General features: G+C 39.8%; 1 protein-coding gene across 1 annotated transcript; it reads right to left on the reverse strand.

The window, feature by feature from the left end:
• Positions 1–23564: 23564 nt before the first annotated feature.
• Positions 23565–107731, reverse strand: LOC126195130 (ATP-dependent RNA helicase Ddx1). The gene is made up of 14 exons (XM_049933627.1): positions 107597–107731; positions 96918–96969; positions 94697–94884; positions 77002–77201; positions 76669–76911; positions 69036–69212; positions 60988–61125; positions 60622–60861; positions 60321–60507; positions 60096–60236; positions 45526–45696; positions 45216–45433; positions 43904–44024; positions 23565–24020 (listed from the first exon to the last, which is right to left on the reverse strand). Exons 1-14 carry the CDS (start codon positions 107610–107612, stop codon positions 23896–23898), a joined length of 2217 nt encoding a protein of 738 aa, XP_049789584.1. The 5' UTR covers positions 107613–107731; the 3' UTR covers positions 23565–23895.
• Between the last annotated feature and the right edge of the window lie 36448 nt (positions 107732–144179).

The raw sequence follows: 144179 nt of genomic DNA on the forward strand, positions 1-144179 counted from the left end.
ATGTCGACAATAGTCTCGATTATTACACGAAGAATTTTCGAGATTTGTTCGTCAGTGAATTTGAATTATCGATACTACTTCGCGGGATTAATATTTATAACAGCGATCGATGTCGTAATGTACGGGAGAAACAGTTGGTCAATATGGAGGAGGGAGGATAAAAAAATAAAAAAGGCTATGACGCGTGGGATCCCGGGAAAACGGGAGAGCTTGTCACCCAGAACGTGTCCAAACTAGTCCTGTGAACACGACTGTTGTCGCGGAAGGTGGAAGTGTCCGCAGTATACAAATCATGAAGATGTAGTACGAAGGATAACACTGGAGCACCCATAATGCTCAAATAAATATCCTGGTGAAAATCTTCAGCATGGCGCCTCGTATTAGTATTTACGGACAATACTTAGAAGCAGGGTGGTTTTAATTTAAACCGAAAAAATGCGTTTTTTTAAAAAAATCGGCCAATGAAACATAACTACACTTAATTATGAAAATTTAATTAATATACGAAATGGTACATTGCTTGCCTTGCACGAATTAAAAATTTACTGAAGACAACTATTTACTGTCACAAGAATTTATTCTATTAATATTATTGTGAAGAGGAAAGCTGCTACTCACCATACAGCGGAGATGCTGAATCGCAGATGGGCACAACAAAAAGACTGTCACAAATATGGCTTTCGGCCAATAAGGTCTTCGTCAAAATTAGACGACAAACATACACACTCACGCAAATCTGTGTCTATCTGCAACTCGGCATCTCCGTTACATGGTGAGTAGCAACTTGCATTTTCATAATATTGCTACATTCCATCTTGAATTTTCCATTGTTTGATTCTATTACTATTGTATTTTTTCTTGCAATATAAGAAACACAGTTAAATAACATTTACACTGCCAGGGAAAAAAAACTAACTTGATGTAGAATCGGAGAGACTGTAAGGTACAATTTAGTTTAAATGCAGAAATGTGCAAATCTTTACTAAATTTTCGTATCTTTTCTCTCCTAAATTATTTCTTAATTTTGACCAAACAAGCCTGTAGACTGGGAAGAAGATTCTCTCGAAGGACGCAGTGCAGGCAGGACAAGAAATGCGGCACTAATAAAGTAGCTGTATGAATGGGTTAGTGTTTTGAATAAAACCCGCGTAAAAATCCAATTTTAACCAATGGTAGTTTTTTTATCCAGTTTTTTCTCAACCCTTCTAGCGGAGAAACTTTTATCATCGAACGTAAATTCAATTATTTGGAAGGCTTTTCTGAAGGTATTTCTTGGTATGTACTCTTGTACAGGCGTGAAACGTGAACGTTCACACAAAAAGAGGATAGAAGCTGTTGAAATATGGTGCTACGAAAGGACATTGAAAATTGGGTGGTAAAATAGAACAACTAATGAGGAGATACTGAATTGAATTGGGGAAAAAAGATATTAGTGGTGGAATGTAACTAAAAGAAGGGATCAGATGATATGACACATCCTGGGCCAAGAACGAATCATCAATTTGGTAACGGAAGGAAGTGTGAGGGGTAACAACTGTAAGAGAGAGACCAAGGCTTGAATTAGTAAACAGGTTCAAATGGATATAGCTTGCAATAGTTATGCAGAGATGATAAGGCTTGTACAGGGCAGACTATCGTGGAGAGCTGTATGAAATTAATCTCCGGACTTAAACCCACAACAGCAACAAATAAGAAGTGGTAAGAAATGGGACGATCATGTAAAATCAGTATTAGGGAAGACGAATGGAAGACTTGTTGGAGGGTTCTGGGAAAATCCAATAGATCTGTGAAACAAATCGCGAACAAGACGCTAGTGCGACCAGATCTAGAGTACTGTTCCACTGTTTAAAGAGTCCTTACCATGTACGCATGACAATACAAATCGGACTAATTCGGTGACTTGCTGTGACGCTCGTTAACAGGTCGGTGTGGCGCGAAATGTAACAGATATACTAGAGGAACTTAAATGGGAATCCTTGGAAGAAAGGTGATGACTTTGTTCTCTTCAAACCATGTTAGTTAAATTTAAAGAACCCGTACTTGTTTTGCCTCTGTATGTGAGGATTTGGAACTGCGTCAAGTCTGTGTCTTTTAGCCGTTCTCCTTGTTCGCTGTCCGTCTTCGTCCCTTCACTGCATGTGTTCCTGTTTCTATGCGTTTGGGCGCTGATGACCACGTTGTTTAGCGCCCGAAAACCTCAAACCACACACACACACACACACACACACACACACACACACACACACACACACACACCGTACTCCCGAATAAGACCGTGTTATCACTATGTTGCCACCATCGGGTATCTAGCATACGGATCATGAGATACGAGGGGTGATTTTATAAGTCCGGTAAAAAGAAAATCAAGAAGAAATGATTGTTTCGTAAACAACTCACTGTACTTCTCGACATAGCCTCCTTTGAGGGATATACACTTGGTCCAGCGATCCTCCACCTTTTCCATCCCATCGGAATAACGGGTTCTGTGAAACTCTGAAAAATACTCATTGACTGCAACTATCACATCCGGATTTGATGAAAATTTCTTCCCAGAAAGCCGAAGTTTCAAGTTAGGGAACAGCAAGAAGTCATTTGGAACTGAGTCTGATGAATAGGGCAGGTGAAGAACCAATTCAAACAAACTGCCTATTGGCTTCTGTATCGGGTTCTTCGGCCGACGTTCACCTAATGATTTTTCTGACGTTTCGCCAGCACGAGTGGCTGGCATTGTCAAAGCTTCACCCTCCATTGCCGGTGGTGAACTGGAGCCGAGCTCGCGGCCGCAGACTATATGTACCTGGCGCGCCAACGTCCGAGGGCTTCTCCGCGGTCATTTCCGGTGCGGTTCTCCTCTTGCTACCTGCGACGGTCGTTCGCTGCAGTACAGGAAGCCAGGATCCGTTTACCTTAAGGCTTTCCTCTTTCTTGTTCAAACTGTTCGCGTGTATTTGTATTTCTACAGCTTCTCTGAACAAGCGCGTGTGATAGTGGTTCTCTACAGCCAGAACTTCCGTGTCGGCGAATTTTATTACGTGGCCACGAAAGCCTCAACAACCAATTCAAAGCCCAATTCATGCTCTTTCGCCATTGTTATTTCTGATGTGTGGGATGGTGAAAGAGCACTTTTTGCATGCCAACCGTGGCTTTTTTTTTTCAGCCAACGCAAGTTTCAAACGATCCGACAACGAAGCATATTGGGGCCTAGTTATGGTTCTATCTTTTTCCGGGTAATCTATGAGAATTATTCCTTTGGAATTCCGAAAAAAAAAACAGCTTACCAGCTGACAAAATGGTCTTTGCCTTCTTCGGTTCACTTTTAGCAGCCTTTGTCCATTTTGACTGCCGCTCTGACGCAGGTGTGTAATGATGGATCCAGGTTCCATCAACAGTCACAAATTGGCGCGGAAAGTAAAGCGGATTGCGATTAAACATTGCTAAACATTACAACATAATGTTGTGCCGGATGCGCTTTTGGTCGACTGTGAGCAGTCGTGGCACTCACCTCGCACACAGCTTCTTCATAGCCAATTCCCATGGCCGGATATCACGCACTCGCTCATTTGAGATGCCTACAGTCTCAGGAGTCTCAATCTCACCAGTTTTTATTCGGCGATCTTGCGTTACCATGTACTGAATTTTGTCAATGGTTTCCTTTATAGTGACCTTAGTTGGACGACTAGAGCGCGCTTCTCCTTCTTCCATGCTTTTTCGCCCACTTTTAAATACATTAACGCAGAAGAAAATGGTCTTCAATGATGGTGCAAAGTCCGCGTGAGCTTCATTCAGCTCTGTTTTGATTTATGCGGCAGTCCACCGCTTCAAATGAAAACGTTTAGTAACGGCACGAAACTCAGTTTTCTCCACTGTCAATGACAGTTGACACCCTGATCAATTCAACAAAGAATTGTAGGCTGTACATTATAGAAATTCTTTATACGATCTTTGGCAACGGCCTTGCCGCAGTGGCTACACCGGTTCCCGTGAGATCACCGAAGTTAAGCGCTGTCGGGCGTGGCCGGCGCCTGGATGGGTCACCATCCCGCCGCCATGTGCTGTTGCCATTTTTCGGGGTGCACTCAGCCTCGTGATGCCAATTGAGGAGCTACTCGACCGATTAGTAGCGGCTTCGGTCAAAGAATACCGTCCTAACGGTCGGGAGTGCGGTGTGCTGACCACACGCCCCTCCTTATCCGCATCCTCCTCGGAAGATGACACGGCGGCCGGACGGTCCCGGAAGGGCCACTTGTGGCCTAAAGACGGAGCTTTTTTTTTCTTTATACGATCTTTGGTATAATCAAGCTTACTAACTATAAGGGCGCAATAAAAATGTTCCATTCTTTAATGGAAATTTACCAGAATTACCAAACCACGCTCGTAAGAGGGATTAGGGAGGATATACAGCCATTTTTTTACGTCGCTCAATACTTGAGTGAAGTAGGGCAGAAAATTGATAATATTGGTGCGACGTACCTTTCGCCATACAGTGCCTTGCGAAGTTATGTATATACATGTACGTAGATGATCTCCCAGACAAATCTGATCCAAGCTTTAGTCCGGTCACCGGCAGCTGCAGCATGCGGCTGAGGTGGGCGTGTCACAGACGCTTCGTTCGGCTTTCTCCGCCACGTGCGTTCTCAGACGAGAGAAATCTCCTGTTTCACCAGCGTCTGCCTGGCCGCCGGCGATGCGCTGCTCCCAAAGCCTATGGAAGCGGAGCAGCCGCCGCCCCTTGACAATGGATGGGCTTGTCAAACTACACAACGGGCCATACCTAGACGTCTGCGAGAATGGAACAGAGGAGATCTGCAGCCTCAAGTGCCTTATCCGCAGCCATAGGTCTGTAATCCGCATATGCCTCCGTGGGTTTCAAAATTTTGTAAACTGTTTTAACCCGTCGGTAATCTGTCATCAACATCTACACTCCGCAAGCCACCTCACAGTGTGTGGCGGAGGGTACTTTCGTGTATCTACCCTCTTTTTTCCTGTTCCAGTCGCATGTGATTCGCGGGAAGAACGACTGCTTGTAAACCTCCGTGTATGCTCAAATCTACCTAATTTCATCTTGAGGTGTTTTCGCGAGATCTACGTAGGACGCGGCAATGTATTGGTGACTTCTGGGAACCTATGTTCTCAGAACTTTAACTGATTCCGGTGATTGTTTTGCAACTGTGTAATCATACAATAAGGCGTCTTTTTGTCTATTAATCCGCAATACGTTAAATTTGTTTATTGCCACCCTCTACAGGTCTTCCTGCATTTCGCTATTTCCCAGCGTCGCGACTTCTCTGTATACATCATCATTCGTTAAAAGCCTCATGGAACTTCCGACATTGTCTAACAGATCATTTATTGTGAAAAGAAATTGTCCTATAACACCCCTGTTGCATGTCCGAAATTAATTTTACGTCCAAATACTTCTCTCTGTTGAGAATGACATGCTGTGTCCTGTTTGCTAAAAACTCTTCAGTCCAATCAAAGAGCTGGTTTGATACTCTGCACGATCGTATTTGGTTCATTAGGCGGCAGTGAGGAACTTCACCGACTGCGTTCCGGAAGTCAAGGAACACAGCATCTACCTCGGAGCCTGTACGTACTACTTTCTGGGTCTGGCAATACGACTGTGTCTGCTGATTCCATCGATTAAGAACGTACGAGCCAATCATCACTACATTTCAATACACCATAGCCTTACGTTCTGCAAGCTACAACCTAGTCGTAACTTAGACGACCTGGTCGTCAGCAGGTAGCAAATTCAGCTTATACTTTGAGAATACTGTACTCTTGATCTATAACACCTATAAGACGTTGCGGTTTTATATCAGAACTTATAACGTAACGTGAAGCAGTATTAGAAATTACATTTATCTATGATCCAAACTACGAGATGTGAGGCATAACATTTACATGGATGTTGATAAAAGCTTGCTGCAATTCGAGTGATATTACACGCATGATGAGCCATATAACGTTGCCCAAACGTGTATTCAAAGTTCATCTCGTCCATCAGGCATTATGATAACTAAACTATCATAATTATAAAGATGTAATTTCTAATACTGCTATGTCTAAATTTGGGTAGTGTTGACGTATAACAGCTACAGATCAAGAGTAATATATTTTCAAAATCGTCTTATTTCTTCTGCCATGCCTTACACAGTCTATTGCAGCTATATTTCGTACCCCCAACTCTTTGCTGATTTTCCAATGCGTCTTTTACCTTGCGGAATATACCGGCAAAAATGTAGCGGTGACCTTTACTCTCCCATTCACAACAGATATCCATTCTCAAGTTAAGGAGTAAAAATGCTACCTGTTCACGTTAAGCCCCCTTATTAAAACGGATTTTCTGAAATTGTCAGCGGAACATTTCCGCAACATTGAGCAGTCTAGTTAAGGCATGTTACAAGTCGTCACATATTACATAGTGTTTAAAGCAAATAATACAATTCGTTCATTAAATCTACTTTAATTCACTATAAAGATAAATGATGGCAACTTGCTACACTTCTCAACATAATAACCATTACATTGTGTACATGTAAATATGTTTAAGACAAAGTCTGGTAGATTCGCCGATTATTCTTTGTGACTAAGTGATATACAAACAGGAGTCAGAAATGAAACGAAGATTCCAATGGAAGGAGTATCCTAGAAGACCCTTCACGTACCAAGTGGCAGGCGCGGACGGGTCGCTTAAAAACAACTCACCCCGGGCTGTGTACCCATCCAGTGGTCATTAGGATTAATGCTTGCGGGGTCTGCTCATAAAGGGCATTAAATTCATGTTCGTGTCTCAGTCTGGCACAAATAGTCACCACGTAGTTATTATACTGGAACTTATCCTTTCTTAGCATCACCTCACGGATATCATTTCAACGTCATTCCACATGACAGATTTCATTCCCACAAACATCATTCATTTTATGTCAGTAAAATTATCTGGAAATAATAATATGAAGAAAACCACTGACAACCGAAATTTGTATCTGGCCTTAAGGCGTACTCAGCACGAGAGAAGCAGGAAATCTGGGGGTCGAGCTCTGGTTTTTCATTATTCACGATATAACTGAATTCATAAATAATCACACCAGCAATACTGTTTAAACCACTGCCCAGCCAGAACATGTCGCCGCCAAACCGTGACGCATATATCAAAATGAAGGCACTGCATCAATATAAACAAGCACATATTCGCTTACTTGTTGACGGCTAAATGCAATGCAACACAACTGTGCATCTTTAATATCTCCTGACACGTTAGCTGTATGATTTTTTTGTCTATATCATACAAATCAGGAAACGACAGCGCTGTACATTATCCGTAACTGATCGGAAGTAGAGTAGATGTAGCACAGACGTTGTAGTCCTACACAACTACCGCCCAAACACATTTGAAAGAGGATGGGGGTAAAAGCAGAATTCAACAGCAGCGTTACGTTATGATCAGAGTAAATAGTACGGTAGTTGAAGCAAGTACTTTCGAAAAAAAAAAAAAAAAAATTATTTCTGTCCTTTCCTTCAAAGTCAAACAGCAATTAATTACCGAGTAGTGGTAGAGATTGACTATGTTCTTTGCTAATTAAACATTTAAAATTTAGAGTGAAACTTCACTTTGGCGCGTAATGTATGATGTAATTGAACTTCCTTACGGTTTAAAACTAGGTCCCAGGGTGGAAACTGGATCCGTACGTTCGCCTTTCGCAGGCAACGCTCTAGTCAAATGTGCATCCAAAGACCTCTAATCATTATGGACGTCGATCGTTACACAACTTTCCCAAAATCAGTACAAAGAACCCAACTTTTTGGTGCACAAAAAAATCTTCTCCAGCTATTTCTAGAATTAGTCATGTGAAACAATTATTGCGTAAGCCTTAACATAAAAGTGCAAAAATAATAATTTTCAATCGTTCTGCTCATGAGACTTAAATGCAAACGTTTTGTGGGCAGTAATCAGAATCTGAGTCAGTCGTCTACTTTGTGTTCAACTCATTTGTAGTGATGCAGGGGTGTAACATTCTAAATGCGGAGAAGCTAATGAGTCTCGTAATGAATGAGGTCCAACCTTGTATTTACACGCGGAAACTGAAAAGCAATTTGCTACGCACGACCTTTCTCTGGGCGTATCAAGCAGCAATATCTCACTTTCACGGGTACATATAGGTACTATGCTACCACATTGCTATCTCAACTACTGTCGGTTTTCGATAGTCTGATAATCTGAAGATGAGTGAGCCGGTTACGTTTTCCGCGCAGATAAAATTTCTGCTATCATATTATAGCGGTATATGTACGCTGCATATCACTGCTCCAAATTCATTCAACGTCGAAAAGAGCCGCAACAGCAGCATCTACCGAACTGTGAAATAGTTTCACTGTCTTAATCACAAATGTAGATGTAAGATACGATGTTTACGTCACGTTTGCTCCAAACAAAATAAACGAAAGAGCGTGCTTGGAAAAGAAGGGAACAAAAAACTGTTTTTGCCGTATCAATATACACTCATTCAATTCCCAAACAGGTAACTTGCTGGTCTGCCACTAATTTGTTGTGGTTGCTAGTTACCTTGTTAAACTACGACCGAAATATGAAGAAACCAAAATTTGTATCGGCATTTTGATTGAAAAATGTACAATATATTTACCCTTATGATGGCGAAGTTATCCTTATTCCGTTGGTTCAAGTCGTCGACTTTATCCTCATCCGAACTCATTGTTGGCACATTGTTAAACACCGAGCATCACAAACACACAGAACTCCCGAGCGAAACTAAGTTTTCACACAGACGAAGTCTGCTTATCACGCTGTTACAGCGTGGTAACACACTTTTTTTCCACTTGCGATGCTTCACATAGAACAACAACGTACGGCACTAACGGACAAAACAATACTAAATCCGACCATTTGTTTTCCGTCGGAACCGATAGTGGCAGCAGACTACACATACCCGCGCGCATGCGCCCTCTATCTGTGACAGCTTAGTTCGACCAATCAGACGGAGCTACGGCCCGCATAGAGGGGGGTGTCATGGTACCTCGAACGTCCTACCAACGACGCTGACGCGTAAGTCGCTGTATACGCAGAAAATGCGGATTCGGTGTTGCCATGGTAACGCCGCATACGCCTTGAGAGTATTTTTTTTCAGATACTGCTTGAGCCATTTTTTATCGCTTTATTTAGCAATAAGTGAACATGATTAATCTATGTGATTTGACAGTGACAGAGGAATAATAAAGGAGTAACATGAGTCATCAAAGTAATGTTAAGTGATACCTGTAAAGTTGATAAAACCTTGTGAAGACAGTGTGGATGTGGCATTTGATGAAATTGAAAGTGATCTTTTGCACGAAGTGTCTGACAACAGAGAGTATGGTTCAGATTTTGGGTGTCCTTAAATTAAAATTAAGACTGACCAGTGGGAAAGTAACTGTTTGATTGATACAGGTAACCCGATTTGTGGTGTATCTGAACAATTTTGGGACAAGATCAAGTATTGTAAGATTTTGGTGAAAATGCCCATTGTAGGTGTAATGATAAGAGGAGCTACAGGTAATCAAAGCAAATTGGCAAAACCTCGGGTACTGCTAACTTTTAGTATAGAAGACAACACCTTTGAACATGGATGCTTAGTGATCCCTAGTCTGGAACAAAATATACACTACATTTGCAGATTCATTCGAATTCTGTTATGTAATAGATATGTGCTTTAGAAGTTAATACACATATGCCATGTGACTAAATGAGTAGATTCTTTTACAATTTTGAAATGGGACAATGCCATTAAATATCTAGTAATAAAGTTCTTATCTTAGACTGCTATTAGTGTTAAATATTATTATTATGATTCCTGTAGATTATGCAGAGAATAATTAAAATTAATTGTCATGAACTCTTTTGGGTAAATTAATGGGTGTTGTGGTAAATTGAGTGAAGACTCGTTTTATTCATATGTACTGTAAATATTAGGAATAGTTTCTTAAAGTTTTATATGTGAACATTTTTTAATCCACTCTGATGTGAACCCTGTATACTTATTTTTTTCACTATAGATAGGAAAACATATGCCGTGTGATGTGAGGGAGGTACTGAACAGCATACTTAGTACTCTAAAGCCCATGTGGTCTAACGTGCTGCTTTCCGAGCAGGAAGGCATGCCGATCCATGGCACAAATCTGCCCGGAAGATTAGTGTCGAGGTCCAGTGTGCTGGCCAACCTGTGGATGGTTTTCCATCTACCTCAGCGAATGCAGGCTCGTTCCCCTTATTCCGCCTCAGTTACACTATGCCTGCAATTTCTGCGCAAACACTGTCTCCACATATGCGTAAACAATAATTACTCTACCACACAAACATTTGGGATTACACTCGTATGGTACGAGGCGTTCCTGTGGGGAGGGGGGGCACGGGGGTTCCACTGGGGGCCGAGCCGCACAATAACCCTGGGTTCAGTGTAGGGCGGCAGGGGAGCAGATGGGTGAGTGGACTGCTGTGGCCTGTTGTGGGGTTGTGAACCACTGAGGACTTGGCGGGACAAAGCCTCTCCGTCGTTTCTAGGTCCCCGCTTTAAATATACAGTACTACACTAAACAGTGTTTCACGATTTGATGTGAAAAGCTAGACAGCAATTTACCTATCAGTTGGAGTGTGAAAAGAGAATCTAGGGAGGAAACTGAAAGATATGGATGGATACACTCCTTTACGGCTGCACTCTTGATGGTCTAGTCAACTTAGAAGAGATCAGGTGCTGGGTAATGTACTCAAGCATCTGTCAACTACATCAGTCTTGTGACTGAAATTCGTTAATTGCTAGCCAAGAAATTATCCTATATGAAAAATTTGTGGAACTATTTGTTTAGGGAAGTAATCACTGCTGCAGACAACGTTATTCCACACAAATGTATGTTTTTTCAAGTAGGAGGATTAACTTCCCAGTACGTAATGTAACTTTAAATAATACTGTGAAAGCTTAGAAAGTTAGAGTGTACATTCTATGAACCATGTAGTAAATAATTATCAGAATCTATAAAATTAGGCACTGTTAGGTTAGTAACCTCACATTTCAATGAATTTTCCATCTCAACACTTAATATGTAATTTTTTTATCAACTGTAAATGAATCTTCTAGTCTTCCGTGTATGAGTAGTGTGGAAGACATTTAGGATTGTTATAAATTGAGTATAGACTGAATAACAGGATGTATACATTTCTGATTTCACACACTGATTTTGGTTCTCAAGCTACTCAATTATGTATCATTCGAAGCTATTTATGACTGATTACCTGTATTTATCCTCAGTACTGCATTATTGTATCTCATTGGTACCAGAGTTGTGTGCAAACTCATGCGTAACTCTGTTTTCGGTACCCCTGGTCATCACGACACTGTGTGCGCATGCACAACTATTGATTGAGGCTAGATGCTTCCTATCATTATTCTTTACATGTGATTGAACTTACTGATGTATGATTATCAACTTTATTAATTTTGTTATGTCAAAACATAGGCATGAATATTTTTTTCATTATTTTCTCCTTTCATGAGTCAGCATATCCTTCCATAGTCTGGTTTATGTGGCCCATTGGTTTTGTGCTGTCCTCCTACTTGCGATTGAGTGTATCTTTCTGGTCTGTACCAGTCACAGAGTTTTTCGAGTTGGCTCACATGTCGTACACTTAGGCTCTGAATGTTTTTCCTCTCTCTTTTGATTATTTTGAAAGTGTGACTTTGTAGATGCAGACTTGCAATTTGTAATTCTAGTAATTTACATTGCCTCTGCAATTATTTCTACAGTTTAGTGTTGTAATGTTGTAGTTTTGACTTTGTATCATTTATCTTGAGACAGAATGTTCTACAGATATGAAAATCTGAATGTCATGTCCTCTTATACTGTTAGATTATGACTTGTATACTAGATATTTTTCTCATGTTTTCTGTATCAGATACTTCTATACATCTGTATTCTATCTTTTGGGCATCATTTTGTACACTGTTTGGCAAACCTTACAGCAGGTCACAAAATACTGTAAACAGATTGTTTCCATATTATGTGAGGGGGATATTGTAATGGGACATCCTCCTCTAGCATTAATTTTCCTCCACAGTAGTAGTCGATACCAGTAGTATCTTCCGAATTTTGGACCAGTCAATACCATCTCAGCTGTTTTCTGAAAAATTTCACATCACATATAGTTCATTTACAGAACTTGAGTCATACAGGAATATAATTCTCATTTATGATTTCTGCTCCCTGTATAGAAACACACTTGTCCTGCCTCAAGAGCTAACACATTAAATACATGAAATAAGGCTGCATTCTCTCGTAACTGCAACCCCACAAGTGCCACATCCCTATCTCATTCCCTTGCTGCTTCTCTCTCCTTCCCTGCCTTTCAACTTCCTCTAACTTAAGCTTTTCTCACTTAGACAGGCACAACGAAAACACATATGCTTTTGGCCAGAAGGCTCTGGCATCAGCAGCCAGACATAGTGTGTGTGTGTGTGTGTGTTTTTTCTATTTCAGATGGTGGCCCTCTGGCAGAAAGTTTACATGTTTAATATACTTTTTGTTGTGCCTGTCTGCGACAACATCTTTTACTTTTTCCATTGTTTCTACATTAAGAGGGGAGTAGTAGTTATGTTTTTTTTTAATTTTTTTTTAATGGTTTTAGGGCGCAAAACTGCTACGGTCATCAGCGCCTGGTCTGTGACTTAGGAAAAGGGAAAAAAACGAAACTGGAAACCAGCAGCAATGGGAACAAAACTCAAAAATTTGGAGAAACTAAAAACAGAAGGAAAGCTTTAAAAAAACCACTATAGAAGGGGGTTGGTTGTCCCCAAAAAGAGCTTCAAATGACTGACGTCATCTCACTGGCACTAATAAACTCGAGAACGCGATCGGCTGAGCGCGTGTCATCTGCTAAAATGGAAGATATATCAGGCGACAGCTGTAGACAGGCGCGTAACTGAGTAAAATAGGGGCACTCAAGTAAAAGGTGTCTTACCGTCCACAGCTGAGAGCAGTGGGGACAGAGTGGGGGAGGATCGCCACTTAAAAGATGTCGATGGCTAAAAGGACAGTGCCCTATCCGGAGTCTAGTTAAAATTACCTCCTCCCGACGACGCGTTCGGGAGGAAGAGGTCCAAGCACAGGGAAGAGCTTCCACGTCCCGCAATTTATTATTGGGAAGTGTCGACCAATGTGCGTACCATAAAAAAGCAACACGACGACGTAAAACACTCCGTAGATCGGCGAAAAGAATCGTGCGAATAGCTGGCCGAAGAAGAGAGACTGCTGCCTTGGCCGCTGTATCGGCCGCCTCATTTCCACAGATACCAACGTGTCCTGGGAGCCAGAGGAACGCCACAGAGACGCCCCCCCCCCCCCCAAGTGGAGGCAGTCCTGAATCCGGTGGACCAGAGGGTGGACAGGGTAGAGAGCTTGGAGACTGAGGAGAGAGCTGAGAGAATCTGAACAGATAACACACTGTATCCGCTGATGGCGACGGATGTATTGGACAGCCTGGAGAACAGCGTAAAGCTCCACAGCATAAACCGAACACTGGTCGGGAAGCCGAAATAGATTTGGGGTGTCGCCAACAATATAGGCACTCCCAACACCTAATGATGTTTTTGAGCCATCAGTGTAAATAAATATGGCATCCTTCATTTGTGCGCATAGAGCAGCAAATGCCCGACGATAAACAAGTGAAGGGGTACCATCCTTGGGAAACTGACAAAGGTCACGGAGCAGACAGGTCCGGGGACGGAGCCAAGGCGGTGCTGTACCCCAAGTTGTCAAGAGAGTTTTAGGAAAGCGGAAGGAAAGAGAATGGAGCAGTTAACGGAAGTGGACTCCCGGTGGTAGTAGGGAGGAAGGGCGGCCTGCATACCCTAAATCCAAGGAGGCGTCAAAAAAAATGTCATGAGCTGGATTTGCAGGCATGGAAGACAGATGGCTAGCATAACGACTCAGAAGGACAGCTCACCGATTGGACAGCGGAGGTTCAGCAGTCTCAGCATAAACGCTTTCCACAGGGCTAGTATAAAAAGCTCCAGACACTAAACATAATCCACGGTGGTGGATAGAATCGAGACGACTAAGAATAGACGGCCGAGCAGAGGAGTAAACTATGCTTCCATAGTCTAATTTCGATCACACTAAGGCGAGTTAGTTGTGGTGGTGGTGGTGGTGGTGGTGGTGGTGGTGGTGGTGGTAGTAGTAGTAGTAGTAGTAGTTTTCAGTCGGAAGACTGATATGGTGCAACTCTCCACACTAGTGTTTCCTGTGCAGGTCTCTTCATCTCTGCATAACTACTTGAACCTGCTTAGTGTAGTCATGGCTTCATCTTCCTCTACAATTTTTACCCCCAGGTTCCCTCCATTACTTGTGCCACAAATTTCTTTTCTCCACAATTCAATACACCACCTCTTCATTAGGTGTCCGTCTAACAATCTGAACTTCTGCATTCTCCTGTAGCACCATATTTCAAAGGTTCACTTTCTCTTCTTGTTTGAACTGTTTATTGCCCATGTTTCACTTGCGCAAAAGGATACACATCCAACAAATATCTTCAAAAAATACTTTGTAACATATAAATTTATATCTGATGCTACAAATTTCTCATTTTCAGAAACGCTATTATTGCTATTGACATTCTGCATTTACCATCTCCTCTAATAGGACCATTGTCAGTTACCTGGGTGACTTTTCCGAACTCTCTCCATTTCCTAAAACTCACCAGTCCTTTTTCTTCCCCCTCTTCCTTTGCCTTCAACCCCTCTTCCAGAAGGAACCACTGCCCTGGAAGCTTGCACATCTTCTTAACCTCTTTTCCCCTGCTGCCACTTTGTGAGTAAATTTTTGATCAATCCAATTACATTATATTTTCAAACTGTATGATCAAGATACAGAACCCCACAATACACTAATTACTGTGTTGTTCTTTGTCTTTATGATATTTTTCAGCAGATTAATGAGCATTAGTGTATTATAAAGCCGTAGCGAGTTTGTGTCAAAACTTACGAGACATTTGTACATGTATGAAAGATTTTAAAAGCCACACTTCTTCACCGGTACAAATATTCTTAACATTTAACTGCTGAATATTTAGAAGAGATTTATAAAATATGTTTTTCTTGGCATAATTGAATATGGAGAGCAATAGTGGCAATAGGGCAGTAATCTGAAAGAGAGAACAACTATTTGGACATGCAAACTTGTGATGGTAGCATATGAGAAGCGTATTGGCCCCTGAGAAACAACACAAGGTGAGCAACAAAACTGTGCACGATGTTAACTTAACATGCTCACTGCTAATACAGAACTGAGATTAATGAAGCAATTTGTAAACTGTATGGATAGGAATGGGCAAGCATGTAGTATGTTATCAAAAAATTCTCACTGGATTTTCATTAATTGAGGGGAAGTATGATGAATGTCAGAATCAAAAACTGTTAAAGGACTCAAAATTCAAATGATCCACACCAACAGATCCAAATTAGATATTCCATCGCAACCCAACATCCGTGCTCCTCTCCCCCATCCACACACAAGTACATCATAAAAAGGAGCAAAATTATATGAAAATGAATTGGATGATTTTCAGTTGGAACACAGCAAACGAATTAAATACGGTACTGGTAATATCGAAGACCAGTACCCTGGACAGTAGGCAGGCAGGGAATTGGAGCAAGTCAGATTTCTCAGAATTTGTGTACTTTCGAATAAAATACACTGCTAAACTCAATGCTGCAAGATATAAGGGAAATTAATGTAAATAAATTCCTGCTGTGCATACTTCTATAATGTTCCAAGACTCTTTCAGTGTAGAGAAATGACTGTGTAATCCTTCATAAATGTAGACATACAGTTTCAAGAGACGTGGTTTTATTAATTTAGGTTCTGTTAAGAACTACTGATATGTAACAGTGTGTATATACGTTAGTGGTCTGCAAGCTGAAGACAAACCACCTCACCCGACACTGGTGAAGTTACAAAAGATTTTATTTTCACTAACTCGCAGAAATTAGGTGTCAAACAACAAAGTCAACTCCTCACTGATCTTATTTACATCAATACTCTGGCATTAAAAGGATGTTGCTTCTACCTATTCTTACCACTTTACCTCTGTATCACAGAACAGATAATATCTGTTACACAAAACTGACATAAGCAAATTTAATGAATGTGGAGTGATTCCATTATACTTAATAATTACACAGGCATCAACTGAGATCAATATAAAAGATTCTCTTAAAATTTTCAAAATATTAGAACTTTTGTTTCTTTCAAAACTTATCTGGGCCGTATCTCTATTTTCCTTCTAGTTTGCAGTCTCAATGATATGCCTGCTTAGAAGGTTAGTTTAAAAACAATTCGTATCAGACAATACATTACATTAGACTGTATTATAATATTGTACTTCTATGCTGAGTGTGTGACAAGAACTTGAAAGCCACCATTCTCAAATCCTGTGTGACCCTTGTATATTACCTCATATCATATGATAGCCTCAGGAGTGTTGTGTGTGTGTGTGTGTGTGTTTTTCAGTCTGAGTGAAAATATGAAAACATTGTCTGGCAGTGGGCTATAAGTTTTAAATTTTGTTTAAGTGACTCTACCACTAATTGCTGTAGCTATACTGTCAGTGGTATGCATATGTACACTTTTCATTGTTTATATTCCAACCAAGACTTTCCAGTACCGTATCAGTGACTGCATTTTCTTCTCCAAACCATAATAATAAAATTATAAATTCAGTGTTGCACAAATGTTCTACTCTAAGATTGTCTGAAGTATGGATGGAAGTATGAATGAATGAAGCAAATAACTATCCGGCTACAAGAGGAGTAAGAAGACGGACAAAACATTTTCAAGATATATGTACAGTAATGACATTGGATCATCCTCATTCTCGCTCAACTCCTAAAAACCACAATCTGTGACAGGTAAAAGAAATGATTAGGAATGAAGGGAATATTTCTTTAAGGTAATTTCTGACTTCCCTTTAACACAATGTCTCTTTTCTTTGAAAAATTGCCTCCAAAATTCAGATGTGTCTTATACCCTACATTAATTTAAAAATGTCCAGTCTTTGATTTAAAATTCCCACAAGGCTTAAAAATACCCATGTATTCGATGTGGCATGGAAGCTATCTCTATTTGGCAACACTGGATTCAACTGACAGCAGCAGTACACCGACGCGAGGAACATGAGTTGCGGTGATTCACAAGCTTGCTGACACTGTCTTCCTCCCACCCTGCCATCACAAACCCGGAACACTGTCTAGCCTATAATGTATCATTGCAGTATATGGTGCCAGTGAACTTGAAATGGAAGTGATTTGTGTTATCGGTAACAGTACAATATTTCTGTCAGTAGCTAGTTTCATAAAGGAAAAAAAATAAAAGGTATTCATACGATGCAGTTTATAAGTTGAAAGTAATAGCGAATGCAGAGGAACATGGAAACAGAGCAACCAAGCGGCATTTTGGCCCTCCACCAACAGAAAAGCCCATTTGCGATTGACGGGCTAGTAAAGAAAAACTGAAAAAAATGAGGGAGACTAAATGTGCGAACAGAGGACTGAATGCAAAATGCCCAAAACTAGAAGATGACGTAAAATTAAAATGACTGCAACCCTCGGTCATGTAAATGAAGTCTCTTTGATCTGGGTTTCGGCCACTTCTAAGAGTGCCTTCGTCAGAAATAAAAAACTGGTATGTCACATATAAAATAAATATGAAGCAATAACGCTTTAGTCACAAAATATTAAAATAGAAAATATAGAGGCAGGCCACTAAGGGTTGCGCCACATGCCAAACTGCGGTACCATGAGACTGAGGTGTACGCATTAGCAATCCCGGGCAGGTGAACGTTACACCAAAAACGCCATCTAGTAGCCGCAAATACAAAGGGCTACTTAACATTCCAAATATAGACAGGTGAAATGTGTAATACATGAAGTAAGAGGCAATATTTTATGTAACAGCAGCAGACATGGTAACAATTTGTCTACATAAGAGCTTAGAAGTACAGTTTAAAGGCTGAAAAGTGCCGTTACAGAATTACAAAGGGAGCTGAATAAATTAGCGAATAGAAAAACGGTATAACATGAAATTTAGTTAATATAAACCATTTAAGGAGCAAACAGTTATGAACTGACTTAGATAGAAGAAATATTTTGGTAACTGCACGAGAAAACACGAAATCAAATATCAAGTAATGGCTTTATACTGTTGAAGCTTTTATTACGTATTGTAGCTTCTCATTAAGAATGAGGCCATCATTTCAAGGAAGATGTTTAAAAATTTCTAATTCTTTGAGAACATCTAATCTATGCCATTTCTTCTCAGTATGCAAAATGTTGATATCATGAACAGCTTTAGGAGCGTGGCCTGTAATCAAAAGGTGGTCAGCAACAGACAAATTTTGTGTGTTAGTACCATTTTTTCTTAAAAGGTGTTCTTTGTATCTGACTGTAAAGGCACGTCTGTTTGTCCTATGTAGTAAGAAGAGCAGGTGTCGCGAAGAATCTTACACGTACCAGAGTTTTTCAAAGGGGAATTAGTTGATTTTAAATTACAAATAATTTTTTTTTTTTCAAACTGCTACTGGTTGAAAAGGCGACATTACAGTTGTATTTATAACAAAGAAGGCTCTAATAGGAGATGGGCCCCAAGAAAGGAGTAGAAAAAAACTACTACTTTATGCTGGACTCAACGAGTGTAGTAACTCTTTTTACAGTTTTCTTTTTACGAATGTTATCCACTATGGCAGGTTTGTATCCGTTATTAACTGCTATCGTTTTGATTATATTAATTTCTTCCTTGAATTTTTCTTTCAGGAGTGGAACAGAAGTAGCTTTGTGAATAGCAACGTGAAAGAAAGCATTGTTATGACATTGTGTGTGCATAGAAGATGCAGGTACGATCTGATTGGTATATGTTTCTTTACGAAAACATTAAATGAGATTTTATTTTCTTCTCCTGTACACGTCAAATCAAGAAAATTCAATTGACGGGCCTAGTTTTCGAGTTCGCTGGTGAAGAATATGAAGGATACCAGCTAACGGATTTCCCATAGCGAGACTGTCGGGTTGCTCAAACAATTGTTCATTAAATTCAAAATAGTTGTATTTGACTACAACTGTAATTAGATCCATAAAGTTAGTGATTTGTTGCTCTGAAAGTTGCTTTTTGAAATGATGTAAAATTTTTTTCCATGACTGTAAGCGTTTCTTGTACGGGAACGTTTGTATAAAGATTTTTGATGTCTAGTGAAAACAACTTGGTATCTGGGCTGCATTCTAAATCTTTTATTTAATGGACTAAGGCTTGACTATTGGGGACAGAATAATTGTTCTCGAAAATGAACAATTTTTTCAGAGTTTTATGAAGAAATTTGGCTAAATCATGGTACATGCTATTCATACTATTAGAAATCGGGCATATTGGATGGTTAGGTTTGTGAATTCTGAATTGAGAACAAAGTTTTGGGGGCGGAGGGTTCATGCTGATAAGCATTTTCTTATGGAAAGGTCTGATTAAAAATTTTGTGTCACTGATAGCTGACCCGACTTCTTTCTGTAATTCCGGAGTTGGAAACTCACGCAGTTCCGAAATATATTTTCGTTAAAATATCTATTGTTTTTTAATGACAATAGTATTTCGGAACTGCATGAGGATCCGACTCCGGAATTACAAAAAGAGGTCAGGTCAGCTACCAGTGATGTACCAAACCTCACTTTGCTTTCTTTCCACAAGGAACGATTCCAGTAACTGGTCTTTCTAGTCCACTCCCACCATGTTCTGGTTGTAGTCAGAAACAGAGTGGTATCTGGGTCATTTGTACCTCTCCCCCTTTTACTCTTCTTTACACATCTACTGTTGATGCACTATGCTTTGTTGCTAGCACTGTAACTTCTCTTTTATCCTACAATTTCAGAGCCACCAATTTCCCCTTTTGTGCACCAATGATCTGTCCTTTCTGTAACTTCCTATTTACAATATGTGGCATTCTTTTCCTAGAAGTTTTAACTGTTCCTACTGCATCAGTATTCCTGTCCACAAGTCTTTGGAACAAGTCAGGACTTGAATAGTAATTGTCCATATACACACACCTACCTACATCTAACCAATTTCCATACAAATTTAACACCACCTTTGTGATCATCATCTTTTGTTATTTGACAATGAAGATCAGTATCTCTTCCAGTGCAAAAATGAAGTTCCATAAATACCCACTCGTCACACAGTTCGAAAAATTTCATCCCAAAGTGTGCTTCTTTGAAAGGTATGTACTGCTTCCAATAGTGTCTCCCTTTCTACAGCAACAAGGATTCGTCAACACATTTGTTATGTTCTGACTCATAAGCTCTCTGAAATCTTGCTTTCAAATGCTTTAACACAGGCATAATTTCATAAATGGTTTTACTGCAACATACATTTTGGTGTTCTGCCTTGTCAACAAAATGTAGAAATCTTGTCAGGAGATGAAATCTCTCTTCACTCATAACATTAGGGAAGAAGGGCACTTCTAGCATGTTCCTTCTGGTAAAATATATTTTAGCTGATCTTTTACACACAATCCCCATCAGTAAAAATAGCTAAAAGAACTCTGACTTCATCAGAATCAGTTGGAAACCTTTTTACAAATCGAGACTTCTTCAGAGAAAGAATTTTTTCACTTTCCTTTTGTAAAAAAATTGCCGCATATTTATTTGTTTCTTTCACAATTATTTCTATTATTTCATTGTCAAAGAACAATTCAAAATAAGCTAATGGCCCTGCATTGCCAGGATTTTGGAGTTTCAGCCTACCTTCAGCAATACTCGATATAAATGCAGTAGGTGCAGAAATAGTGTCACATTCCTTCCAGTCAGGAGAGACTGCATCATGCACAGTAGATTCATCATCTGAAGAATCATCAGAAGACAATGAAAACTCGTCTTCCTCAATATCACTCTCCATAAAAAGTTGCAGAACTTCATCTTCCGTCAGCCCAGCCATTGCGCGTGACCTACTGAGAATTGTCACGCACACAAAGACAAAAACATTCGTAACCCATGTGAATCACAAATGATAACTCCTGAACTCCGTCAACATGAAGCTAAGGAACATACGGCACTGCCATTTAGCAGCCGTGATTCACACTGCATCGGCTGAGAGGATAAACGAATACAAAAAGAGTGGACGACACATGACATCGCACACGCTGGATGAGCAGTCGGCGGTGGACGGCATATGCCGACACACACGCTTGAGGGGTTGGAATGCCTAGCACAACATAGGCATAAATACTGGACTTGTTCCACACAGGAATCAGTATCAGACAGCACTAGAGACTGCGAGTCACGCAGTTGAAATATCGTGCAGGAAAGACGCGAACTGGCAGTAACCTGATTAATCAAGAAAACCGAAATATCTCAGCAAATGTCACAAGAGCCTGAAGAGATGTTATCTTTCCCTCGCTTTATTATTCAACATCAAAAGAAAGCCATTGTTGAACTAAGCCAAACAGTGAATATGGATGAAACTCCTCTGACATTTGTTGTACCAAGTGATGGAATTGTTGGCATGAAAGGTTCTAAAATTGTAACTATAAAAACAAGTGGACATGAAAAAAATGCACTACACTGTTGTCCTTTCAATTTGTGCTCATGGTACTAAACTTAATCCAATGATGATTTTCAAGTGCAAAACGATGCCAAAACCTTCAGAAAAACCACCAGGTGGTGTTCACTTACAGGACTAGGGTGGGATGGATGAGGCTCGTATGAAATTAGGATTAACATAGAGGGCGAGATAAGCAAAGTGCTGTATTGAAGAAGAGTTCTCTTCTTGTGCTACATCAGTTCAGTAATCATTTGAAAAATTCTGTGAAAGAGAAATTGAGACAGGGAAATATAGAGCATGCTGTTATTCCAGGGACTTAATTCACAATTGGAATCTCTTGATGTCTTGATAAACAAACCATTTAAAGTGCATATGAGAGACAAATGTAACAAATGGACGACAGATGAAACCCAACACGAATTCACACCGAAAGGAGCTTTCAAATGACCTACAATCAAGTGTGTGAGTGGATAAAACCATTGCAGTCTAGAGTGAGAGAAGACATTACTGTCAAATCTTTCAAGAAGTGCAGCGTAAGTAATGCTCTTGGTGGCAGTGAAGACCAACTTATGTATGAAGAGGACAACTAACAATGACGAAGAAGAGGAGGAGGAGGAAGAAGAAGAAGATTCAGATGACAATTTTCAGAGATTTTAAAAGCCTGTTCAGTTTAATAAACTACATTTTTTTTAGTCTGGCTTTTCAATCTAATAATAAAAATGGTAGACCTTTTTTTAATTGCTTCAAATTAAGGTGCGGCATAGTCGATAGAATACAGTAGTACACAGAGATTTCTGTGAGCTTGTGGTTGCAGAGAAAGAGAGAGAGAGAGAGAGAGAGAGAGAGTGTGTGTGTGTGTGTGTGTGTGTGTGTGTGTGTGTGTGTGTGTGTGTTCTTTCTTTTTTTTTCTAGTGGCATGCTCGTTAACTGATGATAAAAGGTCATTATGGTTGCAAAAAAGAACTGTGTCTTTCTTTTTACAGTCCACATCCTTTGGTTCAATCTAGTACATTTATACTATATTATTATTATTATTATTATTATTATTATTATTATTATTATTTATATTCACTATTATTTAAAAGTGGAGGACGGTAATGGCAGTCTGAAGTACGCTTTGGGTTCACAGAATCCTCGGCTGATCGAACAGCATTTTACATAAGATGTATTTTCAAATATTCCAAACTGTTGGCCAATTTAACAAAAAGAATGAAAATTTTGATGATTAAGTAGCAGAAGCAGCACAGTAACTTTGATGTCTCCTCAATAAGAGATTTCATTCTCTGTGTAAGAACACGAAGATTTCAGAAAGCTTGATGCAGAAGATGCCACTGCATTAAGAAATAAATGATGATATCACAGCAAACTCCATGAACAAATAATGCAAATGTGATTCAGTGTGACAAAAAATACAATTCTTCCTTGGTAATTGGTCACTTCAAGACTGTCTGTGTGGTGGTTCGCTGATGTAGCTGTTTTGATAGGAGTCGAATGTCTTCGTTTGTACCCACAGTTTTCTTGGTGCTGCCAACGTTGTTAGCCTTAGCTAGCAGACAACGCTGTGCTCAGCACATCTGCATACTCATAAATGAGACTATATTATTAATTTTAAATGCTGGGATGTATATGTCCGTTGTCATGACAAAAATCACAGGGAAACTAACATAGGAACAATGTGCCTACAATACACAATGTGTTGAAAGCTATCATCGGTAGCATTCGGAACCAATTTAATATCAGTCCACAGTCACACACAGTCATCCAACTTCTATCTAAACAGCTACTCCTGTCAGTCAATTCATGAAGAGTAAACAATTAGTATTGTTATTTTGAGGGTATACGTAATGCATGTAAGATAGCACAGAGGTGTGATTTTCTCACAATTCAAAACACTATAGATTTAATCAAGCATCAATCACTAATATGACAAGCTTCCAAAGGCAATTAAATGGAGTTCAACATATAAATATTTAATGAGCAAATTTTTACATTTGTTTTATTTTTGTTATTGGAGAACAGCAATCAAGTTAAGTCTCATTTGTAGTGAATCATCAGAATGTTACCACTGCCATAAACTTGAATTTCCTTGTCCAGTCAATTCTGAAAGTTAATTCAAGACTGACGATCTCAGAAACATAACTATAAATAAGATGTTTACAAAAATTAATATTATGAGATACACTGCATCTACTCCATGTTGTAAGCTGATCCTCTGTAAAGGACCTACACAGTCATTCTGAATTAATGTGACATCTTTATGAACATTTATTAGATGTCAAGTTACCAAGCACGGCCCTCCTTTATGTACTGTCGTTTAAGATATATGAGCTGTGCCTTGCTTTCCAGCTGTGCTAGCTCCTTCACAGAAGGTGCCATTTGTGCTACGTGATTCTCATATGATGAACCTGTAAAAGTGAAACATATTTGTTAAATAAAGAAAACAATGTTAAGATAAGAAGGCTCTAAATTAAACCAATGAAATAATTATGTCAGTCAATCTGTGAAAGAATTATTTATCTTTGAAGCTGGTCACTTGCGCAATTACAGAAACTTCTCGAGTTCACATCAGAACGATAGTGACTGTCATTTTGACACATTCTTCTAGGATTGTTGTAATTTTGTGATATTTTAAACAGATGTTTTATGTTAAATTGGCATTTAATGTTTTATCAGCATCATAGCAAAGAGTCAGTGGTAAAGTTTATATGAAGTGTGACAGTGGTAGCAAATTTTGAAATAACTAGACATTATAAAAGTGCAAGAGATGACACAATGGGTGACAAAAGATAGTGGATTGAACACTAACTGGAGAAGAAAATTGGGGAACCTAGAGAATCTTAATGAGAACTACTTTATGGTGTGACGAAATCTTTGATGTTGTAAATGGGTAGCTATTGCTTGACACCAAGCCTTTACTTCATGTTGCGAAATGCAGGGATCGAATTGAGGTAGAGCCACGCGTCGTGATACGAGGCCTGTTCAGAAAGTAAGCTCCAATTGATTGCCAAATTGAAACCGCAGTGAACATCAGAAATGTTTTACTTGTAACAATTAGCTACACCTTTCAGCTACTTCTCTACGTAGTCGCCGTTCTGACTTAGACTTTTGTCATAGCGTTGTACCAACTTTTCAATAGCCTCATCATAGAAGGCAGCCGCCAGTGCTTTCCGCCAATTCTCCACGCTGGCCTACACCTCGTTGTCTGTGTCAAAATGTTGTCTTCAAAGACAGCGGTTCATGTGACCAGAGATGAAACTCAGGGGGAGACAATTGCGGACTGTATTGTGGGTAATCTAACATTTCCATTTGAAAACGATGCAGGAGCATCTTCATTGCCCCTGCAGAATGCGGCTGAGAATTGTCATGAAGAAGAAACAGCACGACAGTTATGTAATGTTAGCTGCATAGCTTCAGGCGAAATTTCTCACCAGGCCCTCGTACTTGGCGGCAGACACTATTTTCTAGACATCTTTACGCACTCACTGCGAGCTCAGAAATGAGAAGAGCGACGTGATGCTAACTGGGGTTATACTAGAGACACTACCCAACACATCTGTGCAAAGCTTTATCGGATTTTCATAGTCGTTTCCATTTCGCGACCGATCGGAGCTTACTTTCTGAACGCCCCTCGTACATCTGAAATGTAACGTCCACTGTTCAAAGCGCCGTCAATGCGAATACACGCTTCCAATGTGCGTTCACCGCGATGTCGCCAAACACGGATGCGACCATCATGATGCTGTAAACAGAACCTGGATTCATCCAAAAAAATGACGTTTTGCCATTCGTGCACCCAGGTTCGTCGTTGAGTACACCATCGCAGGCGCTCCTGTCTGTGATGCAGTGTCAAGGGTAACCGCAGCCATTGTCTCCGAGCTGATAGTCCATGCTGCTGCAAACGTTGTCGAACTGTTCGTGCAGATGGTGGTTGTCTTGCAAACATCCCCATCTGTTGACTCAGGGACCGAGATGTGGCTGCATGATCCGTTACAGCCATGCGGATAAGACGCCTGTCATCTCGAATGCTAGTGATACGAGGCCGCTGGGATCCAGCACGGCGTTCCGTATTACCCTCCTGAACCCACCGGTTCCATATTGTGCTAACAGTCATTGGATTTCGACCAACGCGAGCAGCAAAGTTGCGATACGATAAACCGTAATCGCGATAGGCTACTATCCGACCTTTATCAAAGTCGGAAACGTGATGGTACTTATTTCTCCTTATACAGGGCACCACAACAACATTTCACCAGGCAACGCCGGTCAACTGCTGTTTGTGTATGAGAAATCGGTTGGAAACTTTTCACATGTCAGCACGTTGTAGGTGTCGCCGTCGGTGCCGACCTTGTGTGAATGCTCTGAAAAGCTAATCATTTGCATATCACAGTATCTTCTTCCTGTCGGTTAAATTTCATGTCTGTAGCACATCGTCTTTGTGGTATAGCAATTTTAATGGCCAGTAGTGTATGTGCAAGATAAATTACTGAGGAATTTTTTCCTTTTGAATTGACGAACTTTCTTGCCCACTAAACAAATGTGACATACGAGGGTTATTCAGAAAGTAAGTTCTGATCAGTCACGAAATAGAAACCACTGTGAAAAATCCGATGCATCTTTGGCCAGATGTGTTGGGCAGCATCTCTAGTACAACTGTCGATCGTGTTATGTCGCTCTTTAGAGTTCTGAGCACACAATGAGCATGTAAAGATGCCTAGAAAATAGGCTCTCCTGCCAAGTATGAGGGCCTGGTGAGAAATTTCATCTGAAGCTATGCAGCCCACTTAACAAAACTGTCATGCATTTCCTTCTCCAAAACAATTCTCAATCACATTCTGCAAGGGCAACGAAGATGCTCCTGCAACATTCTCAACAGGAAGTGTTTGATCACGCAAAATACAGCCCATAATTTACTCCTTCTGAATTCCATCTCTGCTCACATGAGCTGCTGGCTATGAAGAGAATATTTTGGGATTGACAATGAGCTGTAGACCAGCATAGAGAACTGGCGGAAAGCACTGGTGGCTGCTGTCTATGACAAGTGCATTGGGAAGTTGGTACAACCTAAGTCGGAGTGGTAAATAGCTGGATAAATAGCTGGAAGTTGTAGCTAACTGTTGTAAATAGAAAAAAATTGAGTTTTATAGTGGTTTCCATTTCACGGACAATCTGAAGTTAACGAATACCCCTTGTATTTAGAACAGAATCACAGTCACTGTGAAACCTAACAAGTACATGAATGAAATTATGTCAGTGCAAACACATACTCACTTGGCCATTCGCTGTTACGTTAACTAATATTTCATTCAAGATAATTTTAGAAACTGACAACAAAAGGCAGCACCTGTCAAGGGGCAGGTAGTGAGATGTCCGTACGTTGTTCTTATATGAAATGGGTCCATTTTTCGAGTGATAGGTGACTTGTGTGTTGAGAAAATTGTGGCTCTAGCTATATTCGAGTGTGGCCTTTTGAAAACAGTGATGTGGCCAGAGCTGTGCTCGAGCTTGGTCTCCAAAATGTTGCTGGTGTGAGAGAATTTTTCTATAGATGTGAACAAACTGGTCTATGGCAAGTGGTACATTGACAGTGGTGCGACACATCACATGATTTGTACACTACGTATGAACCATCCAAAATTCCAATAAAGCTGGATAGTACCAAGAAAGGTGTACACATTGAGCATTTGGTACAGGTTGAATTGATGTAAACATGTATTGATTTGTGTGCTGATGTTGATTCAATGGACAGAAATAAACAGTGATATTTTGAAAATGTTGTATTTTGTCAATATGGATCTGTAACTGATTTTCTATTAAGAAATCTGTGCAAAATTAAATAAATCAGGTAACTGAAGATGGCAAATTGTGAATATTTTTCAAAAACCATACTGCAACTGATGTTGCTACATCCACCGGTGAAAACAAGCTTTATTGTTAAGCTGTGAAAGTTTTTCATCAAACAAAGTCTTGTACTGTCACTGAAACTGATGATATTTTGCAGAGATTGCATGAAAGAAAGTGTTATCAACATAAATGCTGTATGTGATAGTTTTTGAAGCATTGTGGTACAGAGACAGATTTTGTGAGAGATGCATCTACTGTAAACATTATTGGCTGGCGTTTGGTGGAAGAGTGCAGAATCCCACTGAATTGAAGAATTAGTTTATGCAGGTGTTTGCAGACCAAAGGAAGAAAATCATTTGGAGGGTCATCGATACTTTATTGTTTCTAAGGATGATTTTTCCAGTTTCAGAGTGACATTCCTTTTGCAACACATGGAATTGATGAATCACTATTCATGAAAATGAGGATGACCCAGGCTGGTGTTACTCTTAAAGAATTATGTACAAACGGAGGTGGGTAGTTCCATAATAAAGAAGTAAGTAAGTTTGCTGATTCAATTGGACTGAAACATTCAATTGCTGCATCATACACTCCTCAACAGAATAGAGTTGCTGCGTGGGAAAATTGAATTCTTTGTGAGATAGCACATTCTTGGCTCTGCTCTGTCACATTCCTATGAAAATCATTGTGAGGTAAGGCAATTTTGGCTACAACTTACACTCAATCAAACTGATCCCACGAAAATTAAAACTCTACTTGAAATGTTTCAAGAAAGAAGGTTATTTCGATGATCTGATGATATTTAGAATGGAATGCAATGCTTGCATTCCCACAGAAGAATGTAAGAAGTTTGACAGTAGATCTAAATCTTCCAAACAATATGTGATTGTTGGCTATGATGATTGTGGATACCATGTTTATTTTCCTCAAAAAGGTGTATTGATAATAAAATGTTGATGGAAAGGAAGATATTACAGAAACTGAATGTGAAACTGTCTTTTGCAGAGGACTGTAAATGGGATTGTATGAACCGAGATGTGGCTGTAAATGACAAAAGGGTTAGCAACCATTTGTGTGACATTGAGGAACGAGTTGAGAGCAATATGGAAGCAAGAAATGAAGAAAAAGGAAGCTACAATTTACCTGAACGAAAAGGTTTACAGAAGCCATTATGTTACTCTGAAAATTCTGCCCATCAACCATGAATGACACCTTTGTGAGACACCAAGGAATCATGAACAAGAGGTGTAGTCAGGAAACGGAAGACTGGAAGAAAGCAATAGAGGAAGAAATGATGCTCTAAAGAAAAAAACATGAGAACTAGTTTAAACTAAAACAAATAGTGTAACACAAAATTGCTGGTTTTTGCTACAAAATTAAATTCAAACAATGAAGTGGTTTAATCTAAAGTTCAGTTGGTGGCAACAGGGTATACTGATTGCTTTGCCGACACATTTAGCTCTACAGGGCTGTATATAGGCAAGATTTGAGACAGTGAGAGCCCTGTTTAGTGTTGAAATTCAACATGATTGGCTTATAAGACTATCTGATTTCAGGGCAGTATTGCTCAATGGTATTTTAAAGGACAACGCATACATGTATCAACCAGGGGGCTTTGGTTATGGAAATTACTGAAGAGTAAAAATGCTGGTGTGGATGTCTTGTTAAATTTTTTATTGAATGTAATTTATAGAGGACCCATTCAGAGCCATGTATGTTCTCTCTGGTACCTACCAATGTTCACTAGAATTTATATTTGCTTCATAACCTGTTTGCATTGTATGCATTATTTCATCGAAGTCTGCACTCTAATAGGTCAAGCAAGGTAAAATACTTGCAACTTTGTTTGTAATTAAAGAAATGTTACACAGTCATTTATTACAACTATAAACATATACTGATCTTCAGATCTAGCAATCTTTTTGAATGTGTGGCTTCTATTAAATGAAAGCATTTTTAATTTTTAACTCCAATTTATATTACGAAAATGACAAGTTATATTTTGCTAATAAATTAATCAAATGTAATTTGCATTGTTGATTTCCACACATTACCTTGTTACACACTTCTAAATTGTTCATTTCACCAACTACCCATACATACTCATCAGGAAATAATGTACCTAAATTACACTGTCCGCAGTTCATCTCTGTGTATTAATTTTCTATTGTGATTTTGTAAATATGCATCTTAAACAACACTACTAATTGCTACTATAAATATAAATTGATGTGCAACATCACTGTCATCACGCAGAGTGTAGCCGGCTTTCAGAGTGTGAAGATGTAGTCATTGATGATTTCCACGATGTGGCAAGATTGCTACATTTTCTTATAACACAGTATTACGGACAACAGGACATTAGCAGCAAAGCAGATACGAAGATCTAAAAGTTGAGTGTTAAATTCTCCCAGCGAGCTTACATCACCAAATAACTTTATTGGCACTTTAATTCTTATAGTTTCAGGTTAAATTTTCGGTACAAGCACATCGTGTTCTATAACTTGTGGAGGGAAGTTTTTATTATTGATTTCTGATGAGACTACTCAATGAGATTTCAAAGTGAGCATTAATGTTTAGCAGTTTTAAGTAATTATATTTACTCATATTCCCAGCAGTAATGTCACAATTTGCTCAACGTTACCTTTTCAGAGTTTTCTCTGTGTTTTACCTGCCTGTCATGTCTTCTGGGGAGATATTTAATTTTTTGAGGGTTTCCAAAATTTTCTTTACCCGGTTGGACTTCACTGCATTGGTCATTACTATATTAAAGGAAACTTCTTGGTCAGTTTGCCTTTGTTCATCCTATGTATGTGTCTGTAGCACTTTATGCCCTTCTTTTCCTGATGCTTATAACAGTTCGTCTATTTGTACAGTTTTTTTGTCTGTCCCTTTAGCAAGACCCCTTTCTGAAACAGCCCATAGATCTTTCTCAGTATTTTCCTCTCTTGTTATTGTCTCCTTGATTTTCATTATTGCTGTTTCTGAGGCATACAAGGCCTCTGATAAGACTACAGTAGTGTCTTAATTTGGTACTGATGGAGCATCAGCAAACACGACATTTTATGCTGATGATTCTATCATTGTCTCTCCCCATCTTTACCCCATTGACTCCTTTGTCCCACGTCCTGATTATTTTCTATAAGACCGAGTTAAATACAATGGGTAACAGGTCATCTCTGTCTCTTACATATGTCTATTTCGAATGGTCCCGAGACACCTCTCATGAACTTCACTTCAGGTGTTGTATTTGTTAATGTTTCCTGAATTAGCTTTCTGGCCTTCTTGTCCACTCACTTCTTCCAGTGTGTGGAGGAGTGTTTATCTACACCAGATCTGTTCACTGCATGACGACCCCATCTTGAAACCTCCTTGGTGTTCTCCTACCTGTAAATCTACACTCCTGGAAATTGAAATAAGAACACCGTGAATTCATTGTCCCAGGAAGGGGAAACTTTATTGACACATTCCTGGGGTCAGATACATCACATGATCACACTGACAGAACCACAGGCACATAGACACAGGCAACAGAGCATGCACAATGTCGGCACTAGTACAGTGTATATCCACCTTTCGCAGCAATGCAGGCTGCTATTCTCCCATGGAGACGATCGTAGAGATGCTGAATGTAGTCCTGTGGAACGGCTTGCCATGCCATTTCCACCTGGCGCCTCAGTTGGACCAGCGTTCGTGCTGGACGTGCAGACCGCGTGAGACGACGCTTCATCCAGTCCCAAACATGCTCAATGGGGGACAGATCCGGAGATCTTGCTGGCCAGGGTAGTTGACTTACACCTTCTAGAGCACGTTTGGTGGCACGGGATACATGCGGACGTGCATTGTCCTGTTGGAACAGCAAGTTCCCTTGCCGGTCTAGGAATGGTAGAACGATGGGTTCGATGACGGTTTGGATGTACCGTGCACTATTCAGTGTCCCCTCGACGATCACCAGTGGTGTACGGCCAGTGTAGGAGATCGCTCCCCACACCATGATGCCGGGTGTTGGCCCTGTGTGCCTCGGTCGTATGCAGTCCTGATTGAGCGCTCACCTGCACGGCGCCAAACACGCATACGACCATCATTGGCACCAAGGCAGAAGCGACTCTCATCGCTGAAGACGACACGTCTCCATTCGTCCCTCCATTCACGCCTGTCGCGACACCACTGGAGGCGGGCTGCACGATGTTGGGGCGTGAGCGGAAGACGGCCTAACGGTGTGCGGGACCGTAGCCCAGCTTCATGGAGACGGTTGCGAATGGTCCTCGCCGATACCCCAGGAGCAACAGTGTCCCTAATTTGCTGGGAAGTGGCGGTGCGGTCCCCTACGGCACTGCGTAGGATCCTACGGTCTTGGCGTGCATCCGTGCGTCGCTGCGGTCCGGTCCCAGGTCGACGGGCACGTGCACCTTCCGCCGACCACTGGCGACAACATCGATGTACTGTGGAGACCTCACGCCCCACGTGTTGAGCAATTCGGCGGTACGTCCACCCGGCCTCCCGCATGCCCACTATACGCCCTCGCTCAAAGTCCGTCAACTGCACATACGGTTCACGTCCACGCTGTCGCGGCATGCTACCAGTGTTAAAGACTGCGATGGAGCTCCGTATGCCACGGCAAACTGGCTGACACTGACGGCGGCGGTGCACAAATGCTGCGCAGCTAGCGCCATTCGACGGCCAACACCGCGGTTCCTGGTGTGTCCGCTGTGCCGTGCGTGTGATCATTGCTTGTACAGCCCTCTCGCAGTGTCCGGAGCAAGTATGGTGGGTCTGACACACCGGTGTCAATGTGTTCTTTTTTCCATTTCCAGGAGTGTATCTGAGGCTCTAGCCGATTTAACAAGGCTTTGTATAAAATTTTGTTAGTGACAGCTATTAGTGAAATTCCTCTGCACTTATTACGGCGTTTTGTCTCCTATCTTGTGGAAGGGATGTATTAGGGCCGAATTCAATTCTCCTGCAAACTTTTCTATTTTCCGTATGTTTCCAATGATTCTATGTACTTTGGGTGTGATTTTTTCATGATTTAATTTCCAAATTCCTAAAAACAATCAGTCTTCTCCAGGTCCTCTATTATTTTTCAATGATTTTGGGTAAGTCAGAGTATCGTGCTAATATTTCACAGTTTTTTCTCATCTTTGTCTCCAGTGCCCTGTCTTGTTTTCTGAAGCATTAGCCCGGTGGTTGATGTCCTGTCATATTTTCTCTGAATATTCTGTAAAAATTGTGTGTGGTGTTTTTGTTGAAGTCCTTTTCTATCTCCTTGGACATGTTTCTGTAACCTGTTTTTTCTCTTTATGGATTATTTTCAAAGAGGTCTTCTGTCCCTTGTTGAATTACGATATTTACTCTATTATAAGACAGGCTTTTTCCAGATTCGACATTCGAAAAATACAGGGTTGTCTTACATTCGCAGATTTAACTACTGTTGCCAAGGCCAACATTTTTACATTATTTATATCTAAAAACAAAGATGATGTGACTTACTGAACGAAAGCGCTGGCAGGTCATGAAGATGTCATCAATAAATCTGTACCAAACTTTGGGTTGGCAGGCCTGGGTAACCAAGAAGGCTTCCTCTAAGCGACCCATGAATAGGTTGGCGTATGAGGGGGCCATCCTGGTACCCATGGCTGTTCCCTTGAATTGCTGGTATGTCTGGCCTTCAAAAGTGAAGAAGTTGTGGGTCAGGATGAAGCTGGCTAAGGTGATGAGGAAAGAGGTTTTAGGTAGGGTGGCAGGTGATCGGCATGAAAGGAAGTGCTCCATCGCAGCGAGGCCCTGGATGAGCGGAATATTTGTGTATAAGGAAGTGGCATCAATGGTAACAAGGATGGTTTCCGGGGGTAACAGATTGGGTAATGATTCCAGGCATTCGAGAAAGTGGTTGGTGTCTTTGATAAAGGATGGGAGACTGCATGTAATGGGTTGAAGGTGTTGATCTACGTAGGCAGAGATGCGTTCTGTGGGGGCTTGGTAACCAGCTACAATGGGGCGGCCGGGATGATTGGGTTTGTGGATTTTAGGAAGAAGGTAGAAGGTAGGGGTGCGGGGTGTCAGTGGGGTCAGGTAGTTGATGGAGTCAGGTGAAAGGTTTTGCAGGGGGCCTACGGTTCTGAGGATTCCTTGAAGCTCCGCCTGGACATCGGGAATGGGGTTACCTTGGCAAACTTTGTATGTGGTGTTGTCTGAAAGCTGACGCAGTCCCTCAGCCACATACTCCCGACGGTCAAGTACCACGGTCGTGGAACCCTTGTCCGCCGGAAGGATGACGATGGATCGGGCAGCCTTCAGATCACGGATAGCCTGGGCTTCAGCAGTGGTGATGTTGGGAGTAGGATTAAGGTTTTTTAAGAAGGACTGAGATGCAAGGCTGGAAGTCAGAAATTCCTGGAAGGTTTGGAGAGGGTGATTTTGAGGAAGAGGAGGTGGGTCCCGGTGTGACGGAGGACGGAACTGTTCCAGGCAGGGTTCAATTTGGATAGTGTCTTGGGGAGTTGGATCATTAGGAGTAGGATTAGGATCATTTTTCTTCGTGGCAAAGTGATATTTCCAGCAGAGAGTACGAGTGTAGGACAGTAAATCTTTGACGAGGGCTGTTTGGTTGAATCTGGGAGTGGGGCTGAAGGCGAGGCCTTTGGATAGGACAGAGGTTTCAGATTGGGAGAGAGGTTTGGAGGAAAGGTTAACTACTGAATGAGGATGTTGTGGTTCCAGGTTGTGTTGATTGGAATTTTGAGGTTTTGGAGGGAGTGGAGCTGGAAGTGGGAGATTGAGTAGATGGGAGAGACTGGGTTGGTGTGCAATGAGAGGAGGTTGAGGTTTGCTGGAAAGGTTGTGAAGGGTGAGCGAGTTGCCTTTCCGGAGGTGGGAAACCAGGAGATTGGATAGTTTTTTTGAGGTGGAGGGTGGCATGCTGTTCTAATTTACGGTTGGCCTGTAGGAGGATGCTCTGGACAGTCGGTGTGGATATGGGAGAGGAAAGATTAAGGACTTTTATTAAGGATAGGAGTTGATGGGTGTGTTCATTGGCTGAGTTGATGTGTAGGTGAAGGATTAGGTGGGTGAGGGCAATGGATTGTTCAGTTTGGAACTGGTATAGGGACTGATGGAAAGAAGGGTTGCAGCCAGAGATGGGAACTTTAAGTGTGAGGCCTTTGGGGGTAATGCCAAATGTCAGACAAGCCTGAGAAAATAGAATATGGGAGCGTAATCTGGCTAGGGCGAAGGCATGTTTGCTGAGGGAATGTAAATAAAACTTAATGGGGTCGTAGTGGGGGTGTTGTGAGGGTGACATGGTATTAGAAGGTGGAAAGTGTAACATGAGGCTGAAATGAAAATGAAAATAAAAATATATGGGGAGAGATAAAGGTGGACTGGAAAGTAACTGGAGATCTGGTGTGAAAAGAGGTGAGAAGGTGTTGGTTACAGCTGGGTTATGTTGGACTTGGGTTGGTAGACAACGATGTGCACAAAGGTTAGGTGGTTGTGTTGCCGCCAAAACACGTTAAAGGACGGAGAAATTCGGAAAAATTTCGAAAAAAACTGCGTGTAATATATTAAAAGGACTGGTTTTGTGGTGGCAGATTATGAAAATGAGGCTAACAATTGTCTGACGAAGAACTAATGACGTTAAAACCTGTGGGAAGCGGATAAAAATTATCAGTGATGTGGAAAAAACAGAAATGGAAATAAAGCGAAAGTTATTAGAACTAGCCGAAATGGTTGTTTAAAAGGTGAAAGGAACTGTTTGTGAACTAGAAATGGTGGATTTTATAGCGGCGGTAGTGTTGAAAGCGGTAAAAAATTTTTTTTGGTTATGGGAGATGGGAACTTGCTCTTCAATATATCCTCTCTTCCCGTTACCCACCAGGCCTCAATCTCCGCTAATTTCAAGTTGCCGCCACTCATACCTCACCTGTCATTCAGCATCATCTTTGCCTCTTCACTTCCGCCTCGACTGACATCTCTGCCCAAACTCTTTGTCTTTAAATATGTCTGCTTGTGTCTGTATATGTGTGGATGGATATATGTGTGTGTGTGCGCGAATGTATACCTGTCCCTTTTTCCCCCTAAGGTAAGTCTTTCCGCTCCCGGGATTGGAATGACTCCTTACCCTCTCCCTTAAAACCCACATCCTTTCGTCTTTCCCTCTCCATCCCCTCTTTCCTGATGAGGCAACAGTTTGTTGCGAAAGCTTGAATTTTGTGTGTGTGTTTGTGTGTCTATCGACCTGCCAGCGCTTTCGTTCGGTAAGTCACATCATCTTTGTTTTTAGATATATTTTTTCCATGTGGAATGTTTCCCTCTATTATATTTTTACATTATTTAACGTATTAATATAGGAAATGTCTCACATTTACATATGAAGCTTTGGCTATTGAGGTTTCGTACAAATTTATTTTTAACAATCTTGAAGGGTAGGTCACATCAAACAATACTTGCATTTGATAGGCTCAAGATTTTCCATATGCCGTTGTGCTTGATACAATTTCGAACTTGCTGAAACAATCACGTAATATTTGATTCGCAGCGTTAGTGCAAGGGATATGTGAGACAGTGTAAGGTAGCAACTACAACACTATAATGCTATAATGCTCTGCTTAAAACCTGAAAATTTTCTGAAACACAGGAGAAAATAACATTAAATTCTGTAAACTAACAAACTTTTGTTGTATTTGAACTGCAGTAAATGTCCTCTACTGTATACGTAGACTTATGTTGGTTTTTAAATGAAGGCAACTTTCAAAGGCGAAAATCTTGTCCTTGAAATACCATTACTTCATTCTGAACCGAAGTCAATGTTTTATTTGGTTATGAAAAATTAACAATTTACCAAGTGGCTTGCAAATGACAAATTCGATTGGTATATATTTTGGAACACTGGAGAAAATCATTACCAGCTTTTAATCAGTTTTAGAACAAGATGATGACATTCAGATAAAATGAGAAGAAAAATTAATCCAGAATGAAATGTATAACAAATGAAATAAATGATATTAAACTATTGTCATGAGAATAAATTAAAGACCTGCTGTGGAAATAGTATGGACAGATGTCACTTGATCGCAGGACGAGTGACAGATCGATAATTGGACTGCATAGTGACTGCAATCTTTCTGTTTGGACATATGATGTGCACTCTAGAAGATATTGCCGTCCATGTTTCATTGTTGCTCGAGCGCAACACTATGAAAGTTGGAGCGGGACAGTGACTCAGCTTGGGTGAGAATTACAATGAGTGCAGAGAGGAAAGTATTGAGCACGCAGAAATTTTGTCCTGCAGCCTACCATGGGAATGTATACTGCATACTTTGACTTTTTATTTGTATTTACCATATTTAAACCGCAATTTGCTTGAATGCATTTGCACTTGGGACTGAACTAACTTCAAAACTGGACACATACTCAACAGCAGCATAAATGTCTACAAAAGACACTGACGTTGTGAGGTAACGGGCGAGTTGTGGTGCCCTGGAAATATTATATGTTTGGAGTTTGGGCAGCCGCACAGGACGCCCATCAAAGCCGAGGCCTGGCAGCAAACATGTGGTGCCAAACGTTAGCCGGACGAGAGGGGTAGCCCCAGCGCATGGTCCAGGCCGAGCACGTGGCTGGGTATTCCTTAGTGACACTGTGTCACAGAAAGAGATTTGTATGCCAAAAGCGCCAAAGATGGCGGACTTTGTGAAACTATCATCGCAGACATTTCACAGTTCGTATAGAAATTAATAGTAGCCAGATGAAATACAATATGGTACCTCAAATAGAGACATGTATAATACTACTATTTGCACGATGATTCTGATGGTGTAATCAGATTTTCAATATCTTTATTAGTTTTAAATTAACTATCTGACTGTAAATTATACAAGTAACACCCAGCAATGAATTTCCAAAATCTTAACACTTCATCCGATTTTGTCGATCGCCATGTCTTTAGAAAGCTATTGGTGTAAACCTAATTAGTATGGATTACAGGCATGCAACTTGAGTAGCACATGAGTTATTGGAGGTCAAAGTGGCCGATTACTAACGATCGCATCAGGCCATAAGTACTCCACAGTTACACGAAAAAATGGTAGCAGCATGCTTATAAATATATTGATTCATCTATATCTTTGTTAATATCCTATATATGCTATTCATGAAGAAACTGGTCAATTATTTACTGTGTTTTAGAAAGCACACAGACATTAGGCTCCTGGCCTACCTTTTGCTTCTTTTCTTTTTATATATGTTTATTTAATTGTTTATGTATTTAATAATGTGTGTTAGAGCGTGTTTATGGTCCAGCTGTAGGAATATTTATTTAATTTCAAGTATTTAAATGTAAATCCATTATTTCGAATATGTTTCATTATTTCTGTGTAGGTGTGTTGGCATGAAGACATGGCACGAGCACTGTAGCCAATCACAGCACTCATTACTAAGAGAGACGTATGGAGTTTGGGAGAGGAGCATCGTTTCCGGAGAGGACACGCGAGTGAGTGCTGGACGCGGACAGTACAACGTGACGGATGCACAGTCGGCGGAAAGACTTGGACAGTGGAGCAGTTTGCATGTGGTCGTGGCAGATAGAAATACTTTGGAGTGCCGACTTGTGCACTTGTGACATTTCTGTGGCTTCTACAGTGAAGACGTAGTGTGCGTTTAGAAGCGAATATCACGCGAGCTGTGTTGTTGTTCATAACTAATTGCGTGCTGCAGGACTCTATTGTTTCCCTGTTATTCAACTTATATTTTATTTAATTGCTGGACCATCGACACCAACAAGTGTTTTGCAGAAATATACCACATTCTCAAAAGTACTTCTACTATCGTACTCATCATTTAAAGCTGTTAAGATAGTACCTGCAAGATTTTATTTAATTGAAATCTTTAATTTATAAATTCATATGTTACATTCATAATTCACAATTGCCCAATTGCCAGGTGATAGAAACCTTCGATAATTCGATTCATGTGTGTATTCTTATCGTATACTGTAGACTCAGCAGTATTTGGCCTGTAATGTGTCAACTATGAATCCCAGCCCCTAGACAACAAAACCACCAAAACTTTTGATACTGCAACTCTGAGTTGGAGGGTGCATAGTTATTGTGAAAGCCCGCAACGTCTAGATAGGGACCGTGGGATGTCTGGCGCTGCCGGCCGTCCAATATTGTGGCGCAGAGGGCACTCGTGATACCGAGTCGCTGGAGGTGTGGATCAGCAGGTGTGCTCCATTGGGTCCGCAGGATCCCACATGACCACTACTGGGGTCTGGCGGAAACTCCCAATTCCACTGCCAACTTCGACGCCTGTGGGATGGTACTGACACGTGATACTACAGAAACACGTACTTCTAATGCTAAGAAGCAATGCCACATCAGTGTAGAGGTGAAATCCACTGTGTGTTCAGAAAAAAAAGACTATGTTCTCGGGTCCCGCAGTTACATCCACTTCAGAAATCTCACATATTCGGAAGAAACAGCCACATATTTACGACAACGGAGATATAACTTTCACAGCTGTCCCATTAGGATGACGATAATGACTAAAAATAGTGATACCACAGATGAAAGGCTAAGTAAACAAAAAGGGCACTGATAGAAATTAAGGTAACAATTTCTTTTTGTTTATTTTATTTTTCCTGTTATTATCAAAAAATAGACAATTAATAAATGGCATAAATTTAGAATAAGTTTAATGTTAAATTTCTAGACAGATCTCTTACATTAATAAAAGTTGGTAATTTTGATTTTTCAGAATTTGCAAAAAAAAAAATTCAAGGAGACTTAAAAAAAGGGGGTCGTCTCACGTTCAGGGTCATCTCATACTCGGGTAAATATGGTATTTCCATTTCTCATACCTTTTTCTTAGTGGTTGCCCCAACTTTATCAGTTCTTTCATTTTTCTGACAGTTCTGTCCAGCTGTTAAAACTTAATATTCTTAATTTTTCTGTTATTTCTTTCTTATTTAAACTTATGTACTTGGGGTACGTGCACTGAAAGTAGTAGTTTTTTTGACAATATAGTGACTAAGTTTTTTAACGAGATAATTTTTTTTTTTGGCCAGGGATTCTATGGCAATGATTTCTGTGTCTGAGGATGATTTGATTATTATTGAAATTAGTAAAAAAATAAAATGACCCTTCTTAGTAGATAAGAAACAAAAAAAAGTGAGAAAAAGAAAAGTAGAAGTATTGACACATTGAAGACCTGCAGCCTTGCTAAAAACAAACACACACACACACACACACACACACACACACACACACACACAAAAATTATTATTGATCTGCTTTATGTTGGATTATATCCTATTACACACAAAATGAACATTTGAAACTTGATATAGTTCATTAATCTTCTATTTTTGAGATCTTGGTGCTTTATTGTGGTTCATGGTGTGGGTTCCTGTAGTCATGTCCTAGTTCATGAACCACGGGCAAAGTATGAGTGGCCAAGTAAGTGGTCCCGACAGTCGGGATACCAGTTACTTTGGAATAAGGCTGGGCATCTCAGACATATTCTGAGTCATGGTCACCTTTGTGCTCATACGGCAAAGACTACCAAATCCACCGGTTATTCCCTCAGCCGTTAGGGGTAAAACCCAATGGGACTCGGGGCAAGTAAGGCTAGCAACCTGCTTCCCTGGTACATTAAATATGATGCTGGCAACAATCAGAGCAAAATGCCTCGGACCTTTGGAGGTGACGGAGTCCCACCCCTAACTGACAAACCAGGGACTCCTAAGATACGACTTGGCAAACAAATGGTAATGAGATGGGGAGCTATTAACATCAATGGGGGCTACTCTGGGAAGAAGGAAGAGCTGGCAGAGGCTGCAAGTAAGATGGGGCTGGACGTTTTAGCTGTTAGTGACATTCGGGTAAGGGGTGAGAAAGAAGAGGAAGTGGGAGAATACAAGGTCTACCTGTCAGGAGTCAAAGCAGGAATAGCACAATGGGGTGTAGGGCTTTACATCAGGAAAGAAATGGAACCCAGCGTAGTTGCAATAAGATATGTAAACGAACGACTGATGTGGATAGATTTGACAGTGTCTAGCAAGAAAATTAGGATTGTGTTAGTATATTCACATTGTGAAGGGACAGATCAAGATAAGATGGATAGTTTTTATGAGGCACTCAGTGATGTAGTTGTTAGAGTAAAGGACAAGGACAGTGTTCTGCTCATGGGTGATTTTAACGCCAGGATTGGAAATCGAACAGAAGGGTATGAAAAGGTTATGGGTAAATTTGGAGAGGATATGGAGGCCAACAGGAACGGGAAACAACTCTTGGATTTCTGTGCCAGTATGGGCTTAGTAATCACAAACTCCTTTTTTAAACATAAGAACATTCAACGGTATACTTGGGAAGGCAGGGGAACCAGATCTGTCATTCACTATATAATAACAGATCAGGAATTCAAGAAGGCTGTGAGGGACACACGTGTATTCAGGGGATTCTTTGATGACACTGATCATTATTTAATCTGCAGTGAAATTGGGATTGTGAGGCCGAAAGTGCAGGAGGTCAGGTCCATATGTAGGAGGATAAGAGTGGAGAAACTTCAGGATAAGGAAATCAGGCACAAGTACATAACAGCGATCTCAGAAAGGTACCAGTTAGTTGAATGTAGTCAATTACAGTCATTGGAACAGGAATGGACAAGGTACAGGGACGCAGTACTAGAAGTGGCTAAAGAATGTCTTGGAACAGTAGTGTGTAAAAGTAGGATGAAGCAAACAGCTTGGTGGAATGACACAGTCAAGGCAGCCTGTAAAAGGAAAAAGAAGGCGTATCAAAAATGGCTACATACTATAACTCAGGTAGACAGAGAAAGTTATGTTGAAGAAAGAAACAAAGCCAAACAGATAATTGCAGCATCAAAGAAGAAATCTTGGGAAGACTTTGGAAACAGGTTGGAGACTATGGGTCAAGCTGCTGGAAAACCATTCTGGAGTGTAATTAGCAGTCTTCAAAAGGGAGGTAAGAGGAAATGACAAGTATTTTGGACAGGTCAGGAAAACTGCTGGTGAATCCTGTGGATGCCTTGGACAGATGGAGGGAATATTTTGAAGAGTTGCTCAATGTAGGTGAAAATATGATCAGTAATGTTTCAGATTTCAAGGTAGAATGGGATAGGAATGATGATGGAAATAGGATCACATTTGAGGAAGTGGAGGAAATGGTCAGTAGATTGCAGTGCAATAAAGCAGCTGGAGTGGATGAAATTAAGTCGGAACTCATCAAATACAGTGGAATGTCAGGTCTTAAATGGCTACACAGGATAATTGAAATGGCCTGGGAGTCGGGACAGGTTCCATCAGACTGGACAAAAGCAGTAATCACACCAATCTTTAAACATGGAAACAGAAAAGATTGTAACAACTACAGAGGTATCTCTTTAATCAGCGTTGTGGGTAAAATCTTCTCAGGTATTGTTGAAAGGAAAATGCGAGTATTAGTTGAGGACCAATTGGATGAAAATCAGTGTGGGTTTAGGCCTCTTAGAGGTTGTCAGGACCAGATCTTTAGCTTACGGCAAATAATGGAGAAGTGTTATGAGTGGAACAGGGAATTGTATCTATGCTTTATAGATCTAGAAAAGGCATATGACCGGGTTCCTAGGAGGAAGTTATTGTCCGTTCTACGAGATTATGGAATAGGAGGCAAACTTTTGCAAGCAATTAAAGGTCTTTACATGGATAGTCAGGCAGCAGTTAGAGTTGACAGTAAATTGAGTTCATGGTTCAGAGTAGTTTCAGGGGTAAGACAAGGCTGCAACCTGTCTCCACTGTTGTTCATATTATTTATGGATCATATGTTGAAAACAATAGACTGGCTGGGTGAGGTTAAGATATGTGAACACAAAATAAGCAGTCTTGCATACGCGGATGACTTAGTTGTGATGGCAGATTCGATTGAAAGTTTGCAAAGTAATATTTCAGAGCTAGATCAGAAATGTAAGGACTATGGTATGAAGATTAGCATCTCCAAAACGAAAGTAATGTCAGTGGGAAAGAAATATAAACAGATTGAGTGCCAAGTAGGAGGAACAAAGTTAGAACAGGTGGATGGTTTCAAGTACTTGGGATGCATATTCTTACAGGATGGCAACATAGTGAAAGAACTGGAAGCGAGGTGTAGCAAAGCTAATGCAGTGAGCGCTCAGCTACGATCTACTCTCTTCTGCAAGAAGGAAGTCAGTACCAAGACTAAGTTATCTGTGCACCGTTCAATCTTTCGACCAACTTTGTTGTATGGGAGCGAAAGCTGGGCGGATTCAGGTTACCTTATCAACAAGGTTGAGGTTACGGATATGGAAGTAGCTAGGATGATTGCAGGTACTAGTAGATGGGAACAATGGCAGGAGGGTGTCCACAATGAGGAAATCAAAGAAAAACTGGGAATGAACTCTATAGATGTAGCAGTCAGGGCAAACAGGCTTAGATGGTGGGGTCATGTTACACACATGGGAGAAGCAAGGTTACCCAAGAGACTCATGGGTTCAGCAGTAGAGGGTAGGAGGAGTCTGGGCAGACCAAGGAGAAGGTACCTGGATTCGGTTAAGAATGATTTTGAAGTAATAGGTTTATCATCAGAAGAGGCACCAATGTTAGCACTGAATAGGGGATCATGGAGGAATTCTATAAGGGGGGCTATGCTCCAGACTGAACGCTGAAAGGCACAGTCAGTCTTAAATGATGATGATGATGATGGTGCTTTATTGTTGTGCAAAATCCGAAGAGCTCCTATTATGACTTGAGAATGTTGAGATCTCTAAGCAGAACAAACAATTTTCATTTTCAATTTTGTTTATTTGGTATTTTCATGAATAGTACCTTTAATTGCACTTTAGTATTCATTTAAGCAAAATCAGACCTACAAAAATGTATGACATTTAAGATTTTGTTAAATAAGTTACTTCTTTAAACAGAAGACAGCTTCATCTCAAATATTAAAATCCACATGGCAACAGAAAATCCTTGGTGGTATACCAATAAAGGAAGGGATGGGATATAGGCTCCAATTCCTCACATGGCTGAGAATTTGAGTGGTTGATATACCCACAAAAAAAGATGCTCTGTGTGTGTGTGTGTGTGTGTGTGTGTGTGTGTGTGTGTGTGTGTGTGTGTGTGGTGGGGGGGGGGGGGGTGCACATTGTGTTACCTCTGGAGGAGGACTTGTCCAAAAGCTTAGGAGTGTTTTCAGTCTTGTTTTTATGTGTTTTATGTGGCTACTGTAACACTTATTTCATCCACCATATTTATTTATTTATTTTGAAATTCATTCAAATATTTAATGTGCCTTATCTTGGAAACTAAACATGTTGTTGTAGGCCATAAATTACAACTGTAAGAAGCATTATTACCTGAGAAATACTCAATATCTATAAAAGTTTCTTAGAACATTAAAGTTTGTATTGTGTAGTTATTAATCTCCACACTCACCAACATTCTGCCTCTTCTGACCATAAACAACCTTCCCATCAAATTCATCAACAGGAACTTTTAAATCGGGTTCAACTTGCTGGATAGTCACATTCAGATGGTCTTCTATGTCTGCCAAGTACTGTAAATAGATTAATTAATAAATACGTATAAAGTGACAAATTCAACTGGGGGGGGGGGGAATTTTAAATTATAGAGATTGACAGGTTAACCAAAATTACCCGAAGGAGGTGCAACTCTCAGTACTATAGACAGAAATTCTTAAACTCAAAATACTACTCCTATTTTTATTTTCTGGAGTCAAATGTCAAATGTTTGTTCCCCCCTTTCACCCCCCCCCCCCCCCAACCACCTCCAAAAGAATCCTCCTCTCTCTGCAGGTGGAATATATGGTTCGAAAAGCAAGCAATATAATTTCCTATCTCAACTGTTTTGAGGAGTTACACCTTCTAAAATTAAGAACTAGCCACCCTTTATTTCTCTTTGTGGGTTTTAGCAAGCTTTTAGAAGAAAACTTCTCTCTTCCTACTGATAAACTATATGGAATTTACTAAAAATCAGTACAATGGAAACATTCAGAACTAGCTTTTACTTTCTGTTTGTCCAATTTTAAGCCACCTGTATATTCCAGAAAGGAAACATATAGTGCAATAGGACTCCTACTCCACAACATTATTTTCATTATCTTCCTTTCCAAACACAAAGTCTTGTTTTGCAGGGGCATTAACAAAATGTTACTCCAATTTAAAGATGTGGGGCTTCTGTGCAGGGCAGGGACGTATCTGGATGTAAGCATCTGGAAACTTATTATCTGCAAAATATATAGAACTCACTAACAACTTAACAGTGCCTATCAAACTTTAAAAAAAAAAAAAATTCAAATAATGTTTGTACTGCCATACAATATTATCAGAAAATCATAAGAATAACTATACTAACAATTTGGAAGCACACACAAGCCAATAACAAAGAACTATAAGGAAAAAACTACACTGTTACTTTTAAATAACTTTCACCAGCAGTTTCGTTTCCCAAGGAATGTAAATACTGACAAGAATTAGCATGGTGACACAGTCACATGCATACAAAACAATGCTAGCAGTTTTGATCATAAACAATCCTGATATATATTTTCACTTTCAGAAAACACTCAAAATGTGTTTAATGAAACATTTTACTGTAGCAAACTTAGTGAAATTTATCATGTGCCTTTGACTTCCATATCAAGTTGCATTTCTGTGAACTTTTCAAACAGTGGTAAATTACAATTGTTACTACAATACACAGTCTGCAAAAAATGTGTTTACATTACCTGTGGTTCATTGTACCAAATGCAGCAGCCTCCTTCATCAGTCAATCTAGTGTTGTGACAATTCCGTCCTCGACTAGGACACCATTCACCGTGATACCACACTTTTTCTGGCACAGATGACACAAGTGAAATTGCTAGACCCATCCTTTCCGCTCGTCCAACTCTACCGATGCGATGTACATAATTGGACTTTTCATCAGGCAATGTGACATTGATCACTGGTCATACGAAAACATTTGTATAAAGTTAGTTTTTCATGAACGAAATCCAATGATAATTTAACAAATTGTAATCAAAAATCAGTACTTACTAAATGGTAGTCCAGAAATATCTAAACCTCTTGCTGCTACATCTGTACAAATAAGAAACTTCACTTCTTGGCGTTTGAATTTTTCAAGGTTGCTCTTTCTCTCTGCAGGTTTACGGTCTCCATGTAGACAAACACATGAATATGGATTGCCCCGATTGTGAGGGCCACCACCTAAAACATATGCAGAGGTTATGTGAAGTTCACATTCTGTAAGCTGAAATCAGACTGTCAGTTACAAGGAAGAAGGACGATCTTGTTTAAGGGCGGATGTAATGGATTTTGGTCCAAAAAAATCTATTTTTCAAAAATATTATTTTCTTGATCTATACAGTTTAATCTATGTTGTGTGTGAATTTTATCGTGATAGCAGCTTTAGAAATTCCTTTAAATTGTTAAACTGCACTGGCGGCCAGTCCCACCTTTCCCAACATTTGGGATTGGATTGGATTGATTCGGGGGAAGAGACCAAACAGCAAGATCATCAGTCTCACGATTATGGAAGGATGAGGAGGAAGTCAGCCGTGCTCTGTCAAAGGAACCATCCCTGCATTTGCCTGAAGCAATCTTGCGAAACTGCTTGCTTCAGCGGAATTTTTGTCAGTGTGAAGGGCTACTTCCTTTTGATATCTTTGGTTGACGTCTATACCTCCGGCTGACATCTACATCCTTGCCTGAAAACTTTCTTGCATGTTATTTATTTACATTTTGACAATACTAACACATATTAGTAGGTGGAAGGTTGAATTAACAAACCTTTACATGGAAGTCAAGATTTATGTGTAATTGGTGATGGAAAAACTGTGTTTAGGAAACAGGGGTTTAATGGTAATCCGTTAACCAACAAAAAAGAGGAAGCAGCTTGAAATGAAGAACATAAGCTCTCAACTTCAGCATCGAAACTTGGGACAGGAGAATTGTACAGGTGTGTGAATGATGTTGATATGGATTCCACATGTTTCAGACTTATTGATTTAGAGCTTCTCTGCCAGGCTATAAAGTTTTCATGTTCATCTGTTAGCTGTAGAAATATGGAATGCATGATTGTTGTTGAAGAAAGAGTGGGAATAGCTTGTGATTTTAAATTAATTTGTAATTCGTGTGGCTATGAATTTTCATTTTCCCCCTAAAAAAATTGACACTGGAAAGCAATTATAGGTTAGCATATGCACTGAGATGCCTTGGACAGGGCTGGGAAGGAGGTATTTATTGTGTGGTTTTCTGAACATGCCCCCACCTTGTGCAAGGTTTGAAAAAAATAAATAAATAAATAGATAAATAAAATAAAGAAATATCTCATGCCGTATGTGACACTGCCAAAGTTTCTATGAAGAAAGCAGTGGAGGAATTGGTGGAAAGAAAAGAAAAGAAATAGATCTTAGTGAAGATATTCATGACAGAGAATCTCCTACAAATGTTACTGGCTTGTGTGTCCACAGATGGGACCTGGACGAAAGGGGGTCACACAGCTCTGTATGGAGTTGTATCTGTTATTGGTTATTGACTGTATCTGTTATTGGTTATTGACTGTATCTGTCATTGGTTATTGACACATATAAAGTTTTTACATCTAAAAGTATGTCTAAATACTGCCACCTGTGTGCAACAAGGAAAATGTTCAACAATGAAGACAGTGAGAAACTGTGGCAAGAAAAGCATGCAGTAGCATGCTCTAAAAATTATAGTGGCTCAAGTGGGGCACAGAGATGTTCTCCAGACCTGGGGATCAGTATGGTGTCAGATATACTAAATACCTTGGTGACGGAGACTCCTCTTCGTTCAAAGCTGTAACAGATAAAAATCCATACAATACGACAATAGAAAAGTTGGAATGTGTTGGCCACATCCAAAATAGGCTTGGTGGTAGGCTTTGTGACTTGCTGAAAGGGAAGAAAGGTGAAGTACCTGAGGATGGAAAACAACTAGGACGAAAAGGCAGGTTTACACTGAAAGAAATTGATTCTCTTGAGTTTATTTTACGGGAGAGCTATCAGGAAAACACACATAATTTAGAGGCAACGACGTGTGCTGTGTGGGCAATTTTTTTCCCCACAAACTAACTACTGACCAAACACCAATACACAACCTATGTCCAAAAGACGATTGGTATAAGTTCAACAACAGAAATGAGACATATTCACATAAACACTCATTAGCAGAACCTGTTATGAATTCAATTAAGCCCACATTCAGGGGTTCTTGCAAATTCTGATTTATTGAGTAAGTGTCTTCATGGAAAGACACAAAATGCAAATGAAAGTCTCAATAATTTAATTTGGATTAGATGCTCAAAACGAAGATCCTGTGGACTTGAAGTACTCAAAATAGGTGTGCGTATGATGCAATTTTACATTAAAATGATGGAAATAGTGGCAAAACTGAAGTGCCAAGGAGAGTTCGTATAGATCCTGGCGTGTTTACGACAAAAACATTTTACACCTTCGACAAGAGCAAGATCAAGAAAGCTAACACATCAGTGTCTTACCTGCAAATACAGGCCAGGCATATTCGAAGAGGGGAGGAGAGAAGAGAAGAGATACCTGGAGGATGATGAGTATCAGTATGGGGGATTTTAAAATTGAGGTAAGCTTATTACATGTAGAAGTATGAGAAGAAAGTATTTGAACCTAATTTTCTCAGTTTTACATTTTTTACGTTATTAGAGCCCTTTTCTCAAAAAGTATATGCACTAATGCTATGAAATTTTCAGGAACTATTCGCAAGGTATTGCTGTCTCCCTGGAACTAAAAAATACGAGATCCTGCAATTACATTTTGATTTTTAGATGACTGTATGTAGAAAAAAAAGTTAATTTTGGTTGTGCAAAATTAAAAACTCTGTTAATGATACAATTTGAGCCATAAATAAATAACTGTAGTTCAGTGATCTTATAACCACCTCAGGACACTACAATACAATTTTCTGATTAATTGCACAGTTTGAATGTGAGTTATGGCTTTTTGTAAGAAAGACAATAAAAAATTAAAAATTCAAATTTCTGGCAAAATATTAATCCTGCATATTTTACTATATTTTCCATTAAACATAGCTCTTTTGCTTTACACACGCAAAATTTTAGATTTGCACATTAATAAATATGGCTGTAATGATTTTTTTCCATTACATCCCCCCTTAGAATAAAGTCCAAGACAAGATGATTACAAACAAAGCATAAGGTCAGATGGGACACAGATGAGTAAGGAAATAGGCTGAGTCCATGTCTAACCCAGAGATACTAACCTAGAATTTACCTTAATTTAGGCAAACCAAAGAAAATCTAAATCTGGAAGGTATGACAAGAACTCTAACCCTGCTCCTTCCACATGCTGGTCCAGTGTCTTACAACTACTACACCTTGCTCAGTGACTGTTACATGACAGTCACTTTGATTACTGCAAACAGATTACTAGTAATGCTATTATCACCATAAAAAGATTTGAAAGAGAACAAGAAATAAGTAATACAGAGGATCTATCAAAAACAGAAAGTGGATTTGAAAATGCCAAATATGAATCATAATTTTTATTCAAACATATACATGTCAAGAAAAAAATACAAATGCTATTTGTATGTCAAATTGTTTTAATGTTGTTGTTGTTGTTGTTGTCTTCAGTCCTGAGACTGGTTTGATGCAGCTCTCCATGCTACTCTATCCTGTGCAAGCTGCTCCATCTCCCAGTACCTATTACAACCTACATCCTTCTGAATCTGCTTAGTGTATTCATCTCTTGGTCTCCCTCTACGATTTTTACCCTTCAATGATAAATTTGTGATCCCTTGATGCCTCAGAACCTGTCCTACCAACTGGTCCCTTCTTGTCAAGTTGTGCCACAAACTCCTCTTCTCCCCAATTCTGTTCAATACCTCCTAGTTATGTGATCTACCCATCTAATCTTCAGCATTCTTCTGCAGCACCACATTTTGAAAGCTTCTATTCTCTTCTTGTCCAAACTATTTATCGTCCATGTTTCACTTCCATACATGGCTACACTCCATACAAATACCTTCAGAAACGGCTTCCTGACACTTAAATCTATGCTCGATGTTAACAAATTTCTCTTCCTCAGAAACGCTTTCCTTGCCATTGCCAATCTACATTTTATATCTTCTCTACTTCGACCATCATCAATTATTTTGCTCCCCAAATAGCAAAACTTCATTACTACTTTAAGCGTCTCATTTCCTAATCTAATTCCCGCAGCATCAACCAATTTAATTAGACTACATTCCATTATCCTCTTTTTGCTTTTGTTGATGTTCATTTTATATCCTCCTTTCAAGACACCGTCCATTCCGTTCAGCTGCTCTTCCAGGTCCTTTGCTGTGTCTGACAGAATTACAATGTCATTGGCGAACCTCAAAGTTTTTATTTCCTCTCCATGGATTTTAATACCTACTCCGAATTTTTCTTTTGTTTCCTTTACTGCTTGCTCAATATACAGATTGAATAACATCGGGGAGAGGCTACAACCCTGTCTCACTCCCTTCCCAACCACTGCTTCCCTTTCATGTTCCTCGACTCTTATAACTGCCACGTGGTTTCTGTACAAATTGTAAATAGCCTTTCGGTCCCTGTATTTTACCCCTGCCACCCCTAGAATTTGAAAGAGAGTATTCCAGTCAACATTGTCAAAAGCTTTGTCTAAGTCTACAAATGCTAGAAATGTAGGTTTGCCTTTCCTTAATCATTCTACTAAGATAAGTCGTAGGGTCAGTATTGCCTCACGCATTCCAACATTTCTACGGAATCCAAACTGATCTTCCCCGAGGTCGACTTCTACCAGTTTTTCCATTCGTCTGTAAAGAATTCACGTTAGTATTTTGCAGCTGTGACTTATTAAATTGATAGTTTGGTAATTTTCACATCTGTGAACACCTGCTTTCCTTGGGATTGGAATTATTATATTCTTCTTGAAGTCTGAGGGTATTTCGCCTGTCTTGTACATCTTGCTCACCAGATGGTAGAGTTTTGTCAGGACTGGCTCTCCCAAAGCCGCCAGTAGTTCTAATGGAATGTTGTCTACTCCCGGGGCCTTGTTTCGACTCAGGTCAATAATGTCACTGAAATAAGCACCACTGTTCTGAAAACATCTCTCTACATGTAAAAATCATGTTTTGCTATGAGATGGTATATAAAAGTTCCAAAAATTTGAATTTTGCACATGTAAGGTTATGAGTACACTGATCTACCTCTAGGTGTCCCCTATGCGCTGATCTTTAATCAATGTCACAACTAAGTGCAAGCTAAGTGGTTTGGTTTTTGGCAAGCATACTTCTGCTGCTGTGCTCCATAAGTTTACAGTTTTGCAACATCTGATCTGTAAGAACGGCATTTCTGGATAAAGTTTTGTATAAAAGTTGATAAAACTGCTGTAAAATTGCACCTGATGTTGCAGCACACTTTTGGACAGAATATTTTAAGTCTAAAACTGACTTATGATTGTACAAGCATTTCAAAAGCAGACAAACATTGACTGACAATGACTCTTCCAATCAGCCATCAACTGGCACATCAGAAAATGTTCAGAAAGTGAGGCATCTGATTCTGCAAGATTGTACACAGAGCTGACCTCTTCAACATCTTAGAAATAAGTTATGGTACATGTCACCATATTCTGTCAGAAGAACTGAGCATGAGGATTGTGGCAAAATTTTTGCAGCAACTGCTGTAAGATAATCAAATGCAACTTCACATAGAAGTTAGCAGTGAACTTATACAGCTGCTCCAAGTAGATATAAACTTTCTTTCGAAGTTTTTCATTTGCAAGGAAAGATTGTTTTGTGGCTACGAAGTTGAAACTATGCAGTAAATGCCACAACTGAAAAGTCCTTTTTTACCTATCCAAACAAGCTCGACAAGTCAACAGTGATATTAATTTCTTTTTTATATTCACAGAATTATTCATAGAGTGTCCCTCCTGGTCAGATGATCAATAAAGAGTTCCATCACGATGTTCCAAAATGTTTGAAGGAGGACACAAGCAGGAAACATCAACAGGAGTGGCATACGAACTGAGTACTCCACCAGGACAATGCATGAACGCATACAACCTACATTATTCACGAATTTTTGACCAAAGACAAGATGACAGTTTGTCGCTACCACCACAATCACCAGACCTAGCTCTGCGTAACTCCCTCTTCCTCAAGATGAAAGTTAAATTGGGAGGACGAAATATTTTTCACAGAATCACAAAGAGTACCAAACAGCCTAAAAAGACTTCCCAGTTGTATTTCCACAGTGGCAGATACCTTGGAATCAGTGCATTTACTCCCAAGGGAACTACTTTGAAGGTGATGGTGCAGAATAAGATCCAAGTAAAACTTAATAATTTTAATTAATATATTTTGGGAACTTTTTGAAACTAGCTCTTATATAATGTTCTCTGGTATGTCACTATTCTCTCTTGTCATCTTTGCACACCATTTTCAATTATTTCGTTTGTCATCACGAGGTACTCCCCAATACTACTACTACTCTTATGTGCTTACCCCCTCTCCTTCTATGTGGTCCTGCAGCCGGGGTTCTACACACCACCTGACCCCAGGTGCTCCTAGGCAATCCATAGTGTCCTGTATGATCCTAGGTCCTTTGAAGCCCCTGCACACTGCCAGGGATAAATTCCCTAGTTTCTGGACTCAACCATGTTTGAAGATAGCATCTCTGTTGATAATGTTTACTGTCAACTTTATATCAGTTGTCACTCAGCTGTTAAGCAAGCCTCAAGATATTGTCTTAAAACCATTGAAAGAATGGAAACAGGTTCATATGTGCCTAAAAATAAAGGAATCAGCTTCTGAGAATCTGCTTGAATGCCAGTTGCTGCCTGTGGGACTGGACATCATACATAATACTTTCAGCAGGACTTAAAATAGCAGTATGTGCAGTATACCAACTGCAGGACCATACAAAATACAAGGGAAGGAATAATCAGCAAAGATAAAGGAGTGTTTGCTGATATGAAACTTCCTGGTAGATTAAAATTATGTACTACTGAGACTAACTCGGGACCTTTGCCTTTCGAGGGGAAGTGAACTAAGAACTGAGCTACTCAAGCACAACTCATGAGAGCTTCTGTGTGATAAAGCTGATGGAAGTAAAGCTGTGAGGATGGGTCTTGAGTATTTTTTGGATAGCTGAGTCAGTAAAGCACTAACCTGCGAAACATCCTGAGTTCAAATCACTGTCCAGTACACAGTATTAATCTGCCACAAAGTTAAGTTTCAAAAAGAGGAAGAGCTCTCCAGGCACTTCAGTATGCTAGGGAGCACGCAATGATGGCAAAGGCACGGAAAACCATGCAAGAGTATTGCATCCATGGCCTCGTGCACCTTTTCTATCAGAATGAGCTGTATTTTCAGATGCCTTTTGGTTTGAAGTTGGCTTGTTGCTTTAAGAAACCCTACAAGTAGTAGTCATAAGTGAATGTGTGAGTGATGCAAGAAGACATGGTTATATCTTCAATGTGGCATGAACAGTATCACTAAAAACTATTTTGCAGAGAGAACAAATTCTTTAGGTAAAAATTTAAATAAAAGAGCTTAATTACTGAATCTTTATAATGTGTACTTTACTTTATTATATGTATTATACAATCCTAACCTTTGCATCAATAATAAAACAAAAATGAACAAATTACATAGGCTCAGAAGTAGTTCGTTCGTACTAGACAGAAGAAAAACAATAATGCATTCTTGATCCACAACGTTCTTGGCATAATATTTGGTTGCATAACCCTTTGTGTGTACTACTGCAGCACACATGGATGACATAGAATCCACGAGTTTCACCAAGTGTGCCTGAGGAATCTTCTTCCATAGCTCAAACAATTCCTTGAAGAAATAAAACATCACTTCGTGAGAAACAACCCCACTCCAAGTTACTTCCACCTCCGTGCTTAATGATGGGTACTTGATACTTTTTCTTCTCATTTTTTGGCTGACAAACATACTGTATCCCATATGTGGAGGAGGGATTAAAATTGCTTTCATCATTCCATAGAATTTTTAACTGGTCTTCAGTGGTCCATGACACACACTTCATAGTTAATTGTAGTCTAACCTTATTTTTTGCACTTATCACATGTTTTTGAAAAGTTGCCTGCCATTCAGATCTATAGCTGCTAAGTGACATTTAACTACTGAAACAAGGACCTTCACCCCATGTTGTACCTGTAGAGTTTCACATATTTCCCGGGCTGATTTCTTGGGTTTGACCATCGATTGCCTTCGGATGATACTATTTTCTTTTTGGGTAGTTTTTCAGGGCCGACCACTTCGTGCATTGTTCTGAATCGTCGTCGTCCCTCCCTTTTTTTTCCTTTTAAGCCGGGCACAGACAATCACAAGCTGTTGCGTGAAGCCGAACACCTTCAAAATGAAGGAATGAGTTTGGCCTTGACTCCGTACTGTTAATCTTTAGTTCAGGCACTGTTGTAAGTAAAAAATATTAGAATTATATTTGCTTTAAGTAGTTAGGTTCACTGCAGTCTTCCCATTCTACAAAGTATTTATGAACCTTTCGGACACAATGTTTATGGCTAAAATCCACGCTTACCTGCACTCAGCAATCAATGCTGTCAAGCAGTCTACCATCTGACTGGTTTGTTTCGATTCCGCATATAGATAAACATGCCTACCAACCTACTAGTTCAACTACAAAATACTCTTAAGTGATACTTTAAATCCCCCCCACCACCACCACCACCACTATCGAAACATGTCACACAGAGACCAAGTGATTTTCCTGCAGTGGTATCATCTCACTAACCACAGCTGCTGTCTTAGACGATAACAAGTACGCAGTTCATGAAGCACAGCGTCATCCATCATGGGCATATACTGTATAAATGTGTCACTGTTCAGGATCTCCAGCATTATATTGGAAAAAGTATAGGCCCCTAATCTCAAAGCAAAGCAAAGCAAATTATAATATACCATATGTAATGTTGAGCCTACAGGGAGGTACTCTATGTGGCTTCCAGTCGCAAGTATCATATTAAAGGTTCCACTGATAATAAAATGTATTTAGTTATGATTAAATTCACTAAAAAATTTGGTTTATCATGACAACTCCAGTAGTCAGACACCAGTAAATTCAAATCCTGAGGTCACAGTTGGTATACCATTTACATTTTATATAGACTGAAGTAAAGATCCGCACCTAATAGCCTTTCAATAACTGCATGCAAGATGCATTATAATACGGATACTAATGAACAAAACCCTAGGGACTATGCAATATTGCCTGTATTACTCTCTCCACAAGGTCACGAGTTAACATGGAACATGGGTGACCTTGAAGTCTCTCAATTGTAGCTGGTCCTGTCACTTGGAAGTTCTTCGCTCAGTTCAAAATTTTTTGGTTGCCCCTTTCCCATTTATTCTTATGTTGAAATAGCAACGTAAAGCACTTCGCACTAGTGTGGCAGCTGTCTTACATTGATGTGTTTAACACCTTTCCCAATGAAAAATAAACGTGAGAAATTTCATCAACATGAACTACACTGTAGGCAGGTATTTCAAATACAAAAGTAAATACAGCAGATATACACAACAAAAGGCAGATATTACTCAATGAAACATGCACTAGTTATGGCGGCAGAGAGAGAGGGGCTAGTTAATTTTTGGCAGTCAGTGTATCATGTAGGAAGATTTTCACGTAATCTATCTACTGCTACATGTAGATGGAAAGACTTTTTTATTTTATCCATGATATCTGTTACAACTGGTAAATACATTTCAGAAACAAATATTTAATTTACATGCATTGCACTTCATATAAAAAGCTAAATTTTTTCAGGTCACTCACTAAAGCGGCACATGAATTTTGTTCTCAAACGTGATAAAGGAAAACTGTAGGTTATAATTCTTTCATAATCACTCTATACAACATGATGCTAACAGTTTTTACCCCGTCTTATTTTATGGACTATATGACGCTACGGCTTATAAGATGTACCATGACTTAAGCATTTTTTTAAAAAAAATAACATTACCATTTTTATTATTAGACTGCAATGCCAGATTAAAAAAATTATTAGTTTATAAAACCAAACTGACCTTTGAAATACCTGAAAATCGTCATATGGACCACCACCACCACCTCTTCTTCCTCCTCCTCTTAACAGCGTCTTCACTGCTGTTGAGAGTGTTTCTTATGCCACACTTCTTGAAAGATTTAACAATTATTTCTTCTCTCACTCTAGACCATGACTGTTTTATCCCCTAGCACACTTTATGTAGGTTGTTTTAGAGCTCCCTTCGGTGTGAATTTGTGCTGTTTCATCCATCATCCATTTGTTCCCGTCTCGATTTCTCTTTCACAGAATTTTTCACATGACTGCTAAACTGTCTAGTACAAGAAGAGACCACTTCTTCCATATAGCACCTTTGCTTCTCTCCCCCCATTGTGTTAATGCATAGTTTCGTACCAGTGTTGTCCATCCAACCCTGACCATGTATGCGAACACCACCACCTGGTGGTATTTTCAAAGGTTTTGGCATTGTTTTGAGCTTGAAAATAATCACTGGATTAAGTTTAGTACTGTCAGCACAACATGAAAGGATAACAGGGTACTGCAATTTTTCATGCTCACTTGTTTTTATAGTTACAGTTTTAGAGCTTTCCCAAGTTGGTTCTCTTTTGATGCTGAATAATAAAGCGAAGCCATTTTATGAGATATTTTGTGTTTGGTTTGCATGCTAAGTCCCTGATGCTTCAAAAGCCTGTAGTACTAAGCAACTCTATCCTTGAAGTCTGATAAGTTCCACTGTAGCACTAGCTTCAGAATGTGTATTTGAATCATTCTTGTATTAATTGCAATGCAATTTTGATGATGTCCTTGAATCCATTTCAAAATGTCATGATCTAGTTTTGGCCATTTTGCATTTAGTCTTGCTCATTTTTTTCATTTCTTCTTTACTAGCCCGTCAATCGCAAATGGTTTTTAATGTTTGTGGAGGGTTGAACTGCTGCTCAACAGCTCTGATTCCATGTTGTTCTGCATATGTTATTACTTTCAATTTATAGCTCACATCATATGAAAACCTTTTATTTTTTTTCCATTAAAAAACTAGCTGCTACTGGTAACATAATGTTGTACTGTTACCAATAACACAAATCACTTTCAATTCATGTTCATTGGCACTGTAGGCTGCAATGATGCATCATAGGCTAGAGAGTGTTCTGGGTTTGTGATGGCGGGGCAAGAGGGAGACCAGTGTTAGCAAGCTTCTGAATGCCCACAAATGATGTTTGTTGCACCTGTGTACTGTCACTGCCAGTTCAATCCAATTTTGCTGTGATATGTCTGCCTGTGTCTGTATGTGTGCAGATGGATGTGTGTGTGTGTGTGTGTGTGTGTGTGTGTGTGTGTGTGTGTGTGTGTGTGTGTGTGTGTGTGCGCGCGAGTGTATACCTGTCCTTTTTTCCCCCTCCAAGGTAAGTCTTTCCGCTCCCGGGATTGGAATGATCCTTACCCTTTCCCTTAAAACCCACATCCTTTCGTCTTTCCCTCTCCTTCCCTCTTTCCTGATGAAGCAACCATTGGTTGCGAAAGCTTGAATTTTGTGTGTATGTTTGTGTTTGTTTGTTTGTTTGTGTGTGTGTGTGTGTGTGTGTGTGTGTGTGTGTGTGTTTTGCCTCCCATTAGGAGGTGCTGGCCAGCATTTCTGACACACAATTTTCTTGTAGAATGTAGCTACTTTGGGATTAAAAGAGACTATTCGCTTAAAAGTGGAGTGTTGAGTTGTCAATGGGCACACACAAAAGAATGAAAACTATCTACATTCTGGAGTTATCTCTTGATGTGCTAGAGTAACAGACATGGAAGCACGAACACATGCACACCTAGCTATGCCTCATCATGCCCCGTAGACTAACAGTGCCAATCCTAATTTGTAACAGGTGGACTGATGGTTGTTAGGTATGTTGGGTGAGGTGGGTAAAGGGAGGAGGAGGCAGGGAGAGGTACTGAGGTTGTATGGGTAGTGGCTAGGAGGGAGGCGGCCAGACTGCTGGCGAGGAATGTGGAAGGGAGGGGGAGCAGGTATATGGGGGGCACGATTTTTGCAGCCAGTTTGTAGCGGCAGGTGGGTGGCTGCCTATGGGAAGTGGCACATGGTGAAGGAAACATGGGAATGTGAATTGGGAGGGGGTGACAAGATTAAGGGGAAACCAGTGGGCGGAGAGTGTGAGGACAGTGGGCTACCTGAGAATGAAGCTAGGATGATTATGGGAGTGGAGGATATGTTGTAAGTATAACTAACATACGTGAATTCAAAGAAGCTGGTGGTGGAGGGAAAGATCCAGATGACTTGGGTTGTGAAGTGAAATTTAGCATATTGTGCCATTGGGTAGCCAGCTTTGGCACTGGCCATTCATCCCAGTGGACAGTTGGTTAGTAGTTACACCAACATACAAGGCTGTGCAGTGTTTGCAGCAGAGTTGGTGTACGACATGGCTGCGTTCACAATTGGCTCAACTCCTTATGACATAGGTTAAGCCTGTGACAGGACTGGAGTAGGAGGTGGGATGGGTGCATTGGGCAGGTCTCACACCTTGGTTTGCCACAGGGATCATATCCCAGTGACAAGGGGTTGGGGGTGAGTGTGGTGTAGGGATGCACTAGGATATTGTGTAGGATAGGTGCGTGACAGAATACTAGTTTGGGAGGGGTGTGCATGATCCTGGGTAGGATGTTCCTCATTTCAGGGCAGGATGAGAGAGAAAACACTGGCAAAGTATATGGTTCAGCTGTTTCAGTCGAGGGTGATAGTTGGTGACAAGAGGGCGCTTCTTTGTGGCAGATTCTTGCAAGTGGTGGGAGGATTATTGGAGTTGTGTGAGTATATGGCACAGGAAATTGTTTCTGGACTAGATCTGAGGGGTATTAGCTGTCTGTGAAGATCTTTGTGTAGCCTTCAGTAAACTGGGGAAGTAAATTCTCATCACTGCAGATTTGTTGTCAACAGCTGCTAAGCTGTAAGGGAGAGACTTTTTGGTGTAGAAGGAATGGCAGCTGTCTCAGTGCAGGTACTGTTGGTGGTTAGTACGTTTAATGTGGACAGAGGTGGGAATGGAGCCATCAACGAGGTGGAGGTCAACATCCAGGAAGGTGGTGCACTGAGTAGAAGACGACCAGGTGAAGTAGAAATGAGAAAAGGTGTTGAGGTTGTGAAGGAATATGGATAGGATGTCTTGGCCATGAGTCCAGATCATGAAGATACCATCAATGAGCCTAAACCAGACTAGGGGCTGGGAGTCTTGGGAAGCTAGGAAGGTTTCCTCTAGATGGCCCATAAACAAGTTGACATAGAAGGGTGCAATGCACACGTTCTTGGCTGTGGCGCATATTTATTTGTGAAACTTCCTTTTGAAGGAAAAGTAGTTGTGGGTCAGGATACAGTTGTTAATGCGTATAAAAATGAGGTGTTGGGTTCAGAGTCTAAAGGATGTGAACAGAGGTAGTGTCCGATAGTGGCATGACCATGGGCATAAGGGATGTTTGTGCATAGGGAGGTGGCATCAACAGTGATGAGTAGGGATCCACGAGGTAAAGGAGTGGCGGCGGTGGTCAACAAGAGCGGAAATTCTTTCAGTGGGAGTGTAATAGCCATCTACAATGGTGTGTCCAGGATTGTTGGGTTTTGTATTTTTGGGGAGCACGTAAAAGATGGGTGTATGGGGTGTTGTTGGGGTGAGGAGGGAGATTGACTCAGGTGAGTGCTTCTGGGAAGGCCTATGGATTTCAGTAGGGATAAGTGGTTATGTTGGTTTTCTAGGATGGGATCTCTTTGGCAAAGCTTGTAGGCAGGCCACTGGCAGAGGCCTTGTGTCAATCAGTGTGACTCATCACAGCAGTGGGGGAGCCTTTGTCTTCAGGGAGAATGATGAAGTCTGGATCTGTTTTCAGGTTGTGTATGGCTGTCTTTTCTTCAGAAGAGACCTAGGGAAGGATGGTGAGACCAGTGAAGTGATGTTTTCAGAAGTATAGTTTTTCTTGTTGAACTCTAGTTTTATGATTAAAAATGATAGTCTATAGATAAGCCACCATGCAAGTAAAATTGACAAGTTGCTAACAGCCACTCATCAGATAAATTGGTTTGTATTCTAGCATACTTTACCTAATTTTGTAACTAGATGTTACTCACACTTTTCTGTTACTACAAATAGACACTACTACTAGCAATTTGTTTTTTTGGGGAAATACCCATTATATGTAACTGGCTGTAATGATAATATAACGGTGAGCCCCATAATGCCAGCATGGATTTTCAACATTTTTCATGTGCACAAAAAACTGGCAGAGCTAAGGTTATGGGATAAAATTCTGAAAAAAGTTGCTCCTTGATGGAAAGAATCCTTCTGTGACAAATAGATAGCTTTTATCAAAAAATGAAGTATGTCTCAATAAACAAAATGGCAATAATGAACTATTCATCTCGTCTTTGAAATGTGATATTGTTGGCCAAAGAAAGAATGCACCAAACTATTGCAATTTCACACTGCATTCTTTTATTGACGTATCTGTCACATCAACATTTTAGCTATTACTTAAGTCAAAACTCACCCAATTGGTTCATGTATTTCTCCAGGTTGTCACAGTCCAGCTTTGTTCTACAAAATATTATTGCCCGATCCATTTTGTGTTCATTGATTGCACGCATACAGTATTCACCTTTCAGCATCTTGATGGCTTCAGAAAGTGTTTCTAAAACAAAAAAGTTTAAATAAGTGCATGCTCATTAAGAGAAAACTGATGAGCGTTAAAGATGAATTTATGCTATAATTTAACCTGCAGTGTTATTTCCTGGCCGAACATTGTCTCTCGCATGGACACCATCAGTTTGAATATGGCGACGTAGATTGTGCCAATTTGAGTCCTTCTGGGGGTCTACCATTACCACAACATGGTGTACAGTTTCAGGAACAGCATCTTCACCTTTCAAGTCAACCCATGTGGGAAAATGCATGAGACGTTCCTATGTAAACATTACATTAGTTTTTCCTTTTCTCTTGGAACCAGATATTTTTCACAATTTGAAAACCATCAAACCATTTTTCTTATTAGTGTCAAACACATAAATGAAACTTACCGCCATTTTTTTCACTTCGAAAGCATGTAGAGTAGCTGAACAGACAATCATCTGCAGTCTTCGGCCATCAGATGTAATTTTTGGGATCTGACGATGTAATCTGTCGATGAGTTCAGTGTAGCCCTGTTTGAGAAGACCATCAGCTTCGTCCAAAACAAAAAATCTGCACTGAGTGAGAGAGAGATGACCAGCAGATATCAGATCCTCCAAGCGGCCTGGTGTTCCCACAACTATGTCAACCTGTTGTGATATTAAAATATTAAGAATGGATTTGCTACACTCATTCAAATAGCAAAATGTATTTTCGTTTCAAAAATGAGTGTACAGCATGTTCACAGATTACACTTAATTGTATGATGAACTTACTCCTGCCATCAGTGCTGCAATTTGGTCCTTGACATTGACACCACCAATCACCAACAGTTCACGTACTTTTGGATTCTCCAAGTACTTTTTGAACTTAATTATCTGGTTATATGTTTGTTCAGCTAATTCACGAGATGGCTGTAAATAAAAGATTCTTTTTAAAACATGTTCAGGAAACACTCAAGGAGATGAACATGTTCTTAAATTTAGTCCTCAATCCTGGTACAGAACTTTCATCTGAGTAGGAGAGGAGCTTACTGTGTAAGGATTACTTGTGGTGTAAAGCACACATTTCTTTCTCACATGTTCTCTGTAATGAAATGAGGATATACTTACATTTGTTTACAGACAATGTTACAGCTCCCTGCACAACAACTCATTCACACAACTAGCACACTATAAAAAATAAAAATTGCTTAAGAAAAACCAAACTTTTGACAGCTGTCTACCATTATCCATAAGATATTTTGTATGTTCTTATAATATCAGAAATGATAAAAAGTGTGAAAAGGAAAAAAATCCTTTAGCGTCAAATTATCACGCTAAAACTGGGGTTCATAATCATAACAATATGTTACAAATACAGTAACACCTATTGGGCAATTTCATCTCAATTCATACAGAGTGTGTCAATTTATCACCACAAGTTTCTCTAGAAAAAAATATATATTAGACTTCTATACCATACTTGTTACAAAATAAAATATTGTCATTTTCTCTTGATTTTTTACAAAATGGTAGAGACCTGTGAAAACACGCATTTTGTAAGTAACTCTTAGTACAGTGGAGAACTAAAAGAAAATATAACTAATGAACCAACAGTGCCAGAGGCTTGACAGATGTTTTGCTTTAAAGTTCTTTCTCAATATGTTAAAACTTGGTTGACAAACACAGTTATAGGTTTTCTATGAACTACAAATTTAACAAGAAAACTCCTAAGTTTAAGATTTTTCAAATCTTCAACATAATTTTTTTTTATTTGAAAATGTACACAATGTTATTTTCCATGTTATATTACCACATATAACTGCTGTAACTATTAATCTTCCATCAGTGGTGCCCCTTTTTGGGTCTCCAGAGGTGAACAAACCTTCCTCGACCAGTGGTGGGGGGCACAAGGAGACCATCTGGCTGCCAGAGTCAAAGTGGATTCTTGTGTGTATAACCTTACTGTTTATACCAGCCACGTTGAGGTACGGGGTGGGGGGAGGGTATAAAAAGCCATTGTTCATCGCCATGTGTGTGTAACCGTAACATAAAAGGTAGCACACAATTTTTCAACCATGTCAATGCCCCCTTTCATTTGATTGTGAAATGTGATGATTTCAGGTTTTTTCATGGGCCCAGTTGTGTCCTCAATCATATCGCCAAGTGCAGACTTGAAACCATCATCATTACCTCTCCCCTGAAACAAGAAAGTCTGGAATATTTTCTGCTCCTTTACACGTTTTTGAACTCCACTGGAATTTGTCATTTTTTCTTCTTCAAGGTGGCAATGACTGATATTCTTTTACCTGCCAGGGGGTCATCACTGAACCAGTTATCAACAGCCAACAGATTACGCCATTTATTGACTACTTGTGTTACCATACTGTGGATGACAGAAGTGTGATTACTGACATGATGCTCCAACTCCGGTTTCTTACCAGCATGTATATCCATCTCACAGGTGTAGAACATTTTTCATCAACAAGGGCAAATATCTTTATGCCATACTTTGCTGGCTCACTCATACCTCACCTGTCTTTCAATAACGTCTTTGCCTCTGTACTTCGGCCTCGACTGACATCTCTGCCCAAACTCTTTGCCTTTACAAATGTCTGCTTGTGTCTGTGTAGGTGCGGATGGATGTGTGTGTGTGTGTGTGTGTGTGTGTGTGTGTGTGTGTGTGTGTGCGCGCGCGCGCGCGAGTGTATACCTGTCCTTCCCCCCCCCCCTAAGTTAAGTCTTTCTGCTCCCGGGATTGGAATGACTCCTTACCCTCTCCCTTAAAACCCACATCCTTTCGTCTTTCCGTCTCCTTCCCTATTTCCTGATGAGGCAACAGTTTGTTGCGAAAGCTTGAATTCTGTGTGTATGTTTGTGTTTGTTTGTGTGTCTGTCGACCTGCCAGCACTTTCATTTGGTAAGTCACATCATCTTTGTTTTTAGATATATATATGTTTTTTAATATATTTTTCCCATCTGGAATGTTTCTTTATATAAATATAATAGAGGGAAACATTCCACGTGGGAAAAATATATCTAAAACCAAAGATGATGTGACTTACCAAACGAAAGGGCTGGCAGGTCGATAGACACACAAACAAACACAAACACACACACAAAATTCTAGCTTTCGCAACAAACAGTTGCTTTGTCAGGAAAGAGGGAAGGAGAGGGAAAGACGAAAGGAAGTGGGTTGTAAGGGAGAGGGTAAGGAGTCATTCCAATCCCGGGAGCGGAAAGCCTTACCTTAGGGGGAAAAAAGGACGGGTATACACTTGCACACACACACATATCCATCCACACATATACAGACACAAGCAGACATTTTTAAAGACAAAGAGTTTGGGCAGAGATGTCAGTCGAGGCGGAAGTGAAGAGGCAAAGATGATGTTGAATGACAGGTGAGGTATGAGTGGCGGCAACTTTAAATTAGTGGAGATTGAGGCCTGGTGGGTAACGGGAAGAGAGGATATATTGAAGAGCAAGTTCCCATCTCCAGAGTTCGGATAGGTTGGTGTTGGTGGGAAGTATCCAGATAACCCGGACGGTGTAACACTGTGCCAAGATGTGCTGGCCGTGCACCAAGGCATGTTTAGCCACAGGGTGATCCTCATTACCAACAAACACTGTCTGCCTGTGTCCATTCATGCGAATGGACAGTTTGTTGCTGGTCATTCCCACATAGTATGCATCACAGTGTAGGCAGGTCAGTTGGTAAATCACGTGGGTGCTTTCACATGTGGCTCTGCCTTTGATTGTGTACACCTTCCGGGTTACAGGACTGGAGTAGGTGGTGGTGGGAGGGTGCATGGGACAGGTTTTACACCGGGGGCGGTTACAAGGATAGGAGCCAGAGGGTAGGGAAGGTGGTTTGCGGATTTCATAGGGATGAACTAACAGGTTACGAAGGTTAGGTGGACGGCGGAAAGACGCTCTTGGTGGAGTGGGGAGGATTTCATGAAGGATGGATCTCAGTTCAGGGCAGGATTTGAGGAAGTCGTATCCCTGCTGGAGAGCCACATTCAGAGTCCGGTCCAGTCCTGGAAAGTATCCTGTCAGAAGTGGGGCACTTTTGTGGTTCTTCTGTGGGGGATTCTGGGTTTCAGGGGATGAGGAAGTGGCTCTGGTTATTTGCATCTGTACCAGGTCGGGAGGGTAGTTGCGAGATGCGAAAGCTGTTGTCAGGTTGTTGGTGTAATGGTTCAGGGATTCTGGACTGGAGCAGATTCGTTTGCCACGAAGACCTAGGCTGTAGGGAAGGGACTGTTTGGTGTGGAATGGGTGGCAGCTGTCATAATGAAGGTACTGTTGCTTGTTGGTGGGTTTGATGTGGACGGACGTGTGAAGCTGGCCATTGGACAGGTGGAGGTCAACGTCAAGGAAAGTGGCATGGGATTTGGAGTAGGACCAGGTGAATATGATGGAACCAAAGAAGTTGAGGTTGGAGAGGAAATTCTGGAGTTCTTCTTCACTGTGAGTCCAGATCATGAAGATGTCATCAATAAATCTGTACCAAACTTTGGGTTGGCAGGCCTGGGTAACCAAGAAGGCTTCCTCTAAGCGACCCATGAATAGGTTGGCGTACGAAGGGGCCATCCTGGTACCCATGGCTGTTCCCTTTAATTGTTGGTATGTCTGGCCTTCAAAAGTGAAGAAGTTGTGGGTCAGGATGAAGCTGGCTAAGGTGATGAGGAAAGAGGTTTTTGTTAGGGTGGCAGGTGATAGGCGTGAAAGGAAATGCTCCATCACAGCGAGGCCCTGGACGTGCAGAATATTTGTGTATAAGGAAGTGGCATCAATGGTTACGAGGATGGTTTCCAGGGTAACAGATTGGGTAAGGATTCCAGGCATTCGAGAAAGTGGTTGGTGTCTTTGATGAAGGATGGGAGACTGCACGTAATGGGTTGAAGGTGTTGATCTACGTAGGCAGAGATACGTTCTGTGGGGGCTTGGTAACCAGCTACAATGGGGCGGCCAGGATGATTGGGTTTGTGGAGTTTAGGAAGAAGGTAGAAGATAGGGGTGCGGGGTGTCGGTGGGGTCAGGTAGTTGATGGAGTCAGGTGAAAGGTTTTGCAGGGGGCCTAAGGTTCTGAGGATTCCTTGAAGCTCCGCCTGGACATCAGGAATGGGATTACCTTGGCAAACTTTGTATGTGGTGTTGTCTGAAAGCTGACGCAGTCCCTCAGCCACATACTCCCGACGGTCAAGTACCACGGTCGTGGAACCCTTGTCCGCCGGAAGAATGACGATGGATCAGTCAGCCTTCAGATCACGGATAGCCTGGACTTCAGCAGTGGTGATGTTGGGAGTAGGATTAAGGTTTTTTAAGAAGGATTGAGAGGCAAGGCTGGAAGTCAGAAATTCTTGGAAGGTTTGGAGAGGGTGATTTTGAGGAAGAGGAGGTGGGTCCCGGTGTGACGGAGGACGGAACTGTTCCAGGCAGGGTTCAATTTGGATAGTGTCTTGGGGAGTTGGATCATTAGGAGTAGGATTAGGATCATTTTTCTTCGTGGCAAAGTGATATTTCCAGCAGAGAGTACGAGTGTAGGACAGTAAATCTTTGACGAGGGCTGTTTGGTTGAATCTGGGAGTGGGGCTGAAGGTGAGGCCTTTGGATAGGACAGAGGTTTCGGATTGGGAGAGAGGTTTAGAGGAAAGGTTAACTACTGAATTAGGGTGTTGTGGTTCCAGATTGTGTTGATTGGAATTTTGAGGTTTTGGAGGGAGTGGAGCTGGAAGTGGGAGATTGAGTAGATCATCCTGGCCACCCCACAGTAGCTGCTTACCAAGCCCCCCACAGAACGTATCTCTGCCAACGTAGATCAACACCTTCAACCCATTACATGCAGTCTCCCATCCTTCATCAAAGACACCAACCACTTTCTCGAACGCCTGGAATCCTTACCAAAACTGTTACCCCCGGAAACCATCCTTGTAACCATTGATGCCACTTCCTTATACACAAATATTCCGCACGTCCAGGGCCTCGCTACTATGGAGCACTTCCTTACACGCCGATCACCTGCCACCCTACCTAAAACCTCTTTCCTCATCACCTTAGCCAGCTTCATCCTGACCCACAACTTCTTCACTTTTGAAGGCCAGACATACCAACAATTAAAGGGAACAGCCATGGGTACCAGGATGGCCCACTCGTACGCAAACCTATTCATGGGTCGCTTAAAAGAAGCCTTCTTGGTTACCCAAAGTTTGGTACAGATTTATTGATGACATCTTCATGATCTGGACTCACAGTGAAGAAGAACTCCAGAATTTCCTCTCCAACCTCAACTCCTTTGGTTCCATCATATTCACCTGGTCCTACTCCAAATCCCATGCCACTTTCCTTGACGTTGACCTCCATCTGTCCAATGGCCAGCTTCACATGTCCGTCCACATTAAACCCACCAACAAGCAAGAGTACCTGCATTATGACAGCTGCCACCCATTCCACATCAAACGGTCCCTTCCCTACAGCCTAGGTCTTCGAGGCAAACGAATCTGCTCCAGTCCAGAATCCCAGAACCATTACACCAACAACCTGACAACAGCTTTCGCATCCCGCAACTACCCTCCCGACCTGGTACAGAAGCAAATAACCAGAGCCACTTCCTCATCCCCTCAAACCCAGAACCTCCCACAGAAAAACCACAAAAGTGCCCCACTTGTGACAGGATAAATCCTGCCCTGAAATGAGATCCATCCTTCATGAAATCCTCCCCACTCCACCAAGAGTGTCTTTCCGCCGTCCACCTAAGCTTCGTAACCTGTTAGTTCATCCCTATGAAATCCCCAAATCACCTTCCCTAGCCTCTGGCTCCTACCCTTGTAACCGCCCCCGGTGTAAAACCTGTCCCATGCACCCTCCCACCACCACCTACTCCAGTCCTGTAACCCGGAAGGTGTGCACGATCAAACGCAGAGCCACGTGTGAAAGCACCCACGTGATTTACCAACTGACCTGCCTACACTGTGGCGCATTCTATGTGTGAATGACCAGCAACAAACTGTCCATTCGCATGAATGGACACAAGCAGACAGTGTTTGTTGGTAATGAGGATCACCCTGTGGCTAAACATGCCTTGGTGCATGGCCAGCACATCTTGGCACAGTGTTACACCGTCTGGGTTATCTGGATACTTCCCACTAACACCAACCTGTCAGATACCCGGAGATGGGAACTTGCTCTTCAATATATCCTCTCTTCCCGTTACCCACCAGGCCTCAATCTCCGCTAATTTCAAGTTGCCGCCACTCATACCTCACCTGTAATTCAACAACATCTTTGCCTCGGCACTTCCGCCTCGACTGACATCTCTGCCCAAACTCTTTGTCTTTGAATATGTCTGCTTGTGTCTGTATATGTGTGGATGGATGTGTGTGTGTGCGCGCGAGTGTATACCCGTCCTTTTTTCCCCCTAAGGTGAGTCTTTCCGCTCCCGGGATATGAATGGCTCCTTACCCTCTCCCTTAAAACCCACATCCTTTCGTCTTTCCCTCTCCTTCCCTCTTTCCTGACGAAGCAACCGTTGGTTGCAAAAGCTTGAATTTTGTGTGTATGTTTGTGTGTCTATTGACATGCCAGTGCTTTCGTTTGGTAAGTCACATCATCTTTGTTTTTAGATATATTTTTCCCACGTGGAATGTTTCCTTCTGTTATACACACACACACACACACACACACACACACACACACACACACACACACCTCAACTACACAAAACAGCACACCTCACCCACATATTAAAACTATCCCCAGCGCTCTGACCCGATTGCAACTCTTGCACTGATTGAAAGCAGGCACTTGAGAGTGGGGTATGGATGGTGGGAGAAAAGAGCACTGTCTGGTGGATCATACAGGGATTAGGGGCAGGGGCTGTCACCTGGAAGTCTTGCCCAGCCACGTCTTAGTCCCTGCATGCTCCATCAGATGGCACACTCCTCTCCCCACCTGTATTCTGCTATCCCTCCGTCTTCCCATCCCCCACTACCACATTGAAACAATGCAAGAGTTGCAGCCTGGATAGATCAAGCATATATAGTGATCATGTATGCATGAGGTGTACCTGCTTGCGTGGATATATTTGTTTTCCTTTCTTTTCTGAAGAAAACTTTGAGTGAAAGCTGAGTGTGGAACAGTCTTTTCGTTGTATAAATGAAGAATCTCATTTGATCTACAGTCAATGTTCAATAAAATCTTATTGCAGCTGTCTGAGTACTGATTTAGTAGAGGTTGGTGTTGAATCAAGATTTCAGAAGATTTCAACTAGTCAGGTGTTTGACGAGTACTACAGAGCAGGTGTGTCATTTATTAGCAACATACACATTGATCGAACTCTTGCAAGTGTTGGTTTATAGTTACTCCTGCTGGCAAATCCATATACATGCCACACTTCTGAGATTGCTGTTTCCATTCACTCCTTACCTGGGATACATATGAAGACATACGGTAAAAGTAAACAAGTGACAGTTAGAATCAACAGATTAATAATCAGAGCAGAGTTTGTATTTCAGGCCTACTACATCTTAAAATTACAAAAATAACTCATTTGAATTTAAGAAGCTAGTAAATCATTTCAAACTACCCCACCCAACCCTAAATCAAAAATACTGTAAGCAAAATGCTGTCTAGTGTCATTACACTTTCTAGCTTTCAAAGAAATGCACATAATATCCTATACAATATTTACCTTGCACTTGCAATATTCTTCATGACATCTGATGGCAAAACAAATGATGCGTACAGAAAATCAAACTTATTTCTTCAGCAATAATAAGTCCTACTTACACTGCATATTACTGAAATATTCTTATTAATTTTAATAGCAGACCACTTGCCTCTATAACAATTGCCTGAGGAGCATTCTTCACTGACTTGCTCTGTGATGAAGCAGCTCCAGTTCCAGTTTCATTTTGCTTCACATATTCTTTAGGAGCTTCACAAATGGCCAAATATCCATCAGTTGGTGGATGTTTGAAAGGTTGTGTCCCAAAATTGAATGACATCTCTGCATTCTGCATATAACATTAAAATGGATTAGTAGTTTATACTTTCAACGCTACCTTAGTTACATCAACAGATGAACTGCACAATTTCATCTCAAATCATACAGGTCTAGAGTGCATGTGTCACACCACTATTTCAAATATATATAAAACACTACAGACTTCTTTAAATGAGAATATTTGTGAAAATGTTGCACCAAAAGGGAAAGTTGAAAAATTGTAATAAAGAAACGAAAAGTGATCCAGATCTGAATTTATTTCCAATAAATACTTTGTTCCCCATACTATGAGGCATGATGAATATACTTCTGAGCTTTTTTCTTTTCCTTTTTCTTTAGAATAATAAACGATGAAAATTTGTAGCTTTTGTGAATTTCAGAATTATGTTTTGAAAATATGAATAGTCACAGAATGTTAACTGTCTTGTGAAATGACAAAGTGGAAGGACTGCTGTCAGTTATGATGTTAATGCATGAAATTTTTAAACTGTCAAAATATTTGTACATAAAGATGAAAGAATGCGAAATTTTTTGGTTATTTAGAAATTATTTCCCCCAAAGCCCCCATCCTAAATGTTGCAAAAACCTCATGGTACATTAGCTGGTCAATGTACTTTGGGAATGTACCATCAGAGTGGGCAATACTTGTCTGTACAAAATGTGAGAAACTTTTTAGGTAGACCTAGCTCTACTCTCAAGGTCAATATTGATCGCTCATTTTAAGTAAATGCCACGAAAAACTGGTATTTCTGAATCAAAATAATTACTTTACAATATTATACGTGACTGGGAAAATAATTCATAATTTTGTTCAAAAGCATTTTATAACAAAAATGAGATGCAGAATACTTATACCCACTTTTCTTTTTATGATATTATTCACTGATTATTATTGTCCTCTGTCATGATTTTACTTTTTCATGACTTTCCACGAATTAAAATTGCCTACAATGTAACAATCAATACTGCACTGTTGAAAAGAGTTCATTTGTTTTTTTCATCTGCTTGTCATTGAACTTGTACAGCTGAGCTGAGCTTGCACACAGGCAAAGATGATCCAACAAGAGCAGTACTTGGGAAATGGAAATCGCACACTGATCTTTTGATGATGGACATTTCAAAGCATTAGCAGGACCATGAGGTGTCATAGGAGACGGTTATATCTCGCAGCTCATGAGACATACTTATTATTTGTCCCACCCACCACCGATTGTCATACACACGAAAAATGAAGTGGCTCACTGCAAAGTCTTCTAATGTACACTATGGTTTCTGCATTTCATACACAGTAACAGGCTGCATTTCACAGATGACTGTCCTTGCAATGTATGTGCCACTCTGGGATGCAACCCAGTAGTGACTTGATTGAATTCCTACCACAGGCTTCATAGTAGACCACTCCTCTCTTTTTAAAATGGAATTCCCTTAATGTACTTTCATTTAGCATTAAAAAGTTCCATTTTGTTACTAATGTTGATATAGTGTGTAAATCCAGCAGCATCTCTTGTAGCATCAACAGCTTCATGCTGCGGATTAAATCTTGTTGCAAGATGATTAGAGAGATCTCCTACCCCATCACATGCACTTTTTCCATGACCTGCAGCTGTAAATATCAATTTTTTTGTCTTAAGTCCTGCACTCATAAAGCCGGAAGTGATTTTTAAAATGAGATGCTGCACCATCAGTCAGATACACATTTTAGGAAATGCATGGCTTCCAGTTATCAATTACCATGCTGACAGCATAGCATGCATGTGCCATGTCATGAATGAGATCACTGACAATATCAAAACAGTGTGATATTCCAAGAAAGTGAGCAACACGTGTATGTTTATACCTGCGGTGTGTCAGTGGTAATTTTGAATTTCATTCTGCAAAGCAACAGACAATTTCTCAGCAAAATCGAGTTGAAGAAATATGTCAGTATTCTGGAATGTGACTGGCTTTACTTCTGCTATGGCCTGTCTCTGAATCCTCCAGATATGATGATCAGCTATTCCGTTCACGGCCCAATGCTTAACCTCTGTAACAAACTTCTCTGGCTCTACTGTCTTTTTCACCAACTCTCTTCCCTCCCACAATGCATAGGTTACGTCATTGTCAGTATCCTGAACGTGCAATGCTTCAACAGTCATCACTTCAGCACCAAGACCGATTGCACACTCCTGCAACCAACATTTATCTTGTAGCTCTTGACATACACACAATAGCATAATGTCCATCTCTGTGTACTTCTTTCCTGTGACACTGCTTATTATGAAACAAACAAGTTTCAAATTAGTGCAGTAAATACATGTGCATACTTCCTTCACTGGCTGGCTTTTTATCCATTTTGGTCATAAGGAGTAGAATTTTGTAAGACCAATTTTTAAATTCAGGTTCTCCTTTTTTCATTATGAGATATCTTCTCTTATTGATTTTGTCATATATTTTTTTACCTTTTTAACTTTTTCACCGTTTCCACTAACAGAGGTAACATCAGCCTGGTTAGGTGATATTCCAGAACAGTAGTAAGCGTATCATCTTGCGATGGATGCCCACAGTAAGAATCTGGGCATGCCTTTCTCATTCTTCATTTTATGAGCTTTTGAAATCAATGTGATAAAGTGGGTATGTACTTCTGTATCTGTCGCTTAGAGTAGCTACTTTGTATCAGTAACTGTACCTTCTCAGTGTAGATCACTGCTGAATATCAGTATTTAGGAATTGAAACCACATATCACATTTCGTGCATATATCACTATCTCAGGTTCTCAAGTGCATCGACATTATAAACTCCACAAAGTTTTGAAGATTTTGCTTGTATAAAACTTGTTTCAATTTCTTCCACATTTCTTTTTACATATTGTTTTCTTCTTGTGCTTCTTACCTTTCCTGGATGTTTAAGGGGGGATATAGTAGGGGCTACAGCCGAAACGCTAACATTCAATGCAGTAACAACTTCACACACAGGAATATAACCATCTGCACTGTTTTCTTCAGTTTCACATTTGGGTAATAGTGATCGTTCAGGTGGGTTGTCATTAAATTTCTTCTTGTAGTGAGTGTAGCAATTCCTGCACAATGGATGCGATCTTAATACTGTTGCTTGGAGATAAAGATATTTCTGGAATACCTCTGACAGATTTCCAACAACTGTAAAGTGTTTTTCACTTTTATTAAACACTGCATTCTTGTGTCTTTTTTTCATAGTTCACACAGCTCACTCTTTCACTATTGCATTTCCTCACTGACACTGTATCTAACAAAAAGATCAAACCAAACACAAAACTCGCTGTAGAATGGTTTATGTGCAAGTTATCACTCATTTGTTATAAACAGAAAAGTGCTGGAAACAGTGTGCCAACATGCATATTTTACACTAGAAATTCAGTGACGTGAAATACGCAGAATGTTGAAAATTTTTTAACACTTTACACAGAAAAATATTGCCCACTGTGTTTTCACTGACAAATAATATTTTGTTTAATTCTCAAAAGTTTTTGGATGGGGGTTTTTAAATTAAATAATTCATAAATACTCAATTTTTTTTTTACATTTTTAGTAATAAATATTTACAGATAGCTGGAGCAGAGAAGATAATGTTTATAATTACATCAGTAGTATCAGGTAATATGGCATTCTGTGACTTTCCAAATTAGAAAAAAAAACTTTAATTTTGTATTTTTGTCTTAAGTTTGTAAGTTGATGCAAGTCCATAAGTGTGCAGGTGTCAACTAAATTTCAATACACTAAGATGGAGCTTTAACCCAAAAAATATGCCAGGTCTCCAGTACTTTTGGTTTATTAGTTTTTTTTTTCACTACTGTTTTAAGAGTTATTTACAAAGTATACATTTTTCAAAGGGCTGTACAATTTACAAAAATTAAGATAAAACGAAAATACTTTATTTCTCAACACTTATGATATAGAGGTCTAATATAAATATAATAGGGGGAAACATTCCACGTGGGAAAAATATATGTAAAAACAAAGATGATGTGACTTACCAAACGAAAGTGCTGGCAGGTCGATAGACACACAAACAAACACAAACATACACACAAAATTCTAGCTTTCACAACCAACGGTTGCTTCGTCAGGAAAGAGGGAAGGAGAGGGAAAGACGAAAGGATGTGGGTTTTAAGGGAAAGGGTAAGGAGTCATTCCAATCCCGGGAGCGGAAAGACTTACCTTAGGGGGAAAAAAGGATGGGTATACACTCGCACACACACACATATCCATCCACACATATCCAGACACAAGCAGACATATTCAAAAATATATATTTTTTCCAGAGAAATTCATGACCATGAGTTGACATGGCCTGTATGATTTGAGATGTGATCAACCAACCAATTTTAAGTGATGAATCTATGAAAGAAATTCAACCCCTATGTATTGCCCCCATAGGGATCAAGCAATGGAGACTCCAGGTAGGAAAATCAACAATGTAGAGAAAGAGAGATTGCTACCTATCGTAAAGAAGGCACCAAGTTGCAGACACGCACAATTAAAAGACACTCACATGTAGCTTTCGGCCACAGCCTGCATCAGCGAACACACACACACACACACACACACACACACACACACACACACACATATACAAAGCAAGCACACCTCATGCACATACGACCACCAACTCCGGTCTCTCTCTCTCTCTCTCTCTCTCTCTATCTCTCTCTCTCTCTCTACTGATGCAGGCTATGGCCAAAAGCTATATGCGAGTGTTTTTAACTGTGCCTGTCTGCAACTTAATGTGTCTTCTTTGCAGTAAGTAGCAATCTATCTTTTCCTACATTGTTGATATCCCATATGGATCACGAGGATAAGATTACAGTGATTACAGTACACACACACACACACACACACACACACACACACACTTAAGCAATCATTCTTCCTATGCTCCCTATGTGAACGGAATGGAAAAAAAGCACCCTGCCTTGTGCTTCACAGTGATTACCAGGGTATAGATGTAAATGAAATAAAATGCATTAAAATGTAGCAACTTGTGTTTAGAGCTACTGAGCCTTTGTTGATAAGTGAGGAAAAAACCACAACCTTCGCCCTCCCTACCCCTTTTCAGAAGCTGATTGATCATCTACTGACTTCAAGATTTTACATTCTTTGTTGTCTGGTTGCCCATTTTCTTGATACTTTGTCTTCTTATTTACAATGTTTGCATCTTTTTGTCTACATCAATAAAGTTTCTAGCCTTCACTTTGTGAGTTTTCTATCTGGACATCAACATAAACAGTTTTTGTCTGATAAATAGGTTTAGGTCTTTTTTCCCCTGTAATGACATTCATATTGGGAAATGCATAATTTTAAGCATTTATTAGCACCAAAATACAGACTGAATCACATACTACTGTGCCAGTGAGTGTTCTGCTTATGAGGGCTATCCACAAAGTACATTACGTTTTGGAATTAAAAATAAATAAAGCATTGGAATTTTTTTTATTATATACAGATGATAGCCACACTTAAATACTACTTTTCTACATAGTTGCCATTTAAATTAAGGCACTTATCATAGCGATGGATGAGCTTGGAAATTCCTTCGTCGTAAAATTCGGCCGCCTGCGCCTTCAACCACGTGGTTACCTCTTCTTGAAGCTGTGCGTCGTCATCAAAACGCTGCATAGCCAACCACTTCTTCATTGCTGGGAATAAGTGGAAGTCACTCGGTGCCAGGTCGGGACTGTACGGCGGATGAGGAAACAACTCCCACTTAAAAGATTCGAGAACTTCACGAGTGGCATTTGCCGTGTGGGCCCGGGTGTTGTCGTGAATCAGCAAGATCTTTGAGCCCAACTTTCCCCTGCGCTTGTTTTGTATTGCTCTTCTGAGGTTGTGCAGAGTTTGGCAATACCTTTGAGAGTTTATTGTAGTGCCTCTTTCCAGGAAATCCACAAAACTCACACCTTTTCTGTCCCAAAAGACAGTTGCCATCACCTTCCTTGCCGACATTGTCTGCATGCATTTCTTGGGTTTTTGGGGGGAATTTGTGTGCCCCCACTGCATTGACTGCAATTTTGTCTCGCAGTTCACATGCTTAACCCATGTTTCGTCACCAGTAATGATGCGATCGAGTAATGAGTTGTCATCCTTCTCGTAAGCGTCCAAAAACGTTAACGCTGCAGCCATTCGCTGATTTTTGTGAATCTCTGTCAAGATTTTTGGTATCCATCTTCCACAAAACTTGTGGTAACCAAGCTTTTCGGTAATGACTTCGTGCAACAAACTTCGTGAAATTTGTGGAAAACTCAGAGAGAGTTCAGTTATTGTGAAATTACGGTTTTCACGGACCGTGGCATCGACTTTTTCGACAAGTTCGGCAGTCACTATGCTGGGTCTTCCACTTCGCTCTTCGTCGTGAATGTTAGTTTGGCCATTTTTAAATTTTATGACCCATTGACGCACTTCACCTTCAGTGATTATGTTGTCCCCATACACTTCACAAAGCTGCTGATAGATTTCTATCGGTGTACAGTTTTTTGCAGTCAGAAACCTTATTACAGCACACACTTCACACTTCACGGCATTTTCAATTAACGCTGACATGTCAAACTGTCACAGTAACTCAACAGAGTACAGCACGAACCTCTCACTAGCGCGGCAGGATGCCGACTGAGCGGTGGAATGCCATGACACCAATATGGCCGCGCTAGCCTCGCTCCTAACGGACACAAATGAAAACGTAATGTACTTTGTGGATAGCCCTCGTACAATTAACATTCCATTCTCCTTATAATACGGTCTCTCAGATGGCAGCACTATATGCCAAAATAATTCCAAGGGTTCACTTACTGGAGGTATAACAGACAATAGTCTTCCCCATTGCTACAGCACTCTATTGAGTGACTGATACTCAGCCTGAGCAGTCTTGAGCCTGATGCTAACCTCTGAAACCCTCCAAACTATCTGAATGAGCAGTGTAGTAGACTGTCTGTTACGTAAAGCTTTTCCACAAACCTCCTCATTAGTGCACTTATTTCTTCAAATGTGGCACTGTGTGAAGTTAAATCACAAACACCAAGCTCTTGTCATATCTAGATCAATCTGACCATTAACAGAAGCACACAGTAAGTTTTCCACCAGGAGCATCACAGTGCTTCTTAGAACTCTTTGTAATGTATGACAAATCATTTGCTTTGAAAGCCAACAAAATTTCTGCTCTCCAGAAACAATGTATTCGGTAATGTAGATCATTGTAGCATTTTGAAGACAACACTGTGGAACACAATATCACAGTATGCCATTCTTTCTATTAGGAAAGCTGACACAACAGAAGAGTAATTTGGCACACTCTTCCTTCACACGTAGTAGACAAGTGACACACGCACAGACATGTATACTATAGATAGAGCAAGAGTAAGGTTGGAATACTGATTTCCTGATTTCTTAATTAGGCTTGTACACACACACACACACACACACACACACACACACACACACACACACACACACTCACTTACCTTTAGAACAACTGCTGGGAAGAATGCAGAGTTTTTTATTTGTGGTGGAATTGAGAAAGCCTTGCCTAAATCAACACCATTTTTTGAGAACTTTATTTCCCCCGAGTCCAAATCAAGAAAGCACCCAATGGTGTCATGGATCCCAAATTCTTCACCATAGCTGTCAAACTGTTTGTTGTTTGACTTCTTCCCAGTGCCTCCAAATCCAAAGCCAAATTTGTCAGTTCCAAGATCGAGGTTAGCCTTCAAAATCAAATTTATTTCGGTTTAGAACAACAAATCCTGTAAAATATGAAACTTACTTTTTTTTGCTGTATATGTTGTCATGCTGACCTGTTGTGTGGACCACCCAACTCTGCACAAGCCTTCATCAGTAACTGTTGCCTCGTAATAGTAACGACCCTTCCCTTGGACACCTTTCGTTGCTCTACATCCGTGCCATTCCTTCTGCTCCCGTGATTGACATCTCAGTCCATCTGGTGTTACAGCCATTGCATGACCCCTGTCAAAGAAACTGAGGGTCCAGTGTGGTGCTAAGAAGAGAGAAAGCTTATGATTATAACTGACCGTCTTGTTGAATTATTAAAGTTTCTAAAATGTCATGAAACAAACATTAATGTAAAGCCACTATAAGAAATGCCTTCAAAAATGTCATACACGAGATATAAGTAATTCCTTAAGTGCACCAAGAATGAAATATCTGATTGGCTGAAATGTTACAGAAAGTGAAGACGGGTTCTTATACTTTTCGAAGAAGCAGTCAGCTGCCTGCCTTTGACAAGTATCAAATCTGTTATTCTTCTGAATACCCACAAAAAGCAACATGTAAACATAAAGTGGCAGTAAAATAACATGTTATATGAGGGTCACTCCAAAAGTAATGCACAACCTCCCCACCCCCCACCTTAAAAAAAAAAACAAACAAACAAACTTCTGTTCTACACCTTCGCTATTCACAGCGGTCATCAATACATTTTTGCCACTTGCACTCAAATGCAATTCAACCAGTTTCCGCAAGTTACGCTGTCACAGCACTCCATCAAGATGCCTGTTGAACTCTATGTGCATCCTGTACTGTGAGCATGAGACAGTGGCAAATGATCACACAAGACTGAAGATGATGTATGGGGATGATAACTTTCCACAGCAGAAAGTCAGTTGCTGGGCCAGCAGATTATCCATGGTGAATGTGGAAGTGACGATAGTCAAGGACCTTCCGCAGAGCGGCAGACTGACCACTGCACTGACAACGTGCAGCGTATTCATGATCTGATTTTGCTTACAAATGCTTAACAGTGAACAAACTGTCATTCTGAGTCGGAGTAGAAGTAGCAAGTATGTGCATAATATTGAGACAGTTGAAGCTGAAAACAGTTTGCACTAGGTAGCTTTCCAAAGTGCTGATGGATGCCCACAAAGAAACATGCAAGGCAACCGCGCAGTGAACTTTTGGAACAGTACAAAAATTTTGAAGATGACTTGCTTGCAAGAATTGTGAAGGGAGATGAAACCTAGTTGCATCACTCTGAACCTGAGATGAAAAGGCAGTTGATGGAATAGCATAATGCAAACTTGCCAAAGGAGAAGCAACACAAAACCGCATCTTCAGCTGGAGAAGTGGTGGCTACTGTGTATTTTTGATTCAGAAGGACTGTTGCCTGTAGCAAGCAATAAAAAACTTCATACTTGAATGTGTTGCATTTGACAACATTGGCAAAAACATGATGTTCATCTGTTGCATAACAATGCCCGTTCACACGCCAGTGCGAAAACCGCCACTGAGATCACAAAGCTTGGGTAGACAACATGGAAATATCCACACTACAGCTCCGATCCAGCACTATGTGACAAATACCACTTTGGAAAACTGAAGTAATCATTTAGCGGAATGAGATTTGCAGATCGCAACTATCTTGTGAAGGCTGTTAAACAGTGGCTCAAAGGTGCTGCTCCTTAATCCTAATGTGCAAGTATACAAACCTTAGGTTCACAGTGGACTAGGACAGTTGAAAGGGACAGAAATTATGTGAAAAAATGACAGTCTCTCAGTAAGGCATCCACATACTATAAAAATATTGAAGATATGGAAAATAGATTGGATGTTTAAAAAAAAAATAGTGCCTTTCTTTTGGAGCAACCCTAATACACAGAGACAAATTGACTATTTTGTCCCCCCCCCTCCCCAATTGTAAGGTTAAAATTTATTTTTGAAGGGAGCAACAATACATACATAAATGAAGTCCTGACAGAAAATAGATGTTATTTGATTAACGAAAGTGGATGAGTGAGCCACTAGGTAAAATCATAATCTGCTTACAATCACCGATAACAAACAACTCCATACAGAATTCTAAAATTTGCACAACTCACACCAGTGAGGTATGCTTTCTTGTCAGTATATAAAACACGATTAGAACTGTGACGCAATGTGGCTGGTACAGCACAAACATTGAAAAGTAGTGAGCCCTTTTAACACCAAAGGTGCCTGTCTATTAATGCTCAGTGCCCATATTTTCAATCTTGTTAGCATGACTTTTTTCATCTGAGTGGCTAGCAGACTGTTATCCACACATTCAGTTCAGAGTCCCTTAATTTTGTTATCTTGTGCCACCGATCACTGTAATTAATACAATGGATAAGGCAGTTCCTGATGGATTCAAAAGTAGTCCATCATCTCCAATAACAGTGTCCTCCAGCAAATTCAATTGCCAACTGTTAATGATGCTAACTGTTTGCATTCTGAGTAACCCTAACAACAAATTTCACTTACAATTAGTTCTTAACGAAATTTGAGAGCACAACTACACACACATATTAAGAGTCTGATTCCCAGTCTATTGACATTTGTATATCAACTGGCAGTACCCAACAACTCAACACAAGCACCAGATAAAATTAATGTTGACACCGTGTTGGTGGGGATTACTTCCATATTAAAATCTTCGTGCGCATGCACAATACATGATTTCAGGCAGCCTCTATCCAAGAGATGGAGCAAGGAACAGGTCACTTCTAAAGTCACCATGAAAAAATTATTGAATTGACTGTATTTCATTGATTTCAGTAAGTGGTGGACAAACAGTTAAATTTGTCTCTAGCAGCCCTATCATTCTAGCATTCTTCCATGCAAACAATTGTATCACTTTAGTGTAAGGCAATTTGATGCACTGAAGCAACTAAATGAGTGAATTTTTAAGCTGGTAGGAAATAATAATAATAATAATAATAATAATAATAATAATAGTAACCTTTCTGGTTCTGCCTTGCTCTGAACCCACTATCCAACATGCTAAATAATACAAATTATGGATACAATATTACAGGAACATACCCACACAAAATCACACATTTGCTATACATGGATGATCTAAAACTACTGACATCAACAACTCAACCTATTACTAAAGATAACAGAAGTATTCAGCAATAATATAAATATGGCTTTTGGAACAGACAAATGTAAGAAAAATAGCATTGTCAAGGGAAAACACACTAAACAAGAAGATTACGTATTGGATAACCACAGCGACTGCATAGAAGTGATGGAAAAAACAAATGCCCGTAAATATCTAGGATACAGACAAAAAATAGGAATAGATAATACAAATATTAAAGAAGAACTAAAAGAAAAATATAGACAAAGACTAACAAAAATACTGAAAACAGAATTGACAGCAAGAAACAAGACAAAAGCTATAAATACTTATGCTATACCAATATTGACCTACTCATTTGGAGTAGTGAAATGGAGTAACACAGACCTAGAAGCACTCAATACACTTACACGATCACAATGCCACAAATATAGAATACATCACATACATTCAGCAACAGAAAGATTCACATTAAGCAGAAAGGAAGGAGGGAGGGGATTTATCGACATAAAAAACCTACATTATGGACAGGTAGACAATTTAAGAAAATTCTTTCTAGAACGAGCAGAAACTAGCAAAATACACAAAGCAATCACTCATATAAATACATCGGCTACACCACTACAATTTCATAACCACCTCTACAACCCTTTAGATCACATAACATCAACAGATACGGAGTAAATTGGAAAAAGAAAACACTACATGGCAAGCACCCGTATCATCTAACACACCCACACATCGATCAAGACGCATCCAACACATGGCTAAGAAGAGGTAATATATACAGTGAGACGGAAGGATTCATGATTGCAATACAGGATCAAACAATAAACACCAGATATTACAGCAAGCATATTATTAAAGATCCCAATACCACAACAGATAAATGCAGACTTTGCAAACAACAAATAGAAACAGTAGATCACATCACAAGCGGATGTACAATACCAGCAAATACAGAATACCCCAGAAGACATGACAATGTAGCAAAAATAATACATCAACAGCTTGCATTACAACATAAACTTATAAAACAACACGTTCCCATATACAAGTATGCACCACAAAATGTACTGTAGAATGATGAATACAAATTATACTGGAACAGAACCATTATAACAGATAAAACAACACCACATAACAAACCTGACATCATACTCACCAATAAAAAGAAGAAATTAACACAACTAATAGAAATATCCATACCCAATACAACAAATATACAAAAGAAAACAGGAGAAAGAATTGAAAAATGCATCCAACTGGCTGAGGAAGTCAAGGACATGTGGCATCAGGATAAAGTTGACATTATACCAATTATACTATCAACTACAGGAGTCATACCACACAATATCCACCAGTACATCAATGCAATACAGCTACATCCAAACTTATATATACAACTACAGAAATCCGTAATTATTGATACATGTTCAATTACCTGAAAGATCCTAAATGCAATATAACATATACCATACAGTTAAAAGGAAGTCACGCTTGATCAAGGTCCGCGTCACTTTCCATTTTTGACCAAACATAACGTCTGAGAAAAGAAAGACATCTAAATAATAATGATAATGATGATGATGATAATAATAATAATGGATAATGTTCTCCGTTTGATGTATTTTATACCGTGGTCTACAATCAACAGCCTTATAACTATACGCAACAATTCTTGATGTCATTTAAAAAAACAATTTCAAGCTGAACTGACAAAATTTTCTACCCCCTGACAGGACTAGTAACCACACACATGGACTCAAGAATCTAATGTGTGACATTCAATGAGATTAACACACTTTACGCAGAACTAAGGCAACCACATCTGCAACAAGAAGAGGGCATGAAGAGTGAAAACTCAAATCTTTACACACGTGTATGCACATACAGTGAAGGTTTGCAATCAAATAAGAGCACCAGTTGTATTTTTCTTTGAGGAGTTGCAGTTGAATGAGAATAAGAATTTGGTTTGAAGTTAAATGCTCTTTTCTACTAGTACAATCCACTTATTACTATTCATTCTCGTTGATAATGTGGTGGACTGTTCACATACGCAACAAGTAACTCTGTCACTGACATGGATGCTGGTAGGCTCGCAGGGGGAGGGGGTAATCTCTTGGATTGTATGTACACCATGTTATGACAATAAAATAAATATTGATGGTTAATAGTTTTCTACATATGACTTTTTGATAACATAGGCAAAAGAGATGGATAGTTTTGAGGCACTAGGCACAGTCTTACCATAATACTACAGAGGTTATGAGGGCAACAAAAAGCTTAATTCATGAGTGGAGGGAAGCAACTGCAAGCAAATGGTGTAACATTAGTTCTGTTGGAAAAACAGGAATAGCTTGCTTACAGACCAATCACAAATTCAGTTGAGTTTTTTTTTTTTTTTGATAAACTTTAGAAACTTAGTCAGGATGTTAGGACAATGATTTGATTTCTGCTCCTTTCAGAAATAAGTACAATACCATGACTAGAATGGAAGCTTTCAATTTTTCAATGTGCCAAGATTATGTTGAGTTCTCTGAAGACATTCCTTTTGAATCAGACTCATGTATGAATTAATATTTCGATACAATTACGTCACACAATTTTGCTTGTAAAATCAGCTGAGAGAGTTACCTTCCCACTGTGTTTTCATACAAAAGGCCACCACCAACGGTGGATAATATACACCGAGTTGACAAGAGTCATGGGATAGTGATATGCACATATACAGGTGGTGGTAGTATCACCTACATGTGCGTTGGTAGAGCTATCATTCGTTCTCAGGTGTTTCATGTGAGAAGCTTTCCAACGTGATTATGGCAGCACAAAGGGAATTAACAGCCTTTGCATGCAGAATGGTACTTGGAGCTAGACACATGGGACACTCCGTTTCAGAAACCGTTACGAGAATTCAACATTCCGATATCCACAGTGTCAAGAGTGTGCCGAGAATGCCAAATTTCAGGCGTAACCTCTTTCCATGGGCAACACAGTAGCCAAAGGCTTTCACTTAAATACCAAGAATAGTGATGTTTGCGTAAAGTTGTCACTGCTAACAGACAAGCAAAACTGTGTGAAATAACCATAGAAATCAATGTGGGGACATATTGAACATATCCATTAGGGCAGCACAGCAAAATTTGACATTAATGGGCTATAGCAGCAGACATCCTATGTGAGTGGCTTGGCTAACAGTACAATTTTGCTGCAGTGCCTCTCCTGCCTCATGGCCATATTGATTGGACCTAGCTGATTGGAAAACCGTGGCCTCATCAGATAAATCCTGATTTCAGTTGGTAAGAGCTGATGGTAAGATTCAAGTAAGGTCAGACGCCACAAGGCCACGGACCCAGGTTGTCAACAAGACCCTGTGCAAGCTGTTGGCAGCTCCATAATGGTGTGGGCTGTGTTTACATGGAATGAACTGGTCCTCTGGATATTTGGCTACTTGAACATTTGCAGCCACTGATGGATGTCATGTTCCCAAAGGACGACAAAATTTTTATGGATGACAATGCGCCATGTCACCGGGCTACAACTGTTCGCAATTGGTTTGATGAACATTCTGGATAATTCAAGTGAATGATTTAGCCACTCAGATCGCCCAACATGAATCCCATTGAACATTTATGAGACATAATCAAGACTTAGTTCACGCACAAAATCCTGCATTGGCGACAATTTTGCGGTTAGTGGGAAGTCTGCAAGAAAATAAACAGTGATGTAGTACTATGGGTGAAAGTTCCAATTTGCACAGCAAAATGTTTTAATTACATCATACAAGGGAAAATTGTTGTTAGTAACGATATTTTAGAAGTGAGGGTGGGGTGATAGAATCCTACCTACTGCACATCACGTGTTTGTGTGTGCAGGTTTGAAATTCAGTCATGAGAAGAATGTAGACACGGCGGTCGAACGGCAATGACAAGTACCTGTCGTGCAATCCATGGAAGTTTTAGTGAAAGTGCATATGAGAGGACCATGGAGTATTTATGTAACTCTGTGATAATAGTGAAAAAGGAACAGTTGAGAAGGTACTCTTGGGAAAAACTCTTGTCTTAGCCATGCTGAAGGGAAGATGGGTATTCTGATTCATGTTGAGAATGGACAGGGTGTTTACGCCACCTTTCTCTTATACATAAATTATTTTGTTTCTGACATTTGGAGACATGAAAGACTTACTAAACAGTTTATATTTATGTGAAGAGTGGAATTTGTAAAATGTGTGAAATTCAAATATACGTCGTTAGTTGAAGCAAACGAAACTTTGTATGTCTACTTATTTTTGTAAGTAGAAAGAGTCTTAAGAGATTCCTGTACCTAGCAGCATACTTCGGATAAGAAGTGAAAGAGAGTTTGCAGCAGCAGGCTAACCAGCAAGGAAGGTCGGCCGAGCGTCTCAAGTAAGTCATCTCGTAAAAGAAGTGGAAGTTTGGGTATCTACTCCGCACTTAAATTATCTTCCAAAGCAGTCAGAAAATACCTTCTCATCTTTGTACACACAGTGTCCCACAAGGAGTAGTCAGTGCTGAGGGATATGAAAGTAACAATCATTTGAAGCAAAAAACTTCATATGGACACACACCCTAGTCCAAACATTTTCAGTGATATAATATATTTAATGTACATTGGTATTGATTTTCTGTATTGTACACCACTTCATCTAGTTTACACATGTACAAGAGGTAGTAAACATTACAACGAAGTGTCAGTTGAAAATTCATATTTTTAACACATTGACATCTAAGGACCTCTAAGCATTATCATACATGTCACAATCTAGCTATTGTACAGCTCACAATACATGTTTGAATATCCCAGTGTTAACTTGTGTATTCTAGGGAGAACATGTAAAGTTGGTTGTCTGAGTGTCTCTGCACATTTCCTAATGATGGCAGCAGGAGTCACGATGCAAACAAGCACTTTATTTCACTTAATCACCTTTCGTTTGCAGACCGCAGACTTCATCAAACCCCCACAAACTAAAATCTAATGGCATGAGGTCTGGCAATCTTGGTAGCCAGTTAATAGTACTACCAAGGCCAGTCCACTGATTAAGTTAAGTGCAGCTGAGATGTTCCCTAGCAAGTCTGGTAAAATGTGGAGGCACTGTCCTGCTGGAAGTACACTGCAGTCTGCATGGACAAAGGAACATTCTCAAGGTGTTCTACAAACAAAATTCCCAAAAAATGCAAGAAAATCTGCCTGTCATTCATTCTTCTGAAATGACTGCAGCTATCAACTTGTTACCAATAACGTCCCACCAGACACCGTTCAAAAAACAAACCTGGTTTCTACTGAAGCATGTGGATTTTCCTGCATTTTGTGTGTGGATTCCCTTTGTGTAAACATGGCTGTGTCAGTGAATTATTTCAACAGAAACAGATGACTGGCATTTAACCAGTGGCAAAATTCCAGTCATGTGGCATTGGTAACAATATAAATATTGTGGACACGTTGTATGTAAAACAGGCACAAATCTTCTATATCTAATGTGTTCATTGGACATTGATACGTGGCTGTATGTAAAACAGGCACAAATCATCTATATCTAATGTGTTCGTTGGACACTGATACATGCAGAAAGTTGAGGTGCTGGTAGCAGGACTACGCTGCATCATTTCAACAATGTGTTGCTGTTCCTGCACAGATTGTTGAACTACACTTCAGAAGTAAAAAGGGAATTTGGAAGAAACACTCAACGATCACAAATTCGTCAGCCGGAATGGTCCAACGGTATTATTCAACAGCAGATGGAGCACTACTGTCGCAGATGCTATACACATACACCGTACCTGCATACTCTTCATAAGTGCATTTTAGCCACTGCATGTACAAACACAGTTAGTAGTAGTAGTAGTAGTAGTAGTAGTAGTAGTAGTAGTATGGTATTCTGCCTTACAGCAGGTCTTGTCATGGGTTAAGCCTCTTCCACTTTTGTCTGTTCATGGACAATCTTCTCATTTCTGAACATTTGTCTCCTTTGATATTGTCCAGCATTCGATATCCTCTTTCTCCTCTTCCCCCTTTTCCCTCCACCATTCCTTCTATTTCTTCCTTCAATAAACAGTCCCTCCTCAAACAGTGTCCAATCCAGTTCAGTTTTCTCTTTCTGATGACTTTCAGCATGTTTCTTTCTTCTCCAACTATTCTTAATACTTCTTCATTCCTTACGCGGTCTTCCCATTTCACCTTTCCATTCTTCTCCATATCCACATCTCTAGTACCTCCAATCTTCTTTCATCTTCCTTCCTCAACATCCAGGTCTCTGCACCATACATTGCAATGCTCCAGATGTAACATTTGGCAAGTTAACTGATGCTTATCTATGATACATTCTCAATCCCTCGCACTAATTCACACAACTCACCACGGACAACTGGGTGTACAATGGGCTAATTTAATACCAGAAAGACATCTCAAGCAAAGAAGATGAAAGAGGTAGCTCAGACCAGGATAAAATGTCAAAGAGGTTGGGTGTGTAAGACATATGTATGTGCCATTAGCCCAAAAACAAATGTGCGGTATGTGTATTCTATCTCAGAAAAAATTCAAGAATAGGGCATATGCCCATACAAAGTTTTTAGCTTCAAATGAACATCCCTTTCATATCTCTGAATATTGACCAGTCCTCCTCGCAAACCTTGTAGAAGGTTATGATGAAATGGTAGGTACTTAAAGATATGCCAGAACACAGAGGATACTGTGACATACATATTGCAAAGAGCCCAGTACTCAATTGTGTTAACTGATGCTTCACTACTAGCCTGGGAGGAAGTATTTTTAATGATATATTCATTCATTTTTAGTGTCAAAATGACACTTATTTTTCAATAAAGTTCCCTCTTAGACCAAACACTTTATTCAATGTTTTTGCAATAATCACATTCTATATGTGAAGTGTCAGTCCAGAAGGTCGCCAAAAACTCATTTACAATTACAAGAACAACTTCAGTGAACTCTCAAATGCTTCACAGCCAAAATTTCTTTAGCTTTAAAATATACTGTATCTGATCAAAAGTATTTGGACACCTATTGGTGGACATTAATACGGGGTGTGTCCACCCTTCACCTTCATGATGGTTTGAACTCTGCTAGGGACACTTTCTATGACGTATTTGAATACCTCTGGAGGAATGGCAGTCAATTCATCAGAAGCGGAAACCAGAGTAGGTGGTGATGTTGGATGTTGGGGTTGGAAGCAAAATTGATGTTGTAGCTCATTCGAAATGTGTTCTATTAGGTTCAGGTCACGACTCTGGACAGGCCAGTACATTTCAGTCATGTTATTGTAAACAAATCACTGCTTCACAGATGCTGCTTTATGATAGAATGCATTGTCTCATGCTGATACAAAAGGTCATCTCTGAAATGTTCCTCCACTTTACATAGTACACAATGCTGCAAAATGTGTTTATATTCTTTTGCACTTAATGTTTTCTTAAGTGCATCCTCACTGCAAAAAGCACCTCCCTACCATTATACTACCTCTTCTATATTTCCCTGTTGGCATCACACGTGACCGTTTTTAACATTCTCCAAGCATTCGCTAACACCAAAACCTTCCATAGGAGTGCCACAGGGTGTAGCGGATCACTCCCAATCACTCATTGAAGCATCTCTTAGCACTGACACAAGAAATGTGTGACGTATGAGGAGCTGCTCGACCATTCTACCCCATTCTTTTTAACTCCCTACACATAGTCACTGTGCTAGCTGGACTACCAGTTGCAGTTTGGAACTCATGAGAGTGTCCCTTGACAGATTTCATGTGATTTTTTTACAACCACCCTCCACAATGCTCGACAGACCCTGTCTGTCAGTGCTCAAGGTCTGCCCTGTCTCTGTTTAACTGCAATTCCTTCGCATTTCCACTTCACAATCTCATCACAAACTGTTGACTAGGGCAGCTTTAAATGGATTGAAATATCCATTATGGTTTTATTACTCAAGTGACGTCCACTGATTAGTCCATGTTCTCACTGAGCTCTCCTGATCGACCAAGTCTGCTAACTCAATACTACCCACCTCCTTTTATACTGGCAAGTCTGCCTTTCATGACATTTGTTAGTCAATTTTGAATTACATAGGGGTGTCTGGATACTTTTGCTAAGATAGTGTATGGAAACTGAAGGATACGTCTTGTGAATGGGGTGGCTGTCACAACATTTCATACTTTAAATCTCAGTGGTTTCAGTTTTGGGATGTCCTTAACACTGTACTCATGTGAACACGTGTCAAAACTGTAATTATAGACTCTTATGACATTTCATCAATTAAGACGCATTTTTTTTTCTTTTGGTACTTAACTATACAAAACACTTATGGCATACTATCAACTGCAATCGCATGCACACCATGACCGTTTTACACAGTCATATAAGCAAAATTATTCCATTTATCAATTGACATTTGACTTAACTTTATTACCTAGCATGTACTGATTCAAAAAATATCTTTGTATCCTCACACCCATTTCTTAGCCATCCAGATTAAATAAAAATGATTCAGATACATATCAACAGGAATAATCAATAGGAAACAAGTAACTAACAAGCTATGATTATTCAAGAGCAATACAGGAAACCAACAGAAAGTGAATTACAGAACATCCTATATGTTTGCCTCAGTGTAGGTGTCATATCAACATATATTGTATTTTTTAATGAAGCCTAAAACAACACAGAAAATAAAAGGGTATACAGTCCTTTGGTGCTATAATATAAATACAAATGTAAAAGAGAATATAAATATTTAACTCCAATACTTTAAATGAAAAGTGTGCACTATGCATTGTGCCTGTCACAATACTTGCTATAAAAATATGTGGTAGATTAATATATGTGATTAATATATTATGTGCTTGGCTCTGATAACTACAATGTAATTTGACCGAATAATGTAATACCAGACAAGACAGAACTAACAGCATGAAGGTCTCACTTGATAAAGTGCATGCATGGAAACCAGAAGTTCACAGGATCAAATCTCAGCCAGACCATGGAATATTATAGTCTGCCTTCAACTCAGCCTTCACCGCTAGATGAGGTGAAGATTCACTAGTAATGACATGTGGTTTGCATTCCACATTAAGCTGTAGGTCCATTTTCCCTGGTAGGATTATAGAGTAGGTGGGGCACACAAATCCCTTAAGTGGCAGCTAGTTGAAAGAATTGCACTATACAATTGAGCCAAATGGATTTATTATTATTATTTCTTTCTTTTCACAGATGTTATGTCTGGTCAAAAATGGAAACTGACGCGGACCTTGATCAAGCGTGACTTCCTTTTAACTGTACGGTATATGTTATATTGCATTTAGGAACTTTCAGGTAATTGAACATGTATCAATAATTACGGATTTCTGTAGTTGTATATATAAGTTTGGATGTAGCTGTATTGCATTGATGTACTGGTGGATATTGTGTGGTATGACTCCTGTAGTTGATAGTATAATTGGTATAATGTCAACTTTATCCTGATGACGCATGTCCTTTACTTCCTCAGCCAGTTGGATGTATTTTTCAATTTTTTCTCCCGTTTTCTTTTGTATATTTGTTGTATTCGGTATGGATATTTCGATTAGTTGTGTTAATTTCTTCTTTTTATTGGTGAGTACGATGTCAGGTTTGTTATGTGGTGTTGTTTTATCTGTTATAATGGTTCTGTTCCAGTATAATTTGTATTCATCATTCTACAGTACATTTTGTGGTGCATACTTGTATGTGGGAACGTGTTGTTTTATAAGTTTATATTGTAAGGCAAGCTGTTGATGTATTATTTTTGCTACATTGTCATGTCTTCTGGGGTATTCTGTATTTGCTGGTATTGTACATCCGCTTGTGATGTGATCTACTGTTTCTATTTGTTGTTTGCAAAGTCTGCATTTATCTGTTGTGGTATTGGGATCTTTAATAATATGCTTGCTGTAATATCTGGTGTTTATTGTTTGATCCTGTATTGCAATCATGAATCCTTCCGTCTCACTGTATATATTACCTTTTCTTAGCCATGTGTTGGATGCGTCTTGATCGATGTGTGGGTGTGTTAGATGATATGGGTGCTTGCCATGTAGTGTTTTCTTTTTCCAATTTACTTCGTATCTGTTGATGTTATGTGATCTAAAGGGTTGTAGAGGTGGTTATGAAATTGTAGTGGTGTAGCCGATGTATTTATATGAGTGATTGCTTTGTGTATTTTGCTAGTTTCTGCTCGTTCTAGAAAGAATTTTCTTAAATTGTCTACCTGTCCATAATGTAGGTATTTTATGTCGATAAATCCCCTTCCTCCTTCCTTTCTGCTTAATGTGAATCTTTCTGTTGCTGAATGTATGTGATGTATTCTATATTTGTGGCATTGTGATCGTGTAAGTGTATTGAGTGCTTCTAGGTCTGTGTTACTCCATTTCACTACTCCAAATGAGTAGGTCAATATTGGTATAGCATAAGTATTTATAGCTTTTGTCTTGTTTCTTGCTGTCAATTCTGTTTTCAGTATTTTTGTTAGTCTTTGTCTATATTTTTCTTTTAGTTCTTCTTTAATATTTGTATTATCTATTCCTATTTTTTGTCTGTATCCTAGATATTTATAGGCATTTGTTTTTTCCATCGCTTCTATGCAGTCACTGTGGTTATCCAATATGTAATCTTCTTGTTTGGTGTGTTTTCCCTTGACTATGCTATTTTTCTTACATTGTCTGTTCCAAAAGCCATATTTATATCATTGCTGAATACTTCTGTTATCTTTAGTAACTGGTTGAGTTGTTGATTTGTTGCTGCCAGTAGTTTTAGATCATCCATGTATAGCAAATGTGTGATTTTGTGTGGGTGTGTTCCAGTAATATTGTATCCATAATTTGTATTATTTAGCATGTTGGACAGTGGGTTCAGAGCAAGGCAGAACCAGAAAGGACTTAACGAGTCTCCTTGGTATATTCCACGCTTAATCTGTATTGGCTGTGATGTGATATTATCTGAATTTGTTTGGATATTAAGTGTGGTTTTCCAATTTTTCATTACTATGTTTAGGAACTGTATCAATTTAAGATCTACTTTGTATATTTCCAATATTTGTTGTAACCATGAGTGGGGTACGCTATTAAAAGCTTTTTGGTAATCAATGTATGCGTAGTGTAGCAACCTTTGTTTAGTTTTAGCTTGATATGTCACCCCTGCATCTATTATCAGTTGCTCTTTACTTCCTTGTGCTCCTTTGCAACAGGCTTTTTGTTCTTCATTTATAATTTTGTTCTGTGTTGTATGTGTCATTAATTTCTGTGTAATGACTGAAGTTAATATTTTGTATATTGTTGGTAGGCATGTTATGGGGCGATATTTAGCTGGGTTTGCTGTGTCTGCTTGATCTTTAGGTTTCAGATAAGTTATTCCATGTGTAAGTATATCAGGGAATGTGTATGGGTCTGCAATGTAACTGTTAAATAATTTATCCAAAAACAAAGATGATGTGACTTACCGAACGAAAGTGCTGGCAGGTCGATAGACACACAAACAAACACAAACACACACACAAAATTCAAGCTTTCGCAACAAACTGTTGCCTCATCAGGAAAGAGGGAAGGAGAGGGAAAGACGAAAGGATGTGGGTTTTAGGGGAGAGGGTAAGGAGTCATTCCAATCCCGGGAGCGGAAAGACTTACCTTAGGGGGAAAAAAGAGCGGGTATACACTCGCACACACACACATATCCATCCACACATATACAGACACAAGCAGACATCTCACAAGCAGACATATTTAAAGACAAAGAGTTTGGGCAGAGATGTCAGTCGAGGCAGAAGTGAAGAGGCAAAGATGATGACAGGTGAGGTATGAGTGGCGGCAACTTGAAATTAGCGGAGATTGAGGCCAGGTGGGTAACGGGAAGAGAGGATATATTGAAGAGCAAGTTCCCATCTCCGGAGTTCGGATAGGTTGGTGTTGGTGGGAAGTATCCAGATAACCCGGACGGTGTAACACTGTGCCAAGATGTGCTGGCCGCGCACCAAGGCATGTTTAGCCACAGGGTGATCCTCATTACCAACAAACACTGTCTGCCTGTGTCCATTCATGCGAATGGACAGTTTGTTGCTGGTCATTTCCACATAGAATGCATCACAGTGTAGGCAGGTCAGTTGGTAAATCACGTGGGTGCTTTCACACGTGGCTCTGCCTTTGATCGTGTACACCTTCCGGGTTACAGGACTGGAGTAGGTGGTGGTGGGAGGGTGCATGGGACAGGTTTTACACCAGGGGCGGTTACAAGGATAGGAGCCAGAGGGTAGGGAAGGTGGTTTGGGGATTTCATAGGGATGAACTAACAGGTTACGAAGGTTAGGTGGACAGCGGAAAGACACTCTTGGTGGAGTGGGGAGGATTTCATGAAGGATGGATCTCATTTCAGGGCAGGATTTGAGGAAGTCGTATCCCTGCTGGAGAGCCACATTCAGAGTCTGGTCCAGTCCCGGAAAGTATCCTGTCACAAGTGGGGCACTTTTGTGGTTCTTCTGTGGGGGATTCTGGGTTCGAGGGGATGAGGAGGTGGCTCTGGTTATTTGCTTCTGTACCAGGTCGGGAGGGTAGCTCCGAGGTGTGAAAGCTGTTGTCAGGTTGTGGGTGTAATGGTTCAGGGATTCCGGACTGGAGCAGATTCGTTTGCCACGAAGACCTAGGCTGTAGGGAAGGGACCGTTTGATGTGGAATGGGTGGCAGCTGTCATAATGGAGGTACTGTTGCTTGTTGGTGGGTTTAATGTGGACGGACGTGTGAAGCTGGCCATTGGACAGGTGGAGGTCAACGTCAAGGAAAGTGGCATGGGATTTGGAGTAGGACCAGGTGAATCTGATGAAACCAAAGGAGTTGAGGTTGGAGAGGAAATTCTGGAGTTCTTCTTCACTGTGAGTCCAGATCATGAAGATGTCATCAATAAATCTGTACCAAACTTTGGGTTGGCAGGCCTGGGTAACCAAGAAGGCTTCCTCTAAGCGACCCATGAATAGGTTGGCATACGAGGGGGCCATCCTGGTACCCATGGCTGTTCCCTTTAATTGTTGGTATGTCTGGCCTTCAAAAGTGAAGAAGTTGTGGGTCAGGATGAAGCTGGCTAAGGTGATGAGGAAAGAGGTTTAAATAATTTAGTTAGATGTGAATGTGTTGAGGCGAACTTCTTTAGCAAGAAATTTGCTATTTTATCTTTTCCAGGGGCTTTCCAATTGTGAGTAGAATTAATTGCTTGGGTGACTTCATGTTGCAAAATTATCACTTCAGGCATTTGTGGTATCATCTTGTATGTGTCTGTTTCTGCTTGTATCCACCGTGCATGCCTGTTATGTTGTACTGGGTTTGACCGTATGTTGCTCCAGAAGTGTTCCATGTCTGTTATGTTTGGTGGATTGTTTATTTTAATGTGTGTGTTATCTATTGTCTGATAAAATTTCTTTTGGTTTGTGTTGAATGTTTGGTTTTGTTTCCTTCTATTTTCACTTTTTTTGTATCTTCTAAGTCGTTTGGCCAATGCTTGTAATTTCTGCTTCTTTTCATCTAATTGCTCTATCGCTTCTTGTTGTGAGATTTTACCTAACCTTTTTCGTTTTTTTTCTGACATTTCATTTCTTATAAATTGTGCTAGATGTCCGATGTCTTTTCTCAGTTTTTCTATTCTGATCTGTAGCCTGTGTTGCATGCTGGTTTTGTGGGTTTCTTCTGTGTGTTGGTTGGTTCTGATCTCTGCCTAGTGTGTATATTTAGTGTAGTGAGTGCTCCTATATAAACCAGTAGTTGTAACTCTTCCATAGTTGTGTTTTCATTTATTTTGTTGTGTATGATTATGTTGATAGTTTTTATCGTTGTTTCAACTTGTGGGTTATTTGGCGGTCTATGCAAGAATGGTCTAATGTCTGTATTTGTGTCTGCGTGTTGTTCTTTCTTTGTGTGCTCTGGGATGTTTGAGTCCATTACTGTATTTTCTTCTTGTTCTGATTGAACATTATTTTGTTCCAGTATTTGTTGTACTTGTTGTTTGATGTTTTCTAATTCTGACTGGGGTATCCTGTTATTTTTTATTATTACATGTATCTGATCAGCTAGTCGTTGTTGTGTTAAAAATTTTAATTCTGGGTATCTGGTAATAAATGTTGTGTATACTTGTGATCTGTATCCAGTTGTGTTGGTTCCTAGGTTTGTTGCTTGGTAATAACAGAACATGAGGTGTCGATTAACTTCATCTGACCATCTCATCCTCTGACTTTGTTTTCCTTCTAGGGTGGTTGCAGGAATCATATCCTGCAAAACACCTCTATTTGGATTTAAATCATTTTCCAGTTGGCTAGCAGTGTCGTTACCATTGTGGGCAGGCATAGGGTTCAAGCGTCGTCCCCGACCATGACGGCGCTTGTCCGAGGCTTCTTTAGTTCTGTCCTGAACCAACTGATAACACTAGAAGGGGGGTTAGCCCTATTAGTGGTTTGTTCTTTTCGTCGCCTTTTACGACTGGCAGAACATACCGGAGGCCTATTCTTTTCCCGGGCCTCCACGGGGTTTATTATTATTATTATTATTATTATTGTGGTAAGGGTGTGTGCAATTAATACTTCTCCTTTATTGCTGACACTAGTGTAATAACACAAAACATATTTTGAAAGCAATAACTGTTACTCACATGTCTGAGCAATAACTTTAGGCGTACTGCCTTTGCCAGCCTCAAGATCCTTCAAAGTTTCCCAGACGATTTGAATAATTGGGAGACAAAAGGCACCAGTTTTACCACTGCCAGTTTCTGCAGCCATCAAAACATCTCCACCACCCAAAATCAATGGTATTGCCTCAGCCTGGACATCCATTGGCAACCTTAACATACACAGACATGGTTATTAAGCAACGATTTTGTTGTTGGTAATTAATATATGCTGATGTAAGTTCACTTAAAGCTGCAATACATGAAACAACAGTTAAAGCTACAAAATAATTCGTAACACTCATCCCAGCAACCTGAACAGCAACTTTTATGTGGGTTTCTACACACGTTACTCCTTTCCGCCTTTAGTAAATTACAGCCTTATTCACATGTACTTACAAATCCTAAACACAGTGTGACATGAGCAAGAGTTTAGCAAGGTAACTATATTAATTTGTAGACAGAAGCCGTAAGAGATGCGCAAGTTGCATCTTCATGTCTGACTGAAAAGAGACAGTTATCATTCATTTAATAATTTCTTACAAACATGTGCACATTTATGGTGCTACTGCTCACCAACAGCTTTCCTCAAATCACTGTAGCACAGTTCTGGTTTTGTAACATGGACAGTTATCCTGCTAGAAGATGCCATCATTACCAGGGAAGACATCAAGCATGAAGAGATGCAGGAGGTACACAATAATGTTCATGTAGTCCACATCTTACATGATGGCCTTGCATATTGTCACAGCCCCACGGAAACCCATGGGGACGTTCCACATAACATAATACTGCACCCACCAACCTGCAACTGTGCCACTGTGTGTGTTTTGAGGAGTTGTACACCTAGATAACAGCCTATCTGAACACCACCATTTATATGATAAACAGTTTGGTGTTTTGAACCTTTTAACTGCTTCCCCAATCATAATAGCCTCTATGTCTCCAACACAGAGAGACAATCTTAAACAGAGAAATAAGCCTTGGATCACAGCCTAATGCCCTTAAAAATATTATTTCTAATATATCATTAATAAAATTCATCAAAAATCACAATCCTTTAAATTCATCAAAAAATGATCAGTTGAAGACTGAGAAGAATTTACCACAGCTACACATCTACATACAAATCAAACAATGGAAAGTCCAGGTTGGAATGTAACAATATTGGAAACATTGCTACTCACCATATGGCAGAGATGCTAAGTTGCAGATAGGCACAACAAAAAGACTGTCACAAATAATAGCTTTCAGCCAGTAAGGCCATCATCAGAATTAGAAAAAAAAAAAAAAAAGAAAAAAAGAAAAAAAAAAAAAAACACACACACACACACACACACACACACACACACACACACACACACACACACACACACAAAACTGCAGTTTCAGGCCTCAGTTTGTGACAGTCTTTTTGTTGTGCCTATCTGCAACTCAGGATCTCCACTCGATGGTGTGTAGCAACTTTCATTTTTCAATATTGTTACACCAATATACAAAAATTCACCAGCGGCTCACAAAAGTCTCTAGTAATCTGCCTCATAACATTAATTGCCTGACTGGTAAAAAAGCAATTTTTAAATTGTATTTAACATTTACATTTTTATTAAATGAAGTTGTTGTGCTGTAAAATCATGCTACTCATATAGGAAACATCTAATAATAAATTTAACGTAAATTATTATGGAAATTAACATTATTTTCTAATATGCAGTCTCTTGCTTGTAAAATACTAGCCATTGTGTGTAACTTAAAGCTATGTTCATACTTCCGACTGTTATATGCAAGTCAAAATATTTCGTATATAAAAGTAGGTTAAATGAATAAAAACATTTCAAAAAGCTGCCCACTTATTTTGAGATTTGTGGACACTGATGTCTGAATTCGAAAGCAACACTAAATTTCAATTCTGTCATGTAATTTTCTCTCTCCACTATTCACCCATTCTTGACTTTTATTGGATCTGATGTAACTGTAAATGTCAATGAATGAATGGAATGACTCAAGAAATGTATCACTACACAGAATTACTATTTTAAACCGAGTCTGTATGCTGACAAACTACTGTTATTCTTTTACACACGTAACACAAATCAATAAAATTTAATTTATTAAATGTATACTTAAAGAAGCTTCCAGGGAATACCTAAAATAAAGTGACTGTCAAAATTAAATTAAGAGATGAAAGACAACTATTAGAACTTACATCCAGTCCATTTCGTCAACAGCTTTGGCAATTTCTGGTAATACACCCATCTCTGTAATAGAACATACATGTATTTTACTTAATATCAAATATAGTGAAAACAATTTACACTGCACCCAAAATAATTTTTTTTTCACATTCATTCTGGTGTTGTTGAAACTGTTAGCTTGAAATGTCCTACAGATTTACTATATATTTATGCACCCAATATGAGACTAGGCAACACACTTTTTCCTTCTCCATCAGTGAAAAGAACAGAGATATTGACCCTCTGTCACATCAAAAAAATACTGTTATTTGTGTGAAGGGGGGTAAGGAGGAGGGAGAGGGAAGAGAAGTAATTACATGCGTTGGCAGGTGCAATATTTATATAAAATCATACTAACATTCACAATATGGAAGCTAACAAAGGGATGAGGAACCATGTCTACAAATCACACAATAATGAAATTTGAAAGGATACGTAAAACAGTAGAGAAGAAGGATGTGGAATGAAATGTCTCACTCACTTTATTCAAAAATACACAACATTCTTCAGTGATACCTAAGACTTCACAAGTAATCTGCTACCTACATCCATCTGCAACATTGTATTCTCCATCTACACATATACTCCGCAAGCTACTATAAGAGCACAGTGAAGGACACTTCATACTAATATCGGCTATTCATTATTCTATTACATTTGTGTGCTGAAAATGACTGTCCATACCCTTCAGCACACACCCTAATTCCTCTTACCTTATTCTCATGATCCCAATGCAAGCTACACAACAGCTGCAAACAGTCTTTCTCAAAAAATACATGCTCTAAATTTAATCGACAGAGTTTCATGAGAACTGTGTTTTTTTCCATTAAAGTTCTCCGAGTATGTATGTTACACTTTCAAAAGGGCTGCACCACACAGTTACGAGTCTAGTAGCACTTCTCATTTCGTTCGATGTAAGCTATCAAATTTATTTGAAAATGACTCTAAATGGTGGTATAATATTGTAAAATTTGTTGCACGTGTTTCTTGTATGCAGTTTTCTTTACAAATGTATTTCATTTTCCCAGGACTCTCCTAACAACTCTTTCACATTCATCTTACTGGTATTTATTTTATGTGGCCACCACATTTCACACTGCTCTTCAGTATTACTCCTAAATACTTACACAATGTGGTAGGTGATAATCCCAAAGATAACTATGTAATAAGGTAAGTATAACAATATCATGGAAACAATAGACTGCTACTACAACTCATATACATGTGGTGTTGAATTGCCGACAGGCACAATGAAAAGACTGATATACATTTTAGTTTTCAACCAAAAGGCATTCTTCTGAAGTAGACACACTAACAAGCATAACTCGCACACACGTGATCACTATGGCTGATTCTGGTTATTCCATCCCGCACTTTCTATTGTTTAATAACGTAAGTATGGCACATAATAAAAAATAAAATCCAAAAGACTAAATACTGCATGGTGTCACACTGCAAGCAGTTAGCTTCCTGTGGGAGCATACCTTTCTCCTCAAACTACATAGCTCCACAAGCATCAACAGCACAGACCATCACGCTGGAACATAATTGATTATTTTCTTAAAAAACTCTGAGGAAGGTTTGGGTATAATTGTATGACAACTCAATGGCTCAACAACATAAGTTGTTACTTTTTATTCTTTTCACTGTCTGCACTCCAACCAAAGCTTACAGTTGTCATGCAATGGAAAGTCTATGACGAAATAACAGCAATATTTTGAAAAGGATAGATTATAATATAATTGGATGGATAAAAATCTACTTACAAAGTGGTGGCAGGAGCAAACATGTACAAAAGTTAAGGAAATGTGCAAGCTTTTGGAGTCAGAGGCTCTTCCTGGCAAAAGAGTGGAGAGGGAACAAAGAGGGATGAAGGAAAAAGAATGGTGAGATTTAGGAAATGGGGAGAATTACGGAAAAGTCTCGCAGAACTCCCAGTTGGGAGACTTCCCTGATGGGATGGGAAGAAAAGACTGCTTCAGACTTCTATTTTGCCAACAAAGCCACTAGTCCCTTTCTCCTCCTCTACTTCGTTCCTTTTCCACTCACTCACTCACTCCAAACCTCATGACTGTATCTAGTAGCCTTAGCCAGTACCCACAACATTCCTGCACACACCTATAAGCAGCACTAACATTCGCTCACCTACTGCCTGCCATCTCTCCCCCTCTTGCCCCATGTATGTCTGTTCCTTGCCCCCACCACCCACAACAGATTGCTGCTCCCGTCAGATGCTGCTGTAAGAGAGTGGGGAGGGAGGGGGAGAGGGTGAGAGACAGAATGTGTGTGCATGCTCTGTTTTAAAAGCAGGCCTTGTGGTCAAAAGTTTAAATGTAAAGAAGTTAAAGAAGTCTTTTCATTAAGCCTGTCTGCAGCTCAATGTATCCCCTATGTGGTGAGTAGTGAACTATCCTTCACATAATGCTGCTGTTACCAGTATGTTATTTATGTAAACATATCAAAAGGTAATATCACCTGGAAGACATCATAGTTGATGGTTTTCTATCCATACTTTGGATTTGTTGTTGTTGAGGAGTCTGTTAATAGTAGGGTTCTGTGCTGTTATGGAGATGATAATCAAAATATATAGTACAATGAGGACAGTGACACTATATGACTTCAATGTATCCAGAGATATAGTTTACATACTCCAAGGTCTCCACAAAATTACAAAAAAGTGCAATTTTCAGCCTCTCAAGAAACAAACTTAAGGACATTGTCCTAAATAAAAAACAGTGCAACCATCTAAACCTTTAATGACACCACAGAGGCACTGTTTGTGTGTGTGTGTGTGTAACTGTTTGAAAGGAAAGGTTTGGGAGTGGGCTGTCTATTTATGCAATTATACTTTCTCCTCTGAATTAAGGTTTTATGGAATTGATGGTGTGGCCAACCAATGTATGTCATATCAATCTTAAAGAATGCAGAAAGGCTGAACTATTTCTTTTCCTCAGTTGCATGTAATATTATATTTATTATTACTTTAGAACTGTCTACTCACAACTAAATACAACATATTTTTCTTATCATATATGTTACACCTTTATTATTTGTGAGGCACCTTCAGTGACAAATTTCATACACGCTAATCTCCATGTGTGATGTGAAAATGAAATTTTGTACGGCAGAAAGCAGAACAACATACGTAAGACAGGAAAAACACATTTAGATCAGCATCTAAAAAATTTGCCACTGAAGATGCCATGCAAATATTAAAAGCGAAACACATATGGAAGAAAAAAGTGTTTTACTTATGATTAGACAGTTCTAAATAATTATCAACACAATAGCAGACAGCTATTTTCATAACTCAACCAATGAAAGTAGGGGAGATTATTATGAATGGGGTTCCACAAGGCATAATCATAGCCCAATATTGTTTCTCATATATGTGAATGACCTCACATCTAATAAACAACCAGCAGAATTCATTCTTTTTCCATATGAAACTAGTATTGTAATCAATACACACATAAAGGACTGATTACTGAGTGGTTTTCTGCCGACGTCACTCTCAGTTTAAGAAAAACGCAGCACATTCAGTTCTAAACACTAGAGGTACTGCACCAACAATAATTTTAACATATAGCGAGGAAACAGTCACTAGGGTGGAAAATTAAAAAACTTTTGGTGTCCACATTGAGGAGAATTTAAACTGGAAAAACACACATTTTGGGAACTTATGTAAATCTTATTTCAGCAACATTTGCACTTTCAATTGTAGGAAATCTTGGGGAACGGCAAATCAATAAGTTTAGACAACTGTTTAAGGGGAGAGGCATTTTGACTAATGTAACACCCCAGAAAATTAAAACTGTGTGCTGGATGGAGACTCGATCTCAGGACCTTTGCCTCTGTCTGGCAAGTGCTCAACCAGCTCAGTGGAGTTCCCTGAAAAGGCGAAGGTCCTGAGTTAAAGTCTCTGTCTGGCACAGTTTTAATTTGAATGATTAATGGAAAATCTCATATAAAGATGTGAAACAAATACTTACAAAGAGATATTACGTTCCTAGCTTTCGGAACAAATGTTCCTTCATCAGGGAGGAGAGAGGGGAAAGAAAGGGAAGAAGGGAAAGTGGATTCAGTTACTCATAACCCAGGTCATGAAGCAACAGAGAAAGGAAAACAGGGAGGGTAGCAAGGATGGAGGCATGGTTGTCAGAGGGAAGCCAAAGATATTCTACTGTAAGTACTGTGCCAGCTTCAAACCAAAGAGGATGCATACAGAAGTAAAGAGGTATACAGTATAAAGATAAACACAACTATGTAGGATGAAAAGATGTGTGAATGGCTAAAGAGGAAAGGGAAAGCGGAGAAGACTGAAGAGTAAATGGGAGTGAGGTTGTTTAACGTAGGTTCAGTCCAGGGGGATGGCGGGATGAAAGGATGTGTTGGAGTGCAAGTTCCCATCTCCGCAGTTCAGAGGGACTGGTGTTGGGTGGGAGAAGCCAAATGGCACATACGGTGTAGCAGGTTCCTAGGTCCCTAGAATTATGCTGGAGGGCATGCTCCGCTACTGGGTATTGGACATCTCCTAGGCGGACAGTTTGTGTCCATTCATGCGCTCAGCCAGTTTAGTTGTTGTCATACCGATGTAAAAGGCTGTGCAGTGCAGGCATGTCAGCTGATAAATGACATGTGTAGTTTCACACCTGGCCCTGCCTTGAATTGTGTATGTTTTACCAGTAGCGGGGCTGGAGTAGGTGGTTGTGGGGGGATGCATGGGGCAGGTTTTGCAGCGGGGTCGGTTACAGGGGTAGGAACCGCTGGGTAGAGAAGGTAGTCTGGGAATATTGTATGGTTTAACAAGGATGTTACGGAGGTTAGGGGGGCGACGAAAGGAAACTCTGGGTGGTGTGGGGAGAATTTTGTCAAGGGATGATCTCATTTCAGGAGTTGACTTGAGAAAGTCATATCCCTGGCGGAGTAATTTGTTGATGTATTCGAGGCCAGGATAATATTGGGTGACAAGGGGGATGCTTCTGTGTGGTCTGGGGGTAGGAACATTGTTGTTGGTCGGGGAGGAATGTACTGCTCGGGAGATCTGTTTGTGGACAAGGTCTGCAGGATAGTTGCGGGAGAGAAAAGCACTGGTCAGGTTATTGGTGTAATTGTTGAGGGATTCATCACTGGAGCAGATACGTTTGCCACGAATACCTAGGCTGTAGGGAAGGGAGCGTCTGATGTGGAAAGGATGGCAGCTATCAAAGTGAAGGTACTGTTGTTTGTTTGTGGGTTTGATATGGACAGAGGTGTGGATGTGAGCTTCAACAAGATGAAGGTCAACATCCAGGAAGGTGGCTTGGGTTTTGGAGAAGGACCAGGTGAAATTCAGATTCGAAAAGGAGTTGAGGTTATGGAGGAAATTAAGGAGTGTTTCTTCACCATGAGTCCAGACCACAAAGATATCATCTATAAACCTATACCAGACCAGGGGAAGCAGCTGTTGGGTCTTCAGGAAAGCCTCCTCCATGCGGCCCATGAAGAGGTTAGCATAGGACGGAGCCATCCTGGTTCCCATAGCCGTTCCCCTGATTTGTTTGTAGGTCAAGCCTTCAAAAGTAAAGTAATTATGGGTTAGGATGAAGTTGGTAAGTGTGATAAGGAACGAGGTTTTTGGAAGATCTTCGGGTGGGCGTTGGGAGAGGTGGTGCTCAAGGGCAGAGAGACCATGGGTATGTGGGATGTTTGTGTAAAGGGATGTAGCATCTATGGTGACAAGAAAGGTTTCAGATGGGAGAGGAGTGGGAATGGATTTGAGGCGTTCTAGGAAGTGGTTTGTGTCTTTGATGTAGGATGGGAGTGTGCGGGTGATAGGTTGGAGGTGTTGGTCTACCAGAGCTGAGATACACAGAACGTGTCCAATATCACACTTTAGCCTTTCATACTGTGGAAACATTTTGACCAGCATTTTCTGTAGAACACAGGATTATACTGCAACTATAAATTGGCTTTGGGGACACAGTCTACGCTGAGGATATTTTTTTTGCTAAAGTGCAGTTTGGCGCGTTTGCGTCGCTGCGTGCTGATGTCAGCAATTCTTTCCCACTGGCTGTAGCCAATCAAGTATAGTATATGGTAACCAATGAGAACCAGTGAATCTAATGACTTGTTTTGGTAGAAGATACGAGTGAATTACTTTTAGCATGAAGAGTGCATGACTGACAATTTTTGAACTGTGTGTCATAACTTACAAGGTTTGTTAATGGTTTTCTGAGAATATGAAAGGATTTCTTGGGATGCTGTTTTGTATCCCAACGTTATAGTTTGGTTGTGAATTGGTGAAGCCAACAAATGTGGATCTAAGAAACCTGGTTGTCATGACGTACTGATCTGCAGTGTAACACGATCATTTCAAAAAATTTGTGGCACATTTTCAGGCTGTCTCAATTTCCCATCAAGGGAGGCGTCTGATCCCACCCGTTGGCTTTGACCCGTGACGCAAGGGGGGTGTTGTGAGTGACGTCATGATGGCACAGAGTTAAGTTTGTGAGTGCATTGTGTTGTATAGATGTCTTGTTGCAGTTGGTGGTGTCCTCTGATGGTGTGTGTATGGTCCGTGTGTTATGTGGTGTATTGAGTTCATTTGGGTGTCCGTGCTTGAAGTGTGCATTTATCAGTTGTGACTGTTATAGAAGAATGGACATTAGTTTCAGTGAGTTAAGAATTAAGTTTCCGTTGCGTTTATTTTATTGCGATGTCGTTTGATGTTATTGCTTTGCTGTTTGTCACGGTGTAAGTCGTTTAATTCAATTTGTGGCTTCTTTTGTTAGGTACGGATATGACTTCTAAGTTTAATATTGCGCATCTGCGGGCTGAAATGGGAGATGACATGTCCATCATTAAGTTTCTGCAACTTTTTGGGCTTGTGGCAGAGATAGTGAAATGCGGCGTATGCAAGCACAATATGCAAGTTGGTTTGTGTGTGTGTGTGTGTGTGTGTGTGTGTGTGTGTGTGTGTGCATGTGTGATTGGGGTGGCTGACCTAGTGTGTAGTGCTGGAATTTTTTTGTGGTAGGTAGTCGCTTTTTGGGTCTATTGTTCACGTGTTATTATGTTCGGTGGGGTTTCTATGTGTTGTTGGCCCAGTGTTATTTAATGCATGTGTTGGTTGTTCATGTTTTGGTATCGGCACTTGTGGCTGAAATATGTATCTTAGGGGAAGTACTCAATTTCAATTTTTTTGGTATCTTCAGTTGTATTTGAGCTATATAAATCATGGGAAGTGATCGATTCTAATTTGTCGTCACAGCTGTTTGTGTTTTGGTGTCATGAGCTGCTGTTGACCTATATAGGTCAAGGGAAATGTACAATTCCAATTTTTGTTGTTTTAGGTGTTGCTTTTGTGGTATCGGCAGTCACGGTGTTGTTATTATTTTTGGAATAGTTGGTTTTTATTTTGTGGTTGAGCTATGTAGGTAAAGGGAAGTGACCGATTCCCGTCGATATTGTAAGTGTAGCAGAATTTGGGAATTTTGTGGTGTTTTTACGTCGTCGTTTTGTGTGGTTTGGGATTGTGGTGTTTATATTTAGTTTGTCCCCACCCAAAAAACCCTATTTCCCGCACTGGTCCCATTAGTTTGATTATATTTTTGGAGGGAGATGTGTTTGTTGGTTTCATACGTATTTTCGTGTTTGCTGTCGTGTTTATGTAATAACGTCATAGGCACTATACTGAACACATTGAGAATTTCTTCCATATTGGTGATGTCGTGGGTCAAAGCAGACGGGTGGAATCTGACGCTTCTGTAATCCCCAATTTCCAAGGTAGTGGTTTGGCTAGAACCTAAGCGCACAGTTTAAATTTTGCGGAATATTCTGTTTAACATGACAGCATTCAACACAATATATTTCATCATGGCGCCACGTAATTTCATACATTCAACGTAATGATAACTTTTATCGAACACTGTTTTCTCACTCGTTTACCAATATTTACACAATGGAAAAGTTGTTGATGCCACAGTGCACTTCCGACTTTTTATCCTTCTCATCATTGTGAGATTCACTTACGATTTTTAGAAAGAGTTCAGATTGATTATTTCACTTTCTGAAACTCACTAATATCAGAACACTCATTTCTTGCAAGCTCTGACACTGGTGTCAATTTTAATCAGAGGACCAGCTTCCATTGTCAAAACCCTGTATAGCGTTCAGTATATGTCAATTTTTGCATTATAATGAGAGCACTTCTTTGCAATGACTTTTTCAACACTCTCAACTTAAGTATGGGTATCAATGTGTGTCTTTAGTGACTGCAGTTTTGGAATTATACTCCTTCCATAGCCAGTCTTTACTGTTCCATGTACTCTGACAGAATTAAAATTCTGGCATATTAAATCAGCTATTTATCTAGCAACAGCTAACGTTAAGGAAAAAATGTCTACTTTGAACAGTGAAGTTGAGACAGCCCGCTTACCCTATTTCTCAGATTGGATTGGAAGCTAACTCTGGTTTGCGACTCACGAAAGCTTGCAGTCTAAGCAGGTGTTACATGCTCAGAATTAGGATATATGAATACAAGCAGCTGGTAACTTTAATTCAAATAGATCAAAATCAATATTCAACATTGCAACTGGTGACACAACATGGCTGCACCATTCCAACCACACATGAAACTACAGTCATTTCTCAAGGGATTCATCATTACTGCCTACAAAAACTTAATAGCATAAGCTGTGAGAACAAGCTAATTGTCTCTCTTCAGAAACATTACATCAGAGGATACGATGTTAACAGCAGACTGGTTTGCTGTAATGCATTTCAAGAAAGCACAAAATCCAGGTCAGTACACTCCATTCTCAGAGATGCCCTTATCTTCACATTTTGACATCCACTTTACAACTCAGACCTAGACCTGGATGATCTTTCTCTATTCTCAAAAATAAAACTAGTCAAATATGAATGTTGTTTAACAAAACTGTTCTGACTTTCATATCAACTTGCTGATGTTGTTGTGGTCTTCAGTCCTGAGACTGGTTTGATGCAGCCCTCCATGCTACTCTATCCTGTGCTAGCTTCTTCATCTCCCAGTACCTACTGCAGCCTACATCCTGCTGAATATGCTTAGTGTATTCATCTCTTGGTTTCCCTCTACGATTTTTACCCTCCACACTGCCCTCCAGTACTAGATTGGTAATCCCTTGATGCCTCAGAACACAAGGTCAATGTGCTTTGTCTCAGGAACACCTACCAACACTTGCTTAATGATTTTTTTGATTTTTCTGTCATCACAAGTGGCAGACACTATCAAAAGCTCTCACTCTTTCACCAGAAATGTAAGTATAAATCTGGAAATGCTAATGATAATATAACATTGCACTGGAAGCGGAAACCAATCTGTTTTGATAGGTTTCGTACAATACCCTTCAGGAGTAAATGAAATCTAGTTTTTTATACACATAAATGTTTTACTTTTTGCATTTAACTTAATGTAATTACAGAAATAAAATACAGCACCAGTCCTCTTACTCAAAAGGCACCTGATTAAACATTCAAAAGCATTGACATACAGTTGAATACAAACTTGATTATCAGTCAATTGTGGCAACATTCGGTACATACAGTTCAGTACACCTCACAGAACTCCACATGCTATAAAAATGTTTGTCAGAATTATATACATGAAGGAGACAGTGTTAATTTTTTGGGACTTAAGATAGGGAGCCTTCAAGCTGAGGCTTGCTGCAACTAGAATTAATGAATTGCTTTGTTCGCATATGTATGCAGTTGCTTCACAACTGCTACAAGGGATTTAAAATGGAGAAACTAGTTTTGACCTGCCCATTTCCAGTCACTAATGAGTTATGAACTACTTTTTAGGGGAAATTCTAGTTATAAGAACGGTATTTTCAATATTCTGAAGTGTATTAGAAGAATTGTGTGTGGTGCTAATTCAAGATGTCCCGCAGTAATGCATTCAAAAATTCATTTTGACACCTACTTCACAAAACGTAAATTCATTGAAGTCTTGTCATTACCAATGTTTCTTATTTTACAAATAATAATGAAAACCATGAGAAAAGCAGCCGGGCGTAAAATCATTTCAATAGAGACCTCATTAGCGTCAATATTAGTACGGAAAGGAGTCACACACTTTGGTAGGTATGTACTGAGCAACCTACAGGACCAAGTACAATATCAGGCAGATAATGTAGTTGAGCTTAAAAACCAAATTTAAAAACTTCTACAGCGGCTCCTTCTCCACTGAAAAGTATCTTCACGGAAATTTTTTGAGTTAATGTACAAATAGAATAATCACTGTATTACGGTAATGTAATGTATTTTCACTGCAGTGCATTTAAATTGAATGTACATTCTCGATTTCTTTCAACGTCCCACAGAACACCTTCCACTGGAACCGAGAAATACGAATAATGTAAAAGACGGCAGAAAAAGAGCTGCTCTACTATTAATGCACTGGCTGTATTATTTCGATTAAGAACAGACGAATTTTTAAGATTTTGACTTTTTCAAAGGAAGATGCTTTGGCAAAAGTCGAAATTTATCAGCACACACTATTTTTCGAAGCCAAATGACTATTTATCGTGACAGCAAATATGAGTTAAAAATCTTCAATGCCTAATTCATTGCAAGACAACCTTGTTATCTATCTCACTTTGGAACACAAAATATACAAATGCAGACACACCTTCGAAAGCCGTCATTTTTGTGTATTTATTATTACCGACACGACGAAGACCAAATGACAGACATCAACACCGGTATTCCGCAACACTACACAACTCTTCCGTGCTACACTCTCTGACCTTTCAAAACTCTCAGTTGGCTCGACAGAGGTTTGAGAAAGATATCACATGAAATCGTTACTACGATATATCTTTACGTTCGACTCATACTGGACGTCAACGGAACGAAAGGCGAACGTCGCCGTCAAATCATGGTATGACTATGTTAGTTGGTTGGTTGATTTGGGGGAGGGTACCAAATAGTGAGGTTATCGGTCCCAATGGAGTAGGGAAGAAAGTCGGACGTGCTCTTTCATAGGAACCATCCCGGCATTTGCCTAAGGCGATTTAGGGAAATCATTGAAACCAAAATCAGGATGGCCGGACGCGGGCTAGGACAGTCGTCCTCCGAATGCCAGTCCAGTGTGCCAACCACTGCACCACCTCGCTCGGTTATGCTTTCAATATGACAACATCGCGTAGCTGTCAAATCGATGGCCAGACTTACACGATGGACGTCTCCTGACATATTAAATGCAAAGTGGTTACACTTTTTAATATATGCATTTATACGATTAACCTACGCACGCAATAATTGATCACTAATGTCTTCCCATTTAAATAGCGAGAAACGGAATTTTGACAGGAGTTGGAAAGTTATGAAACACGAAAACGGAACATTGTGTAGTAGTGAAGTATACTGTAGGACACGTCGTTTGCACACAGATAAGCACAATACTACGATAATGCAGGTGTACAAGAACAAAACAGTACTATTAATCCCATTTAAATGGTACATTATTGGATTTGAACTTACTTACTTATCCCTTGGCGCTACAGTCCTTATAGGGCCTTGGCCTCTCCGATGATCATAGTCCAATCCCGACGATTTTCTGATCGTTCCCTCCATCTCCTGACTCCAATCTTTCTCAAATCATGTTCCATATCCTCCAGCCATCGTTTCCGGCGTCTCCCTCTGCTCCTTTTGCCACCTGGTTTTCCTGAGTAAACCTTTTTGATAGCCCGATCCTCCAACATTCGCTCTACATGGCCCAGCCGTCTCAATCTGTTACACTTAATTTCAGTTACTAAGTCAGGATTTCTTTACAGTTCTTCCAGTTCCTTGTTTCTCTTCATCCTCCGTTGCCCTGCCTCATACGAGCCACTAAAAATCTTTCTTAATATTTTCCTCTCCCATCTTCTCAAGAGCTCTTCTTCTGCTACAGTCATTTTCCATGTTTCTGAGCCATACATTACCAACGGTCTTATGACTGTTCGATAGACAGTTGTCTTCGATTTTCTGCTCAGGCTACATGATTGAAGGATCTAGCTCAGGGCCCAGTAAGCTCTATTTCCAGCAGCAATTCTAGATTTTATTTTTTCTCTTATTCTACAATCCTCTGTAATCAGCACTTCTCACTTCTCGTAATTGCCTCTGTTTAACTTAATATACTTCTCTTTAACAACAGCTTTTTTCCTGGAAACAAAGAGATACTGTGTTTTTATGTTGTTTACTCTAAATCCTAACTGTTCTACCTCCTTTTCCAGTCTGCCAAATACTTTCTTTCAAACTTTTAGACAGCATACACACATCACCGACATAAGCTAGTTTTTGGTGCACACGGTTAAACAGAGTGCCACCTCGGTTATCAATCTCCACCCTTCACATCACTCTCTCCAACCTTATGTTGAAGAGTAACGTGGATAATACATCACCCTGTCTTAATCCCTGGTTGACCTCAAATTCTTTAGAAAGTTTTCCTTCTACTTTTACCTGTCATTTTGTGCTGGTGAGGGTCATTTGTATTAGTCTGATAAGTTTACTTGGGAATTACATCTCCATTAAGATGTCATATAGCTTTTTCCTTTGAACACTATCATAGGCCTATTTAAACTCTACAAAAAGCTGGTGTACATCCACATTATATTCATAACTCTTTTCCTTTATTGGCCTTATAATGAAGATCTGGTCAGTTGTTGACCTGCCCCATCGAAAACAGCACTGGTAGTCTCCGAGTATTTCTTCTGTAATTGGTGCAAGTCCCATAGCAATGACTTTGGCTAATACTTTGTACACCATGCCGACTAATGCAATACCGTGATAATTTTCACAGTTTGCTATGTCTTTCTTCTTATGAATCGGACAGATAATGGCCATGTTCCATTCGTCTGGCATCTCTTCCTTTCCCCGTGTTTCCACTATCAGCTAACATACCGATCTTGTTAGATCTTCACCGCCACCTTTGATCTTCTCTGCTGAAATGTTGTCGTTACTTTAAGCCGTATTATTCCTTAGGCTTTTAATTGCCTTCCTAACTTCCTCTGTTGTTGGTATACACTCTGCCACGGTTGGTCACCCTCTGTTTCATTTTCTTCCAGAACTTCTCTTTATGTAGTGATATTCAGCAGTTCACTGAAGTATTCGCCCCATAGGGCTAGAACCTGTTCTTCTTCTCCTATAAAATTTCCATCTTTATCTTTGCAGAATACTGTATGTGGGAGGAAGTCTTTCGTCAGTTCCTGAACTCTCTTGTAGAATTTTATTACTCCTTAATAATTATACACTTCTTGTAGCTTTGTAATCCATCTGTCTAATTCTCATTTCTTTATTCTGCAAATCCTATCTGACTCTTTCCCTTTCTTCATGAATTCTTGTGTATAAGATCTTGTTGTCCTGTTTATCATTTTCTTCCTTGCCTCATTTCTCTCTTCCAATGCCTTTTTACAATCTTCATCGTACCATCCTGCCCTTTTCACCCTTTCTTTTAAACCTAAAGCTTCTTCTGTAGTGTCTTGTAGAGCCTCTTTAATCATACCCTACTTCCCTTCGATGCTTCCCAGAGCTTGGCTTTGGGTCTGAACACATTACGAAAATATTATACACGAAAAAACAAAAAAATGTCATGCAGCTATCAAGTATGCGGTAGCATGTATGATACACACATTAAAAACACATTGCATTTTCTTTTCTACTCCAATAAGTGTAAATTACGTTGGAAACTAGCTGCTGTGTATTGCCTGTAACACACACCATGTGGTTTTTGTTTTATTGTACAGTCACTTAAGTCAAAGGAATTTCATCATCAGTATTGTCAGCAAAAACCACAGAGCCCAACCCTTTATCCTACCTCGGCCACATAGAAAGAAGATGAGTATATTCCGCCCCCCCCGCCCCCAAGAACCATGAACCTCGCCGTTGGTGAGGAGGCTTACATGTCTCAGCGATACAGAGAGCCATACTGTAGGTGCAACCACAATGGAGGGGTATCTGTTGCGAGGCCAGAAAAACGTGTGGTTCTTGATGAGGGGCCGCAGCCTTTTCACTAGTTGCAGGGGCAACAGTCTGGATGATTGACTGATCTGGCCTTGTAACACTAACCAAAACGGGCTTGCTGTGCTGGTACTGTGAACGGCTGAAAGCAAGGGAAAACTACAGCTATAATTTTTCCCGAGGGCATGCAGCTTTAATGTATGGTTAAATGGTGATGGCGTCCTCTTGGGTGAAATATTCCGGAGGTAAAATAGTCCTCAATTCGTATCTCTGGGCAGGACTACTCAGGAGAGTGTTGTTATGAGGAGAAAGAAAACTGGCGTTCTTCGGGCCAGAGCGTGGAATGTCAGATCCCTTAATCGGGCAGGTAGGTTAGAAAAGGGGAAATGGATAGGTTAAAGTTAGATATAGTAGGAATTAGTGAATTTCGGTGGCAGAAGGAACAAGACTTCTGGTCAGGTGAATACAGGGTTATAAATATAAAATCAAATAGGGGTAATGCAGGAGAAGGTTTAATAAGGAACGCAGGTAAGCTACTACATACAGCATAGTGAACACATTATTGTGGCCAAGATAGATACGAAGTCCACACTTACCACAGTAGTACAAGTTTATTTGTCAACTAGCTCCGCAGATGATGAAGAGATTGATGAAATGTATGATGAGGTAAAAGAAATTATACAGATAGTGAAGGGAGACGAAAAGTTAATAGTCATGGGTGACTGAAACTCGACAGCAGGAAAAGGAAGAGAAGGAAAAGTAGTATGTGAATATGGAATGTGGGTAAGGAATGAAAGAGGAAGCTGTCTGGTGGAATTTTGCACAGAGCATAACTTAATCATAGCTAGCACTTGGTTCAAGAATCATGAAAGAAGGTTCAATACATAGAAGAAGCCTGGAGATACTGGAAGGTTCCAGATAGATTCTATAATGGTAAGACAGAGATTTAGGAACCAGGTTTTAAATTGTAAGACATTTCCAGGGCATATGTGGACTCTGACCACAATCTATTGGTTATGAACTGTAGATTAAAACTGAAGAAACTGCAAAAAGGTGGGAAATTAAGGAGATGGGACCTGGATAAACTGAAAGAACCAGAGGTAGTACAGAGTTTCAGGGAGAGCATAAGGGAACAATTGACAGGAATGGGGGAAAGAAATACAGTAGAAGAAGAATGAGTAGCTATGAGAGATGAAATAGTGAAGGCAGCAGAGGATCAAGTAGGTAAAAAGACGAGGCCTAATAGAAATCCTTGGGTAACAGAAGAGATATTGAGTTTAATTGATGAAAGGAGAAAATACAAAAATACAGTAAACGAAGCAGGCAAAAAGGAATACAAACGTCTCAAAAATGAGATCGACAGGAAGTCCAAAATGGCTAAGCAGGGATGGCTAGAGGACAAATGTAAGAATGTAGAGGCTTATCTCACTAGGGGTAAGATAGATACTGCCTACAGGAAAATTAAAGAGACCTTTGGAGAAAAGAGAGCCACTTGTATGAATATCAAGGGCGCAGATGGAAACCCAGTTCTAACCAAAGAAGGGAAAGCAGAAAGAAGGAAGGAGTATATAGAGGGTCTATACAAGGGCAATGTTGAATGGCTCTGAGCACTATGGGACTCAACTGCTGAGGTCATTAGTCCCCTAGAACTTAGAACTAGTTAAACCTAACTAACCTAAGGACATCACAAACATCCATGCCCGAGGCAGGATTCGAACCTGCGACCGTAGCGGTCTCGCGGTTCCAGACTGCAGCGCCTTTAACCGCACGGCCACTTCGGCCGGCCAAGGGCAATGTTCTTGAAGACAATATTATGGAAATGGAAGAGGATGTAGATGAAGATGAAATGGGAGATATGATACTGCGTGAAGAGCTTGATAGAGCACTGAAAGACCTGAGTCGCAACAAAGCTCCGGGAGTAGACAACATTCAATTAGAAGTACTGACAGCCTTGGGAGAGCCAGTCCTGACAAAACTCTACCATCTGGTGAGCAAAATGTATGAGACAGGCGAAATATCCTCAGACTTCAAGAAGAATTCAGTAATTGTAATCCCAAACAAAAGCAGGTGTTGACAGATGTGAAAAGTACTGAACTATCAGTTTAATAAGGCATGGCTGCAAAATACTAACCCTAATTCTTTACAGATGAATAAAAAAACTGGAATAAGCCAACATCGGGGAAGATCAGATGTTGGAACACGTGAGGCAATAATGACCTTACGACTTATATTAGAAAATATATTAAGGAAAGGCAAACCTACGTTTCTAGCATTTGTACACTTAAAGAAAGCTATTGACAATGTTGAGTGGAATACTCTCTTTCAAATTCTGAAGGTGGCAGGGGTAAAATACAGAGAGAGAAAGGCTATTTATAATTTGTACAGAAACCAGATGGCAGTTATAAGAGTTGGGAGGCATGAAAGGGAAGCAGTGGTTGGGAAGGGAGTGAGACAGGGTTGTAGCCTCTCCCTGATGTTATTCAATCTGTATATTGAGCAAGCAGTAAAGGAATATTTCCATGGAGAGGAAATAAAAACTTTGAGGTTCGCCAATGACATTGTAATTCTGTCAGAGACAGCAAAGGACCTGGAAGAGCAGTTGAACGGAATGGACGGTGTCTTGAAAGGAGGATATAAGATGAATATCAACAAAAGCAAAAAGAGGATAATGGAATGTAGTCTAATTAAATCGGTTGCTGCTGCGGGAAATAGATTAGGAAATGAGACACTTAAAGTAGTAAAGAAGTTTTGCTATTTGGGGAGCAAAATAATTGATGATGGTCGAAGTAGAGATGATATAAAATGTAGATTGGCAATGGCAAGGAATGCGTTTCTGAGGAAGAGAAATTTGTTAACGTCGAGTATAGATTTAAGTGTCAGGAAGCCGTTTCTGAAGGTATTTGTATGGAGTGTAGCCATGTATGGAAGTGAAACATGGACGATAAATAGTTTGGAGAAGAAGAGAATAGAAGCTTTCGAAATATGGTGCTACAGAAGAATGCTGAAGACTAGATGGGTAGATCACATAACTAATGAGGAGGTATTGAATAGCATTGGGGAGAAGAGTCGTTTGTGGCACAACTTGACTAGAAGAAGGGATCGGTTGGTAGGACATGTTCTGAGGCATCATCAAGGGATCACCAAATTAGTATTGGAGGGCAGCGTGGAGGGTAAAAATCGTAGAGACCAAGAGATGAACACACTGAACAGATTCAGAAGGATGTCGGATGCAGTAGGTACTGGGAGATGAAGAAGCTTGCATAGGATAGAGTAGCATGGAGGGCTGCATCAAACCAGTCTCTGGACTGAAGACCACAACAACAACAACAACAACAATGAGTATATTCAGGCCACACGCATAATACACTTAACAATAACTGCTGAAAAAAGGATGATCAGAGGTACATAGGTAACAAATTTAAGTAAATTTACTAATATATGATTCTTTATCCTAAAAAAATCAAGATACAATATTTATTTTACATTATACATACATACACACACACACACACACACACACACACACACACACACACACACATATATATATATATATATATATATATATATATATATATATAATGATTTCATTACTTTATATCAACATATTTAGGGAAATCTAAAAACTAGAGAATGCAGGAGGAAATGCACTATGCGAACGCATATTCCCATATGTTGGTAAAAAGCTACTGTGTATTATATGTTACACACAAACCATGCGGTTTTTGTTTTGTTGCACAGTCACTTACGTTTAACAGTTTTATGCAGGGTAAGGGATGCTTAGCATTATTTGAATTGGTATATACAGTTCCGTACTTTGTTCTGTTATATCACCACAGTTTCTTAATCAGGAACACCAACAGCTGAAGACTAGAATTGGGATATAAAAACAGATTATCAGGTTATTTAGAAATAAGTTTATATGACTTATTTTCATGTGAAATGGTTAAGGGAGCAATAAGTTTGTAGCTATCAATCTTTACACTACTTTGAATTTTTTAAATTTTTTTCCACTGTTAACCTGCAGAAAGTTAGTGATTCTTTTTATTGCAGTATGGTACCATTGCCACTGTCGATAATCTTATCTACATTATCGCACACGTCTGTAAAGCTGTTAATCACAGTCTCTCTAAGCCACTTTTCGTTTCTTTAATGGATATTTTCTCCTTAGTTCAGTCTTCTTTCATTTGGTTCTCTTCTAGTCTCAGATTAAGTAGATTCACTTGAATAATGTGGTGCCTTGGGGATAATTTTTATACTCTCTCTTTCATGTACATTTGGCCGAGCTCATGATCACCTCTGCTGATTTCCACGGAAATCTTTGAGAGTATCAATTGCTATTATGTGCTCTTCTCCAAAATGCTTCAAATAGGCAATTAATCTCTTGGAAATAACAAACTGCTTGGACGTAAAATGATAGTTGCAAATAAGCAACTCTCTTCATTTCTCCAATTAATATATTCTTCTCGCTTCAGACTTCTTTCGTTTGGTTCTTTTTCAGACTCAGATTTAGTCGATTCACTTGAATAGTTTGGAAAAAATTAAATTATGAAGTCAATTGAAAACTCCCTTTTATAGACAGCGAAGCGGTCTTCGAACGTTTATAGAATCAGTTCATCAGACACTGCACGTCTCACAACAATCACAGTCAAAATTTTCACAGTTTATACTTCTCTTGACGCAGTGCTATACATCGGTGATATGCTCTCTTCATAGAGTTGGCACTTCTCATGACACTGCCTTGTGTAGAGTTGGTTGTGTATGTGTCCACATTAGAAAGAATGTCAACATGTCATTTCGATTTCCCCAATACGAAACGTTGCAGGCGAGGTTTGACATGGTTTGTAATATAAAAAATTGGAATGTAGTACCTATCAGATGTAAGAAACTAACGATAATTAATGTTTATTCATAAACAAAACAAAATTTATATAGTTATTTACGACAAAATTTGTATGGTAAACACCAAGAAGTGAAAAAATAGGAAAAATCTCTTTGAAACATTTCAAAACATCGATATTTATTTGCCAATAAAAATATAGATGTACAAATGCATCAGACATCATTTAGAATGCAATACACAGTTCCTTGTTAGCTCATAAATTGCATTTTTTCTATCTAAGTACCATATTAAATAAAAAACTTAATACCTCTCCTTCAGCAGAGATGACTTGTTCACTGTTGAAAAAGGATAACCTATTTAATGAAATTTCTCCGATAAATTTATGTTATTATTTACATACAGGGTTTCCTTTGTAAAACCTACATCATTGTTTGCTTTAAGATATCTGGTCTCTTTTGTAGAACGCTCATAGGATACATATCCGAGTCGTCATGGAACATTCCTAGTGTATCACGAAAAAAAGTAACAATAAAATAAAGATTAAGAAAACAGAAAAGGATAAAGTCAACTAAAGTGACAAGAATAGTTTACTTTGCGATTCTATCAGACATTGTTAGGCTCTGCAACCCTTAACATTGCGACTTTGCATGAAAACAACTTCGTCGTTCTTGGATATCTGATACATCTAAACATTCTAAGCATAACTCATAGGGTTGCCAGCCAACTCTCCAATGAGTTCCGAATGTTATCTACTGAGTATGTCGTGAGAAAAGGCGGTTGATTTGTTCAAAGTAACATAAGCGATTACTTACAGCACGTAATCATAAGGCTGCAAGGACCACTTATATCTAATGCCTGTTCATAGTTTAGAGGCAGCATGAATAATCAGAGAGTTTACACTGTACACATAAATCGTAGCAGATAATTCACTATCCATATCCCTTTGGTTCCAAGTCTCAATAATATTTGGGTTTCAAATGTACATGGCACCCAAAACGGGTTGTGACTTGCTGTGGCAGTGGAAGACTGTGTGTGTCTAGTGTTCTCATGGAACACCCATAGGCAGTGTCTCGGGTGTTAGCTGGTGCCTCTGCACTGGTGTAAGTCTCCATTGACATAATGGCTGGCTTAAGTCTGTTGATGATATCGTGACAGAAGAACTACTGATGGCAACATTAAATGTTTTTTCATGATGTGCAAATACTGTGTATGGACCACGGAATTGCCATTGTAGAGGTTTTCGAATTCGTGTCAGATGAAAACCCCAAGAACTGTGAGCCATAGAAAAGAATGATCGTTCGGTAGAATGTTCTTTTGAAATAGCAGCAAGGAGCTTGCAGATCTGCAAGTGAAGATATGCAAAGATCAAGACTTCAATAAAACTGTTTGATCTGTCAGCAAAGAACTCTCTCGGGAGTCTTAGTATGTGTCCATACACCAATTCAGTCATTGTTGCATTGAGATCTTTGGTCTGCTGTCTGGAGACAAGTAGGACACTAAAAAGGCTGTCAGTCCAGTGCTCTGTGGCACGACATATGTGTGAAGCCTTTGATTGTCGATGGAGGCGTCTCATTAGATCATTAGTGGCAGGGTGGTAAGCATAGGCTCGAATACAGTTCATACCAAGCAATGTCGGAAGTACTTTAAAGAAATATGACTCCAACTGATTGCCCTGATCGGTAGGGATATCAAGACCAATGCGAAAATCTGGGATTCACTCACAAACGAATGTTGTGGCTACAGTTACTATCATTGCATCTTTCATAGATTTCTCGACAATGAGAGAAATGGTCAATCGCTGTTGGGCAGTATTGGTACCTTTCTGGTGGTGTAAAGGTCCAATGATGTCACTGTAGACATTCTTCAAGCTGGATGAAAGTACTGAGTGGAACTGTAAAATGCGAAATTATTTTGTTGTGATGACAAGCACTGAATCAGGGAACGAATGCCTTATAATCTTTCTCGATGTTTGACAAAACATATGCCTTCTTCACAAGTCATGCAGCAGCCCATACTCATGGATGAGTGATGCTCTGAAGAGAAGACGTTGCTTGTTTACGAAAATCTACCATAACAAATGATCACACTTGTGACTTTGACATGGCACAATATAACGCTACGTTCGAGCTCAGCATTCGTGTACACCAGAACTGTAAGCCAGGTGATGTTCCAAGATATGCCTTCAATTCGCTGTCTCCTTCATATGTGTTGGAAAATGCTACGAATTCAAGTTTCTTCACAATCGTGTTAATGGTCCATTATGCTCACCATCGTCCTGTTGAATATTAGTAATAAACTGCGCAATGAATTCCAGATGCCGCAATTGGCATGGTGATGACTTGTCTGGTTTCCGACGGAAAACAAACACAAGTGACTTACAGGCTGTGAGGAGTGTAAAATATCTACCTTCAATCACTTGCCTAAGATTTTTGGCTGAGGCATATGCCACATAGGGCTTACAATCGTACATTGACCAAATTGTTTGTCAAAGGTGACAGTCCTATTGCTCATGTTGTAACACAGCTTCAGTTGCAGTAGGCAATGCTTTCATCATGACTTGAGAAGTTCGTCAGGAAGAGGACGAGCTAACGTTTTAGCATCTGTAATAGCAGGTTTCACTCAGGCCAAAGATACTTGCTTTTCATCAGTACACTGTAGCGTGTCACCAGTTTCAGCCCAACGTTTCAGTATTTCGTTGAAAGGTGGTGAACAACAGTCACTGCATGATTCCACCCAAAACGCTGATAAAATTTCGTCAGACCCAAGAAATGGCGTCCTAGTGGCAGTCTAGTGAACCGCCGCTGCAGGTGTGGTAGATACTCTGCCTAGCTGGACAACATTACAACTAGACCATCAGTGAAAACATAATAAATCCTATGTCTCTAGTTACTTCATCCATGTAGTGTTGCAAAGTCTAAGTGGCATTGCACAGTCAGAAAGGCATTCACACAAATTTGTAAAGTCCAAGAGGCGTGTTAACAGTGGTTTTCAGCATTTCTCGCAGTACAGATTGTATATGAAAGTGCAAATCAAAGTCTTGAATATGTGCCACAGGATAACGATCAAGTATCAGTCTGCTGATAAGTTGATGACAGTCGCCATAAGAGTGCCAAACATTACTCTTCTTAGGGACAGTGTGGAGTGAAGAGGTGCAGCTACTATTTGGAGGGTGACATCCCTTCTATAACATGAAACAAAACTCTTGCTCTGCAATCTTTAGTTTTTCTGAATGTAGATGACGAGACTGTGCGTGAACTGACGGTCCTGGTGAGGCAATAATGTCATAAATCATTGGATGACTTATTAGTGCTAGAATAAACGATGGACAGGGGGCTTCAGGGAACGGATGAAGCAGGTATCGCTAGGGTGAATCACCTGCAGTCACTTGGCATGGCATAGATGTCCATGACTAGGCATGCTAATTCAAGCATGTGTTGTTGTAAAGGCCTACGATGAGGATGTAAAACGACAAGAAATCCTCTTCAACAATCAGGTACAGCAAGTCGGCAACAATGAATTTCCATATGAATTAATGTCAGAGACTGAAGTTTAGATGTAAGTTGATGCAGCTGTATATCTTGATGGAAGATTCATTCGCAGTATACAGGTAACTACCACCAGTATTCCGCTCTGGAAGGCGAGATGGAGGATAAACTGAAGTATCAATATCTGTACCAATGAGAAATTGTGGCTTGGTAAAGTTCTCTGTTATACACAGTTCGACTTGAAATCAGTTGCTTTCGTTACTGATTTCCAGTGACATTTCCCCCATTTCCCTTGTCGCAAGGTGATAGGTATCGCTTGCTACAACTCCAGTTTTTTTTAATATCAGCAGATATTCTCCCTAATGGGCGAATGCCTGTTTTTACTGGAAGAGCAACGACCTATTTGCAGAGCCACGACTTGCTTAGGCATTTCAGTTACTTGTGCTTGCAGTGCTTCCAGAGTAGTCGCTGTTCTGGTGGAGATGGTTACGATGCCCATAACTGGATACATCTCGATTACATACTGCTGCAATTGTTCATAAGTGGTTCTGTGTAATGCAGTTGATATAAAAACTTATGTAAGATACGTTTCATCGTTTCGGTGCATGATTCAATTTTTCCAGCGTACAATGCGATTGTTTCAGTGCGTCATTCATAGTATGTGGGTCGAGATCAATGAGTGATAGATTTACAGAGAACGCGGAGGTCACCAGCACAAACTGTATTTTCTGTGTATCCATAGGCACGAGCGACTGCCGAATATCCTGTAGAATATAGGTGTTAATTGCGTTGCCTGGCAGTGTGCAAAGATGATGAAGTAGTTAAGAAGGTGTTTGGTCACCAATTTCTACAGTGCAGAGCATTTTTTAAAGTCTCTTAGCTTCCAACTGCCACAAGCATGTTAAAAGCATCTCCTTGGTGACAAAGCAAGGATGCCTTACACTTTTGTAGCCATTTGCTCCTAAAGTGCAGAAATATCTATATTTAGTTCCATCTGACCTGATGGCTGAGACAAATTGTGTCTCCAGTTAGGCTAATCACAATAATGGATTACCCGACCAGGAGAATGGGCATTCAACCACAGTTGGACTGGCAGGATTCTGTATGTTTGTCATCATAGGCATTGATTACATCCTGCAATTGTTCGTAAGTGGTCCTGTGTGATGCAGTTGATGCAAAAACTTTTGTGAGATGCGTTTCATCATTGCTGTGTGTGATTCAATTTTTCCACAGTACAATGCGACTATTCCAGTGCGCTGAATTACTGTTTTCGAAAAAGAAAGTTTTCTCTCTATTTTGTGTGGCGCTCTTAAGTGATAATTGAAAAATAAATTTTGAGAAGAGGAAATAAACTGGAGTGCCATTAATTAAAAGAAGCAGTCAAGTAAAAAAAAATGATAAGTTTAAATTATCACATGGCACAAATAAATCTACCACTAAGAAAGAGAAAATTAATAATTCAAGATTTTGTCCAACCTGCTTTGATACTGTGGAGTGGACCTACTGCGCACATCGTCTGTTGGTCGTATGCCGATCATAAATATTATGCATTAAGCACAGAAGTGCCACCGAGAAACTGCATTTACAGATTGGCTTAACAGATCTCAGGGATGCACGAGTGGTTGCTACAAATTCAAACATAAAAGATGTTCGGCAGCGGCCAGAAAACGATATGTCGGCACTCTTGCAGTTCTCCTAGCTGAAAAATGAAAAAGTTGGCAGGCAAGGTCAGTGTTGTTGAAATGAAACGTTGATAAACAATAACAGTTATTCATATATTGACAATCCTTTTACACGGATAAATACGTTACAAACCTTGAAAATATCTTTCAAATACAACTGCCCGTTACAAAATGATTCGAGAGCACGATCATTGACAGAGAGCGATCGACTAGAGCAGACACATCAATAGAGAGCGGGCCTCAGGTGAGAGTGAGCCAGACGCTGCTCGTGTTTATATACGACAACTGAAGGCAACTTTATTCTCATTTTTCCACACTCTCTTCTTGTTCTGGAAGACCCTTAGATGGAAAAATGTTCGAGAGACTTCGCTGCGTTCCTTTTCGGTCAGTCTGAACACATAAAATTCGATTGTTGACGCTGCTTGAGTTGCGTGTGATGCATCGTTTGTCAATTAAAAAATACAATTGCTCTCTAACATTTCAGAATTAATTACAGTTTTACATTTTAAGTGAATTTAAAAACAATACACGGAATTAATACAAAAATACATCATCTCTTATGTAGGTTTACATAAATTATTTTAGTTTTAGAGCTTAAATTTATTCACACATAAAAAGAAACGTTTCAGCGTGATTTAGAATTTCAGGGTCATCAAATGTCGTGCATAAATACGATTTAATGATAATTTAAGATGAGTGATTAATTACAACACATAATAACAGAATACCAATCTATAAGAAATGCAAGGTCCATTTTCGACACAATAGCAGACAATGACAGCAATGCTCCTAGTTGCTTGGAAGAACCTTTTGAATGTGAAAAAAATGGCGCGAAAATCCTAGTTGTTAATTCGAAATACGCAATTTAGATGACAGCATTTTTCATTTAGACTTAGCAAGTGGGCCTCATAGTCTTGCAGTAAACTGTGCGTCTGGAAACCCAAACGTGTTTGCGAATTTGCAAAACTTTGCACCAGAGAAATCTCAATCAAAAACTAACCTCTCGTAGATGGGGATTATAGTCACGTAAAATTTCGTAAATTATGGTATGATGGCCTTTTCACTGTAAAATTATTTTTTTGTTAAACCCATATTGTAATTATGACTGTGTGGCCATTATCAAGTCGAAATAATTGTGCCTGTCACATATCAAAATTTAAGAAGAACTCCTAGTGAATTCTGCATAAGTAGAATTTACTAAATGCAGTAGCTTCAGTACAGTGAAAGTACTTTCAATCCTATGTACAAATATGCATATTAATGTAGAACACTTTTGCTGCATAATAGTACCTGGCACAATAACTACGTACATTGTGATTAATTCTACAAAGCAGACACAGTGGTGCGATGAAATGCAATTCTATCAAAAGCTGCTAACATGGAGTCCTCCAACAAACGTGAGAAAGCACAAAAAATGGATATGAATAAAAATAAATTAGAATACAAGTAGTATACTTACAATGCATTTAAATCAAGTAGCTCAAACATTGATTGACAGATGTACACAGAGTAGTACATGATGAAACCAGCTTCTTTTTTATATAAAACAGAACCCAATCTGAAATCACTTGCTCCATCCGGTAATACAGATGAGAGAAGAATTAAGCAGAATATGAGCAATATATTCACATTTGAAACACAATGCTATGAAGCCAGTTTCTTGTTTTGATCGAAGCCAAACAAATATGGAAGACTGTAAGTCACCCAATAAGAAACTGAGATAATGGATTGATATACTTATAGTGCTCCAAGTGACATGGCAGCAAACCACGATCGTGTTACTGGAAGACCCTATATGAGTTTCCCCTGTGTATAATCGAAAGATTGCAAGGAACATCCATACCTATCTTTTGTTTGTAGCTCAGAGGCATCGCCAAAAATCAGAGTGTTTCCACTGAACACATAAAACGTAGCAGGCGATTCATTGTCCACGTATATGATTATGACTTTGGCTTTTCAGTTTAAGAAATCATTAGCTCCATGACATAAGTCATTCAATTTGTAACATTGGAATATCTGAGGAGGCACTATGGACAGTTGTTATCTCTAATTTTCGACCAGACCTAATAGTTTCAAGTTAACATGTTCTTTTTACTTCTGTTATCTTACCCACATATTCTCTGAGTCCAGTTTCCCATAAGGTTTGTTCATAAATTCAAATTCAAATTACATAATTTTCTGAAGTTACAGTTTATTGTATTGTTATGTTTATTTCATTTTAAATTACCAGAGTTAAATATTTTAAGGACTTTTAGCATATGATGGTAACAGGCATAGGATTCTGCTGTCTTTCAACTGATTATTTGTGCTGTCATATACACTGAAGTGACAAAAGTCATGGGGCAGTGATATGCACATATGCAGATAGCGGTAATATCACGTTCACGAGGTGCAAAATGGCAGTAAATTTTTGGAACTGTCATTTTTACATGGGTGATTCATGTGAGGAGGTTTCTGATATGACATTCCATTTCAGGAATTGTTAGGGGAGGTCAATATTTTGAAATCCACTGTGTTTAGAGTGTGCCAAGAATATCAAATTTCAGACATTACCTCTCACCATGGGCAACACATGGAGCTACGGTCTTCCCTTAACGACAGAGAGCAGGAGCATTTGTGTAGAAAGCAACACTGCCTGACATAACTACAGAAATCAATGTTGGACATACATCGAACATTCCCATTAGGAGAGTACAACGAAATGTGGCGATAATGGGCTATGGCGGCAGAAGACGAACGCGAGTTCCTTTTTTAACAGCATGACATTGCTGGCAGCACCTTTCCTGGGCTTGTGACCATATCAGTTCGACCTTAGACAACTGTAATACCGATTTCATTTGGTGAGAGCTGATAGTATTGTTAGATCGGGGTGCAGACCCTGCGAATCCATTGACCCAAATGTGCAAACTGGTGGTGGCTCCATAATGGTGTGGACTGTGTTTACATGGGATGGACTGGGTCCTCTGGTCCAACTGAACTGATCATTGATGGGAAATCATAACCTTCAGCTACTTGGGGACTATTTGCAACAATTCATAGATTTCATGTTACCAAACAACGATAGAATTTTTCTGGATGACAATGTGCTATGTCACTGGGCCACAGTTTTTTGCTATTCGTTTGAAGTACATTCTGGACTCTTCAAGCGAGTGAATTGGCCACCCAGATCACCTTAAATGCTTCCCATCGGACATTTATTGGACATAATCGAGAAGTCAGTTCGTGTACAAAATCCTATACTGGCAACATTTTCGTAATTATGGACAGCTATAGAGGCAGCATGGCTCTAATGCTTCTGCAGGGGACTTCCAAAGAGTTGTTGAGTCCATTATATGTCAAGTTGCTGTACTGCTTCTGGCAAAATGAGGTCCGACACGATATTAGGAGGATCCCATGACTTTTATCGCCTCTTCTGAGAATACTGAGTTCAAAGGTATCATAACGTCATAAAGAATGTCTTATGAAATTTTCAGTTTCATATTAATCTGAAACAAGCAAGCTTTCAACAAATTTCTTTGTCATAAAGAAAGGAAATGAAGCAGTTGAAACGTGAGTTAGATTTAGTGTCATATCTGATTTTTAACGTTTTCCCCTTTCGAAAATTTTTGTTTATTTTGAGTGAGGGCCTACTGATAATAAATCGAACTTTAAGTCATTGTATTTAGAACTGCCTTAATATGATAAGTACTTCTGCCGTTAAGTCACACAAACAACTTACAGAGCTTGTCCCTATGTCGATCGTTAGGTGTGTCTCATCTGTAAATTACAGTGTGCTCATTATGTACTGTGTTATTGTCAAGGGATTCTTGTGCTGATTTCGTTTAAAACCGTGACGCGAGAGTATCCCAAGAAAGTTAATCAAGATACAGTATTAATGTAGCTCAAACACCTTCAGGTTTACAATAATAAGATTAACGTCATTGTCCCTCAGGTTAGGTGTCTGAAAGATGAGAGTACAGATTACGAGTTAGATATGCTCATGTTATTGTGCAGTTCAGGTATTTTAGCGAACAACAGAACTTATGCCACATTCACTGCCTCTGCAACAAATGCTGATCTGATATGAAGGAGCGAGTAACATACTTGTGACTTATCAGTTATTTTTGAGCCACTGAAGAATATGTTAATTACATCGGACTACTACAGTTGCATACTTGTCGTGGAAACAGTGTTAGTGTTCGATTTTGCATGTTTGGGGAGTAGATGGGAGTTGAGGGAAGCGAGCAGCTCACAAAATTATTCCTCAAAGTGCTTGTTTCTCTGGTGAACTGATGAGCAGGGTGACATTCATCATAAGAGCGATTACTGTTCAGAAGAACGATTTCTGTTGCAATAGGGAAATTATAATTTGTTCAAAGAAGTTCTGATAAGTCTGCTAGTTGCTGAACAATTGAGACTCTGAAGATACGATTCTCGTCTATATAAATTTATCTGCTGCGCCCTGGCGAAAGACATGGAGCAGCATTTCCACTGCAGCCAGGAACAGTATTTCAGTCATTGTTGCATACATCACTCTATGTTCACATACTTACTTCAGAAGCCACCATACGGCGCTATACAGACAGAACTTTGTGCCACTACTAGTCAGTTCGTTTCCTGAAAAATGCCTGTCTATATGCTCCTGCAGGAGCCCTTATTTCTCATATCTTGTCTTTGTGGTCATTATGTAAAATATACGCCGATAGCAGTCACTTCTGATGCAATGGCACTGTGTTTTGGTTAATTTAGTGAGTGTTGTCTTGATGTCACTGTGGTAATCTAATTTAAATAGTACCAGGGATTGATGCAAGATGAGAATTGAGATGCTAATTGCAGTCAGTCAGGTATTAGTCAACACATGAGAACGTTTGTCGCTTGCTGAAGCCTCCAATGAAGATGTCTGATGTGGTCATACCGTAAGTTGTAGGTTACTCTGAGCAATCGTGCAGACAAGGTTACTGGCATCGCATAGTCTCCCAACTTTGCCCATAGAGCAAGCTGCTGCACAAATTTACTAGTAGACACAACTACCTAGTATAATCTATCTATGCAAGGTGTCACAAAGAAACACGGTTATTGAGAAAACGTAGGAATTGGCAGCATATTGCAATAGTTTCAAGGAGACTTTGCAGTGTATTGCGCATGTGCACTATCTCATTATTCAATCCAGTATATTCTCATTAAGTTTGAAACAGCCAACAGATTCCTGTGATTAAGGTAGCTCGAATTGTAAGAGTACAAAACTTATTTATCTTTGTAGTAATTTGTCCATTATCCTGTGCTGCCAAGATATGAAAGATCAGTCCAATGGGGGATGAAGGGAGATATACCAAGAAAATGAGGTTAACGGTGCAGCCTTATTGTAAGAGTCGCAGTTCCTGTTGTGGTGACATTTTGAATAATTACTAGTCATTCAGTTACTATTACAACTGAGTTTTGACAACCCAATTACCATTTTGCTCATGCAGTAGATTAGCAAAACTGGCCTATGACTCACAGCATGGTTCAAAAGGCTCTGAGCACTTTGGGACTTAACATCTGAGGTCATAAGTTGTCTAGAACTTAGAACTACTTAAACCTAACTAACCTAAGGACATCACACATATTCATGCCCGAGGCAGGATTCGAACCTATGACCATAGCGGTCGCACGGTTCCAGACTGAAGCGCCTAGAACAGCTCGGCCACACCAACCAGCTCACGGCATGACTTGCCTCTTTTTGTCACTTCAGTACGGGTATGGAATGATCCATATCACTGGGAGAAACTCCATATTCCTTAACTGAATGAGGATCTGTAGCAGATGTAATGCCTTTGATGGCAAATGTGCAGCCATTAGGCAAAAAATAACGTCAGCTGTTTTCATAGATCTGTATGCTGCCTACGACACTGTCTGGAGACATGACCTAGTGTACAAATTCATGAAACAATCCCTTGCCTCTGAACTACCAAGCTTATAGATGCCATTCTTGCTGCCAGAACATTCCAAGTAGTAACAGGAGAACAGATAAGCGTCCAAAGAACTCTGAACAATGGCCTACCACAGGGCTCCGTGTTAAACTCCACTACTGTTCAGCTTGTGTATTGCCGATATGCCACGCACATCTTCCAGGAAGTTTGGGTATGCAGACGATTGGGTTTTGGCGACACAACACAAGAACTCTGAGGTCATGGAAACAACTTTGACATCTGACTTTGAGACATTAAGTACATACTTTTGTAAATGGGGATTACAGCCAAATCCCACAAAAACGGAAACTACATGCTTCCATCTCAGTAATAAATTGGTAAGCAAATAACTTGATGTTTCGTCCGAGGGAAATCGGCTCCGATCTAATGAGCATCCAAAGTGCCTTGGAGTCACTTTGGACAGAGTCCTCACTTATAAACGACATCTGGAAAATACTGCAGTCAAACTAAATAATATTCTCCAGAAGCTGTGCGGCACTACTTGTGGCTCCTCGACTGACACACTACACACATCGGCACTCGGACTCGTCTACTCAACAGTGGAGAACTGCGCTCTGATCTGGATGAACAGCGCTCACACAAAAAAATCGACGTGCAGCTGAATAGCATGATGCGAATTGTCAGCGGAACCATGAGATCAAGCCCAACATATTGGCTGCCAATTCTGAGCCACATACCACCTGCTGACCTACGTCAGAAGAATGCTCTTCTACCGGAATATAGGAAGATAATCGAAAACGTCCAGCTCCCTATACACTGCGACATGCCTGACCTGGAAAGAAACAGACTTTGGTCTAGACATCCAACAATGATAACGGCAAAGGAATTGCAAAGTATAAACTTTAATGCAATAAAGACTTGGCGGGAACAATGGCGGGAGGTGTGCCCTGAGCATTATCAACCCCTCCCCTGCATTAGTGAGGGACCACCCGGATATAAACTACCATGTAAAATATGGTCATCCCTTAATAGAATAGGCACAAATCACGGAAGATGTGCAGATACTCTTCACAAATGGGAAAAACCACCAACTCCCAACTGTGACTGCGGAACCAACAGACAGACCATCCACCACATCGTCCAAGAGTGCAACAGAAGAGCATACAGTGGCAAGTTCAATGATTTTCTGATGGCAACAGACGCCGTAAAAGTCTTTACACATAATCTTGATGTTTGTATTTAATTGTATTGATCATAAATAATCTTTGTATTTGTATTTAATTGGATTGCCCTCTATCTGTATGTTTTATACTACTTATATAGCATATTTTATTGTGTTTTTTATGTATATCTTTGTTTAAACATTTGTAAGAAGTATAAAATGATGTGCATTGCTATACACTAAATAAATAAATAAATAAACCTCATTTCTGGGGGCATTCAGGGCCAGATCTATGCATAGGCAAGTAAGTCTGTGGCTATGGAGCCAAGAGGTAAAATACTAAGAGATTTCCATTGGTACTTATATTGTTAATGGATTTGGCGATAAAAAGATTACACGTAATTTAAAAACATGGGAGCCAAGCCAGGAACCAGCGGCAATATCACTAATATAGCATCTGGCGCATTCTAAAGTTGAGGACGATCATTAAGGTCACTGGTCACAACTACTGTATAGTTGTAGGTCGCATTGATTCTTGTACAAGTTGATGTGACAGTGAATAGTGGCTCACTGAGCATATGGGCAGGAATTCCGCTTGTGTCAGCTTCACTAAGTTCTTATATGCCGGTCCATTCTGAGAATCCAACAATCCTTAAATAGTTGTGCTTGTTATCGGCACTTTCTTATCTTCAAGGTCATTCTGGGAACTGCATCTGGCAACATACACCACAAACATACCAGCAACCCAGACAGTGTGCCCCCTGAGTCCATGTGTGTCCCAAGGCATCCAGCGTCAGTGCTTTCTCATCTACTGTGTCGAATCACAATTGAAACAACTTCACATATTATAAACAACTCACATGTCAAGGTTAGAAATGGGAGGCCCAGCATCTGCAGTGCTGAGGCAGTTGTTCTTGTCACATTTCACTGACATCAGTATCAGCACTTCCGTATCCCCAAGGCCATTCCATAAATCACATCTGGCCATGTACACCACAGCTATACTGGAAACAAGACACTGCATTATCTACACCTCTATTCAGCAGTCAATTGCATGTGAGATCAGCCAAGCAAAGTTTTTATAATAATTCGATTGTGCGTGTACTATCATTTGATGTCCTGCATGAAGTGCTGCCAGCAGCAGTGATCAGCTGGAGGAAGAAGACTGTCAGTAAGTATTTTGTCAATCCATCTCTAATTATTATTGTTGTAATTATGTAATTATATTTAGAGATTTGTTATTATTCTTGTTACAGATGAGGCCATGTCACATTAACAACCACTGTCTACATGACATATTCCTGACCTAACATAATTCAGCAGTCAGTGCAGCATCAGTGAGCCACAGATCCACTGCTGGAAAAGGACAAGCAGATCCTCTCAGTTGTATTACAGCAGCAGCAGTCACTCTTCACAAGACTTGTTTTGAACTTGGTGTCGTCAATCTATGTCACAGTCATAGCAGCCAAGTCCCATAAGAGTACTGCTGTTCACCGATACATACAATGTGACTTCCAGTGGTTCTAAATGCTGAATGTAGGCCTGGAACCTGAGAATGACTTTGATATAGTTATATGAGTAGAAAATGGACAATGTTTCAGTACTAAAGTGCAGTACTCATGGAATGAGTGGGACTATCTATGCAGCATGAGAAAATGATGACCGACTATGATCCATTTCATATATCTATTGATGTTCCTGTGACTAGATTCACAGTTTCAATAGTTGCTACACATGGCGAGGCAATGCTTGAATTAACTTTGGAGGACACACACATTTACATAAAGCATTCGAATGTTCTGAGTTTGTATGATCTATACTGTGCTCTAGCATTTGCAGTAGGTAGATTAACATGCTGGCATCCATATGTAATTGCTGCATACTATGCCTTTACAGAGCATTTGCGTAACATTATTGTAACTGTATAGCTTTCTAAAAAACTACAAATGAACTGTTATCTGTGAGTTACTGGTCAGGGTGGAGGCAAAGAAAAAGAGAATTGCTGGATCTAATCTTATGGACGCTCGTTAAGTATCATCGTTTTTAGAAACTCTGAAAGAAAATGTTTACAGTCGAATCCATCATATCTTGGAGAATCTTGTAGGTCGTTTCTATTACAAAATGCTTGCGACTGTCGCTGTTCTGTTTCATTGTCCTTGATTCTTATTCATATGTAAACCCATGTGACTGTCCTTGAAAAGTATTTGGAGAATCACAGTGGATTTTGTTCATATGACACAGTATTGTAATGTTGGCAAGATTACTTTTTAATCTGTTAATCTCCTGTGAGTTGAAGTTATTCACTGCTTACTGGTCATGTTGAAAAAGCTGTAATGAAAGAAATTCTTCTGTTTACGTAAAGGACGTGGGAAGTGTATAAAAAAACTCGCGCATGGTATGGTGGACTATGGGCAGTGACCAGTTTTCGTGCAGAGCGCTGGGCGGGTTCATTCATTTGTTTGGAGGGGAGGCCGATAAGTGTTTTCCACCTTTCAGCCGTCAGAGGTGGCGGAACCATGGTCCACACACTGGAATCTTTGTCAAACGATTTTCAGAAACAATTGGGCGAAAAAATTATTTTTGCTTTACTTATAGCATTTATGTCAGGTTCATGATGATGTGCCCATCATTTCGTTAGTGGTAATAGTTATTGTGATATTCATGTGAAAGTAACACACTGCGTGAAGTTTGGAAAAGTGTGCAATGAAAAATTGAGGTCGCTATGATTTTGTGTTTGGTGCACATTACATAATATGGTGTTGCATATGACATTTAGCTAACATACTGAATTTTTCTTTAGACTTGGGTAGAGGTATCTATCTGTCACCAATCTCGAGAAAATTGGTCTGTTGTACCACTGCCATTTGCAATCACGCCATGCCAGTGATGAAGCCAGAGTGAAATATGTTTGACTCTTCTCATATTTCATAAACGTTTTCAGATAGTGAAAGGAGATTTTGGCAAATGATAGCATGCAAACAGGACAGTATTATTATGTAGAAATTCATTATCTACTGTGTTATTCCAGTAACTAAACACTTTTGAGGTGAAAGAATGTAATTTTTAAGGCTCATCAATAGCTAGTAGGATGAGAACTGCTATGGGTTTTGGAACAACATTAAACTTTTTTTTTGTACCAAGTATATGCTTTTTCATAAGCTACTGACTTTACTTTTACTCAGTTCCGCACTTGACAAACTTAATAAAACACTGTTTCTGTTTCAGAATCCTCTTGCAATTGTGTCTGGACAATGTGTTAGAGAGGTGAGACAGTGCAAACTCCGTTGTGTTTTGGCAAAAGAAGCAAATTTTGACATGGAAACCAGAGAAATATGTATATTTTACTCAAAATTTGCCACTCATGACGCTTGTCTGACAGTTACAAGTTGTTAACAAGCCAGGCGAAAATAAATTGTTGCATTTTCGGCGGAATTCTTCTTAGACACTAACGAATGCAGAGGTGAGAGTAGATCTTTTCGAATGGTCACTGTGTGGGTGTGGAGGGGCCCCACTTAATATTTACAGAAAATGTGAGCGTAGGCTTCAGTTTAGAACGTCGCTACCCCTTCAGCACTCAGCATTTCTCCTACAGGGCTCTGAGCGACTCCCCACCACTGCTGCTCTCCGATGCTTCTGCTGCTGACTGCGTCATTTTGTGCGCACTATATCTGCCGAATTTGTGTCTGTGTTGAGCTCTAATTGTTCAATTTTCTGAGAAATGTCTTCTTTCTGTACTGTTAGAGACTGCAGTTGTGTAGTATTGTCATTGTCGACTTCATTAATTTCCGATTCAAAGTGACTGATCTGTTCTGAAAGCTTGGGTGTTTTACGTTGTAGTCTAGCGACTACACCACTGGAAAGTACTTTATTTATTTACTTGAGAAGCAAATCTTTCCTTTTATACATTGTTTCTTTAATATTTTTAACTAATTATCTACTTCAACAACTCGTTGCGAAAATAAAGTCTGCAAATGTGTCTGATTTTCTGCATCTACATCTACATCCATACTCCGCAAGCCACCTGACGGTGTGTGGCGGAGGGTACCCTGAGTACCTCTATCGGTTCTCCCTTCTATTCCAGTCTCGTATTGTTCGTGGAAAGATGGATTGCCGGTATGCTTCTGTGTGGGCTCTAATCTCTCTGATTTTATCCTCATGGTCTCTTCGCGAGATATACGTAGGAGGGAGCAATATACTGCTTGACTCTTCGGTGAAGGTATGTTCTCGAAACTTTAACAAAAGCGCGTACCGAGCTACTGAGCATCTCTCCTGCAGAGTCTTCCACTGGAGTTTATCTATCATCTCCGTAACACTTTCGCGATTATTAAATGATCCTGTAACGAAGCGCGCTGCTCTCCGTTGGATCTTCTCTACCTCTTCTATCAACCCTATCTGGTACGGATCCCACACTGTTGAGCAGTATTCAAGCAGTGGGCGAACAAGGGTACTGTAAGCTACTTCTTTTGTTTTCGTATTGCATTTCCTTAGGATTTTTCCAATGAATCTCAGTCTGGCATCTGCTTTACCGATGATCAACTTTATATGCTCATTCCATTTTAAATCACTCCTAATACATACTCCCAGATAATTTATGGAATTAACTGCTTCCAGTTGCTGACCTGCTATTTTGTAGTTAAATGATAAGGGAACTATCTTTTTATGTATTCGCAGCACATTACACTTGTCTACATTGAGATTCAATTGCCATTCCCTGCACCATGCGTCTATTCGCTGCAGATCCTCCTGCATTTCAGTACAATTTTCCATTGTTACAACCTCTCGATACACCACAGCATCATCTGCAAAAAGCCTCAGTGAACTTCCGATGTCATCCACAAGGTCAATTATGTATATTGTGAATAGCAACGGTCCTACGACACTCCCCTGCGGCACACCTGAAATCACTCTGACTTCGGAAGACTTCTCTCCATTGAGAATGACATGCTGCGTTCTGTTATCTAGGAAATCTTCAATCCAATCACACAATTGGTCTCATAGTCCATATGCTCTTACTTTGTTCATTAGACGACTGTGGGGAACTGTATCGAAGGCCTTGCGGAAGTCAAGAAACACGGCATCTACCTATGAACCTATGTCTATGGCTCTCTGAGTCTCGTGGACGAATAGCGCGAGCTGGGTTTCACACGACCGTCTTTTTCGAAACCCATGCTGATTCCTACAGAGTAGATTTTTGGTCTCCAGTCATTATACTCGAACATAATACGTGTTCCAAAATTCTACAACTGATCGACATTAGAGATATAGGTCTATAGTTCTGCACATCTATTCGACGTCCCTTTTTGAAAACGGGGATGACCTGTGGCCTTTTCCAATCCTTTGGAACGCTACGCTCTTCTAGAGACCTATGTTACACCGCTGCAAGAAGAGGGGCAAGTTCTTTCGCGTACTCTGTGTAAAATCGAACTGGTATCCCATCAGGTCCAGCGGCCTTTCCTCTTTTGATCGATTTTAATTTTTTCTCTATCCCTCTGTCGTCTATTTCGATATCTACCATATTGTCATCTGTGCGACAATCTAGAGAAGGAACTACAGTGCAGTCTTCCTCTGTGAAACAGCTTTGGAAAAAGACATTTAGTATTTCGGCCTTTAGTCTGTCATCCTCTGTTTCAGTACCATTTTGGTCACAGAGTATCTGGACATTTAGTTTTGAACCACCTACCGCTTTGACATAAGACCAAAATTCCTTAGAATTTTCTGCCAAGTCAGTACATAGAACTTTACTTTCGAATTCATTGAACGCCTCTCGCATAGCCCTCCTCACACTACATTTCGCTTCGCGTAATTTTTGTTTGTCTGCAAGGCTTTGGCTATGTTTATGTTTGCTGTGAAGTTCCCTTTGCTTCCGCAGCAGTTTCCTAACTCGGTTGTTGTACCACGGTGGCTCTTTTCCATCTCTTACGATCTTGCTTGGCACATACTCATCTAACGCATATTGTACGATGGTTTTGAACTTTGTCCACTAATCCTCAACACTATCTGTACTTGAGACAAAACCTTTGTGTTGAGCCGTCAGGTACTCTGTAGTCTGCCTTTTGTCACTTTTGCTAAACAGAAAAATCTTCCTCACTTTTTTAATATTTCTATTTATGGCTGAAATCATCGATGCAGTAACCGCTTTATGATCGCTGATTCCCCGTTCTGCGTCAACTCTTTCAAATAGTTCGGGTTTGTTTGTCACCAGAAGGTCTAATATGTTATCGCTATGAGTCGGTTCTCTGGATTCTTTGTCCCTGCCACCCGTTATGACGTTTGAGTCTCCCAGTCTATATCCGGCAAATTAAAATCTCCACCCAGAACTATAACATGGTGGGGCAAACTACTCGAAATATTTTCCAAATTATCCTTCAGGTGCTCAGCCACAACAGCTGCTGAGCCAGGGGTCCTATACAGAAATCCAGTTACCGTGTCTGAGCCTGCTTTAACCGTGACCTTCACCCAAATTATTTCACATTTCGGAACTCCGTCAATTTCCTTCGATGTTATTGCACTTCTTATCGCTATAAACATGCCTCCCCCTTCACTGTCCAGCCTATCTCTGCGGTATACATTCCAATCTGAAAGCGCTAACTGATCCGAAATAGCCGGCCGCGGTGGTCTCGCGGTTCTAGGCGCGCAGTCCGGAACCGTGCGACTGCTACGGTCGCAGGTTCGAATCCTGCCTCGGGCATGGATGTTTGTGATGTCCTTAGGTTAGTTAGGTTTAAGTAGTTCTAAGTTCTAGGGGACTAATGACCACAGCAGTTGAGTCCCATAGTGCTCAGAGCCATTTGAACCATTTTTTTGATCCGACATGTTATTTAATTTCGTGACAATGTGGTTTGTTAGCTGATTCTCACATGTTTCACTGTGCTTTTGTAATTTTGGTCAATATGAGTTGACGAAATTTTGTCACTTTCTTTCTGTTTTGTGTCAAGATGCGTCACTTTTTTGTTATTTTTTGTCAAGGTATGTTACCAGAATTTTGTTGTTGAGTTAAATCTGAAGCATATTCCTGAGATCATTGGTCCATGAAAAACTGCCGTCAGTCGTTGAGTGTTGAGCAGATTGTTCATCAATATTCTCATTGTCTACTTCTGTTGTGACCTGTCTTCGCAATGTCTGTGTTTTGGTGGATTCCGCCTGTCTAGAATCAACTTGTAAAGCTGAAGTAGGTGCATCACTGATGAAAGAAGTATTTAGACTTGCAAACACATTGTTATCCGAATTCGGTAAAGTTATCATATTTTTGGTTACGTGACTGTTTGTGAGTGAAGAATCTATCTCTTGTCGAGGTTGTCTGATTTTCTAAAATAAGATGCAATAAATCGTCAGCAAGCATGGTATTATTTTCTGTTAAATCAGACATAGCAAATGGTTGATGAATACTGGTATGAGAACTACTGATTTCTGCCTTATGCAGCATCGCAATAAAGAGCAATATTCACAAGAAAAAAATTGTCAAAGCTATGTTGACCTGTATTGGAAAGGAAACACAGGTGATTAATTTATAAGTGCAAAGCAAAAACTAACTACAAACAGAAGGTTGCAGAGAGCAATGCACATATCTGACTACAAAATTCGGAAAAGATCCCTGACACCTGAACCGAACAGTGCAGTCTCGAAGTGAAAGTTTCCTTTCGTTAGATTTGATTGTGAACTTCTACTGGGTTGGTTGTAACCTTGCTGTTGTTTAGTTTTGGATGACTTTTTGCTTTTCCAACTACAAGAGAAACAAAATATACACACCTGTGAGAATGCAACATAAAATTGGCCCTGTCTTTCTAAAAAATGATCTCAAAGGAGGCGGACATGAAATCGGGATCACCTCTTACAAATTAAAAGTGCACAATAATATTAAATCAATAATTATCTGCTTAATTCATACAAATATGCTTACATTTGCCAGCACTCGCAAGATGTCCGTCTACACGCAATCAAGACAAGAGAAGAAGTAAAGTCGACTAAAAAAAATAACAAAAGAGCGTAACTTATCGTCTCTTTAGACCATTTTGTTATATTTCTTTGCCCTCGAAACTAACACAGAGAAATTATTATAATACGGAGAAAAAATGTATATTATTCAAGTTTTAAATGTCTATTCTTTATAAATACTGTTTTTTAAGTGTTTCCTTACTATTTCAATGGGGACGCAATAATACTTACTTGAAAAAGGAAGGGTATTCTGTTTTTGTTCCCATCCAAAAAGAATGGAGAGTTTTTTTGGAATGCATCTTCCATTAAAGTGTTGCTAGGCATGTTGATGAAAATTTCTTTCATCTTCAGGAAGATACTTTTCATAACCTTTTAAGGGACCTCTGAATGTGTAATAATGTCTTAAACTGAGTCTTCCAAGGAGCTAGTTTATTGTCTTTCAGAAATCATGTAAGAGTTGTTGTTGTTGCGTGGTCTTCAGTCCTGAGACTGGTTTGATGCAGCTCTCCATGCTACCCTATCCTGTACAAGCTTCTTCATCTCCCAGTACTTACTGCAACCTACATCCTTCTGAATCTGCTTAGTGTATTCATCTCTTGGTCTCCCTCTACGATTTTTACTCTCCACGCTGCCCTCCAATGATGAATTTGTGATCCCTTGATGCCTCAGAACATGTCCTACTAACCGGTCCCTTCTTTTTGTCAAGTTGTGCCACAAACTCCTCTCTCCCCAATTCTGTTCAATACTTCATCATTAGTTATGTGATCTACCCATCTAATCTTCAGCATTCTCCTCTAGCACCGCATTTCGAAAGCTTCTATTCTCTTCTTGTCCAAACTATTTATCATCCCATGTTTCACTTCCATACATGGCCACACTCCATACAAATACTTTCAGAAACGACTTCCTAACACTTAAATCTATACTCGATGTTAACAAATTTCTCTTCTTCAGAAACGCTTTCCTTGCCATTGCCAGTCTACATTTTATATCTTCTCTACTTCGACCATCATCATTTATTTTGCTCCCCAAATAGCAAAACTCCTTTACCACTTTAAGTGTCTCATTTCCTAATCTAATTCCCTCAGCATCACCCGACTTAATTCGAGTACAGTCCATTATCCTCGTTTTGCTTTTGTTGATGTTCATCTTACATCCTCCTTTCAAGACACTGTCCATTCCGCTTACCTGCTCTTCCAAGTCCTTTGCTGTCTCTGATAGAATTACAATGTCATCGGCGAACCTCAAAGTTTTGATTTCTTCTCCATGAATTTTAATACCTACTCCGAATTTTTCTTTTGTTTCCTTTACTGCTTGCTCAATATACAGATTGAATAACATTGGGGAGATGCTACAACCCTGTCTCACTCCTTTCCCAACCATTGCTTCCATTTCATGTCCCTCGACTCTTATAACTGCCTTCTGGTTTCCGTACAAATTGTAAATAGCCTTTCGCTCCCTGTATTTTACCCCTGCCACCTTCAGAATTTGAAAGAGATTATTCGAGTCAACATTGTCAAAAGCTTTCTCTAAGTCTACAAATGCTAGAAACATAGGTTTGCCTTTCCTTAATCTGTCTTCTAAGATAAGTAGTAGGGTTAGTATTGCCTCACGTGTTCCAACATTTCTACGGAATCCAAACTGATCTTCCCCGAGGTCCGCTTCTACCAGTTTTTCCATTCGTCTGTAAAGAATTCGCGTTAGTATTTTGCAGCTGTGACTTATTAAACTGATAGATCGGTAATTTTTACATCTGTTAACACCTTCTTTCTTTGGGATTGGAATTATTATATTCTTCTTGAAGTCTGAGGGTATTTCGCCTGTCTCATAGATCTTGCTCACCAAATGGTAGAGGTTTGTCAGGACTGGCTCTCCCAAGGCCGTCAGTAGTTCTAATGGAATATTGTCTACTCCCGGGGCCTTGTTTCGACTCAGGTCTTTCAGTGCTCTGTCAAACTCTTCATGCAGTATCGTATCTCCTATTTCATCCTCATCTACATCCTCTTCCATTTCCATAATATTGTCTTCAAGTACATCACCCTTGTATAGACCCTCTATATACTCCTTCCACCTTTCTGCTTTCCCTTCTTTGCTTAGAACTGGGTTGCCATCTGAGCTCTTGATATTCATACAAGTGGCTCTCTTTTCTCCAAAGGTCTCTTTAATTTTCCTGTAGGCAGTATCTACCTTACCCCTAGTGAGATAAGCCTCTACATCCTTACATTTGTCCTCTAGCCATCCCTGCGTTTTGCACTTCCTGTCGATCTCAGTTTTGAGATGTTTGTATTGCTTTTTGCCTACTTCATTTACTGCATTTTTTTATTTTCTCCTTTCATCAATTAAATTCAATATTTCTTCTGTCACTCAAGGATTTCTACTAGCCCTCGTCTTTTTACCTACTTGATCCTCTGCTGCCTTCACTATTTCATCCCTCAGAGCTACCCATTCTTCTTCTACTGTACTTCTTTCCCACATTCTTGTCAATTGTTCCCTTATGCTCTCCCTGAAACTCTGTACAACTTCTGGTTTAGTCAGTTTTTCCTGGTCCCATCTCCTTAAATTCCCCCCTTTTTGCAATTTCTTCAGTTTTAATCTACAGTCCGTAACCAACAGATTGTGGTCAGAGTCCACATCTGCCCCGGAAATGTCTTACAATTTAAAACCTGGTTGCTAAATCTCTCTCTTATCATTATATAATCTATCTGATACCTTCTAGTATCTCCAGGATTCTTCCATGTATACAACCTTCTTTTATGATTCTTGAACCAAGTGTTAGCTATGATTAAGTTATGCTCTGTGCAAAACTCTACCAGGCGGCTTTCTCTTTCATTTCTTAGCCCCAGTCCATATTCACCTACTATGTTTCCTTCTCTCCCTTTTCCTACTATCGAATTCCAGTTACCCATGACTATTAAATTTTCGTCTCCCTTCACTACCTGAATAATTTCTTTTATCTTATCACACATTTCATCAATTTCTTCATCATCTGCAGAGCTAGTTGGCATATAAACTTGTACTACTGTAGTAGGCATGGGCTTCGTGTCTGTCTTGGCCACAATACTGCGTTCACTATGCTGTTTGTAGTAGCTTACCCGCACTCCTATTTTCCTATTCATTATTAAACCTACTCCTGCATTGCAGAGTAGGGAATGCGAAAAAGTTATCGTTCAGTGCTTGTCTTGATAGATGGTTTTTTTGTTCTATTCTTATAAAGCTGTTGTGTCTCGTCCTGTCAAAGGTATCAACTAAAGAGGTCAAGTTTGATAACGTTTGATCATCAGCGAAAAAATTCTTCATGTCATTCTTTTGTCACTGAGAAACACAAAAATCTCAGTTCAGATATTCACTTTGAAGTCTTGCTAAGAGTGTCATCTTACTTCAGTATGAAGAAGCAAGCTATTTAATTTACATCCAGTATCCTTACACAAGGGCGTGAGAGTCTGTGATTTTAGAGACCTTGCTTTGATTAATATTACAACCTTTACAACTTCTGTCAAAACAATATGTAGAATTTCGGGCATATCACAGAAAACTCTCCCAGTGTATTAGACAGTGTATGCCTTGACAATCAGGTATACCTTTCTTAAATTTTTCTGCCTGCCCTGTTCAGTAACCATGCATTGCCTTCAGCCTTACTGTAAAAATACCAACACATTTTGCCAAGGAATACCTACTCTTCTCTTATATCTTCATGATAATCAACATGTACAAAAAGATTAACTGTGTCATATTTGGGACATTTGCGCTCTTGTCTATTTGAAGAATAAAACTAATGCACTCTTGCAACTGTCATAATAGGGTATCCTAAATATTGGGAGACATTTCTTCAGTTCTCCCTTTTAGCATGTTTTTGGACTACAGAAGCTTTTGTTTTTCTTTAGTCACTTTTTCCCCCCAAAAAATGTTTGGTCCATGTCCCCAGCTGCAGAAGTGAGACTCATCAGTTGTATCATCTTTTCCTTCCTTTGCAATCTTAAATTTGCCTGGTACGAGGCTTTTATCAAGCTAGTATCAGGGTTGATAAAATTTGTCTTGCATTTGGATTATTTTTTTACTAAGTGCAGTTTACAAACCTTTAATCTTTCTTTCTTCCTTCAAATTTATATTCTTTGGATACAGGCTGGGTGTTTCGAGTCTCTGAATGAGATATCCGTTTGAACATTCTTTGCAATGCTCCCTTTGAACCCCGAAAGGCCGATTCACACTAGACATCAACATACCGTCAGATCGTATCATGTCACCTCGCAGTCACATCAGAGTGTAATCACACTGAACATCATGTCACGTCACTTTGCTTAGCTCAGCACCACTGCCAATTCTACAGAAGCTGGAATGATCACAAGTGGCAATGCAGTGAAGACGGCCCGCTAATATAAAGGTTGGCAGGCTGTGACCTTAATGGATGGAGGGTGATTAAGTGTGGAACTGTGCTCCATGCCTCATCTTCCTGCACGGTGATGAAGGCCTGTCAGATGGACTGGGCGCTAATGAGAAACAATTAATTACTCATTTGTTAGCTTTGGTTTCGCAGCCAAATCATCTTACTCATGGCAGCAGCATGGAGGGCAACAGATGCAGCACGCTTAGTGGAACGCTCACCACTCTCTTGAGGCCATTGGTGAGGTCAAGGTAATTAATGCAGCAAGATTGGTGCCATGCAGGATAGCCAGGCCAGCTGACAGAAGGCATGGGTCGTCTGACGTTGATGTCCAACAGCTTGACAATACTTTTTACTGGGGCACAGTCATGGACCTCGAAGGAGGTAACCTTACAGCAGCTCTGCACAGAATGTCAATGGTGGCTATGACATGGTCTCTCTACCTGAGGAAGGCTGTGAACATCAGTGTCTGCTAATGCATGCAAGTCAGGGGGCAGCAGCAGTTAGTGCCCCTCCCAGTTACAGCAGCAGTGTGATAGTGAGCCAATGATCATCAGCTTGGTTCCCAATGAGCAGGTGGTAGAAGATTGCATGTCTTCACATCAACAGAAAAGAAGTCAGCAGCTCACTGCAGAAAAAAATCCAGGCTGGCTGCACACATCTGGCAAATGGCAGACAGTATGTCACAGGTATTGCCTAGAAACTGGCTCACTCCAACCAGAATCTAGAAAGGCCATGATGGGATGTCTTGGCGAGGGGTTTGTCAGATCTTCATCACAACTCAGTGTCTCCGCGGTGAGTTTCAGCTCTTCAGCTTGACGCTATCTGCAATGTCAGAGGGCTTAAAGACGTTCTTGTGTAAGATTTTCTTGTTGTTACAGCACCTTGCAATGCTGTCAGAATAATGTTACGTTCTGTAACCAGTGATGTTGTTGATTTGGCGAGTGAGACATTTTGCTCCAATGATGTGTGTCAGTGATCTCAGTTGTGTATCATTAATATTGCAGTACTGGCTGTCTTGTCTATTTGTCATTCCAACAACAACACTACAGTCAAGCCTGTCTTGACTTGGCTTGGCACTGGCTCAGGAAAACTTCAAAAATTTTTACATTCACCATGTATAGCTTTCTGTAGCACATGTATTACGTTGTTACTTTGTACTTTATATATTCCAGACTTGAGAAATTTGTCAGTTGAAGGTTTATCATTATAAATAAAGAGGAACTTTGTGACATTGTTGGCGGCATAAGGCACGGTGATGTCATATTTTTTAAACAAATTAGCTGTACAATATGAAATGTGGAATAGAAATGGGACTGAGTTATATTTCTTTACAGTAAGACCATTTTTATTGATCAGAAAAGAATTTATATTGCTGTTGGTTTTACTTTCATAAAGATTTTGTACAAGCTTTACTTGATATTCGTTTCAGATCGCTATATACTTTAAGTTATTAACTTCAATAACTGTAAATTATCATTCTGTCAATTTGTGTTTATAATAATCATATACAATATATACATTTTTGTACCTATCATAGCATTATTGTTCTGTGAAGAATGTACAGACATCTGCTAGACCGATACTAAATAAGTTTCAGTAATTTATATAAATTTCCTATAATTTATATAAACATATAGCCAATCTTGAAAGGTTTATAATACCCTTAATTTTGGAGGCTTCTGAAAAAGACAAATTAATTTGTCAAAACTGAAAAAATGAAACCAAAATATCTGTGCAACTGATGACTGAATTTTGTTCTGAAATATATATTACAGTTGCTGATAAATAATAGCTATCAATAAGATAATGATAAAGCTTATTAAGAGGCAAAGCGAATTTCATAACGGGCATTACTGATCAACTTCGTGTGTTAAAGTGCTGAGGGACGAGACAACATCCCAAAACACTGATATTTATTGCATTATCATCATCTTCTTTCTTTCAAGGATTAGACTAAATCCTGTTCCAAACTCACATACAAAATCATTGCCACTTTTTCTGTGGTCTTCCAATACTATTTTTCCAATTGACATGTAGTGGTTCTTCTCCTGGGGAAATCAGCGACTTAACATTCTCATGAGGTGTTGTCATCAATTTTCATGATATAATGGAATTTTTCACTCATTTTGAAAATACTTAATTCTGTTCTAAGATCTTCATTTCTAATCATGTCTCTTCTCGTGCAGCCCTTTCTTCCCCTTATTAACTTCATCTCTGCTCTTTGAATTTTGTTTTTCTAATTTTATTCTGTTGTAGCCCAGTTTTCACAGCCATACGATTAAACAACACTCGCCATCACTTTACAGAATTTCATGACGGCCTCTTTTGGTCCTTTTTTAGCCCATAGTAAATAATTTTGAAGGCTTCTGAAGAAAAAAATTAATTTGTCAACACTGGTAAATGAAACATAAATATCTGAGCAACTGATGACTGAATATTGTTCTGCTAATGGTACCTCAGATAGCTTGAAATTTTGGTATTTTATTTTCAAAATCAGAGCCAAAATCAAAATTATAGCATAACCAAAATAAGAGATTTGAGAGGACTGTTCTAAAAATGAATTATCTAAAACAATTTTTGATATGACTAATTATTTTAACCAGGATGCCACTATTGTCATATTATTACTAAGAACAGTTAAGTTGTGTTTCTATATATTTCATGCTACACTGATATATGGACATCATTATTTTTTTTGAATAATAACAATATCATTTGCAAACAGAGGCACTTTCATGTATTCGTCATATACTGTCTTAATCCCTTTGTTTACTTTACATTTCCATTTATGAAAAATTAAATCAATATAAATATTAAAAAGGGTAGATGAGAGTCCATGTTGTGTGGTATAAACTTGGTTAGGATAAATGAGGTACACAATCAGAGAGAGCATTTGTTATTGGGTTACAGTTATTTTCTAGCTTTGAGCTTCGCCACAGAAAACATTAACAACTAGGATCCCATTATGAATGTCCAACAAGTCGAAAGTTGATCATTGAGATTAGATTTTAGGGTCCAAATAACATTTCCAGATCATTTTTCCTATGCGAATGTAATCTGGAATCATCTCAGACTATTAACTGCTTGCTGCTTTCTGACAAATAGCATAATAATAAATTCAAATTGCTCAAAAAATATTCAAAATTTCTGGGGGGGGGGGATTATATACATGTACAGTCACAATTAGAAATTAAGTGTTTTTAAGTAATGATACATGAGCATAGCTGTCTATTTGCTGATCACTAAAAAATATTCTTGTCTCAATGTTTTTGAACTTGTATTATGTCTTAATATATGTAACAACTCCCCCTTTCTCCATATTAGTTTTACATGAGTATGATGCTAGAGTGTAATCTTTTATAGCTAACTTGACTGACCCTGTGGTTATGTCTTTCTCAGATAAGACAGAATGTGTATCTCTTAAAAGTTGTCTAAATTTTCTATAAGGACAACCAGCTCTTCTACCTTATTATTCGACAATCTAATATTCTAACAAAATAAGCCAACTTTATTTTCCAGTGCATTCTTAAGCATATTGAGGGGCTCTTCTGTTCATTTATCTTCTTTCATAACAGGACGTCTGAATCCTGGTACTAACCTAAAAAATGTACCTCTCTGATAGCAGTAACCAATGGGCTGTTGCTTTGCGTGATGTGCCCCCCCCCCCACCACCCCACCAACCTATACATAATTTGCAAGAAGCTCAACCAACCTGTGTTTGCCTCTCTTATTCAGGTGTAGGCCATGTCTAGTAAATGCCCATCTCCCAATAATAGAAACAGGCACTACACTTATGATTAATTTGATTTCAGTCAACAGCAGCCTGCTCAAGTCTGTGTTCACATGGCTCACAGTAGTGTTAAACCAGGGCTGGTCATGGCGCTGCGGACCTCCACAGAACT

Source organism: Schistocerca nitens, chromosome 7 (genome assembly GCF_023898315.1).
Source record: "Schistocerca nitens isolate TAMUIC-IGC-003100 chromosome 7, iqSchNite1.1, whole genome shotgun sequence".
NCBI classification, from domain to species: Eukaryota; Metazoa; Arthropoda; class Insecta; order Orthoptera; family Acrididae; genus Schistocerca; species Schistocerca nitens.

Excerpts from the sequence above, each read along its gene's own strand:
- LOC126195130 (XM_049933627.1), bottom strand. Across the intron at positions 61,126-69,035 it reads CTCAGGCAATTGTTATAGAG|CCATCTCGTGAATTAGCTGA; the intron begins GCAAGTGGTCTG and ends TTTTATTTACAG. Across the intron at positions 24,021-43,903 it reads TCAGAAGAGGCAGAATGTTG|GTTCATCATATGAGAATCAC; the intron begins GTGAGTGTGGAG and ends TCACTTTTACAG.